Source organism: Crocodylus siamensis, chromosome 3 (assembly GCF_052110815.1).
Source record: "Crocodylus siamensis isolate JL-2025a chromosome 3, ASM5211081v1, whole genome shotgun sequence".
NCBI classification, from domain to species: domain Eukaryota; kingdom Metazoa; phylum Chordata; order Crocodylia; family Crocodylidae; genus Crocodylus; species Crocodylus siamensis.
Window position 1 is genome coordinate 24,148,994 of NC_143397.1, and position 144,179 is coordinate 24,293,172.

The 144,179-nt window shown below is 42.5% G+C and overlaps 1 protein-coding gene across 1 annotated transcript; it reads left to right on the plus strand.

Moving 5' to 3' along the window:
• Nucleotides 1–12,526: 12,526 nt before the first annotated feature.
• Nucleotides 12,527–118,677, plus strand: SLC1A3 (solute carrier family 1 member 3). The gene is made up of 10 exons (XM_090037946.1): nt 12,527–12,684; nt 14,223–14,503; nt 39,853–39,990; nt 87,866–88,070; nt 89,328–89,370; nt 106,443–106,738; nt 107,727–107,960; nt 113,039–113,233; nt 114,756–114,890; nt 116,161–118,677. Exons 2-10 carry the CDS (start codon nt 14,323–14,325, stop codon nt 116,363–116,365), a joined length of 1,632 nt encoding a protein of 543 aa, XP_089894072.1. The 5' UTR covers nt 12,527–12,684; nt 14,223–14,322; the 3' UTR covers nt 116,366–118,677.
• The last annotated feature ends 25,502 nt before the right edge of the window (nt 118,678–144,179 follow it).

Below are 144,179 nucleotides of genomic sequence, written 5' to 3' on the forward strand. Positions count from 1 at the left end.
CTGGGATCTGCTTGAGAAGCATCTATGGATGCACGCCAGCATTTTGCTCGCTTTGCTAGCTGCAGCATCACACTGAAGGCTCATGTTCATCTTGTGGTCAAGCATGACCCCCAAGTCCCTTTCATCTGTAGAGATAACCAGCGTAGCACTACTATATGCATGGTGCAGGTTTTTCCTCCCAAGGTAGAGAACCTTGCATTTTTCGGTGTTGAACACCATCAGGTTCTCATCCACCCATTTCATGAGTCTGTCCAGATCTGCCTGGATCACCCTTCTGTCCTCAGGTGTGGATGCTTTACCCCAGAGTTTGGTGTTGTCAGAGAACTTGGCCAGTCCACTTCTGACACCAATGTCCACATCGTGATGTAGATGTTAAACAGTATAGGCCCCTGGACAGAGCTTTGAGGGACCCCACTGGTCACAGTGCACCAAGACAATTGGCGCCTGTCAACCACCATCCTCTGGGTCCTACCGCAGAGCCAGTTCCCCAGCCAGTGGATCGTGGTGATGTCAAGGCCGTAATTAGCCAGTTTAACCAAGAGGTGATCGTGGGATACCAGATCGAAGGCTTTTTTAAAGTTGAGGTATATGACATCGATCTCTTCCCCTTTGTCTAGGTGATAAGTCACCTGGTCATAAACGGAAATGAGATTGGTCAAGCAAGACCTACCCACAACAAACCCATGCTGGGTATCCCTCAGGATATTGCCTTCAGCTAGTCTGTTAAGGATGGCCTCCTTGATAATCTTTTCCATGACTTTCCCCAGGATAGAAGTCAGGCTGAAGGGCCTGTAGTTTACCGGATCTACTTTCCTCCCTTTCTTGAAGATAGGCACCGCATTGGCCCTCTTCCAATCATCGGACACTTCACCAGAGTGCCAAGAGCTCTCAAAGATCCGTGCCAGGGGGTGAGCTATGATGCTCACCAGCTCCCTGAGTACCCTTCGGTGTAACCTGTCAGGACTTGACGGTATCCAGCCTGTTGAGGTGTTCCTTCACAAGGTCAGCTTTGATGGAGGGCAAGGAATCTCCCTCACCCAGGCCTCCCTGACCCATAGATGTGGTTTTCAGGAACTAATTGGGTCGTAAGTCCGAGGGCTGCCTGTATTGGCCTTTAAATGTTTCATTTTTCAAGGCATCTGGCTGTTCCCTCTAAGGTAATTTCAGTTTGGAAAGTTTATTAAAATGACTCCTTTGCATCCAGTTGGTAGGCTGAATGGGATGTCCCTGTCACTAGGGACAGACCTGATATCCTTGCTTCTTTAGTGTAAGTGGGACTTGGTTGTACGTTTAGTATATCCTGTTGGGTTGCCTCAGGGGATTCCCATCCAGTTCCACACTCTGTAATGTGCTCTCATATATGCTTGTCCATTGATCTGACAGTGGAAGGGGGGTCACATCTTTTGCTGGCCATAGCTAAGCAAAGCAAGCTGCAGTGGGAGAACAGTGGCAAGGGCTCAATGCCCACAGCTCAGCATGAACAAGACCTTCAACCTTATGTTCCAGCCATGTTGAAAGAGATTAAAAGAAAGGACAAAAGGAAACAGGGGAAGTTTGAAGAGGAGAGTGCAGAGGAATCCAGGAAAAGACAAGGGGAAAGGGGCAAAATAATGGAGAATGGAGGGAGAAGGGAAAAGATGAATGAACAAAGGGCAGGATGATAGAGGCAGAGTATAACAGCCAGAGTATAAAATCCAGCTGAAGAACCAAATGGGAGTCAGGTCTTTGGGGAACAGATTTAAAGTCTCAGATTTTCTCCCACAGAAGTCAGTGATTGATTTCAGTGAAAATAAGGTCTGTCCCTAAGTAAGATGGGACTAGAGAAATAATGGAGGACAGAGGGTGAACAAGGGCAGAGAGATCATTGGACTGGACTTGGGAAGCAGTTCTGCAACAGAAGGACAGTAGAGAGTGCAAGATATATAGGTGGGAGAAGGACAAGATAAATGAAAGAATCAGCACAAAGGAAGACCCAAAAGGGTGCAAGAGCAGATGAGACTGGGTGAATGACAGAATGGACAACAGTGGGAATGGGAGACTGAGTAAAATCCAGACCTGCGGGAGGAAGAAATAATGGGTGAGCAGACTTGTGAAGGTGAGACAGTCGCTATTTGGATACAGGAATCGGCAGGCAAACTGAGAAGCACTGCTCCTTCGGAAATCTGGTCACTTTATACAGATAGGGGAGAAGGCAGCATCCAGCACCTCAGGCTTCACCACATTTTCAGGGCATCAGACAGACCCCCCATCCCTCCAATTTGTACTGAGGACCTTTCTGAAGGTTATAAAAGTACTGCATGGCTTTATTTTTATTTTCAGCTTAGTGAAAGATCAGAGCAAGCAATGTTATTGACTTTTCAAACCACATGTGACTAACCAGTTACTTATGAAAACCGTTAGCCTTTGTTTTTGCCATACCTTAAAAGAAAAACATCCTTAATTTTCACCAAACATGACTATGCAAGTTTCTGATAGATTTAACTGGTAGCACAATTTAAGATGTGATGGGAACTGAGAACAGCAGATTAAGTCAACCTTCAGGCCTTAGTCCTTCAGGTGTGTGCTCTGTGCAATATTGTATACATCTTCAAAGGAAATACAATTATTGTTAAAGGTCATGGCAAGAGCATATAGGACCAATGTATGCATTCCACAGCAGAAATATCATTACCATTCTGCTGCCGTTATTTAAGCACCAATGGTAAAACAAAAGCAAATTCAATATTAAAACTAATATATTTGTGGGTGGGGCAAGATATAGTTAGGGTGTCAGGGTCCCTGGGACTCAAACCAGATCTTCTGAACTGAAGAGCAGAAGCCTGGGCTGCAGCACCCCCCACAGGTAACTGAACATTGAACCTTGTTCCTTGGGACTGTTCTGCCTTGGCTTCAACCTTTGACTCTTTCACCTGCTTCACCCCTGCCTTGGACCCCAGTACCTCACTCTTGCTTCCCTGTACTTTGGATCTTCAGTGCCCAGTCTTGCCTTTGTACCCATCTCAGTTCTTAGCATGATATCTCAAACTCGGACTGACACCTAGTACTATGGCTTTCAGCGTTGGCTTCTGGACTTCTTGTAACCTTGACCCTCAACTTCTGGCCCTCAGCTATTCAGGTCATACCTATCACGTAGGGGTTTTTTTGTAAGCAGAGAAGGGATTAGCCATGTTAGTCAGGAGTCAGGCAGAAGGTATTAGCACCTTTCACACTAACTGGTCAAGAGAGGTGTAAGCCTTTGCAGGCAGCAACCTACTTTGTCAGATGGTAGGAATGCACAATCTAAGTCTAATCCATTCTAGCATCTGATGAAGTAGGTCATTGACTTTGAAAGATCATGCCTCTCTAAACCAGTTAGTTTCTAAGATGTCATTCGGCCCTACTTTCTTCCTATTTTGGTAAAATTTCTTGGTATGCACCTGGCAACTGTTCTTATTTTTGCTTTCATGATTATAACATAAGTTTTGTAGTGAATAAATCTAAATAAATAATATATAGTATAGCTGTCACATTTGCTGATATGATTCAAAATAAAAAAGATGGAACTAAGCAAAAGTGAAATATATGAATCCAAAAACATGATCATTCTAAATACATTTTGCAAATCACCTCAGGCACGTTGATCTGCTGAATGAAAGAAGGAATGCTCTGACTCATACTTCTTGCAAGTGAAAGATCTGATCTTTGAGGGGGAGGAGGGAAACAAGCCCTTGTTCACTGGCCTAACTCCTTTATAGACCTAATTTTCATAGAGTCTAAAGAAAGTACCTTGACCATCCTTCAAAATGGAGAAAGTGTAATGGGTGTGAAGAGTCTCATCTAATACACTTTTAAAGAAATGAAAAGGCTCCTTATAACTTCTATGAGCATTGGATAAGGCCCCAGCAGAGCACAGCATCTCAAAATGCAAAGCAGAGAGGCAAAATGTCTGCCTACCAAACACCCTGTACATCTGGATGCCAGGGATACTGCAAGGCGGAGTGACATTTAGAGATTTTTCTTGCGTTATACAAAAGAGAAACCAATCAGCAAACCTTAATGATTTGAAATCATCTTGGCTGATATAGACTGATTATACACACAGACAGGCGCACAAAAGGCTTTTTGCCATTCAGTTTTCTAAACCTGAAGCTGCATTTTCTCATGCTAAAAATTTGCATGTTTTCTCAGAGCCTGCTTCTTTCTCACAATAAACAAAGCATAACCCTCCTGCCAAAAAAGTCCAAATGCTAAACAGTTACTATAACAGTCATTATTATAACAACTACTTTGAGGGCGTGCTTTTAAATTGTAATTATTTTTACAAAAGTTTTTTACATGTCTCAATTCCTGCAATTACAATTCTATAAGAGTAAACAAATATTTAAAAAGTCACATTACCATAGCGTTTCAAATAAATGAGTTTCTTTAATTAAGCTTTATTTAAATGGTTGAGTCTCTCTACATTTATGCTTTATTTGATATTGCAAAAAGTAACCAGAATTCATAACACTTTTAATTTATATATGGCCATTTCATTATAGGTACAAATATAGGCAAAAGCTGATTTATAGAGCAGTACTTCTGTGATTTAGGATCATAGGGAGATGGTACTCAAATGCATTTGAGAAATAAGTAGTACCACTTTTCATATTCTTCCCATCCATTGGAACTGTCTGTCCTGCTTTACTAGAGGATGCTGAGGCAACATTAGATGGACCAGGTCATACTCTGTGCTACCTCCACAGATTCATACCTCCTTAATCCATGGGGTGGAAGACTGAGCTGTGGGACTAGAAAACACACCTGTCCCCTTCCTCCCTGTCAGGCATTGGTTTTCAAACTGTGTTTGCAGAACCTTGGAGTTGCGTAATATGTCATCAGGGGTTTTGGAAAGACACTGGGGGCAACCGTGGAGCAAGCGGGGAAGCAGCATGCCACCATTTAAGTACAAGGTGGCACGAGGCAGGCAGCTGCTGTGGCTACAGCTTTGGCTCCAGTCCTGATCTGGGGTCAAGGTCAGATCCACAGCTGGTGTCTACCATCACACCACCTCTGCCACTCCCCTCCCTCTCATCTCCCACACACCCCCACCTACCCCACCTCTGCCCCCACCTACCCCTCCCCTGCCATTTACCCTCCAGTTCTGGCAGGCTCTGGCCCCTCTCCAGCCGTGGAGCATGTGTTGCTTTAGCCCCATCCCAGTAATTGCTGATGCGGCAGCAGTAGCTCCAGACAAGCCCCCAGACCTGGGCCAGAGCTGCTGACAGTGCCACTACTGCTACCAGGCCAGGCTAGACCCAAGAAAACATGTGCTGTATTCCCTAGGCTGGAGTGGGGCTGGAAAGTAAATGGTAGCAGGGGTCAGAGACTGCAGGGGGATTCAGTGAGGGGGGCAGGTGCTAGGAGGTACAGGCATGGGGGGGTGGGAAGGCATGTATCAGAGAAGACAGGGGAGTAGGACAGGTGCTGGGGGGAGAAAGGCATGGAGGCAGGCATCAAGGGGAAACAAGTAGGGGGGGAACAAGCAGGAGGAGTTAAGGTACAGGGGGTAGGGGTCAAGCTGCCTGTCCCTCAATGCCTGACAACCACCCTTTCCCCTACTGGCTGACCTCTACAACCCCCCCCCCCCCCCAATTTATAGAATCTAATTATTGGGGTGTCATCTTAAATTCAAATTTGCCTTGGATTGGGGTAAATATGGCAGTACAAACTACGAGACAAATCATGGTTTTCCCAAGCAAATGCTCAAGGATGACAGAAAGTGGATGATAAGCATATTCCTTCCTGTGCTGTAGGCACTGAGGCCTGCCATGATGTAACTGGGGAGCACGCGCACAAAATACAGCTAGCACCAACAACAGCATGTGTCCTCATGAAAGGGATAGCAGGGGAAATCCTGTAGCTCGCTCTCTTTACCATCTACACCAGGAGCGATCCTAAAATGTTCAAACTGCCATTGCAAGGTACATTCCCCAGCTAATACATTTCCTGAAGATTTGCAGCTATTACATTTCCTGGGGATTATAGATCAAGCTGAAAAAGAAGGATTCAAAAAGGGAGGGCAAAGCATAATCCAGCCCCAAGCCTGCACTGACTATTTCATGTGTTCCCTGTGTTGGTACCCACTTAAGAGCAGCAAGCTGTCAAAGATGCCTCAGTGAAGCCACACTACAATACAAGGCAACTTGGAACCAGAAACATCACTGAAGAAATCTCTAGTAGGACACTAATACTCACTTGTGGTCATGTTCTGGAGGCTCCTGCTTGTTGTATGGGGAGGATCTTGAAGTAATGCTCAGGAGAGAAAGCCACAGATCACATCCTGCCCCCAAATCCCAGGAGGGAAAGGATCTGGCTCCATATGCTTAGAGGAAAGAAGGTTGCTATTCAGCTGTAATCAGGCATTACAGTCTATGTTTGGGCCCAGCCATTCTATAACGTTGAACCGAGATAGCCAAGGTTAAGGTTTCTCCACTGGGAATTTTCATGGTGCAGGGAAGAATGTTTCATTTTGAATATGCAGCCTTCACATTAGTGCTTTTGGCAAAAAAACAAAATTTACATTCATGGCAAAAAACTTTTCAATATTGTTTAATTAAGAGTTAAAAGGTATTAGAGAACAGAAATAAAAAATATTAAGGGAATTTATCAGCTGGCTAGAGGCACCAGGAACAGCACAATACTGGTAAGAAGCACTGCAATCAGCCCCTAAATACAAATTTAGATACAAAGCACCAAAAATGAGTCCCACAGATCAGACTAGTAACTGTTTTACCTAAGGTTACGGTCCCAGAACACCACTGTGTTGGTGGATTGGTAGGATTGTATCACTGTCTCTTATCCCCCATCATCAACAGAATGGTCCCTTTGTATTCTCTTCCCAACTTCACTCACGTAGATCACATTGGTTTGTTGCCGATGAAAGCAGAAAGAGATGCTGAAGTCACAAAAAGGAAGTTTCATGCTGAAGATAGCTGCACCATGGAGATTTTTTGCCAAGCTGAGGCAAAAAAGAGGTTCTGTCTCCTCTTTTCCAGCACCTACATATTCTTAAATTGCAGAGTTATTCAGTGTAGTGACTGTTTAGGGTATGTGCAGACGTTACACTTAAAACGACCCAACTCAGGTTAGGTCCATCTATATTCTAATATGTTTGGGAAGGTTAGACTGGGGAAAAAATGGCCAGCCAAATTTAACTAACTTCACCTGAGGAGTTTCACCAAGTTAGATTGGGGATGCACTAGCCTGATCTACCAAATATCTATACATGTTCAGAGTGTAGCCCCAAGGCTGGGAAAGCTCAGCCACTCACCCCAGTGCCAAGGCTGTGCTTTTCCTACCACGTTACTCTCACCAGGCTGTTTTTAGCCCCCTGATCTCCCCCCCCTATGAACTCACAATCCCCCAGCAAACCCCCCCAGTCCTCCCCCATCCAGACAACCCCCTCTCTGTGGACCCACCAGCCCCCTGCTTCCCCCAATCCAGCCCACCCCCCCCCAACCTAAGTTACTTAGATCATGTTCCCAGTGCAGCTCCCAGCAATGGCAAATCTCTGGATAAGCAGGCCCCAATCTTTGATCATGCGGCTTAAAGCCAGATGACCATTGAATGGGTCCTGGGGATGTCTGCACGTACCCTTAATGCATGCTGCCTCCCCAACCCCATCCTTCTGCAGGGTTGATGCTAGAATCTTCCATTGGGAGAAAAATTTCCTATTGTTCTTGCCAAGAAAATTGTTCAGATTATAACTGAACTATATCCCCCTTGCCATGCTTTGCACTGACTCTCAGAACACATCAGAGCACCACAGAGAACATGCTGCACTATCCCAAAAGGTACTGCCACTCCAACTTCTCTGGCTGTAACTGCTGATTTGCGCTGGAGGGAAAATGGAGGCTTCCAACCAAACGCATACATTTTGTGAAAGGGAACCTTGTTTGCTAACACAGTTCTGCATTGATGTTTACAAACACCCATGAAAATATTACCTAAATAAGAGAATTTCAGTTATTCATAACTGTGTTGTAGAAAAGGATTTCAGATTAATATATATGGTTAAGTAATAAATAAAGGATTGGGCTTGAACCTCATCCTACATAGGACAGCAAGCACTCTTGTTTCTGGTATGGCAGATTGCATAGGAAAAATGTGTACCCAGTCCATACCGCAGAAAGAATGCAAGTCAGTGCAGGAACTTTAAAATAACATGACATATCATGGTCATCATAAAACAGTCACCATTAGCTGATTTTTCAGATGGCCCCTGCTATTTGAATAGAAGACATTGGGTATACCTGCAAGGTAAAAACTGGCAAGCATGAACTTTTAAAAAAAATGTGTCTGGTAAATTAAATTAAAGCAATCTTGAGGCAAAATCAAATAGGCAGTTGTCCATAACATAACTAACCATGGAATCAGGTATGTTCAATTATAAGATATTAGATAGTCTACATAAATTCAGTAGTTTTCAGGGTATGTAATTTTACTTTGTCAGGTGATGCCTTATGGTTTATAGGATCAAACAGTACCTCTTACCCATGAAGGAAATTCCAGAATACCCCTACAGAAAGCTTAGCTATTTGGGGCTCCTAGACATGTGCAAGGAGTTTGCTCCGATGCACTGGAAATCCAGCGCATCATAATCAAGTCTGCTGGAGCACGAAAATTAACAGACTCCAACAGATTCTAGCATCACATGTATCAGCATCCCCACACTGAAAAATGGCAGTGAAGTGCTCTTCGGATGAGCTTTAGTTCAAAGCGCCCACCGCCATTCTTCAGTGCAGGGACATTGATACATGTGACACTCAGGTGCTTTTAATTAGCGCGGCTCCCAGAGCACACATAAAAATGCCCTTTATTTTTGGTCTGAATTGAAATTTGATTCCCTCTTTCATACTTTCAACACTAGAGCATTTGTTTAAGTGGAAGAAAACCCCAAATATTAAAGTATTAGATGGGCTTTGTTAACATATTCTCCAATATTTATAGAGCACAAAAGGAAAGAGCCATATTTGGGTCCTGCTGGCTTCAGTATGAATTTTGACATTAACAATAACAAAATCTGGATTTGATAGTTAATCATTAGTACAACACAGTCTCCACATAAGTTCAGCCAAAATACAGGTATATTAAATTCACTATAATAAACAGAGGATGACTGAACAGCTTTCAGTAGAAAAACCCACAATATTTCATCTACCCACAAACTCTCCCATGTTAACATACCCAGACTGAGACATAAATCTTCCAAAACAATCTAAAACAGAATAAGCACCGTGGCTCTATGGATAAGGGGTTAGGCATAAGTTCAAGAGGTCTTACTGTGTGCCCTATCTTTGTCACTTTGTCATAATGGACTAGTCATAACATTTATGAATCTCAGCTTTCCCATCAGGACAGCAAGTTCATGTTACTTATCCATATGATTAAGGTGCTCTGAGGCCTCAGGATGATTAGTAAGAATATTATCTAATAGATCAGAAACCATATATAAGAACCAATTCTAATGCAATTTCTAGTCTGGTTTTTTTTTTTTGTTATAAGATAATTAGAGTAAAAACTTTTAAGATTCATTCCGCACGAGTGCCTAGTGTTAATCTGCTTAATGAGAAGAATGGGCTCATTTCAAATAGTTTAATGGTATATATCAACAGGAATCAACATACTCTTCTGTGTCACATTTTCTGTTGTTATTCAAGAAATGAAGCTGCTAATACTGAAGTTTGTTATTTGTTGCTCTCTTATGTTTTCTAGAGCTGATCTGAGTGGGTTGCTGTTTGATATGTCTCTTGAGAGATAACAACAATACTCTATGGTTAACATGGCACCTTTCAACCAAGGATCTACTTCAAATTGTTTTGCAAAAGCCCTCACATTCTTCGGTGATGGGCCCCAATGAGACCTGAGATGGTGCTTTTTAAAAAGCACTATCTCCATTCTGTGTGCCTCAATTTCCAAGGGAAACTGAGGCACACAGAAATTCATGTTATTTTGCTAGTGCCAAATAATGACTCAGTGGCATATATTACAACTTTCCTGATTCACATTCCCTTATTCTCACCACAAGACATACTGGCTCTTCTTTCTGTATTCCTTCTGTTGACTAACTTCAGTCAAACGTTGTCTTGTTTTAAGTAACTATTCCCAGAAACAAGGAAACCACTAGAATTACTGGAATTTATTGACCAAGGCACAACTGCTTAACAGATAAGATTTAAAAACTAATTCTAGTACCAGTTTTGTTGTATGTATAGTGAAAACTTAATGAGTACATTGAAGTGAGTATCACTTTGTGTGCTTCACTGTGGCTCACACAATATCCCCAGTTATTTAAAATAATTCACCCCCTTTTTCTTTATACTGTACTGTGTCATTTCACAGAGCGACAACAGATGTTATTTAAATTGGGGTGTCAGAGTAAAACGTAGTAGGAACATATATAGGCAGAAAGAGAAAATGAGAGAGAGTATTCAAGCACAGGATACTCAAAGATTACTCAGTGGTATGTTGCTGTAAGCAGACACAATAATGACGTATGTGTTTTACCAAGATAACACTCACCAAGAACTAAAAAAAAAAGATCATGGGCTGAATTTAAAATGCTAAACTGCGAGACCACCTTCAGTTCACTTTCTCATTAAGTCTCAATGGTCAATTAATTTTCTTTCACAGGAGAACGCTACACACTCCTAAAACTCAGTGGAAATGAAATGACAACATCCAAATCACCTACTTTGGCGCCTGATCTCGTCCCATTGAAATCAGTGGGAGCTTCAGAGCTTGTTTCAGTAAGTACAAGGTTCAAGTCCCTGTCTGGGAAGTTCCACAAATGGCTTGCCAGCCTCTGAAGGGAAACTCAAACAAAAGCAGATCACTAAGGCCAGGTCAGTTATAAGGTCAAATTCCTATTTCAGGCTGAATGATGAAAGCATTTAAAATGGCAGTATGAAAAACACCTTCAAGTTGATGGATGGGCTATACAGGAACTCTGATCAGGAGATAAAAAGCCCAACAAGTTGGGTCAAAGAAAAATCACTATGCAACATCACAAATTATCCACTCTCTCTTGCTCTTTTTATTAAAATGGATAATAAATAAGGTCATTTTAATTCACTAAACCTATATTTATAATGTACTTCGTTCTGTTTAAAATGAGTTCAGTTTTCATGTTGGTTTTCTTTACTCGCATGTTATCTGTGCCAGATTCTTTAGGCCATACTCAGAATTTGGACCTAAATTAATAAAAGCATTTTTGTTCTGGAAGAGTAAACAGTAATTTCCCATTTACTCATTTAAAGAGAGTCAAAGATAGAAATCTTTTGAGAAAGTCCTCAGTTCAGATCTATAATATAAGTTGAAATCAGGCACATTAACAAGGTGAACATAGAAATGCTCCCTACAGAAGAAAACAAAACCATTAGTGTGATTTGGGGGATGTAATTTTAATCCCACAAATTCCATTTTTTCTAACATTCTTTTATCTTTGCACTATGTCTAGTTTGTAAGAGGATTAGAACGTATTTTATAACTTTTTTAGAAAAAGCATATTAATCAATGTTCAATCCTTTGATATACTAGTAGAATTAATCACTGTGGCATGTAATATTGTTAGCACATATGCAACTGTTTTCATCCTGAGGTCTTAATACAAATACACAGCTCAGGAATCATCCAAAAGCTTCCAGTACATAGAAAACTTGGCGTGATCACACAGCATCTTGCAAAGACCAAACCAGCATGTCAAATAAAAATCTTCTCCTAAACAGTAGAATATTCATTTTTTTCTTCTTTTCTTATGAGATCAACCCCTCTCTCCCCCTCAAAGAAAATATCCTTCCAATTGTGAAAACTAGACAGGAAAAGAACAGAAAAGAACAAAACAGAAAAGAGCCAAAAGCCACAGGTTTCTTGGGGGAATCTGGGTATTTAGTATATTTCCTTTTATAATTCACACACTACGCTGAAAGTAATCTAAGCTAGATGGGACTTCCTCTGAACTACAAGCCTCATCTTGCAAATATCTACATGGAAATTACAAAGAATAATATCTGATCCTATTTTTCTGCCAGTTGCTCCTGAGAGATATAAGGGTAGTTCCCCACCCCACAAAAAAAGTCATTTCCTTGACTAACTATCATTAAGGATTAGAAAACACTTCGAAGCTCCAAACCACAATGTTTGTTTTTTTCTTTTCAGAGCAGAATAGCCTCATATTTCATCATTTTAAAAAGTCCTGGAATAATGTTATATAATTATGCTTAGGTTTTACAGACTCCATTTGAAATGTCTAATCAAGAAGGCTTCCAGCTTTCTGGGTTGTGTATGTGTGTGTCATTCTTCAATTCTTCCTGGGTCCTGATTTTGCATTTCTAATGAAACTGAACTGACAAAGCGTGAAAGTGGTCTAAAGGGAAAAACAAAGAAAACGACCCTGTTTTTACTGTGCCAAGACTAATCAATATTCCAGAAGCTCAGCTTTTTCCCCCTCTTCTGTTGGGTTTTCAATTTTTTTTCAGAGTTGGGCTAATAGTCCCCTCCCCTTTTCTTAAGTTACAGAAATAGTAAGTTGCTGTACTGAGAACACATGCATATCGTTAGCCTTCTCTGTCTCTTGCTCACTGAATTTTGTAACTCTACTTCGCCTTACTGGGAAATTTACTTTGCTGATTCTTGCATCCGAGGAGTCCTGCAGAATTTGAAAAGGTGAGTTTGGTGTTTGTTTTATTGTTTCAGTAGTTTTTGCTTTTCACCCTCGTCATCTGCAAAATACTTTTCTAGATCAGTTGCTCTGTAATGATTACTTGGCTATACTTAAGCCTTTTTCATGATCTTAATCTTAATTAGAAACACCACATTGGGATGAGGTTGCTTTAATGGTCTAGGAGAGAAAAAGGGGGACTGGGTAAATCTGTAAGCTTGCTATAAAATACTGCAAACTGATTGTTCTGAAGAAAAATCTCTCGGAGACACATACTTCAAAGCTTAGTAATGCTGTATGTAATAGCTGAAACCTTAAACTCAACCTAACTTCTTCTTTTTTTATTCTTTAACAAGTTATGTAAAGAACAAGTAAATATTATAAGCGCTTTCACTTTTAAAAGTATAGGTGTATGTATTTATGTATATATAAAAACTAAAGGGGTGTGGAAAGATAGAGAAGGGCAGTGGTAGATAGACATGTGAAAGCAACATGTGTAGATGTGAGCAACATTGTTAAGAAACAAATTACTATCTTCTAAAATTCCAAAAGAATAACACATGAACAAATGCACCCTAACTTCTCCAGGAATTCCAAAAGCAATTACATGATATCCCCTTAAAAACTCCTTTTGTAAAACTTGGACTTTCTAAATGCCTTCTGAAAAAGTAGTTAGGCAATAGACTTATGGAGGGCAAGATGTAAACTATATATCTAGAAATGGATTTCAGCTGTTACAGCTAGCTACATCCATTCATAAATTTGCATTCCAGCAATGAAACGTTGCAGTGCGCTGCTGGAATAGTTATGTTAATCATTGTACAGCATCACTATGCAAAACAAGTTTTTTTAATTCAGATTTTTGTTTACACAGCAAATTTATGTAAAGAAATCCAGATATTACTTTGCTTGATATCTTCTGGTGTTTTATTGATGTGATCAGAAATACAGTACACACTTCAAAGATGAATGATACTAGTATACAACTGTCAAATTAATAAGTAAAGGAATATATAATTCACTCCTACTGTTTTTTCACCCTATGACAGAAAGAAAATCAGTGTGGAGCAATTCATTAAATCATTCAGAAATATTTGAAATACAGAACAATTCAAATGGTCTGATTTAAACAAAAATAATTTATTAAAAGTATTATTTGAAATACTCCCTAAACTGTGCTTACTAACTCCATGAACTGGAATACTGGTTGAAAGCTATTCTACTCTGACTTAAACTAGCTTTACATTTTTGCAGCTCTCTTTACAGCACAGAAATCGCTTCTGATTTTCATCAGTGTAAATGACAAGTGAATTGAGCCCATTTATTACAGACACAGAAATGCAAATCTGAACAAATCTATAGAAACCTTCTTACAAATCAGTCTTCTTACAAATATACAGTTATTCACTATCTATTGTAATCAACTGATTACATATTCTAAATATCCTGAATCTGATTGATATGTAACAAGGATTTGTTTGGATGTATTGATATATTTGATTGTCCTCTGAAGTTTAATACTTTGGTATTTCTTGTTTTGCAGCTTGTTCCAGTACCACCCAAGCAAAAGGATCTGAGCCTTTCTGGGGACCTTTTAGCAAAAGTAATATAAAAGAAAAAAGAAATTACTTTTTGAGAGCTAGATGACTAAAAGTAACGGAGAAGATCCACGACCTGGAAGTAGGATGGAGCGTTTTCAGCAAGGAGTCCGGAAACGTACATTAATGGCAAAAAAGAAAGTGCAGAGCATAACAAAGGATGATGTTAAAAGCTACTTACTAAGGAATGCCTTTGTGCTCCTAACCATCATTGCTGTCATTGTTGGTGAGTAATTTGATCAATAGAGATATTCTGTTTCTCCATTGCATCTGACAGTGTCACTGGGCCTGGGTAATTAGCATTTTTAATGAGATTCCAAATTTTTCTCTCCTGATAAGAGTTTGCTGGCTTGGAGGGTTTGGAGCTATAAGTGATACAGGTTAAAGTTTGGAAAAAATAAGCATCATTCTGGTAAAGGAAATTGATTTAGCTATCTTATAGATTCCTCTACTGAAGAACCAACACAGCTATAACTGTATCAAAGGGTCTGAACAATTAAATCTAGTTCCTACATAAACCTGTTGCAATACAACTCTCACTTATCTAGCATGTTGAAATAATAGAAAGATGTCCTTAGGCTTAATTACAAAGTCATTTGCTTCTGAGATAAGCCAAATCAGCCTGAATCTTTTGCAGTGTTCATTGCTAAACACACCTTAATATAGTCATGCTTTCTCCAAAGTACTCCCTTTTCTACGTGCACTCTCAATGTGGGAGTCTAGGGGAGTTCTACCTGATGAAGGGCTGCAAGATATTGCCTTAGTACTGTTTGCAAAGCATGAGAAAGAAATCAGAACCTTAGACAGGAGGGGAGTGGAACTAGTTTATTGCTGGACTTAGAAAGATCCAAAATGTTCATTCAATATTAAAATTTGCATTGGACTGGTTTTAATTGGCCTATACGCAGCCAGATTTTAAGCCAAATTTTATAGTTATATATGAAAAGCCCATTCCTGCTCAGCTGAGTACTGCCATGACTGCCACACACAGAAGTGATGCCAACTTGTATATACTTAGGTGTTTTGCTTCCTAAGCCCTCCTTGGAACTGGATATTCTGTCTGTCATTTCTATAGCATTAGTTGTAAGAATGCCCATTTTAATGCAATAGGAGATATGTGATAATGTGCATACGGGTAACATATGTAATTGTCATGATAGATATATCACTTTTTGTATTTTATCAATGGAAATGGTATTTCTGATTCCTAACTGACCACTTGCTCAGGTTAACAAAATTAACATTAGGAATCTATATGGTTGCCATTAACAGGCAATGCAGGTTTTGAAGTTAAATATGTGAATAATTTCCAAAGCAATTCAGCTGGAATCTGTTTGCATCGTAGAATAGGATTGAGACATTAGCAATTTGTCCGCTGTTGGTCTGGCAATGTGGCAGGTCCATTGGGACTAACATTAACAATGGTAGGAATACAGAAGTAGACACAAGAGGTGTTTTTGCAGCTGAGTCATCTCTGCCATTCTGCACAGCTCTTATGATAGGAAACATCTGTCCTGATCTATACTAGTGCCTCCACCCCAGCTCATAATTGGGGGGCACCTGTAGTACTAAAACAAGTGTTGGAGAACTGCTGAAAATCCCCAGTATTGCAAAGGCCAGCACGCCAAATTCTGCCCATTTTACACAATAATATAGTTGGGGAAAATCCAGAAACTTCAAGAGTTATAGAATTTGCCCATGATCCATAAGCGTTGTGCAAGTTCATGGTATATGCCTGAGTAAAATTTGGATGTACATACAACTCCTGAGAAAAGAACGATTTCACTCTTTAACAGTTAAAAATGAGTACAGCTCTTTTACTGATTTGCTGTTGTAGAAATATTCATTAGTACAGAACCAGCTGGCTTAAGAGTTTGGAGTCCTCTAAGCTGTCAGACTAAGTTGGCAGTGACTAATCATCCCCGAGCTAGTGGTGGCGTATGGTGGGCTGGGCTTGGACAAAGTTGTCCACTTCATAAAACTAATAACCTTCATTAGCCAGTATCCCTGTTGGTTGTCTCAGCAGACAGACCAAGGTTTAAACAGACCTGGAAACTGAGTTGCTCTTTTACTCAAGATTATGGTGTCAAGGAAAAGGTTGCAGGGTGTATTTGAGGAACCTTGCATTGCTGCTGTCCTAGCTCTAACAAATAGCTGAACAGAAGAACTAGTTGCCAAGACCATTAGTCCAACAGTGTTCACAAAAGGACTAACTATGTGAAAGTTAAGAGAGATATTAAAAAAGATTAAGGATACCATTATACCACCTTTTCCTACGGGGCTTTTTTTTTTTTTTTAAGGGATCAGCTGGGAAAACCTGTTCTCACTTTGTTAAGCAGGGCTGATAGTGTTACAGGTTAAATGGGTAGAATCATAATAAATCTCAGGACTCCCATCTCAGGATCCAAGTTTTAAATTGGGGTCTGAATTCATCCAGTGATTTGTGTGTCAGCACAAATATGTATTTGCTCTTCATTTGTTCATATTGCAACAGGTAGATTTCATAGATTTCTGGGGCTGGAAGGGACCTATAGGATCACTGAGTATGACCCCCTGCTCTGGGCAGGACAGAGCATTGGGGTCAAGTAACCCCAGCCAGGTGTTTGTCTAATCTTCTTTTGAACACCTCCAAGGTAGGGGAAAGCATCACCTCTCTTGGAAGCCCATTCCATATTTTGGCAACCCGCATCATAAAAAATTTCTTCCTGATGTCCAATCTAAATCTACTCTCCTTCAGTTTATGGCTGTTGTTTCTAGTAACCCCAAGGGGCACCCTGGTAAACAGAGTATCCCCTACTCCCTGCTGACCCCCCCCAGTGAGTTTCTAGATAGCCACAAGATCACCTTGCAGCCTTGTCTTGTGGAGGCTGAAGAGAAAAACAACAGAACTGATGAAAAAGGGTGGATATATACATCTTAGAGCAAAAAAAAAAAAACCATGAGAAAGGGCAATGTGCAGTGCCAAGTAGCTTTGAAGAGATGACAGACACAATTGCTTTCCATGTAGATAAACGATTTTTAGTAATTAAAGTAAATACAATTTAATCATGAACATATCAGAAGTGTCTCAATAGCCAAAGCTGAAAAATATTTGTGTAATATATGTGATTTTGGCCTCCTTCCTAAGACCTCAAGGAAGGATTGTCCTTGCAGCTTCAACTACTGCACGTGTGCCCTGTCTTCTGTAGATCATTAGCATTATCATTTTCAAACACGCACACACACACACAAACACACACAATTAAATCTGGCCTGCTGCCACCTTTGAGAAATGCAATGTGGAAGAGAGTAAGTGATGCCAATGTTGAAAATTCCTCTAGTACTTATTTTTTATCTGCCAAATGAGTCATCTAGAAACTTTGCATGAGGGGTGTTTCTTTTAGTGGATCCTGGCAAGAGCTGGTGTACAGGTCCATTTTGGAAAGGCATATTTGGGAAGCTGTTCGCGGTGAGATGACAATGCCAAAATGACCAATAAGTCATTTAGGGTGGGCCAGAGGTCCCGATGGGTCTTGGAAAGTTTAGAGAAGGTCTTGCAAACCTGGGAACGTTCACCAAAGACTCTGGCAGGTTTTTGTCAAAGGAGCCTCAGTGGCTCCTTTACACTTCCAGACTGCCTAGCCTCACACCCTGTCCTAAAATGCCTTCTTTTGTCTCCTTCTGTAGTCTCTCCTAGTTCCCTTCTGCCCACTTCCCAGCTTCCATGGGAGTCCAGATTTTTTCCAGCAGAGTTCTTCAGCGGAGGTTGGCAGCCACACAGAGGAAAATATCAAGTCACACAGAGTTAATGAGCAGAGCTCTTGTGAAGCTGGTCACAGGGACAGGGAAGCACTATTAAAAATGAAGCTACCCAGTGGTGCTGAGGGATGCTGAGCAGCAGATAAAAGAAGCAGTAATTCCTACTCATTTTGGGCCATGATCATGTCCTTAATGAACTTGGGGGGAGGCATAAAATCCTCTTCACAGTGTCTAGCTTTACTAAGGAAAGGAACCAGTACTGCTTTGTCGCTATTAACTCAAATCTAGCAGCCAGAAGCAAAAGATGCACACAGAAACAGATTCCTTTGCCTCATCCCATGAAAGCCCCCGTACAAGTCCTGAGGAGTAGAATACATAGCTGGGGTGTGCCCCCGCTTGGTATCCCCTTGTGTACTGAAATAAACCTTCTAGATATAATCTGCCTCATGAGAGATGCCTATGACTCCATTCTATACTTTCTAAATAAGCATGGCCATCATGCCTAGACTAGGCTTCATAAAATCTACATGGACTAAGACAAAAAGGCATTATCATGGAGAAATTACACCTGAGTATGCTCTTGGATGAACAAGTACCAGCACATCACAGGGAAATACAGGGCCATCTGGGAACAAGCAAATGTTTCAGGGATGAAGGTGGTCTAAGGAGAACCAAATTCTACTCAGAGTTCAGAAGCTGTGTGGGAGCATCCACACCCACAGCTCGTAAGTCCTCATTGACTCCTCTCACTGTGTACTTCCAAACCTCCCACTAATACCTCCCAGGCAAAACCCTTACTTGGAAGTAAGACTGTAAATATATCACTGGGGGGGAAATGTAGAAGGACTTTGTAATGTCTTTAAACCAGAATAACGCCAGAAAATTCAAAGTTTGAAAAAGTAAAGTCACTCAAAGACTGTGGCATTGGGTGCCACATGTGGCATGCCAGCTGCCATGTATAGCAAACAGCAGATCAGGGAGGGACAGGTAGAATTAGGAACAAATCCTCTTCATCTTAGATTCACAATTATTGCATGGTCCCACCTTACTAAACCTGAACAGCACACCAAAATTCACATGGCTACTGGTTTCTTTTGTGTCATACCTAGTACAGAAACCTAACATGCTTCATCACTTGGTGTGTCAACACTGTACGTACTGGTAACAGTAGTTGTGCAGACATCTATTGTGGTGGAAGTAAATCATTACACTGCCAAGAGCTGCCCCCTATGCTCAAAACTCATCTAACAACAACCATCTTGTACAGAGTGGTGCTAAAATATCATATTTAGAATGAACCAGTAAACCAGTGCACATGTACTACAGCCTACAGGCAAACTGCCCAAACAAAATAATTTTTCCTAAGCAGACGATAACAATGGACTTCCAAAAATTCTTTGTAAGCTTGTTAAGTAATACCATTTCTTCCAAAGCAGATTTAAATGCTATGCTGTGTGGAATGTGAGAGGTTGGCAGCAGCATGGGGAGAGAGTTAAGGGTGTTTGTGTGATTGTAACTGTGATTTTTATAGAGAAACTCCATGTGAAAAGATGGCAGGATATGGCACGAGCTTTACGAATAAATATGTTACAGTGATGACTGTTTGGATGTGATTTTTTATTTGCATATTCCTTGGTTCCTCAAAGGGGATTAAATAGTGGGAGATGTCGCAACAACTATTGTTAAAATTCCTTAACTCTTTCTCTTCTGTTAGTTAGAACTGCAATTTCGTGAAGACCGTGGCTGTTCAACTAGTGGCTAAGGGGCTGCACGCATCCTGTGAGGGGTTAACTTGCAGCCCCAACCCAGACCCTCCCCCTTTATCTCTCTGGTTGCTGTTGCCGTTGGTGTCTCTAAACTTTCCTCCTGGATACCACGACCCCTACCCACCATCAACTTTTACTTCCTTCTCCTACCCAGAGGGAAGGAATGGGAATGGCACATCCCCTGGTACCACAGGATCCCACAGCATGGTGCAGCAGTATGTGGGGCGGGCACTGCCCACATGTGCGGCAACCTCCAATGCAGCCTATGGAGCCCCCCAGCACATGACTCTTATGTGCGTGTCCCCCAGCCACTTAGAAGTTGGATGGCCATGGTGCAGATCTACAACAGTGACTGTAGGAATAACATAACCTAAGATTCTGTGTTCAGTTTCTTTCAAATTTCCAAAATTTTCATTCATTCAGGTTGACATTTTCTGTATCATTTAGAATAATGCAGCATGTACAGATGACACTGACACTTAAACAGACATTCTAGAGAGATGAAGGCTGATTAAATAATGTCTTACAAGTAGCTATTAACAGATTAATCGGGAGGAATTTTCTTTTCAACAGTATAAAAAGGGTATGATGGATTTTAGTATGCCTCGTAAAAACAAGTACCTGAAAATCATCAGATTTCTGGAACTATTGGCCATATACTTGGCTTAATGAGCTAAGCTGAGTGAGAGCCAAGGACAGTTGATTATATTTAATTTATTATTCATTTGTTCATAAAAAGGAGGAAAACATATCCACCTGAGTTGGAAAGCCAGACTCCTGTTCAAGGGGTTTGCAGTTTAAAATGAATGGTTAAGCAGAAAAACAGCCAGTCAGGGTAGGAAAGACACTGGCGAGGAAAGCAAAGAGAAACAACTGAAAACAAGGGGAAAGGAAAAGCCTGTTCCAGGGAAAGTCTCCTCAGAAGGTGACTGGATCACTCTATTTGTTAAACAAACCCTGAGAACAGACATGAAGCAGTACCTTTTTCCACTTAGCACAGGTGAGAGTTTAGCAGGACAAGGATAACAAACAATCCAGCAAAGTTAGGTTTGAGGAAGGCTCTGGAAAGGAAGACACAATAGTTCCAAGCAAAATGTACATCAGAAAAGGGGAACGGGGTTATAAGGAGGAGGGGAGACAAACTGTGTTAAAATAGTTAATGCAGATTCTTATTTTTGACAGAAATAGGTGTTTTCTATGCATTTTCTTATTAGATCTGACAAATCTGGACACTTTATTAGCACAGGGTCAAAGTAATAAAAGGAAGTTAATTTGATATTTTTATTTTTATTCTTAGTAGATATCGGTTTGGTTTCAACAATTCTATACTAGTTTGCACAAACTGGTGTAAGAACTTTGTCATAGGGCTAGCGCTAGTGCGTTCTGAGATACCGTGTATATGGAAACATGGAAATGCTTACTTATACCTTAGACTAGCTTAAATACCTTAAATACCTTAGACCAGCTTAAAAACATTAAGAAGTGAATCAAAACTAACTGGGCATCAACCTATCAAGTCTCTGCATATCAAAGAGTTATTGAAAGTTCTGGCTAAAGGCAGGTAATAGGTGAGGCAATTTTTTGGTATGTCTTATCACTTAGCCTTGATCATCAATGTGGTCTTTAGGATTGCTGTACTTTCTGAAAAATATTTAAAGATGTCAGGAGAGACAGATATAGCCGTATATTATGAGAAGGTGTATTCATTAATCCGATATGCAATAGAGTTTTAGGATCATGGATCAATCACTCTTCTTAGGGGCCTGATTGCTAAAGAGAATAGTGGGACAATGCATATTAAAGACCTTTTTTCAAGTAATATAGATGAGACATTCTTTGGGGTTATAGGGTGAAAAAAGTAGTGATAATAAATCAGTAAGTTAAACACAAGACTGTAGTACTGGAGAGTACTTATCCAACAGTTATTAAGGTATTTAGGAATGAAGTGATTCGGATAAAAATATGCAAGGGCTTATTAAAATATCCTACACTATCTAAAGACTATAGGATTACAAATGTTGTACAAATACCTACTTGTCTTTTTAAAAAGGTGCTAGATGTGATCCTGTGAATTACAAGCTAGAAAGTCTGAGTTCATTACCAAAAGAATTGAGTAACACTTAAATGAACCTGATACGATAAGGACACATCAGCCTGCTTCTTTGAAGGGAAATCCTTGCTCTAATCTATTCAAATCGTCTGAATGCAGACAAAGGAGAACCAAGTGATCACATTTATTTAGACTTTCAAAAAGCATTTTGGCACAAATTCTTTCATTCACCATGACAGCCATCTCAGCTACATTGTTCAACTAACCAAGTAATAAATTGCCTAAATAGGTGATCCTTGCATGAAGCAAGAGTTATGATTGCTCTCTAGAGAAAAGAACATGGAATTTGGGGTTTAGAGAGAAAACTTTCTATGAATTATGGTGCATAGATAAAACAGAGATGTTTTGGCTAAAAATACTTGTTCCCATTATCTTGGAGGCAGCAGTTATTAACAGGGTGATTATATACTTAGATGAAACAAAATTATTTCTTTAAACACAAATAAGGAATAAGGAAAGTGTAGGATCTTACATTAAATTATCCTTCCTCGCTCTAGACAGCAACTGCTTCAGTTTGGACAGTACCTGGAACTATTAGATCACAAAATTGACTGTATTTCTCAGATGCTAGTGCAGTATAAAGAAAAGGTCCTGTGGGTGTGAATATCTTGAGACTAGTTTCTATAATTGGGAAAGAAACAGAAGTTGTAAAAAAAATATCAAATTCCAATCCAGGAAGAGCTAGACAAGAGAGAAATGTAAAATATTAAGAAACTTGTAAACTGACCAGTACTTCAGTCAACATTTCACTCTGCTTAAAATCTAATAACTTTATTATCTCTTGGGAACCATGTTTTATGGGGCAGAATATCAATCAAGCAGGTGGAGCTGGAGTGAATACCCAGACATAATAATAATAAACTGATCAGTTCATTATTTTCTATGGCTATAAGTGTTACATAATATAAATAACAATTATAACATACATGGTACATGTTATATAGTTATATATATTATATTATGCATGTCTATAATTAATATATATGATCACTTTAACTGTACCTAACTCTGTAAAGAATATATAAAATATGATCCATGAGACAGGTTATGATCTCTCTCGCACCAGTGGTAATTTGGGGAAATTTCTGTGAAGTTGATAGAATTGTTTGGGAATTTCACTAATAAAAATGGTATCAGAAACAGTCCCCCACGTCAAAAGCGTTACTGAAGTCTAGATATATAATGTTTTTTTCTGATGCGCAAAGCCTATTATCACGGCATAGAATGAAATTAGGTTGGCTTGACATGACTTATTCTTGACAAATCCATGCTGACTATTAGTTATCACTTGTTATCGTCTAGGTTCTTGCAGATAGATTATTTTCTTTAATATCCTTCTGGGAATTTAAGTTAAGCAGTTAACATTCCTTGGTCCCTTCCCTTCCCCCCCCCCTTTTTTTTTTTTTTTTTTACATATTGCCATTACATATACCCTCTTCTGAAACTTCATTCGTCCATGACAAGTTCTCAGATACAGTCACTAGAGGTTCTGCAATTGCTTTACCGTGTTCTTTCAGTTCTCTAAGCAAGAGATCTCAGAACATCTAACTTTTCTAAATAGGCTCTAATCTGCTTCTTCTCTAAACTACTCTGCATAGCCATGACTCTCAACATGGCTGAGACACACAACACATATGTGAATTGTTCCTGTTTTACAGATAGGAAGCTGAGGCACAAAATGTATATTTCTTCCACACTGTCTGTAGCAGTGTCCAAGTCTCCTGACTCTCAATCCTCTATTTTAGCTGCATGGCCAGGCCACACTGAATCAGTTCAGGTAAACGAAAAAAATCACCAGGAATCCAGGTTTTCCGTTTCCCATGGAAAAACAGAGTAAAACATGGATTTCCTCCGTTACTGGAGGAAAAGCATGGGCTGCTCATCTGGGGGGCAGGTTGGGGGGTCTGGCTCGCCCACACACACTCCCAGAGGGACAGGGGGGACCCATGGCCCCAGATCTGTGCATGGGGCAGGGGTGGATGCGTGCTGCATGCTGCAGGCTCAGGCTCCCACACTGCTGCCATCCCCCAGGGCCGCTGCAGCCCAGCAGGTGTGACCCAGTGCTGTAAGGCAGAGTGCAGCCACACAGGAAAGCTGCTTGCTGCTGTGAGCTCCACGCTGCCCTGATGATGCATCCCCTGCACGCGTGGCAGCAGCGGAGGCAGCAGCACAGGACTGTGTCCCTCACTGCCGCCTTGTGGACAGGAAGCACCTTATTAGAGCAGAGCGGAGCTCACAGCAACACACGGCTTTCCTGCATGGCCCCACTGTTCCCCACAGTGCTGGGTCACACCTGCTGGACTGCGGAGGACCTGGGGGAGGGCACCAAGGTGAGATCCCAAGCCCACAGCACACAGTGCACAGCCCACACTCCAGGCACAGATCTGGGGGCACTGGTCCTCCCTAACCCCCCAGGAGTGCACACCATGGCAGGGAAGCCACCCCTCCACCCACCCAAGCCCACAGTGGGCAGGCAGCAGGGGGGAGCCAGGCCCCATTCCACTGCAGCAACCTCCTCCTCTTCCCAGGGGCAGGAGGCTGCAGACCCAGGTCCCTGGCCCCATAGCACTGGCAGCTGGGGGCCGCCTCCAGCAAGACTGGAGAGGGCAGGGACTGTAAGTGGGGTGCAAGGTACACGAGCAGGGCTGGGGAGACAATGGGGGGGAGTGAGGGGCACAAGCAGGGCCAGGGAGACTTTTATTTTAATCATGGATTGGGGGAGCGTTAGCAGAGAATTTGCAATTCATCACAGAACTTGTGATTTTTTTTAATCAGGGAAAACCAGAATCCCTGAAAAAATCACTAATGACAAGGTAATGTAAGACAATGGAAGAAGGTTTTAACAAGAAATCTGAAAGTCAGCAGGGAAAACATTTGATGGCAAAAAGAAAGCGTCTCTTCCATGATCATAGAGCACCCTAAAAGTAATGGCAGAAAAAAGGAAAGAGAACTGGGTTGACAGCAAGAGATCAGAACAACTCCAAGAGCAAACCTCTAGAGATAAGGAACACCTGAAGTCATCAAAGAGCTGACTTCAGCAATTGCTTTTCAAACTTTTACACATCTAACAAGTGATCAGCCCTCTTATGTCACTCGCCATGTATCCAAAACACCTCTTACCATTGGTGGGTCTCAGATTTTAAAAATGGGTGGTGCAGACGTTTGATGCCTTAAAACACAACACACGTTCTTCTTCCATTAAAAATTAAATTAGGAGTTTTACTAATATACTAGGGGCTTAGAGCTTTATTATTCAGTTTAAGATCAAAGCAAAAAAAAGTATATCTTTACTAAATGTACATTCATTTGCTATATCATGTATAACAACACAACAAACTAGACAAAAATAATCAAAAGATATTGTTTCATTAGTCCTGCAGACATTAGACTTAAAAGTACATCTTTTTTTCAGATTAATAAAGCAAAATCTAGCCTTCTTTAGCACTTGACAATGCTTTAATGCTTCACTGAAAGTTATTTCCACATCTGAGTTAATGTGTTTAGAGTTAAAACCAGTCTGCAAGGATGTAAAATAGGAGCTACATTACCAAGAGTAACTAACAGCAGAATTGCAGAAGGATAGTTTGATTAGTGGAACATCGAGGCCATTAAAAAGGAGAGAGGGTCATTAACACCTGTGGAATGAAGAGTTTGGAAGGAATCAGATAGATGGTAAAGAACTATGAAGTCAACTAATTCCCTCACTGTTGCCTGACATACATGCTGCCACCACTGCCAGGGAGTTGGTTTTAAACTTTGTGTGGAACAGGAATCAAAGGGTGGGGAGGGAGAAGGTGCAACTACACCACTGCACTCCCTCCCCCATATGCTCCTATCTTTCATGCTAGTAACACCACTAAAATGCAAATTTATTGACATGGATGATGTAGGAGATATAACCTAGCCAAAGTGAAATGTGGAAACTATGACATGGTTGCCCCAGAAAATACAGGAGCAATGACATGCAGGAACTTTGGAGGATTTGCCTTGTGAAATTTTCCCTAGATCAGAGATATATACTGTCACCAACAGAACTTACCACACAGTAGCCCCCGACTTACTTTCTACATTCTCCTGAAAAGGGGATCACTGAAAAAGCTCATATATTAATTATTGCGTGCTAGTAAATATTGATGTTAGTAATAAAAATTACCACATTTGACATTAGGAAGCATTTCAAAGCTACGTGTATGCTATAAAGAAACACCCATGTGATCGTTGGAGAATTTGAGTTAAAAGAACAGGGAAGTTGCAGGAGGTTAATCGCTTCTGAAGGAAAGGATTCACTGTTGTGGGGGGAGAGGAAAGAAACTATGATCAGACATTAATGTGGACATTGGTGTCAGAAGCGGACTGGCCAAGTTCGCCTATGACACCAAACTCTGGGGTAAAGCAAACACACCTGATGACAGGAGGGTGATCCAGGCGGATCTGGACAGGCTCAGAAAATGGGCAGACGAGAACCCAATGGTGTTCAACACTGAAAAATGCAAGATTCTCCACCTTGGGAGGAAAAACCTGCACCATGCTTATAGGCTCGGTAGTGCTATGCTGGTTGTCTCTACAGATGAAAGGGACTTGGGGGTCATGGTTGACCACAAGATGAACATGAGCCTTCAGGGTGATGCTGCAGCTAGTAAAGCGAGCAAAATGCTGGCGTGCATCCATAGATGCTTCTCAAGCAGATCCCGGGACTTAATTCTCCCATTGTACTCGGCCTTGGTGAGGCCGCAGCTGGAATACTGCATCCTGTTTTGGGCTCCACAATTCAAAAAGGATGTGGAGAAGCTTGAGAGAGTCCAGAGAAGAGCCACGCATATGATCAGAGGTCAGGAAAACGGACCTTATGATGAGAGGCTGAGAGCCATGGAGCTATTCAGCCTGGCAAAGCTCAGGCTCAGGGGTGATCTGGTGGCCACCTATAAGCTTATCGGGGTGCTCGTCAGGATCTGGGGGAACAACTGTTCACCAGAGCTCCCCAAGGGATGACAAGATCGAACAGTCACAAATTCCACTGTCTGAGCCCCCAAGGTTTGGAATAGACTGCCTCCGGAGGCAGTTCAAGCACCCACTTTGAACGCTTTCAAAACACATTTGGATGCTTATCTTGCTGGGATCCTATGATCCCTGCTGACTTTCTGCCCCTGGGGCAGAGGGCTGGACTCAATGATCCTCCGGGGTCCCTTCCAGCCCAAATGTCTATGAAATCTATGAAATCAAATTAGGAAGCCAAGGTCATATCTATTAGATTCTGATGAACCTGAATCTCAAGGAATTTTCTAAGCCTCATCATGGAAAGAGGTTGATCTTAGAGGAGACATACCCACATACAGGAAAGGATAATGCTGTCAATGAGTGTCTCTGCTATGTCTCTAAAAAGCAATGCACCGAGCTCTTAGCCTAAAAGGAGAGGTATTAAAATGAGCCATCTTCATATCCTTCAAAATCTAAACGGTTCCAGGGCTGAGATAGTCCTCCAAGGAACTTAGACATGCCAAGGTTCCTGCCTTAGGGCACCTATATACATGACAGACCTCTGCTTCAACATATGCTAATTAGCACATGTTGGAGCAACTCGATTAATCAAGTCTGCTGCAAGTCTCCTGAAGCATGCTAATTAGTGTGCTCCAGCAGCCTCTGCGTCACATGTATTCAACATCCCCACATTTTAAAATGGTGGCAGGGGTGCTTTAACTAAAGTTCAATCAAGCAAGCTTTAGTTAAAGCGCCCCTGCTGCCATTTTGAAGCTCAAGACACTGAATATATATGACACTGCAGGCATTTTAACTAGAGTGGCTCTGAGAGCTGCTTTAATTAGAAGCGCCTGCCCCCCTCCCCCCGAGCACATGTATAGACGCCCTAAATGACTGCAGACTGTTCCTAGCTGTTCACAGGCAGCAGTGTCGCCCAGATTTACCATAGCACATCTGCTATAGACCAACCCCTGACAAGCCTACCTGGTCCTGGCCATACCTCATGTGTCCTCACACTCCAGAGCTATAGCTGCCCTTTTTGCCACGCCAAGGGAATTCTTCCCCAAATAAAACTGAGAGCCTCTTAAGACTGCTCCCTCCTTTTTATCTGACATTAAAGGGGCTAGAGAGAGGTCAAAATCCCACTCATTGGTAATAGTAATAATGAGTGACTTCATATCTGCATATATCACATATGCCACATGGGGACAAAATTCACAGATGTAGTTCCTTAACATTTTTAAATGACTGTATAATGGAACAATGAATTCTAGAGCACATAAGAGGAGAAACTACACTCTAATGATTTCTACATTAAATTTAAATTGACTCAAGAACTTAGCTGACTCACTAAGCTGTTGAATCTGAAGTTCCTCTTAACATCAGAATCTATGAAAAAGATCCTCAAGTCAAGAGCAAAGATAATAAAAGCCCTTAGAAGGAGCATGTAGGGTGGATACATAAACAAGCAAATTATGTGGTATTGCGGGATTTATATTGTTTGGGTTAACAATTACTTGCAAATAGCGGGGGTGGACTTGATGACCTAGGAAGCCCCGCCCAGTCCTGCTTCTAAACCAGCATGATTTTAATAACAGAAAATTGACAGCGATACTTTAAGCTACTTAATGGAGCAATGGAAATATGGAAAATAACATTTATAATTTACCAAAACTTTCAAAACAATTCAATAAAATTGCTCAAAGGATGTTATTAAGGAAAGTAGCACATTTTTTCAGGTGCAAACAGAACAGATTAGAAACTAGTTAAAACACCAAAGCTTGGTAGTCAGTTTTCAGTTGTGACACAGTAGCAGCCAAGAACCCAACATTTGGTAATTGTTCCATCTGGACAAGAAATAACATGTCAGATGGTAAAATATATCAGATATTTTGATATATTTCATCAGAAGAAGGTGGGGATTTCCAGAAGGCCAACCAATCTGGATGACAGGGCAGCACACTGTCTTATGAAATGTTACATTTGACAAACACAAGCTACATACTTTGAGAAGAATAATTTGAACTACTTGTTGCTTATTCTTCTATTGCCGTGTTTCAGTAACAGGAAACAGTAGAATATGCAAAAGGTCTACATGAATTATTTAGTGGCCTGAAGAGTTTCAAAAGATAAGAGTTCAGTTTAGTTTTAACAGAAAAGGAGTAAGAGAGGAAATAAATCATGAATAGCAGAGAAGGTAGGTGAATGCTTTGAAAAGAATCTGGAAAATAAAAGGACTTCTATTTGCCTTTATTACTTTTAGAACAAAGGAACAGCCAGCAAAAATAGAAACACATTTAAAAATGATTAATAGAAATGTGTTTTATAGAGTACCATAAAAGACATACAAAAAACTAGAACTCTTGGTTCCAAAATGATTTCTTTTATTAGACCAACTGGAAAATGGCAAGAAAATTGTCCTTTTCTTCAAGCTTTTGGGATCAAAGTCCCTTCGTCAGGCTCTGGGAAAAGTGTAAATGGTACAAGATGTAAAAAGTCCCCATAGGACTTAAATAAATAAATTTTGTTTTTGCACACAGGGGGCTGAAGATGGAAGGCTGTCCCTCTGGGTCCAAGAAAGTGTCTTTGTGAGCTGTGTTGAGTAGCTCTTTGATGTGTTGATCATGCAGAATTCCTTCCCTGGAGGTGTCAGATGGCAGCTAGGGAGGTACCATAAGGCATTATCGAGTCCAAGAGTTTAGTGGGTTCAAACAAGGATTACATATTGGTAACAATTATGGGAACATGCACAGTTAAGTAAAGGATGTAAGGCCTCATGCTTCAGGGTATAAGCTAACAGCTAGCTTTTTATATACATCTATTATGGTGACCTTGCATCCTCCTTAGAAGCAACTAAACAGAAAGATTATTGACTAGAGAGCACCTCCACCATGATAATTTTTAAAAACTATGAATTTGGTGATTTACAAAACACAATTTCTGTTACTCTTCAAATTTTAGATTATTTAAGGAAAAGATCTCTGTTCACAGATTCACAGATTGTAAGGCTGGAAGGGACCTCAGGAGATCATTGGGTCCAGCCCCCTGCACCAAGCAGGAAAGACAACTGGGGTCAAGTTACCCCAGCAAGGTAACCATCTAGTCTCCTCTTGAAGATTTCTAGGGTAGGTGATTGCACCGCCTCTGGAGGGAGCGTATTCCACAGCCTGGACACCCTGACTGTGAAGAAGTTTTTTCTAACGTTGAGTCTGAAACGGTCTTTCAGGAGTTCGTGGCCATTACTTCTGGTTTTCCCCAATGGTACCCTGGTGAACAGTTGTTCACCGAGGCCTTGATGTACTCCCCTAACGTAGCGGTAAGCTACTACCAAGTCCCCTCTCAGCCTTCTCTTTTTCAGGCTGAAGAGTCCCATATCCTTCAGCCTTTCCTCATATGGCTTGCCATGCAAGTCTCTGATCATATGGGTGGCTCTTCTTTGGACTCTCTCAAGCTTGTCCATGTCCTTGTTAAAGTGTGGTGCCCAGAACTGGACACAATATTCCAGCTGCAGTTTCACCAGTGCTGAGTAGAACAGAAGAATCACCTCCTTGGTTTTGCTGGAGAGGCATACACTGCTGCATGCCAGTGTATTATTTGCCCTGATGGCTACAGCATTGCACTGCTGCCTCATATTCCTACTGTGGTCTATTATAACTCCCAGGTCCCTTTGATTCATGGTGTTGGTCAGTTTGGCACCGCCAAGCCTGTAGGTGTGCATTTAACTTCATCTGGTTCCAATCTGCCCAACTTGCTAACCTGTATAGGTCCGCCTGTATCTCTAGCCTATCTTCAAGTGTGACCACGCTCCCCCATAACTTGGTGTCATCCGCGAACTTGACCATTGAGCTCTTCACCCCCACATCCAAATCATTGATAAAGATGTTGAAAAGTACTGGACCAAGCACTAACCCCTGTGGGACACCAATAGCCATTTCTCACCAGGACAACACAGATCCATTCATTAGGACTCTCTGGGTCCTATTCCATAGCCAGTTTCCCACCCACCTGACTGTCTCCAAGTCAAGCCCATAATCCTCCAATTTTCTCACAAGGATATCATGGGATACCAGATCAAAGGCTTTTTGAAAGTCAAGATATACAATGTCGACCTCCTCTCTCTTGTCCAAGTCAAGCCCATAATCCTCCAATTTTCTCACAAGGATATCATGGGATACCAGATCAAAGGCTTTTTGAAAGTCAAGATATACAATGTCGACCTCCTCTCTCTTGTCTCAAGTCACCTGGTCATAAAAGGAAGTGACGTTGGTAAGGCAAGACCTGCCCGCAACGAAGCTATGCTGGCTGTTATTCAGGATCCTACCATCTACAAGCTTATTGCAGATAGAACCCTTGATTAATTTTTCCAGGATTTTCCCTGAGATATAAGTGAGACTAACTGGCCTATAGTTACCCAGGTCCTCCTTCCTGCTCTTTTTGTGGATGGGCACAACATTGGCCCTCTTCCAGTCCTCAGGAACCTCTCCAGAGCACCACGAGTTTTGGAAGAGTTTTGCCAGGGGTTCCACAATGACTTTGATCAGCGCTCTTGGATGAAGTTCATCTGGGCCTGCTGACATATATATAATTTTTTTAATTGATCACACACCAATTCTACTGCAATAGTAGGACAGCAGTCATTCCTACCCCACTCATTCTGCACCCTACCTGGCATGATTTTCCCCTTTACCCAGTGAAATACCAAGGCAAAGTAGTCATTCAGGAGTTCAGTTTTCTCCTGCGTGGTGGTAACCAAATGTCCTGAAGTGTAGAGCAATGGCCCCACACTCCCATTTGTTTTCCTCCTGTTCCCTATGTACCTAAAGAAGGGCTTCTTGTTGTCCTTGATTCCCATTGCTAATTTGAGTTCACTTTAGCCTTTCTGATCTGTTCCCTACAAATGTGGGCCATTGTTGTATAGTCCTGCTTGGGGCCTGCCCCAAACTTCCATTGTTTATAAGCCTCTATTTTCTTTCTTAAGAGGACCGTTATTTCCCCACTTAGCCAAGAGGGCATCCAGCCCTTCTGTTTCCTTTTCTCCGCATGGGAATGGACTTCCTATGTGCTTCAAGGATCATGTCCTTAAGAAACGACCATTCTTCATGCACGCTTTTCGCCTTCTGTCCCTGGTCCCACAGCACTTCCTGTACTAGTGACCTGAGTTTGTTGAAATCACCATTTTTTGAAGTCCAAAACTTCAACCCTGCCATCAGATTTGTCTGCCATGCTACAGACAGTGAACATGATGCTATCGCCCAGACTGCTGAAGGTGTATGACAGTTATGGAAGGACTTATGGTGATGAGCTCAAAATAAGAAATAGGTAAAAGAAAGGAAAATAGACTTAAATTTCCTTAAAATTCAGAGCTGCTGAATTAAGGCCCATCTCTAACAGCCAGGCACCAATCTGTTTTTTACTAATGTGGAGAACTCTGTGTGCAACTGTGGTCTATCTATACAACACAGAGGAACTAGTACTGAAACAGTTCTCTAACAACTTCAAAACCATTTTGTAATACAGATAGGACCACAAGAACTTCTTTGCTTCTCTATGAAGGGATCTTTTGTTCTTCTTTAAAGGCATATTAAAAAATAAGGCAGAGTCTTTTGTCCACCAAAATAAGAATATGAAGTTTAAATTCCTTTAGTAGAAGACCATAAAGCTCCTTTTGCCATCACCTCATGTAAGGCAAAAAAATGTTTATACTGTTTTTCTCATATGGAAAAAACAGTAATAAAAATCTCCATGGTTTATTCTTAACAATTGTTAAAAATATGAATTTTGACCTGCCTGCTTTCAAAGTTACCTGTAGCGTACAGCTGCCATCTCGCTGTGGGGTTTATCGTTCAGATACTTCTCTACAGAATATCATCATATTTTCAAATAAGAGAAACAGGAATCATTTTTAAGCTATGGGGTAGAGGAACATAAGTATTCTATATTTGTCATTGTTTTTGGTACAGTGTTGCCTGGAACTGCAGAATCCAGAGCACAGCTTCATCAGAGTACTGTATCTCCCTGTGCCATGTATTAACAAACCCAAATTACATTTGCTTTTCTTTGATACCATATTGCAATGCAATCTCACATCTAATTTGCTGCTTGCTTTCAGCCCTTTTATCACTCTCTGTGTTACTGCTTTCTTCTTTTTTTAGCAAGTTGGGTTTTGGACACTTTCCTCCACTGTGTTTATCCAAACTTAATCTTAGCTTGAACATCTTCAGTGAAAAATGCAATAAAGTGTTCCCAGGCTTGAGTCTAGGATTTTGTTATCTTTACTTTCTTCCGGGGAACTTCCTAGCCTTCTTCCACTGCCACAGTTTTTATTCATTCTGTTCCCGTTCCTCAACTTTCTTTTCTTCAGCATGTTCCAGGAGAGAGTGTGGCAGGGCAGACAACTGCCTCCGCTCTGACCTTGTGGCACCTGGATGTTTTCTCACAGGTTGCCAGCAGAGAAGATACTGTTCTTTATGTTTTTAGCTCTGCCTGTTACTAGGCAGAGCACGTAAAGCGTCAAGCAATGTACAAAAGGCAGCAAAAGGCCCCACACCAGCGGGAATGTCTCACAATGAGGGAATCTCCCATAAATTAGTTTGGACCCTTAAAAAGGGCAAACCCTCTCTGAATAAATAATCCTAACATTAGTTCTTCTTGTTTATGAACATACAATTTCTTTGCAATATTACAGGTGTCTTAAAAAAAATACTACTCTGGCTTTAGTAAACACCATTGATTTTTGTCTTGAAGCAGACTTAGAAGATTCTGTTACCACAGTGCAGAAATGGTGCACTGCTTTACCATTTGAAATGCTGAGCCTCTGATATCATAGATTAATTGTTCTTTATTGGTACAAAAGGTAGAGGAAAAAACCTGTACCACAGGTTGTGCGAACACGTTTCACATGGGGCTTTATTTCATTCCAATTTTCAGAATTTAATCAGAAACCTGAAACTCTCATTGAGATAGGCAAGCTCTAGCATTCAGCCTCTTCAGTCCTGATCGTGCAGGGTAATAAGTGCCTCAGTCCCTTCAATACTCAGTGAACTCAGTGATTGTTGTCAGGCTGAGTACCTTGCTCAGCTTCTAACAGGATCAGGTCCCACTTCCTGATTTGCCTTTGATACCAGGCTTTATCTTCAAAGCATCACTGTACGGCCAATGCACTGCTTTGTCTCATCATTGAAGTCCTTTAGAAAATAGTGCGTCAGACAGAGTTCAAACAAATCAAAGAAAACTTGCCCTATCTTTTTCGGTTCAGTCTTGTTAACTACTTTTAAAAAAAAAATTGCCAAATGTCCAGTAGCTTGGATAGAAAGAGTGGTACTTGAATATTTAAACTCAGTATTAAAGGGAATATTTATTTTGCATATTGTAGATTTTAATATAAAAAGGAGTATTTCACTCATTGCGACCGGACCTCCTACCTACACAGCTCTGCTTCATGATTCCTATAGTGGAGTGAATTATTCTTTAAAGTTCTTTCTTGAATAGCTAATACTCTATGACAGGGCAACATATGGCCCATGGACCCACTGGATCTGCCCCACAGAGTTGAAGGGCTTTGCCTGTGCCTGTTGCAAGATTGAGCAGTGTGGAAATGCATCCATGCTGCCACTGCTTCTCCCTGCCTCCCCACCCTCTCCAAGGCTGCAACATGGGTGCAGCTTCCAGCAGGTGGAAAACTGTACCAGGGCTGGGCAGAGGGGGATGAGGGGAAGATGGGAAGGACAGGAAAAAATGGTAGCATGGGCACAGCTTCCAGCTGCCTGGCCCCAGTGCAGCTCCCCACCTGCTGGAAGCTACACGTGCACCCCAGCTCAAGAGCAGATGGAGCTAGGAGATGCAGCAGCGGTGTGGGCACACATCTCCATTGCCTCACCCTGGTGCAGGTATAGGAAAAGCACTCCTCCACACCTGATGCTGATGTGCCATGGAAGTCACCTGCACCATTTTAGACTGAAGCCAGGCTGTTCCGGTCTTCAGCTTGAAAAGGTTGCTAGCTGCTAATCTATAAGAATAGACCTGGAAAGCAAGTAAATCGTGATGCTGTATCTATTTAAAAATCGGAAACCGTGTCGGGGGAGGTTAAATGACTTGTCCGCAGCCATTCATCAAATCAACAGTGGTCTGGATTAGATCTCAGGTGTTGCTAGCTCCTGTCTCTCTGCTCAGCTAGACTGCTGACAGGGAATGCTACTAAAATGGACTGACAGGATGCATTTTTTCTTAATCTTATGAGTTTTGTTTGCTCTCTGTAATGCAGGACAACCATTGTATTTATGCAGACAGTGCACAACATTTCAGTCCAAGTCTCCAGGATTCTTTGATACTTCAAGTTTAAGGATGGAGCTGAAGGAACTTGTTCTCACTGTCAGATAATATTCATTTAAGGCAGGGGTGGGAAAAAATGGAGCCCACAGGCCGGATGCAGCCCTCCAGTCCATTCTATCCAGCCCATGGGGCCCCTAAAAAAATTTAGAAAATTAATATCTTTCTGCCCCTGTTGCCCATCATGCAGCCCTCAATGCCTTGCCAAAACTCAGTGAGCAGCCCTCTGCCCAAAATAATTGCCTGCCGCTGACTTAAGGAGACATGTACTTAGGCCTTGATTCTCTGCTGTGTCCAAGCTGCATATTGTAACTTTAGTAGACCTAATAATCAAGCCATTGTAATAACATAGGATAAGGACAAAATCTTGCAGCAATATCCCTGACCCCTATCAACTTCAGTGGCACTCTCTACAGGTATAGATACCAATGCATCTGAAGTTAATTGCAGGATTGGACCCAACTAAAATTGGTCTAGTTCTATTTGCTCATTATCCAGCTATTGGAGTGTACTGCTCATTAAGCACAGACGCAAAGCATCCACATGGATTCCTTTTGCAACTGAAATGTGTTTCCCAGACAGAAAAAGAAAGTGATTATAAGCCAACTGCAGTGCATTTAAAACATGGAAAAGAAAGAAACATCATAAGGCAAAGGTTTTTTTAATAATTAGAGAAAGATTTTCTGCCTTATTTTTAAATATTGTGGGTATGCCTACATGTAGCCCTACAGCGATGTGGCAACATGCTATGTCGACATACAGCACACTATGGCAACGTAGTGATCACGTGGGTCTACATGCGATTGGCTGCTATGTCGCCATAGTGGCACACTCCCCCATTGTAGCATGCCGCTACAGCAACATAGCAGTGCAATCTAACCATGCGCCACACAGCACAGTAGGGGAAGTTGCTGTGCCATGCTTTAGTATTTCCAAAACACTGTAGCAACGTTGCCATATGGGAATGTGTAAACACACCCTACGTATCATTTATTTTTATAACAAAATCATGTATACAGTATGCATAACCACTGTACATATGAACACAATATATGATGAATATATTACATACATCACAGGAACTAATTTCTCTTGGTTTTCTTCAGAACCACAAACTACACACTTTGATCCCTCCATGCTTCAGACGATGCTATCCTGAATCCTGGTGCCAGTTAGAGTGGTCTTTATGCTGCTCTAAATTAAACCTTGTTGTTCATGCCCTCAAGGAACATTTTAACAGCAGGGATTTAGCAGTTCAGGAGAGTCCCAACAAACTTCCCCCTCACCAGCAGCTAACAGTAGTCTAAATGATAACAGTGCTGTTATAGCAATGATGGTCCAGGAAATATACGAGGCAAAGGATTTTTTTATGATAAGTTTATTGGATTAGCTGCACAGTTGGGAGAGATGCTGGACCAGTTTTTAAACATACGGTGCCCTTCAGGTCTGGAAAATGGAGAGAAATGGAGCCAGCAATCATAAAAACAAGATCCCTCTTACAGTGTTTTCCAAATGTAGCCAGGCTTGGATGAAAGCAAATTCTAGGGGCAAGGACTTTCCACTGAGAATATTCTGCCTCCTGACACCCCAGTTTCAGGTGTTTGAGAGTTATTCCAAAATATGTTCCAGAAAAGCCCATGTTATGGGATATCATATAGAAGGAGCTATAGTTCCTGCAATGGAGAGTCCCAAACACAATGGGCGTCAAATGGTACCCAGTAGCTTATACTGCATTTACTAACTGACTGGTAACTAGCTCCAAATGCTGAGCAAAATGCAGTATGCCCCATGAAGCTGACAGAACTAGGCAATCATATTCCATGTTAATGGAAGAATCTATCCATGCCACTTGCCATAATTATTTGTATACCACACAACTTTCCCCCCACCCCCTTTCACCCCCCAAAATCAGCCCTCCAAAATTGGAGTACATGTCTTAAGCAGGGAAGCTGATTTTTCTTTGCGGCAACAGAGGCAGAGAAGAAGCTGCAGATGCTGTGCTAAAATGGCTGCCACTTCTTTATGAGGCAGCAGTGGCAGAGTCCAGTGTTAGTGTTCTCGTGCCGATGGCAGTGGATTTTCTCCGAAGAGCTGCTGAGCTGGCTAAGGGCGAGTGAACTGCTGCATGCAATCTGTAGTCTCTCAATGAGGTTTGTGGTGTGGAAGCAGCGCTTCATTATTTACAGCAGTGGGGGCCATCCTTATGGTAGATGTACCACAAATTAGTCTGGTCCCTCCCCCAGTGCTTCCACACACACCCCCTCCAGTCGGCTCCCCCAGCCTAATCACTGCTTTGCTTTCTGTTCCCTGCCCAGACCTCCTTGCCTGATCTACTGCTCTTCTTTCTCTTCTACCATCCTATCTGCCATTGTACTGCTTATTCCTTCCCAGATCTGCCAAGTGCTACACACACGCAGGCTGCCTGTGCCGTGTGTGGCATATGTGCCCCAGGCTGGCTACTCCTGATTTACAGGAACGTATATTAAGAACTATTTACAGTAAAAAAGTAACAGTCTTTCTATTGCCCTCACAAGGGTCTAGGGCCCTTGTTGCTGTCTTTCCATGCCAGGAAGTTTCTTCTGCCTCAGCCAGACTGTGTGTTTCCAGGAGAACTACACTCTGCTTTCCAAAAACAAGGCATGAGTTTTATCTGGGGACTTGTGGTATGTAGGAAAATATGGTATTTATAGTCTCCTTTGGACTGATTCTACAAACAGACTTATTGGTTAAGCATCTACCTCAGGCACCTAAATCCAGCTGAGATTCTCAAAACTCTTGGTTCAAGATGCTGTCTGACCCCATAGCTCACTAAAGTCCCTTAAATACTAAGTTCTTGATGCACAGAGTCACCTAAAATAGAAAGCATGAAGCAATCTTCAGAACATGGTAGGATTCTGAAATAAGGCATGTTTTTGGTTTTGTCTTGCAATAAAGAAGCTACCCTGAGAACATGGATCAGGCCCCACACAAAAGATAGTCGGGGATGAAACTTTCTGGAGCAAGCTGGCTGGTTCATGCATGCGAGTATAGCTAGGGATCTACCTAAATCATGGTTTTGCAAATTTTGCCAAACCTCAAAAAACACTGCTTTCTGAGATCACCAGGAAATCCAGCATTGACTGCAATTTCCCTGTGAAATAAACCCAAAAAAAGAAAGAAGCAAACAAAGAAAAAGCAGTAGTGATACAGATTGAGTGAAGGTGCCCTCCGCCAATCAGTGGCAAGGGGCAGGGCCGCCCCAGAACGCCCACAAAATTGGCTCTGTGTGTCATAAGCAAGCCGTGAAAAGCCCTCTGTCTCATCATGACTTAGACAAGTCCTTAAGTATAGCCAGTAATTAAGAGGTTAGGGCTCTAACCTAGCAGGTGAGAAACCTATTTCCTAATCTTTGCTCAGCCTGATTTCAAGCAGCGGCTTGAACCTACGTCTTCCATGTGCCAAGCAAGTGCCCTAAACATACTATGTGGCATTCAGTCTTTCCTGCAGAAGCTGTTCCACTTTATATAAATAAATATTAATTGGAGTGTGTACTTACAGCCTGACTCTCCCACCTCCCATGCAAGTGCCCTAGCTACTAGGCTGTTGGATATAGCAGGATGAAGAGTTATCCTGCTCTTTTGCATGAAGAAAGAGTCTCATCCAATAATGGTAATTGGGTATATAACTCTAGACTAGAGAGAGATGCCTATCTAAGTCACTCCAGGAGAATCTCCAGTAGAGATCTAGGGAGTCTAGAGTTATACACCCAATTACCATTATTGGATGGGACTCAGATGTTTGCTTTTGGCTGCCTCAGTCAGCTCCCCTTCAGGTTTCTAACTTCTGAGGATCCCATTCTTAGATACTTAATTCTCTCCATGGATTGGACAGGGACCTGGTACCTAATGCAACCCATGTGTTCCACTGGGCTATTGGGTGTCCAGAAATTGATGTTAAATTCAGGTTTAGCTTTGCAACCCTTTGTGATTCTGCATTGCATTAGTGGACTTAAGAAAGAAAAATGGAAATATATGTATAAAGAAAGCAAAGAGACAGCCAGCCTTCTGGACGAAAAAAAAGATATAAAACACATTTCTCGTCACTGCTGCTATGTGGAACTCACACAGGAGCAGCAGTACATCTAGTAAGGAAATAGGTTTTAACTTGTTCATTTCTAAATTAAATAATCACTTTTCCCTATACTTTTATAGTAAAAAAAACCTCCACTCCCTGCAACACATAGGACATGGTCTACTCCTCCTGTGGACATAGCTCACATCACTCCCCACAGGGCAAAGTTCTTGATTCCTAATGTGTTTTGTGACCTGACTATCTGAGAGAGACTTCCTTTCCCCAGACCACAGGACAAAAGATTCAATTTATGATTATTTTTAATTTGAAACTGTCCACTGAGGCAGACAAGGCCCGAGTGACCTCTTCTTGTATAAATCCAAACAAGCAAAATGAGGAATGCCTTACCCATGTTGAAAAGTAATACATTGTTTACCTTAATAGGCCTGTTCTTGGAGTAAGATGATTTCCTAGGTAGGAATCCTGGAGTCTGGTCAGTAATAAATACTTTATATTAGAAGCAAATTTTAAAACAGCAACTGCTACACAAACATTTATGTTTGTATGATGTTACGACTGCCAACGAGTGAGCCATATTTCTGTTTCCCTCAGGTATAATCCTTGGATTTTGCCTCCGACCATACAACATGAGTTACCGGGAAGTCAAATACTTTGCCTTTCCAGGAGAACTATTGATGAGAATGCTGCAAATGCTGGTCCTTCCCCTTATCGTATCCAGCTTAGTTACAGGTAAATCAACTTATTTTACTTCTCATCGTTTAAAACATAAATGCCAAGTCATACAATATCTATGCACTTTACAACGTAGAAAAACACGGCATTCTGAAACCACGCAACAAAACGGTACTAATCTTCAATGTGAACTTTGCTAATATTACAGTTTTACAAATAGTATTACAAAAACAATATAAACTGTTATAAAGTTGTGTTTGTACCCCACGTCTTTGCCTTTATGCCTCACACTGATACCATCTGCCACAATAGCAAAAGTTAGAAATCTCAATAGAATAGTTTACATTCATCCCTGTTCCAAGCCCCGCTGGAGAGAGAAGCTACTGAGCCTAGACAAAGACCTGTCACAGACCTCTCTGCTCTTGTCTTTTCAGTGGACAGTTGGAGGCCACACAGAAAGTGTGTATCACTTGGGCAAAAAGACTCCAGTCTCCATCCTATTACTTGTGGAGCCTTTTCTTCCCAGTTGGCAGCTCTGTTAAGTCTTAGGTATTTTTATTAACCTGTTCCTGGTATTAATCATGCTGGTTCTATCATTTCCCTTCTTTCCCTAGTAACTTTCTAGTAGGTTTTCAGATTTCTTGATAAAATTAAAGCCTTACAGCATATTGGTAGGGTAGGAAGATAGCACTCAGCCTATCTAAAATTTAATTTCCCTCAGTTACACCACGACTGCCTTGACTCAGACCTATGACCTAAACCATTGGTGCTCAATCATTTGGCCCAAACCAGATGGATGGCACAGGCCACATTGGATCCTGCACACCAGCATAAGGCCCATATGTCTGCATCAGGCTCTTCATGCCCTCAGTTGGCCACTGGGTGTCAGGATCACCACTGCCCAGCCCCACATCCTAGGATTTGAGACCTGTTTCATCTTTGCCTAGCTGCTCATGCTGGGACCAGGGTCCTGTACCACCTCTGCCTGGATCCACATGCTAGAATTGGGGCCTTGGGGCCCTGTACTGCTCCCCATTCAGCCCTGGGTGCCAGGATTAGGCCACATGCCACCCTTTGCATCCAATCTAGCCTGCAGGGCCACAGCCTGCAAGGCTCCCAATGGACCCATGAGGAGGCCAGTGAGTCAGATGCCAGGGTACCAGGAGCCAGATCTGGCCCACAGGTCAGGAGTTGAACACCCCAATGTATCTTTATTGCTACAAAAGCCAAAATATTCAGCTGCCCTCTTTCCCACTGTTTCTCCAATTTTCACTGTTTAGATTCACTTTTATCGCAGCAAAGCGGCACAGGTCCCCACCTTACTAGGTGTTAGAGACTACATCCTACAGACTGTATATTAGCAGTGAATGAAATACAAGATTCCAAAAGCATGGGCAGCTACAGTACTATTTCCTTTGACTTACTTCAGTGAGGTATATGAGTTTGTTTCTATGTGCATAGCTTAAGCAGATGTCAAGCTAGATCCAGACTGAAACTAGACACTGACCTATGAATCAGCAAGTGGGAATACTGCTCCAGGCTGTTCTTGCTTAGATACCTTTTTCCTGCTCCTCCACAAACTGTCCTCTGCTAGTGTGTTTCTCAACCTCTGAGCTCACATCTGATCCCTCCTTTTCTCTTTCCCTGCCCCAGAGGCTCCAAGCTGGCTGGGCACAGCTAGGGAAGGTATTTCTAAATGCAGAAAGTAAAAAGAGTTTCCTTGGCTTCAGCGCACAGCTGCCTGGAGGACTTGGATGAATCTCTGCAGGAGAAAATCCCTCTCAATCCTTATATTTCTACTAAGTGTATGAGGGGGAGAAGAAGAGAGAAGCTGGGGCTAGAACAGTAAAACAAGAAACTTGGAAGAAAATCCCAGACAGTGATATAAACTTCTTTGCATTCAACTGTATGAACAGAGAAGTAGGATAAGATATTCAGCACTCGCCACAGACCAAGACATGCTCCACAGCCTGAGCAGGAGTTTTTGTGGAAACAGAAATCATAACCGGATTCTCAGCTCTGAGCCTCCTTAAAGAACATCATTTCACCAACTAACTATTTTTGTTGACTTTTTACTTCCAAGCTCTGCTAGCCTCTATAATCCTGTTTAGTCCCCTGTTTTTCAGGAACAACATTAATACCACCATATTTGAAAGAGCTGGCTAAAAGGGAAATCTGTCTATCTAGTCCCTATTATCACAATGTCTGAATGTATCACAGACCTCAGTGTGAGGAAAGGCAAAACTTTCCATTTTTTCCTCTGAAGAAGTGTTTTTAAATACATAACAGTTACTGTGGGAATATAGACTTTGTATGTGGTATTGGTATGCATAGGAAATACTGCATCCAGAAGATTGTATTTAATGCAAAATTTTTATCTAAATCACAGTTTTGTAAATTGTTGGTGTAATTCTATAACACATAGATCTGTGGGGGCTTTAGGGGACAAAACTGTTATACCCAGGTAAGTAGTCTGTGTTTATAAATGACAGGCTATTCTTTTAGTTATAGTGCAGTGTAATTTTAAATTGAAGTCATTGATGTTTTTATTTGTTTTGCATGTTGCTGGCAACATATTGGTAAGAAGCTCAGTGTTTCTCAAAGCAGTCTTGGGAACATCATCTAAGCAAAGCTAGAGTCCATTCTATAGGCCAAAATCTATCCTCCATTTGCAGATGCAAACATAGAATAACTCCACTAAAGTCACAAGAGAGTAGCATTGGGTACCATGCTTCTTGTTTCCTGTATGTTGTTTGGCCACATTGCAGATATAAGATTTTATCCGGCGAGTCAAAACATAGCGATGCATTTCCTTGGTGGTGTTAATAATCTGATGTTAACCTGAATAAATTCCTTTGCTTTTTGTAGTCTTAGGAGATTGTCTCCAGAATGTAATGTTATACATGTGTGATCAAAATATTCACATGTCTACAGTCCCATGAAATGTGTGTGGTGACCTACTAGCCTAGAAACCACCAGAACAGATGGGAATTGTTTAAATATTGCTTCCTTCTTGAACTAATCTCTCTCTCAAACAGTCACAGCATAGAAAAATATATTAAAACAGAATGAAGCATACAACTTTGTGTTTTCATGACGTGAAAAAACACTGGACAAGGAGAAATCATGACAAATCAGGATATAAATATTTGGTTATTGTAACTTGATGGCAAGTTTACAACTGGTATTTTGGAAACTGTTGCTTTGACTGCCTCCAGGTCTTCCTACTTCTGTTATATATGCCAAAAATTATTGAAATGTCAGTGTCACAGGATGGGGCCCAGGAGTGGCCATGATCTCTCCTGCGCCCCTACCGTGCCAAGTTGCCCTTTCAGCACCTTCATCTTGCCTCCCACGTCTTTGCTGGGAATGTAATATTAATGGGAGACTGCCTTTCCTGGGCTTCTCGGACCTGGTGCTCCTGCCCTATATGGATCTCTCTTGGTGCACCCACCCTAGGGCATCACGTGGCTCCTTCCGTCCCCAATACCACGCCCAAGCCTCGCCGGTGTTCTGGACGTTCTCATGTCTCTGTGTACGCACCCTCTCCGGTATACGCACCCTCTCCGGGGCCTCTCTGATTTCTGATGTGCATGCCCTCTCCGGGCCTTTACCCACGTGCCCTGCCCTCTCCGGGCTCTTGCTCACATGCTCTGCCCTCTCCGGGCTCTTTAGACTTGCCCTCACCCCTTTCAGGGGCTTCCCCAATCGACTCGCCCTTGTCTGGGGCTTCTCCCGTATCCTCGTCCTCACCGGACGCTCTAATCTTATGCTTGCCCTCTCCGGGGCCTCTCTGATATGCGCCCCCTCTCCGGGGCCTCTCTGATATGCGCCCCCTCTCCGGGGCCTCTCTGATATATGTGCCCCCCCCCCGAGCTTCTAATCGCACGCCTGCCCTTCCCCGGGCTTCTAATCGCACGCCCGCCCTTCTGGGGCCTTTAAACTTAGTCTGCCCTACCTGGGCTCCCTATTCCCGTATTCACGGCCGCTCTATGGCCTACGCTCGCGCTTCTCGCGCTCCCCTGCCCTCACTGGGGCCTACGCTCACGCGCTTCCTGTACTTGGGGCTCAGGTGGCCAGTAGCTGTGCCTGGCCCTGCCCCCTGACCCTTCTTCTGGGTCATATACCCCACTGGGCTTTAGTCCCGATAGTCCCCCCACTGGGCTGGGGTTGGCACACCCCCTAATTCCTCCTGAGGTCACCCCACTGGGGCTGGGGTCAGGACACCCCAAAACGCCGTGCCTCATCCACAGTGCCAGCTCTGGCACCAATCGCTGTGCCATCCCTAGGCACACCCCGAAACACAGAGCCCTCTGCACCACCAGGAACCCCCCTGTTCTGCTGGGGTGCTCCCCTGAGGCTTCTTCCTTCCCCTACAGCCTCACCCAGTCCTCCAGTATTACACAATCACCATCAAAACCAAACTCAAAGCCATACCAACCAGCAGTAACCCAAAATCAGCCTACCAGCTATAACATTCTGTGCCACCCTGGCTCTCTGTCAAGCCTCCCTGTCAGAGGTCTCTCCATCTCATCTCATCTCATCTCATCTCAACACGCAGACGCTCAAGCACTTGGGCAACCCTGCCTGGCTCTGCTCTGTGGCAGAGCTCCTGCTTCTCAGCCTGTCCGAGGGGAACTGCCTTCTGGCCTCAGCCTATCTGGTTATAAAGGCCAGGCCCTGCCCCCTTTCAGTCAGCTGACCCAATCTGTTGCTTGAGCAACCTTCAGCTGTGCTGCCCTGCTGATTGGCAGCCAAGCCCTATTACCAATGCCAGTAGCAGGCACCCTAGTGCCCTGCTACAGTCAGGTTAGAAGAGATCTAAGGAGATGATCTACCTTATCTATCTCCTATGTACTGGGAGGATGCCTTTGCTATCAGGCTGTGCAGTAGAGGTGTAAGCACTTTCAATTCCTACTGTTGAAGCTGGACCACCAGGACACCCAGGAATATAAGAGTCATAGGGACATCAACAAAGAAAGCAATAAAGAGGCAATCTGCTTCTGTAGGTTATGGTACTGTCATGGGGGAGGGAAATTTGGGTTTAGGTCTCTATTCCTAGCACTGTTTGATGTGGAACAATTAAAAGGCACTGACTGGAAAACAAAAAATAACCCTGGCAGCCAGAACCAGAATCCAGGCCTCCTTATCCTCAGCAGATTGCCCCAACTACTGGCTACTAGGGGTGTGTGAAGCAGGCCGTATTCGATTCGGATTTGGCCTGAATCAGGGGCAGTGATTCGATTCATTGATTCGGATTACTGTCCCCGATTTGATTCGGCCGAATCTGAATCTGAAGATTCAATGCTGATTCAGAGAATCAGTGATTTGGACATAAACACAGCTTTAAAAGTTTTTTCTACATACCTTAAGGTAATAGGCACAGCTCGTGATTGCTGAAATGCTGGGGCACATGGACCGTCCCACAGGATTGGGTGGGTGGCCCTCCACGTGCTCAGTGGTGAACCTAGAAGTGAACCAGAAGTACTTCCAGTACACTTCTGGGTCTGCCAGGGAGCACGTTGGGGGGGGCCACCCATGCCTCCCCGGCTTGGTGTTCAGCCGCAGAGGGACCCCAGGTGCCCCCCAGACCCAGGAGGCACCAGTCATTGAGCCTGGGGGCAACAGGGGGGAGCCCTGCACACTCTCCGGTGGACCCAGAAGTGCTGTGTACACTGGGGTGCCCTCCGTGCTTCTGTGGAACACTCCATGCGTCCCACCATTGCAGCATTTATGAGCTCCTGCTACCTAGAAGTATGTAGAAAAAGCATTTAAAGCTGTGACTATGTCCGAATCTCCTAATCTTTTTGGAGGGTTCCGATTCAATTCGGAGAGATTAAAGGGTCCTCTGATTCGATTCAGATTTGGAGATTCGGCCACCAAATCAGGTCAAATCTCCACTGAATTGAATCAGGGGCCAAAGCTTCACACAGCCCTACTGGCTACAGAGGTAAGCTAGTCTTGCTTTTGCACTTTTGGCTATCCAGTGGTCTTGCTATCACCTACCCTATTCTATATCTCTAATGTTCTGGGTAAGTGCCCAAACCACTAGGATGTTGGGCAAAAGGTAGGTAACAACAACCAGTTTTCAGCATCCTGCTGAGTTATAGCTTTTATCCACCCTGAATTTTGGGACAATCTGAATCACAGTAGAGGTTAAGCAGGAATTAGCCACGATGATGCCCTTCGGCTCTCTACCTCAACTGCTTCTGCACGTGCACTGGGGCCCCAGCATAGACACATTTTGCAGTCCAAAATGAAGGCACCTAAAATGAGGCTGCTGGACAGGGGCTTTTTGAATTGTCCTTTGAAACTCAAGCATACTGCCCAACTTAAATGCAGGACAGTACCTCTAACTCCACTTTCACTGCACTTATTTATTTTACATATTATAATTGGATGAATAGACCCAATTAAAACCTGAACCCCACTATGTCACATAGGCAAAAACTAAAAGATAGTCTTGCCTGAGACAAGTGGGGAATGAAGGAAAAGTTACAGAGAGATTAAGTGAGTTTCTTATGGTTTCCTAGAAGGTCAGTGGCACAGCTGGGAAAACAATATGAATCTCCCGAGTCTCATTCCAGTGCTCTATCCACTAAATGATCATGTCTCTTCAAATTATTGCTATTATTAGCAACAAAGTTACTGAAATGAAAAGAAACATTAATTAAGAAATAGGCCCCTCAGCAGTGGTGGCAGTCCCTTGATACAAGAATGAGAGTCTCCTAGTAAATAGAGAAGTCACTGGTGAGTTCATAGATGACCAAGGAGGCCAGCCTGAGATCTGCATATTTGACTACACACATGGGAAATAGTTCCAGGAGGAAGGCACATATCCTGGTGATGTCTGTTCTCAGCTCTTTCCCTTGTCTCTCTTGTCTATCCACCTCCTTAGTAAGGCAAGTTTGCTCGAAATGATCAGTGCCTTGCGTTACATCACAGCACCATCAGGGATAATTCAGTGCTTGAGTCTCCCAGGTATTGATATTAAAATCACATTTCTTCAGACTAGCCTTCAAGATATCCTTGAATTTCTTTTTTTGGTCATCGCTGTAGAAGTGGGCATCAGTAAGTTGGGAGCATAGGACCTTTTTTGAGAGCTGGTTGTCAGGCATCCTTATGACATGTTCTGTCTAATGGTGCTGGTGTGGTATAAACATGGCTTCAATGCTGGTGGTGCTTGCTTGAGCCAGAACTGCTGTTTGTTCTTCTGTCCTTCCAACTGATATCGAGAATTTTCCAAAAATATTGCTGGTAGTAACCTTCCAAAGCCTTTGGGTGTTTCCAACATCTCGTCCAAGTTTCATACCTACTCAACAGAGTAGGGATGACAACAGATTGGGAAAAAGAAATTTGATTTGGGCCTTAATGTCATGATCATAGAAGACTCAAAATTTCAGAGGCATCCAAAGACAGCTTTAGCAGATTTTATCTGATGTTGACTATTGTCATCTACCTTTACTTTTTGGTAAAGTTGGCTAAGCAGGTGTGGAAAATGCTCAATGTTCTCCAAAGATTGCCCACTAATTGTAATATGTAGAGGAGCAGCTGGTGAGTTTGGGGTGGGTTGGTAAGATATTTTGATTTTATGAACCTGATAGTAGGTCCAACCATTTCATATGCTTCACAGAAACAATCAAAAATGACCAGGAGTTCTTCAATTGAGTGGTTAAACACAACACAATCATCAGCATGGTGATCAAATCAGTTAATCAATGGTGCTGAGGGAGTTGGTTGATGTGATTGCAGAGCTGCTAGCTATTATCTTTAAAAACCTGCAGTGATTGGAAGAGGTTCCAGATTATTTGAAAAGGGTCAATATAGCACCCATCTTCATGACAGGAAAGAAGGAGGATCCAGGAAACTAGATCAGTCAGCCTCATCTCAGGCCCTGGAAAAATCATGGAGCAGGTCAAGGACCATTTCTAAGCACTTGGAGGAGAAGAAAGTGATCAGGAACAGTCAGCATGGAATCACCAGGGTCAAGTCATTCCTGACCAACCCGATTGCCTTCTGTGATGACAGGACTGGCTCTGTGGATGCAGAGAAAGTAGTGGACATAATATACCTTGATTTTAGCAAGGTTTTTGATACAGCACAACATTCTCTCTCACCAGCAAGCCAAGGAAGTAAGGGTTGGATAAATGGACTGTAAGGTGGATGGAAAAGTGGCTGGATCATCAGGATCAAAGGGTACTAATAAATGGCTCAATGTCTAGCTGGTATCAAGTAGAGTGCCTCAGGGGTAAGTCCTGGGGCTGCTTTTTTTCAGTGTCTTCATCAGTGATCTGGAATATGGGATGGAGTGCAAGTTGCAGATTACTCAGCAAGTGCAAACTGGGTGGAGTAGTTACGCTGGAAGGTAGTGATAGGATTCAGAGAGACCTAGACAAATTGGAGGACTAGACCAAAATAAATCTAATGAGGCTCAATAAGGACAAGTGCAAAGTTCTGCACTTAGGAGAGAACAACCCCATACATTGTTAAAGGCTAGCGACTGACTGGCTAAACAGCAGCTCTACAGAAAAGGGACCTGGGTATTATAATGGGGAATAAGCTAGGTATGGGCCAACTGTGTGCCCTTGTTGTGAAGAAGGCTAACAGTGTATTGAGCTGCATTAGAAGAAGTACTGCCAGCAGATCAAGGGAAGTGATTATTCCCCTCTGTTTGGCCACCACCTCCAGGCTAGAACTTTCCTCCCCTCCTAGCTCTGAGCCCAGGCTTGCATCCCTAAACCATGCCTTCATTTGGCACCTGGCCATAGCCCCAAGGGAGAGGGAGCTGTCCAGGTGTTCCTACTTAGCTTAATGGACTGCCTGGCTTCTCCTGCTTTGCAGCCCTTCCCAGCTTCTTATCTGCTCCTGGCCTCCATTCTTGGGTCCCTTTTGAGCTTTCCACTGCATCCTCTTTCCTTGTGAGTCTCAAAAGTTCAGCTCCTGGAAGGAGTCTTCTCCCCTCTCCTTTTCCTCTGTTGCCTGGAGGTAAAAAGGTTTGGTGACAAAAAGAACACTTAAGCCTGTAAGAAAAGGACTACTGCATGTCCCCAGACAGAAGAGACAGTGTCAGAGATATTATTGGAGTAAAGGAAACCCAGTTGTCAGAAATCAACAGATAAGGGTATATATACATAGGTCATGCCAGATGTAAAGGTGAAAAAACCGTAAGCAAGTAATTATGGAAGGAATGAAAGGATTTGTAGTAAAAGATCAGCAAGAAGATAGATAGTGTGCAACACATTACTTGAAGGTCACCTACTGAGTGCTTGGAGCTAGTGATGACTCAAAAATCTATTGTAACATTAATATTCAGGCACAAAAATGGATGTGTCTTGTCTTTAGACAAATTAAATTAGTACATTATTCTAGAAAGAAGCCATCACCTGACAGTTTCATTTGTGATAATTTTAGTTTTGATACCTCAGGATTTGACACTGGGCAATGAATATGTCCATAATGTGTAGTTAGGTGAGAATCCAGCAAGTCCTATTGATCATGTGTCCTCTAATACATGGGTCACAATTTCATAAACATAATGTCCTCTTCTAGCCCATGTCATGACAACTGGCAGGCAGTCAAACCTAAGAGTTCAGATTTCCCCATCCTAATTTGTAATACCCATGAGAGCTAGAAGGGGCAGAAAATTCTATGATGTTCACTTTTTAGAATATTCCTAGAGTCAACTTGATGTTCAACTTCTAGAGCAGGGGTAGGCAATGCTTTTTGGCCAAGTGCCCAAAAAATCACAATGTCTACCTTGTAAGGTGCTGGAGTGCCAGCATGCCACAAAAACAAAAAACTGGGGTGGAGGGGGTATATGGCAGGATGCACTGCATATTTAATACAATTAATAATCATTAATGTTGCTTTTTGTTTTGTTGTTTTGGGGGGGGGGGGGGTTTACAGTAAATACCAGACTTTCTAAAAATTCAAAACATGATGACAATAAATAAAACTTCATGTACTGCCTTGTACTTGTGATTTTTTTTTGTTCTTGTTAAGCATGTTGTGATGAGGGAATGGGGCACAGTCAACCTGCCCACAACGGGATGCTGCAGGACCCTGGGCTCAGGGAGCTTCCTGCTTAATCTCTATGCCAGCCAGGTATATTGCAAGTGGGAGCTGCAGCCGCAGGCTGCTCCCCAGGCTCTGAGCTGGTGCTCAGGTCTGAGCCAGCCAGGGGCCTGCAGTGCAGCAGCTCTGTCCAGTGCCTGCCCCAGCCCTGGCCCCTTAAGGGGAGCTGTGGGTAGGCAAGGCTGGGGCCCGGACAGGCTGAGGCAGCTACAGTGGCTGTTCACCAGCTCCAGGGGGCTCCTGTGGCCAGGACCCTGCACCGGGGATGGCTCTGCCCTGCTTGTGCTGTGCCCAGCATACAGGGAGGCTGATCCCAGACAGGGAAGCCCCCCAAGCCCAGTGTCGGCCAGGCAGCATCCTCATGTGTGCAAGGTGGCTGTGGCCCATCCCTGCAGAGCTGCAAGGGTCGAGCCAGGCTGCACCACAGGTGCCCCTAGGCATCCCCGCCTGCCCACCCACCACAGCTCAAGTCCGCAGAGCTCCAGGACAGCCCCCACTTCCCACCCAGCCCCCACCTTTCTAAGGACCCAGCTGGGCTGGCTTGCCCACGGTGCCTCCCCGCAACACTGCCCAGACCCTGTCCTGACCGCCCAGCCCCAGTACTCAGCACCTCACTGCTGCCCCAGGTGGGACAGGGTGTCTGCCTGCCTGGGCAGCTCCCTTCAGGGGCCAGCCAGGCTGGAGGGTGCAGCCTGGGAGCACGGGGTGGGGGCAAGAGCAGACAGCATCCCTGCCTGCGTTCTTCTGGCTCCACCCCGGTGCTTGCCGTAGTGCTGGGACTTGTGGCTGCAAGGGAGAGCCCGGAGCAGCAACTTAAATAAAATAAAATAAACAATTTCTTTGTGTGCTTCCCAGCGTGTCAGGAAAAATGTCTCCATGTGCTACAAATGGCACATGTGCTGGGGGCTGCCAACCCCTGTTCCAGAGTATTCATAGAGTATTCTTGGTATTTCCTTAAGCAATAGAGGTGGCAAATCTCTTGCAGTAGTGTGTGTGGAGACAAGAGCCATCATGCATGAATTGCTAACTCTTTATGTAGCTCTGACAGTCTTCTATCTGGAAACATGTCTCTTGCAGAAGTCACTTCCCATTCTAGTGGAGAAAGGAGGTACACTGTAGTGAAGTCTATTCCACATGTGCTACTAGAGGAGACTAAGGTTTCTACATATTGTATGTGCAACAATTTATGTCCTGAGGGGAGAACTAGAAGCAAGGAAGCAGCACTCTCTCTTGACTTTTTATGTCTCAGGGTAAGTGGGGAGGGTATTCCTGCTCCAGCTTACACAGTGCAAATATGAAAACTAAGAAGCTTCAGAATAATATTTTGCTTGTACAATAGGACATGACACTGATTAAATCTGGTCTGCAGATTTCTCACCCATTTCTTTTTATGCCCTTTAAAAGTCTAATTTCAAGAATCTGTGTGTAGTCATCTGAGAAATAAAATAGTAAATGTGAAAGAAGTGAAAGCGTTTATCTGTCAGTTTTTACTTTGGCTACACTATGTGGAATATGTGCCAATTTTACTGAAAAAAGTAACTCTGAAATTACTATGGTTTTGTGATCTGTAAATACGGCCCATTCAGGGAGGACAAAAACAAAACTGCATAATTTCATGGATTCCAAAATTCATACTAGGTGGATCTACATGTGCAATTAATGCAGTGCGATAAACTCCAAAGCACTTTGAGCCACAGTGAACTGCTCCCAGATGCAGAATTTACACATGCACCTGGGACAGCAGCAATTTGAGCTGGGGCAGAGCAGGCCCCCATCTGGCTGAGCTGACTGGGTGCAATTTACCTGCATTTCAGCACTCCACAATAAGATAATACTGTCCCTAACAGTGCTATCCTACAGTGGAGTTAATTAGTTTACTGTGCCCTAATACCAGAGCACATGTAGATAATGCTGCTTTACTGCAGATCTAGTCAACTCCTCAGTAAAGTGCATGTGTAGATGCGCCCACTGGGTCAGATTCTGACTTGTCATAGTCTTTTTGTCCTATGCTGCTGAATAACCAGCCAGGTGAAAATTCCCAATACATCAAAACACCCGAAATGTAAAGTCTCCTGCAACATTTGCTCTGATCAATATCTGGTCAGAACATATTCTGGACACCTGAATCTTATATATGCACTAAGATTCATACCATTTAACTCATCAGGCAAAAATTAAATAACAAATGATAATCATATGATGAATATATAATAAATTTAATTTTTTTGCCTGCTGGGTTAGACAGGACAAACACCATTTTGTCTCCTGTCTAGTAACCCTTACTGAAGCTATTCTTCCAAAAAAATCTTGCCTTATTTTTCACATTGTCATCTTCTGTCTCTCTCTCTCATTTGGAAACCTTATTCTAATGTCATCCCTAGTGCCATTCTTCTCCTCTTTAATATATGCCCTTCCTCAAAGCCTATAAGTGTTAATGCTAAAACTCTTTCAGCAGAAAGTGAGAGCACAAAACTATTCTCCATGAGTCACATTCTGATTTCAAGTAACAGATCCATTCCATACTTAAAAGAATTATTCAGATCTTAAACAAAAAGCCCTGAAGACAGGGAGAGGCTTTACATTGATCTCAGTGGCCTTGGATGAGGTCCAAAGAGCACAATACAGATATGAGCATGAAAGACTCATCTTAAGAACATGCCCAGTTAGTATATTTTAAATTAATTATATGCAGCACTGTTACTTAAAAAGCTTTTTTAAAAAAAGAGAAACAAAGTGTTTTTAACATATTTTAATGTTTTTCACTGTATAGAATTGCAGTACCAGTGGGTTACAAGTACTTCCCTACTGGAACAACAAAGTTGTATGTTGACTTCCACTGCATGTGTTCACATATTATGCATGTTAGCTTGCATGCACAAACAGGTATTAGTCATGCAACTTGCTTAACTAGACCTAGTATGAATGCCCAAGTGTTTGTTTACACACACAAGAAAATGCCATTTGTATGAGCCAAAACCTGAATCCATCAGTACATTTAGCCATAGAAGTCATTTAATTTGTAAAGACCAATCTTCAGTTAAATAAGATATTTGTAGGAGTAAGGAATCATGCAAAGAAGGATTGCTAGGCTTGGGTCCATATTCAGTGAACTTTTCCTTATCCCCTTCCCCCCGCTCCCCCCAGAGTAGCACATGCATGAGGTTGGAGCTTATAATCAGTGCTAACATCTACAAAATAGTCATGTACACTGAGTTGCTAGGCTGACTGCCTGGAAATTTTTTTTTTTTTTTAAATCTCAATGGAAATAGTCAGAAGAAGGAATCTATGGGGGAGAAATTAGTGTAAGAATTTAGGATTTGTAATAGCTATTTAGACAGACAGTCCACCACAATCAGCCTCCTCCACTAATAATTCGGCAAAAACTGTAAACCCTAACATGCACCTCTCAATTTGTGCAATGCTACATATTGCGTGGGAGTACTCAGCACAACTGACTTGTGTTCTGTAAATTCCAAGATGGCCTTAGCTCATCACAACTAAAATATCTACTCAGGCTGTAGTTTGACAATGAGTGCAGAACAGCAAGACAAGAACTTCTGTGAATCCCAAAAATGCTCTAAGAAGCCTCAACAATTAAATATACTGGAGTTAACAAAGAAACTCAAGCCATTCCTCAAAACAAACTGACATGACATGAGCTTGTTCTTTCCAATACTTTGTATCATATTATTTAAAATAAAATAAAAACAAACACTAACCTAACCTAAAATACAGTGGGATAAGGGAGCTTTTGAGAAAGTACTAGCAACTGATTTGGTGATAAGCAGGCATTTGATTTTTTTTTTTTTAAATGAATTAAAGTAATCAAAGTAGAAATTGAGTACAACCCACTGGAAGCCAAGATACAGAAGTTATTGTGTAAAACACAAATGTAATTGTAACTGTAAGTGTACTAGATTTCAGAAAATAGCGCACTGCTAAGTCTGCTTTGACTTCAGCAGTGAAAAGAAAGGAGCTGCAGGAAGAGTGGTCTAATGTAAACATGATTTAAGTACTACCCATTTCCAAAATAAAATTCTTAAAAATCAGAATAAGAACTTGAAACAAAACAGCTTGAAAGAGTCATTCTAGATTTTATTTTCAGTGGCACCTGAAACAAGAACAAAGATGTAGATATTTCATGTGATGATATGTATAAAGACATTGTAATTATATCTTATAACAAGTACTCAGAACAACTGACCATGATTTACAGTGCCTAGCTAGGTATTAAGAAGCAAGAAAGTAAGGATTTTCTTGAATAAGAACCTGACTTCTTATTCTGCCCAAGCAAAAAATAATGAATAAATAAATAAATGTAGCCAAATAAGAAGTCTGCAATAAATATAAGCAAGATAATACAAAAGAACCACTGACCACTGACTGTCCACTTAATTTAACATGGATTCACATAAAAAGTTGCATTGGAAAGATGACTTACTAGTACAGCAGTGTGCAATATTTTAAAATTGAGCTGTTTCATGACATTTTGAGTACCAACTTATTACATATTCTAAATCATAGTTTGCTAACCCCACTGGATTCCAAATGCATTAATAAAGAATTCACAAGACCATTTTACCAATTTTATTTGCTACATGAGTTCAAGCAAACAGTATCAAGCCCTTGTCTATTTGTTCCACTTCTACTTACTCCTGTAAAACAAGAAGCTGGTTACAGTCAAATGAAGTGTTGATATACCAGTACTGAGCAATATCAGAACATGCCTCACAACATTACTGAAGTTACATATTCAGAATCTTTAAGGTAGAAGCATAAGAAAATCTTAGTGCCAAAATCCAACAAGATTTTTGAGTTAAAGACAATTAGCTATGAATTACACAAGAATCACATACTAAAAAGCTAGAACATACAAGTTTGACCATAAAGTTTACCCCATATTGTAAATAGAAAAAAAAATCTTTGGTTCTCAGTATGAAACCACCAGTTACCAGGAAACTGCAAATAGTATAAAATGGAAGAGAGCAAGCCTCAGCCAGGAGCAATGTTTGTTACCAACAGGATATCAAACCTATCTTACTTGTTAACAGCTTCTCCAAAGAATTTAATGTCAAATTCAAGATGCAGTACCCTGAACCTTCCAAAAAAAGAGACCCCATGAGACTTGAGATCAGGGTCCCTTTTCAGCAATTCCATCTCTCTAGCACTGTGGCAGGCAGGGTTTGCAAGACTGGCCACTACTATAGCCTGCTTGCCTGTCTGAGTAGTCTTCCTGCCTCTCTCTCATGCCATGCCTTTGATGGAATAAATATGTTCAGTTTAGATGAGAGGCTGCCCCTTTATGACTGCATTGTCTCTATCTTAAGTACCTGGCAGGTTCCTTGGTAGGTCCTACTGCACTGAGGAAGAAAGCAGACAGCATCAGTTCTCCAACTGTTTCCATTTACAGGAACTCACTCGCTCTCTGTAGAGGCTGCCAGGACTTCCCCTTAGTGACTCCCACCTGTAGCTTATCTAGACCAAAGCCCTGCCACCAGCTGGTCATGTGGCTCCTACAGGTGTTCCCTATTCCCTCCAACCCACAGCTGGAGAGCCCTGCAGACTAAGCAGCTTTGTCCTTAAAGTAGCAGGCACCCTTTAGTACTATAAGACCTTTAGTGCTATAAGCTAAAAGACCCTAACTCACTAGGTGGATCTTCATTCTCTTTTTTTTTCACCCCACTGGCTCTGGGTCCCTGGGCTTCTCTCAGCCTTCCTCCAACTCCAACATAACCCCACAATTTATGGTTTTTCAGGTACCTCCTGCTTGCCTTTTACCCAAAGGGACAAACACATAGGATTTGCTAGGATCTACCCCACCACAGGTATTCCCCTCACATTAGTCAGCTTCAGTAGAGTGTCTTCTTAAGCCCAGCCCAAGAGCTAAGTTCCATGTAAAGGAGTCTTTCTTACCCTTTCCATCCTTTTTTAGATCCTGCGTTTGACCATCTCCTACATCTGGCCTCCTACGCTCCCCCCTTCCTCTACTCTGGCTATGCCATAAGAGCAAGTACTCTATTTCTTTCCCTTCTCATGGGTCTTCTGATCTCCTCCACTTTCCTAGACCTCCCTTTGTGTCTAAGATTCTTCCCCCCAATTCCCATCTAGTTCTTAGGGTTTCTTAGGCATAATCTCAGTCTACAAACTTGATCTTTCCCTGGCCTCTCAGGCTGCCTTCTCTCCCCAGGAATATTTTTAGATAAGCCACTCCCCCAACTTTTTCTTCAAACAGTCTTCTAACTGTCCACCACTTGGTAGGACCTAGCAGGTTGCTTATGTGAATCCGAGGTCTCTTTTTCAGTTGCATCTTGGTAAGGCTGCTCTGGGATGCCCCCACCATTTCCTCACTCTCATTTCTCCTCACACACCTCCCAAGTCATCATCTTGCTTCTGTGGCTCTGTTTGTGATTGGGTCTTCTTTTCCTCCGAGTTAGTAGGTGGGTTTTTCTCAGGGCTCTCCTTCCACTGCCATTCCCCCTTCCTTTGCAATGGGTGACTCTTTCTCCTTGGACCCTGGTCCCATTCTCTCTTCTTCCTTGTCTCTGTTCTTCCTGGTTTCTTTCATAGTTCTGCTTCCCATTGCTGAACATGCTCGATTACTGCTGTCACTTCAGCTTCATATTGGTTGCTGATCTTTCCCAGCCTTTTTTTCAATCGTTCCATTTTTTTCTCATGCTTAATCACTTGCTCTTCCCAATTTTTCTTTATGTATTTCAAAATGATTGACAGAACTTCTTCCTCTAAGAACACCCAATCAGAGCAGCATGGCCCCTTTTCTTCCTGGTTTATGTCTTGCTGAAGGTCCCCCTTCACTTCTTAGGGTCTCTGGGCTCAGGTTTGCCAATTACTCTCCCTTCTCTTGCAATTCCTTCATTTCCCGTCTCACCACCCCTACTTGATTCTTGGCCTTGGTTACAGCTGTTTCTAAAACTTCTATCTTGTGATGATGTTTCTGCTGTTCAATTTTGGCCACTACCTGTTGTTCTGCTAGTTGGACTTCCAGCTGTGTCACCTTCCTTCTCTGAGCCTCTATTGCTTCTTCCAGAGACTGCACCCTGTTTCAGGCTCTCTGGAGTCTTTCTCCCATTTCAGCAAACTTAGTTGGATAAGATTTACTCTGGGTGCTGTTCTCTTCACCTCTGCTGATGTCCCTAGGTTCCATGGTGGCATGTTTTAACTTCTCTTCTACTAGTGCATTTTCTTTTTCCAGGCACCCATTTCATAGATTCATAGATGCTAGGGTTGGAAGGGACCTCAACAGATCATCCAGTCTGACCCCCTGCCTAGGCAGGAAAGAGTGTTGGGGTCAGATGACCTCGGCCAGATGCTTATCCAGCCTTTTCTTAAAGACCCCCAAGGTAGGGGAGAGCACCACTGCCCTTGGAAACCATTCCAAATTTTGGCCACCTTTACCGCGAAGAAGTTTTTCCTGATTTCTAGCCTAAATCTGCTCTCTGTCAGTTTGTGACCATTGTTCCTTGTTACTCCAAGAGGTGCCCCGGTGAACAGAGCATCTCCGATCCTTTGCTGCATTCCCCTAATGAATTTGTAGGCAGCCACAAGATCACTTCTCAGCCTTCTCTTATGGAGATTGAAGAGGTCCAGATCCCTCAGTCTCTCCTCACAGGGCTTGTCCTGTAAGCCCCTAACCATACGAGTGGCCCTCCTCGACCCTCTCAAGTCTATTGACATCCTTCTTGAAGTACGGCGCCTAAGTACAGGTAGGATTTGCAAGACCAGTTGCTACTGTGGCCTGCTTGCCTGTCTGGGCAGTCTTCCTGCCTATCTCTCATGCCATGCCTTTGATGGAATAAATATGTTCAGTTTAGGTGAGAGGCTGCCCCTTTATGACTGCATTGTCTCTATCTTAAGTACCTGGCAGGTTCCTTGGTAGGTCCTACTGTACTGGGGAAGAAAGCAGACAGCATCAGTTCTCCAACTGTTTCCACTTACAGGAGCTCGCTCTCGCTCGCTCGCTCTCTGGAGGCTACCAAGGCTTCCTCTTGGTGACTCCCACCCCTGTAGCTTATCTAGGCCAAAACCCTGCCACCAGCTGGTCATGTGGCTCCTACAGGGGTTCCCTATTCCTTCCTTAGGCTGTTACCCTGTCAACCTGCAGCTGGAGAGCCCTGCAGACTGGCCAGGCAGCCTCAGCCTTATAGTAGCAGGCACCCTTTAGTGCCCTGCTACAGGCACAACAAGGGTTTTTCAGAAGCCAAACAGAAGAGAAGAAATAAATGCTTGCAGGACCTGAGATTACCTCAGACCTTCCAAATTCCACTTGTGCTTCTTTAACATTTTATCTACTTTCTATTTAAAACAAAAGATAAATATGCACGTTCCAAATTAATGTGCAGTTTTTCACATGGGGAGAGGAAAAACGAGGAGAGAATACAATAGAGGGAAGAACCACATATGTTAACATTAGTTAGTGCTGGTTCTCTCAACAACATACTACAAAAAAGCTTTCAGCTACCTTGGTGAAAGATATGTAGTAAGTACCTGGTAGGACTTCAACACACATCAAAAAGACTGGCAACCTGTCAAGGTGACAAGCTCTCCTATCTACACAAAGGTCACATCTACTCATGAAGACTGTTCCTAAAGGAGAAACAGAAGGCACCTTTAAAAAAAACTATAAACTCTTTTCTTGAAGACATCCAGAATGCTCCTGACAGAAGTAATGTCTGCTGTCTAACTCAGTGATAATAAAAACCTGAAGGACTGGCAAACAGGTTCCAGATGGCTGAATCCCGACAGATTACTGCAGAAGGAATAGTTTGGAAATGAAGACATAGCTGTGTGAGCAGAAAGCCATCAGGACTCAGAAATAGCAGCTGACAAATGTTTGATAAGAAGTGGAGCAGCACTCTCTTTTGGGTTCTCCCTCCTGATATTTATCCCGGACATTTTTAATTTTGTGCTTTATTTAATTAGGAGTTGATGATTTGAACTACTTGTTTTATTTTCTTTTAGTTCTCAAAGGCTAGTGACAGAAGGTACATATAAACCAATTTAAGTGCTCGGAAACTGGTTTAAACTTGTAACAGAATACAAGTTCAGTGCACATAAAACAGTTTCAAAATGCCCAAAACCAGTTTGAGATAAACCTGGTTGAATGTAGCATCAGACTTAACTGATTCAGGTCAAACTGGTTTATGAAGCTTCTGTCCCAGACCCCTTCCTGGTTCAGAGTCCCCCAGCATCCCAGCATGGTTTTCAGCCCTAGACTGGGCTAGGCTGTTTTATCTGCTCCAGAGAGCAAGGCTGGCTCCATCCCTCTGTTCCCTAGCTGGGGCAGTGAGGGCTGGCTCACTAGCTGGCTCACTGCACCCTCCCCCCACAGGCAAACCCCAGCTGGGGTCTGGGGCCAGGGATGGGGGTTAAATTCACCTTCCCCCAAGTATGGAGCTGCCCTGCCCCACCAAAACTCAGTGCTGGCTGCAACTGTGGAGTACAAATCCCAGAGGCACCTGGAAGCAGGAAAAGGAAGTGACGAGCCACCCTGACACTCCTGCTGCTCTGATTGTGGACTGCAAATCCAAGAAACTTTGGGGGCAACAGGAAGAGTAAGCAAATACACAGCCCAGGCTGTATTTATAGCTCTTCAGTTTACAGTTTTCAGAGACAGAATTTGTAACCACCGGGCCTCAACCAGTTGCTCTCATGCCGCTCTTGCTCAGGTGATTGATGTTACTCACCTCATGGGCTCAAGCCTCTGTCTGAGCTGGTGACCTCCACCCAAATCCTTAGCCCCGTGCCCTCCTGCCATGACTTGTTGACCTCAGTGTCCGGGGCCGTTCATCAGGCGTGCTCGTAGACCTGAGATTCCTCCCAGCAGTTATTCATGGGGCTCTGCCACCCCTACACCCTGGCCTCATGCCTCCTGTGTAGCTATTTCAAGATGGTCGGCATCTCACTCCTGGGACCATTGACCAGACCCTACTCAAGCCCCCTCAGCATTACCTAGCCACTATGTGGGTTCATTGCCCTCAGATACCCCAGAGCTTGGGGAAGAACAAAAATCACAAGAAAAAAGAGAAAGAAGCTTCAACTCAAAACCAGACATACTGCCCCTTTAAATACCCCCCCCCCCACTCCCTTCCAGCACTTCAACAGAACCCTGGCTTCCACATCCCCTTAGGCACTCAGCTCTCTGACTGCTCTAAGGCACCTCCCGATCCACCGGTGATGCTCTCTCCCGCTGCAGCTCTTCCTGAGCTCCTCACAGTCTCTCTCTCCCGACACGGACTTCTTTGGATGTTCCTCCCGCCGATCTTGCAAGGCGATCCAGGTGTTCCTCCACCGCCTTTTCTACAGCATCGCCAGGATGCTCCTCTTCTCTCCGGCTCCTGTTCTGGCTGTTCCTGTTCTTCTGCTCACATGTCCCAGCTTGTCTTGGCTGCGGGGACCCTGGTGGCTGCGATCTCTCTTTCCCTGGCTGGCTCCACGGTGTGCACTGCCATTTTTATCCATGCCAGCCAGCGTTCAGCGATGACATCGCCAACCGGCCGCAGCTTGATAAACAGGCGGCTGACGAGCCGCACTGGTTCTGCCTTCTGCCCCTCACACACTGCCTCCTAAGTTGCTGGTAGGTCCTCTTTCATGTCTGGTGCCCCAGGACAGAATTAGTCTTGTTCAAGCTTTTATGAATTCAGTGCCACTATCTTCCTCTTCTGCAGAGTACAGGCTGGAGCCTGGCCACCCCCCTACACTCTAGTAGGGCTTTCTCTCTTCCCTCCCCTTTGGCAGTAGTTGGCAGGCATGATCTAGTGCCCCTGGCTTCTGGTTTGAGCCGCTGCCGGCATGCGGCTGCATTTCCTGAATCAATGTGAATGTGCGTTCATTTGCTTATCGGTTCAATCCCTGCACTTTAGACTAACCTGCAAAGACTGAATCAATTCAGCCTCAGGCTTTTTGACTGTCTGTACTTAGCCAAAAAGGAAAAATGCAGAGCTATAACAGTAGTTGCTGTATCCATGGGTACGGCCCCCGGCATATGACAGAATTGATTTTTTTTATAATCATTTGGCTTTCATATAAACTGCATTTATATGAAAGATAAAAAACTTCAATTTTGTCAAAATGCTTCAACTGACATGTTTTTTCCTCAGTCTACTTTGGGGAAAAAAGGATTCAAAATTACAGTATTTTCTTCAAAATGGAAAATCCAATTCCTGCCCAGCTTTACTGTTATGGCCTTTCTCTTTAAAAATATGCCATTGCTTCTAGTGTCTTTATTACTGCTCGCTGGTTACTTTTAATGAATCAAGTGGCTAAAAAATATATATAGTCTGGTCTTTTGTGTCTATATTGCAATATCTACCTGCTTCTTTGTTCTGTATTTTGTTTCAAGCTTGTATTTGATTCTTACATTTTGTAAGAAAAAAATAAGTTTCTAGACTTCAGGGTTGTGAAGTAAACTTGAAAATGTGACCATAATATATATAACTGGCTCAGAAATATCAGGAAACAAACAATGAGAACTTCATTTAAAAGAAAAAACCTTATGATTTTTAAGCTACTCCCTGTAGGTCAGGTCCACACCTTAGGAATTCCTGGATTTAGCAAAATCTTTAAATATTATCTTTAATGCATCTCTTTCTCCATCTCTACAAAGTTTTTGCCTTGGCTGTTCCTCAAACTGCTTCTCTGTGATAAATTTTACAAAGCTGGTACAGATAACCTTGCAAGTTTTTGGAAGGTGAAAGGATTTCCAGTCTTTTCCCTAACTTGGTTGTTGATGATTGTAAGATCATAGATACTACATCTGCTTAGATCTTTATGCCCTAATTCAGGGTGGCCAACCTAGGGTGCACGGGCAGTTCTGTCATGTGGTGTGCTGCAGATCAGGGAGGGGACAGCAGCAGATAGGGCAGGAAGCACAGGGCAAGAAGCAGAAAGAAGAGCAGCAGACTGAGCACAGGAAGGAGATGAGTGTAACTCAGGCAGGCTGCAGGGCAAATTTGTAGTACATCTGCCAAAAAAGTTGGCTCCCACTGTCCTAATTTATGCATGTCAGACACTGTGAAAAATTCCTGTGGGATGAACACAATTGTTTATGATTTCATTTATGCCAGCTTTGCATTACCCTAACTCCATTTACTTCAGTAGTCATTTTTCAGTTAAATAAGTTGGGTAAGAATAACTTCTGTTACTAGTATCAGGTCCCATATGTTACTCATTTTGCCTGAAACAGCACCCACGTAAGGCCTCTACAACTCCTGGGAAAAGTTCAGTGAAAGGAACGGCACACCAAATGCTAATGATGAGAAAAAGAATGTCCCATGATTTTGTACACTTGCATAATGCAAATAGCACTGAGTATTTCACAGCTCTGAAATAACAAACAGGAGATATTTATTGTATGCTATTTCAATTTGTGTTTTTATTTGATTTTAGGGTCTATCCCAGGCTACACTTCTGAAAGCATTTACACACATACTTAACTATAAACATGTGAGTAAATGTTGCAGTATAAGACCTTAGCTTGTAATACAAATAACTGGGGTTGCAGTTAATCAGTACAGATTTCTGCAGGGCAGCAGGTGGTAGTAAAAAAAATACAGGAGCACGCCTGCATTGGGCAGAAAGAACACATCAACTCTTATTTTCCCGCTGCTGAAGGAGCACAATTAATAAAGCAAAACTAAATAATTACATTATTATGGCCATTTCACCCACCCACTTCTTGCATACACTCAAATACTCTGATAGCATCAAGGATTCTCCAATGAAAAGAGTCCCTTTTCAGAGCCAGAGGAAAGTAGGTTTTGGTCAAAAGTTCACCTAATGAATGGCTTTCTTACTCCAGTAATCTACTTCATTTTATATTTACAACTGCAGGGTATTTTAACCCTTAAAACACTGAACAAATATGGCCACCATCTAGTCCTCTTGTGCCACTCAAGTGGTGCTAAAGGGACAGATGGGGTGGGGGGGAATCTGTCCCCACCCCCAAGTCAAGATCAGATGTTTAAATACTACTTTTAATGTGCAAGTGTTCCATATGTCAACATATGTGAAGCCTCTGCCTTTCTGTTACACATAACTTCAGAATCCAATAATAATATTATTCTAAAAGTACCCTCTCTTTTCTTTTCCTCAATAACCAACTTTTCTTGATCTCAGACCCTCCTAGAACTTGTGATCCTTAACCTGACCTGTAACAGGATGCTGCACACATGGCAACTGTGCTGCACATGAATTTTGCATGCTAAAACATATTTTTCAGCTCTATTAGAATCCAAAGTCCTGGAAACAAGCTAAATAGTGTGACTAGGCAGTGCTGAGAGCTACTCTCATGAATTTGGCAGGAAATAGCATCACTTTCTATTGCCTCCTAGAAGCATGTGAGGTGCCGATTAAAAGTCAAAGCAAAAATGCAGGTCTTTGATCTTGTAAGGCTTTAACTGCATTAGTGACCTTAAGTTCAAGGGTCACTAAAACACTGAACTGAAAAAAAATGAAAACAAAAGCCCATTCACAAGAAACCCAAACCCTACATGTTTGTAATGAGTTCTCTGAACAATATTACCATAGTTAATAAATTATGAAAAAATCTTCAAGTATAAGTGCAATTCAAAAAGTAATGAGCTAATTGCAACTAAAGTAATAAGGCTCTTCAGTATTCCTATGGCACATTCTTAGAAGATCCTAACACAAAATAAGAAACAGTTTTCATTTAAGCCTGTTTGATCATTATCCATTAAAAATATATGGGAAATGTGTTAGTAATTTAAGGGGGGAGAAGAGAGAAGGAAAGTTAATCAGGATGTTCTCTACCTGTCTAGATAAACAAAAATCAACCCAGTGATTGTTTGCTATCTGTCTGATACTGATGTTGAACTTTGCAAGTATACTTTTCTTCTCTATACTACATTTTTTTTCTTCAAGTTTCCCATCATGTCATTACAATTAGTACAGCTCAGCTAGGGGCAACAATGTTGGAAATGCTAATGCGAACAAGGCAGTGAGCCACTGTTGTTAGCTATATTGTGCCATGTGAAACTACTCTGACTTTATCATGCATTTCACTTTTTATTATAGATTTATTCCAAAGGTTGCAGCAATTCTTTCCTATATTTTATAGAGAATGTTTGATAGCCCAGTTCAAGTCATATTAAAAGTATTTATTAAAAGTCTTTATTAAAAGAGTCACTGATTTGTTCATGCCACTTGCTATATTTTGATAGTCTTCAAATATTTTTAGTTGTTTTAAATATAATTTTTGTCTTATAATTTATCTTACCAGATTTCTCAAGTATGAGATGGCCCTGATTATAAGATGCCCCCCATAATTAGATTCTACGTATGGAAAATGTATAAATTTGATGTAATTTTCCACGTACGGAATCTAGTTCTTAGAAGTTTGGGTTGAATTTGTCCCCCTCCCACTACTACAGCACGGAAAATAAATCTAGGGAAATCAGGCCCTTTTCCCTCTGCCCCCCAACTTCTTCCTTCTGCCGCCCATTCCCTCTCTCCTTACTGTCAGACTCTGCTCTCCCTGAGCACATGGAACTGAGGAGCAAATCTGAAAAAAACAGACCAAACACAAACAGAACAAACACACCAACCAGGATGTTGTCGAAATGGTGCGTTACGACCCTGAGTTGCAACACCTGGGCATGGGGTTATGTTGGTTTAAACACGAGTAGCTCTCAGTTCAGAACTTAAAGTGTCCTTTCAAAAGGAATATTAGAATGGACCTTGGTCCTGGGTCCTCATTCTGGATGGGCAAAGTCTGTCCCACTAATTTTGCAGTGACAGTGCCAATATCAAATCAAAGTCTGCTCTCAGCACAGGTTAATAGGAAAATGGAATGCAAAACTTAATTTGATCCTTTACCAGAGCTGTGCTAAAATAAATGCCTTTTTTACTAATCTCTGCCAAATGCAGGTATGGGTGATCCAGCTCCACAGGCTTTAAGAGGATTTAGCCTCTAGACAAGCCCAACAAAAATCAAAGGAAAACATTGCCCCTACAGCACCTTCCACCCAGAGCTGGCCAGGGTTTTTCACTTGCACATCCCCTACAATTGCTTTGCCCAGGCATAAAGTCCCACCGCTATCTCTGCCTTTTGTGGCCACCACCTTTGAAGGGAAGAACCACTCTGGGTTCTCTGTTCATGGGCTTCTGCATTGACTCCTATGGAGTCCCTCTGACTCTTATGGAGTCTGCTCTTGACTCACCAGGGACAAGAGATCTCTCTGTGCCATCTTTAGCTGGCTCAGCAGCCGAGTCCCCTGGTGTGCTGAAGTCGTGGAGCTCTCCTGGTTGCCCTTTCCAGCTCCACTGTCCAGGCCATCTGACTCTCTGGGCGTGACTTTAATACCTCACTCCCTGCACATCCTCCTATGCGGAGGGAGTGCATACTTTTAAAACAGTGTGTTTGTGCTACATTCTGCTCTGTTTCCCCAGCTCCAGCACCTGCAGGTAAGTTAAGCCCTTCACCAGCCCTTCCTGAACTGATGTCCCCTTTGGGCTGAGACCATTTGGGGTGGAATTCTCCCCCAACATGGAGTGCTTGGTCCCCTTGCCACATTGCACAGTGACAGTGAAAAGGAAGTTGAAATGTATTCAATGTAGTGGCTCACCATGACATGAAAAAGAGTTGGCATTGAGAGGGACTGCATTCAATGGGCAGTACCATAGATCTTATTCAGATGGGCTGTACTTACCTATCCATAAAAAAAAAAAAAAAAAAAGGTTTCCATCTCAGTCTTTTTGGTAAGGTCAAGCATCTCTAGCACCAAGGAGAGGGTGTCAGGGCTGGTTCTGGCAGTCTCAGTGCCAGCCTGGTATGGCAGTAAATCCAGGCCCAATTCCAGTTCTCTGTGGAGGCAACACCCATCTGTTTATTTTTCCAGGGGCCAAAAAAGAAAAGGTTCCCATCAACATGATTACCCAGTATGGGCCATGTATTTTATAGTCATGCTCAGTGTTGGATGCATTTAATCAACTTCATAGATGGTTTCCATTACTGAGCAAAGTCTACTTTAGCAGCTCTTCAAAGATAGGCTATGTATTTAGTGAGGTGTCCTTGTATGTAAATGTAAGAGGAGGGGCTTTTTTCCCCCATGCTGAACTTGGCGGAGTAAGGGGCCACATGGTCAACTTGTCCTGTATTTGAAAAAATACTCATTCGGCCCGATTCGACTGAATCTCCAAATCCGAAACGAATCAGGAGACCAATAAATGCTGTGGATGTGGATCTGTAAAAGATTAAAATATAATCTAACATTGCATTATTTTGTGAATCCTAATTCATCTTTTTGCAGTTTTGCGATTTTTAATGCAGATAATGACATACAGTCATAAAACAGGCATGAAGGTTCATTCTACAGAAATAAAACAATTAAAAGTGTTGCTACTGGTTTGGAAGGATAGAACATGAGTATTACTACTATTATTACTACAGTCCTATCCATCCATCTTCACCAGCATCTCACGCCGCTGCCTCCAAGGAGCAGGGCTGGGGGAGGGGGAGGAGGGGCCGTCAGTGCTGGTACCCTATATAGAGGGTACATCTATACTGCTGACTGCACTGCAATCAGAAGCAAAGTAAAGGTAGCACCTTAGAAACTAACTGATTCAGAAAGGCATAAGCTTTCATAAGCAACACCCTACTTTGTCAGATGTTCTGAAAGTGCACGAATACCAAGGAGGAGTCTAACCACTTAGTACACAGCTGAGTGGTGGCTAATTCCTCCTACCTCTCAACAGGTTAAACATCCAGTAGAAAGCTATGTGTAGCTATAGAAGAACTGATCTGGGTAGCTGAATAAATTCTTTTAGATTCTAACCCAAGTAGCTCTATGCTATACTACAGTCTGTGATAAAGAATTTCGGTGAAAGGCTGGAAAGCTCTTGTTATTGGAACTAGATAAAGAATGGAGCAAATCACTTGTAAATTCCTTAAAAGAAAATCTCTGAATATGGCATAGTATTGGCAATTAAAAAAAAACAAAACAAAACTGAGACCATCCCCTAAGTAAATGAATAATTTCATAGTTTCATAGCTTCTAGGGTTGGAAGGGACTGAGAAGATCATCGACCCCCTGCCTCAGTAGGAAAGAGTAGTGGGGTCAAACGACCCCAGCAAGGTGTACATCTAGCCTCCTCTTAAAGACCTCCAGGGTAGGAGCCAGCACCACTTCTCTTGAAAGTTGGTTCCAGATCCTAGCCGCCCTGACTGTGAAGTAGCGCTTCCTGATATCTAACCTAAATCTACCCTCTGCCAGCTTGTGACTGTTATTCCTGGTCACTCCTGGTAGTGCACGGGGGAACAGTGACTTCCCCAGTGCCTGCTTGTCCCCTCTGACTAGTTTGTAACAGGCCACTAGGTCCCCCCTCAGCCTTCTCTTGTGGAGGCTGAACAGGTTCAGGTCCCGTAGCCTCTCCTCATAGGGCCTGCCCTGCTGTCCCCGATCATGCGAGTGGCCTTCCTCTGGACCCTCTCCATGTTGTCCACATCCTTCTTGAAGTGCGGCGCCCAGAACTGGACGCAGTACTCCAGCTGCAGCCTGACCAGTGCTGCATAGAGGGGGAGGATCACCTCCTTGGACCTGCTTGAGATGCATCTGTGGATGCATGACAAGGTGCGGTTGGCCTTCCTGACTGCTTCCCCACTCTACCAGCCCTTGTTCATCTTGGCATCAGTAATGACTCTTAGATCCTTTTCTGCCTCTGCACTGATGAGAAGGGAGTTCCCCAGCCTGTAGGTATGGTGCTGATTGTTCCTCCCCAGGTGCAGCACCTTGCACTTGTTGGTGTTGAATCCCATCCTATTCTCATCTGCCCACCCCTGTAACCTGTCTAGGTCCGATTGCAGCCTATTCCTCCCTTCTAGTGTGCCCACATCCCCCCCACATCTTAAGGTCATCAGCATATTTGAAAAGGGTGCTATTTACCCCCTTGTTCAAGTCACTTAATTTTCTCAAAAAGCTTGCCCAGGATTGAGGTAAGACTAACTGGCCCATAGTTTCCCGGGTCCTCCTTCCTCCCCTTTTTGAAGATGGGAGCCACATTGGCCCTCTTCCAGTCCTCTGGCACCACACCAGAGCACCACGAGTGCTTGTAAAGCTGTGCCAGGGGTCCTACAATGACCTCAGCCAATTCCCTCAGTACTTTAGGGTGGAGATCATCCGGACCAGCTGATTTGAATACATCCAGTCCTTCCAGAAGTTTCCTAACTAGTTCCTCACTAACCCTTGGCTTAGATACGCCTCTCCTGGGATCTAAGGGGGGCCCAGAGTGGGGGTGACTGTTCCAGTCCCTGCTCAGGAAAATGGAGGGAAAGGAATCATTAAATATGTTGGCTTTGTCTTCTGGTGTGACGACCAAATTTCCTAGCGTGTCCTGCAGGGGCCCCATATTACCCAGAACCTTCTTTTTGCCCCCAATGTATTTAAAAAAGGACTTCTTGTTGTCCCTGATCTGGGAAGATAGTCCCAGTTCCATCTCCACGTTGGCCTTCCTGACTGCCCCTCTGCATCCACGAGCAACAGCAGTATTATCCTCCCTGGTGATGGCTCCTCCCTTCCATTGGGTGTGCACCTCCCTTCACAGTTAGAGTGGCCAAAATCTGGAATGGGCTCCCAAGGGAGCAATTTAAAGACCTACCAGTGTTGATGCCATCTGGAAAAGTGGAAAACAACTGTAAAAGGGTGAGCAGTGTTTCATTCTGCATGTGTAAACAGTAGGCACTAGAGCTGATTCAATTCAGAGGAGATTCGGCCCGATTCAGCCAAAACGAATCAGGAGACCAATAATAAGGTCCAAATCAACTTGGAAAATATTTGGAGAGCTTCAGAGATCCATAAATTCATAAATGTTAGGGTTAGAAGGGACCCCCTGCATAGGCAGGAAAGAGTGCTGGGTTCAGATGACCCCAGCCAGATGCCTATCTAACCTCCTCTTGAAGACCCCCAGGGTAGGGGAGAGCACCACTTCCCTTGGGAGCCCATTCCAGATTTTGGCCACTCGAACTGCGAAGAAGTTCTTCCTAATATCCAGTCTAAATCTACTCTTTGCTAGCTTAGGGTAGTCCCCACTGGCTGCCATAGGAAGCTAGACCTGGACTCCATGCTGGTAAGTAGGGGGCAGAAGGGGGGGCTGCAGGAGATGAGAGGGACTCCCCCAGCCCCCCCCGAATGCCCCCGACCCCCACCCGCTGTCCCAGCCCCCTGATGGCCACCCCGCCCCGCCTCAGCTCCAAGATCTTTAAAAAAAATCCCCCACTCACCAGCTGCTGTCAGGTGTGGGGGGCGATCCATTTGAATCACTGTCCCCCAAATAGGCTGAATCTGAATCTGAAGTAAATACTAGCTGCTTTGCACTGACAAAAAGAAGGACAGAAAAAATCCAGCTCTTTCTGAAAATAACTGGTTTGGAAGCCTACAGCATGTTTCATAGATTTCATAGACATTTGGGCTGGAAGGCACCCCAGAGGATCATCGAGTCCAGCCCCCCGCCCCAGGGGCAGGAAGTCAGCAGGGATCATAGGATCCCAGCAAGATAAGCATCCAAATGTGTCTTGAAGGCATTCAAAGTGGGTGCTTGAACCACCTCCGGCAGCAGTCTATTCCAAAACTTGGGGGCTTCGACAGTGAAGTTCTTTCTTATGTCCAGCCTGAATCGGTCGTGGCAGAGCTTGTGACCATTCAATCTTGTAATCCCTTGGAGCACTGTGGTGAACAGACATTCCCCCAGATCCTTATGAGCACCCCAATAAATTTATAGGTGGCCACCAGATCACCCCTGAGCCTGTGCTCTTCCAGACTAAAGAGCCCCATGGCTCTCAGCCTCTCATCATAAGGTCTGTTTTCCTGACCTCTGATCATTTGCGTGGCTCTCCTCTGCACCCTCTCAAGCTTCTCCACATCCTTTTTGAATTGCAGCTGACTATGAAAATTAAAGGCCCATAAGAGATTTGGTTTTAGATGGAGACTACAAATGGAAGGTGAAATCAGAGGAGATCTAAGCTCAAAGAGCCACTCCTCAAATTTTGGGAGTTAACAGAGTTCCTGATAAGACAGTAGGTTGTTATTGGAATCTGGAGCAAAAATCTCAGAGAAAGGCTACTGGAAGTCCCAGAATTAAACATTGACAAAGCAATTCATATTTGTCAAACACGGTTACCCATTCTGGAATGGAGATTGTGAAGGGATGGACAGTTCTGTGTCATGGTAGACATGAGAAAGAATCCAGAATGGCTCAAGATAAGGGTCTGCTTTCTGACCCTTATAATTCTTTGTGAAAGGATGCATTACATGGCAGAGAGGTCAAAGAATCAGCCACTGCTTTGTGGAAGAGACACTATGCATATTTACAATGGGAGACAATTGCTACAAACAGCAGTGTCCCAAAGACTGTCTGAAGTCTTAGAAGATTAGCACTGTAGAGGTGTACACACTATGGAGGAAGAAGAGATACTTTCTCCAAATGCCAGAATGAAAAAAGATAGGGAACACTGAGTCTGTAATTTTTCCCAAGAGGATCTCAGACAAGCAACAACCACAGCAGGTCAAGACAATGGAATCATAGAATCATAGAAAGTTAGGGTTGGAAGGGACCTCAGCAGGTCATCTAGCCCAGCCCCCTGCTCAAAGCAGGACCATCCCCAACTAGATCATCCCAGCCAAAGCTTTGTCCAGCCAGGTTTTGAAAACCCCCAAGGATGGAGCTTTTACCACCTCTCTGGGTAACCTATTCCAGTATTTTACTACCCTCCTAATGAGAAAATTCTTCTTAATAGCTAACCTAAACTTCCATTGCTGCAACGTGAGACTGTTGTTCGTTGTTCTGTTATCTGCCACCACTGAGAATAGCCTAACTTGACCCTCTTTCAAACCCCCCATCCTGTAGTTGAAGGCTGCTATTAAATCTCCTCTTATCTCTTCTTCTGTAGACTAAATAAACCTAGTTCCCCTGTTCTTTCCTCATAAGTCATGTCCCCCAACCCCCTTACCATTTTTGTCACCTTCTGCTGGACTCTGTCCAATTTGTCCACATCCCTTTTGTAGTGGCAGCCCCAAAACTGAACACAATACTCCAGATGTGGCCTCACCAGTGCTGAATAGAGTAGAATAATTACTTCCCTTGACCTACTGGTGACACACCTACCAATGCAGCCGTTAGCTTTCTTGGCAACTAGGGCAAACTGCTGGCTCATATTCAGCTTATTTTCTACTGTAACCCCTAGGTCCTTTTCTGCAGAGCTGCTGCCCAACCAGTCAGCCCCCACCTGTACTGGTACATGGGGTTGTTCCATCCTACATGTAAGACTTTGCATTTGTCCTTGTTGAACCTCATGAGACTCCCTTTGGTCCAATCATCCAATTTGTCTAGGTCACTCTGAATCCTAGCCCTATCCTCCAGTGTATCTACTACTCCCCCCAGCTTGGTGTCATCAGCAAACTTGCTGAGGGTGCACTCTATGCCATTTTCCAGGTCATTGGTGAGGACATTTAACAAAACTGGCAGCAGGACTGACTCCTGTGGCACTGCACTTGATACCAGTTGCCAATTAGACATTGAGGTTTGCCCAATGCTCCAGCCAGTTTTCTATCCACCTTATAGTCAATTCATCCAGCCCATACTTCCTTAGCTTGCCTGCAAGAATGCAGTGGGAGACTGTATCAAAAGTCTAACTAAAATCAAGTTACACCACATCCACCAGTTCCCCCACATCCACAGAGCCAGTCACCTGGTCATAGAAGGCAATCAGGTTGGTCAAGCATGACTTGCCCTTGGTGAAACCATGCTTACTGTATCTAATCACCCTTTTCTCCTCCAAGTGCTTATGAATGGATTCCTTGAGGATCTACTCCATGATTTTTCCAAAGACTCAGGTGAGGCCAACTGCTCTGTAATTTCCTGGATCCTCCTTTTTCCCTTTCTTAAATATGGGCACTATGTTTGCCCTTTTCCAATCATCTAGGACCTCTCCCAATTGCCGTGAGTTTTCAGAGATGATGGCCAATGGCTCTGCAATCACATCAGCCAACTGCCTTAGCACTCTTAGGTGCATCCCACCTGGCCCCATGGACTTGTAGACATCCAGCTTTTCTAAGTAGTCCCTAACCTGTTTCTTGACCACTGAGGGCTGCCCCCCTCCTCCCCAATTGTGCTGCCCAGTGCAGTAGTCTGTCTTCACAGACAAGGGCAGCTCCCAGAGGCAAAAAAGGCACTGAGCACTTCAGCCTTTTCGGCATCCTCTGTCACTAGGTTGCCTCCCATTAGGGACTCGCACTTTCCCTGATCCTCCTCTTACTATCGACATACTTGTAGAAACCCTTCTGGTTACCCTTCAAATCCCTTGCTAGCTGCAACTCCAATTGTGAGTTGGCCTTCCTAACTTCATTCCTGCATGCCCAAGCAATGCTCATATGGAGCATTGCTACCTTCTGAAAAAAGTAATGTTGATGTTCCATAGCAGCAGGTCACTTCAAACTCTAATAGAATATAGAGAAAAAGTTTAGTTGTTTGTAAGCAACTTGTACTTGTATGTGTGCTTTATTAATGCCAGTTTGACAAGTGTCATGCTTGGGTGTTTGGCTTGGAAAAGAAGATATGGTACTGGGAACCATGTCTATAGAACTAAGCTTCCCAGACATGGGGTGAAGGTAGAGAAGAGTGTTAAATACTTGTCAGCCAGCTGGACCTAAGTACAGGTTTCCCTCACTTTATGCGGGTTCTGTATGTGCAAATTCGCTCTTATGAGATGACCCTTTTAATACCAAAAATCGTTATATGCAAGGTAAATTCATTCTTATGTGGTCGGTGTGGTGGAAGCCTGCAGTCAGCTGCATTATGCAGTGCATTGTGGGAGTGATGCACACCAAAATATATTCTGTGTGGACCTGTGCTCCTCATTCGTGGTCTGCAACACGTTTCTGTAGTTGCCATCCCCATTATGGCATCCCCATCATGCTGTTGATGAGTACCAAAATTGTCTTGTAGAAGTGAAAGAAATGGGTCTGGGGATTAGTACAGTTGAGGTCTTACAATGTAACCAATAGGGTTACATTCCACAGTGGGTTCCCTTTATGCAAATTCAAGCTATGTGCTGCTTTCCAAGAATGCATGTATAGTATAAAGCAAGGGAAACCTGTACAGAATGATGAATATCTTCTGCAAACACCTAAGTACAGAGACCACAGTCCTTACCCCAAAGAGCTTGCAGCATAACTATGAACAATAGTCAAAGGGGAGAAGTAAAGTGGCAATAATATTTTCTAGGTAGTGAACTAAGGCACAGAGCACATATTAAACATGAATAGAAGGATATGGTGAGAAAGAAGAAACAAAGGAAACAAGGTATAAAGGACTAGGCAGACTACAGGAAGCAATATGGGGAGATGCAAGAGAGGAGAGATGAGATGTACTGTGGTGTTGAGCCATGCTGAAACGTAAAAATAGGAATTAGGATTTTTTACACAATCTGTGAAGAAACAGGAAGTCAAGACAAGCACTTGAGATCAGTTGGCAACTCAATGCAGCAAGAAGGGAATAGTATCATGGCTGCTGAATATCGTAGAAGTCAGAGAAGTTTACACAGAGAACCATGACGGGAACTTGGCATTTGGAAGTGGAGCTGGTGAGGAAGAGGTAAATTTTTACATAATAAGAGGAGGAAAAGCAATAGGATTTTGTGCAAGTCTGGGTCTGAGAGAAGACTAAAAAAAAGATGAAGATACCAAAGAAAAAGGATAATGTGTATTCCTTGATTACCAAATCTGGAATGAATAATATGCTAGAGTTACTAAAGGAAAAATCTTCGTCACATAATGGCTTTCTCACTGACTGGGAATTAGTAAAATCTTACATTCATAACTTTTTGATGCAGTATCATCATCACAGGAATACATAAATTAGGAAGTGCCATTGCTGTTCTCATGGGGTGTCACTGATGTATTGTTAGTGTTGAAGTCTTTGGAACTGTTATGAAGGTAAAAAGTCACAGCCAGGAAATCCCAACACCAATCTTGTCTTAAAAAACAATGATGGGCTCAGTTTGGTGGCAAAAGCCAGGTTTACTGTCTACAAGGCATCGCCCTAACATGCTTGTGATCTGACAGACAAGATGTTAATGCATATATGCCCATGACAAGGTATTGGCACAACACCACATAGGCTCCCTTAGGCCAATACAAAGTTGCCATCATTTCCAATTCTCCTTTTACACAGTGATCAAAAATTACATGTTGCATCCCACCTGTGTTTTGAATATTTTAAGCTATTTTATATTGTGGGCTTGTTCCACATCCTGATCTGGGTATTCCCATTCCAGTCTTATCATCCTGGCATTGGACTATGCTACACCTTGTACAGCCATCCCTTGGGGCACTCTGGTGAACAGACTTTCCCCCAGATCCTGATGAGCATCCCAATAAGCTTATAGATGACCACCAGATCACCCCTGAGCCTACACTTTTCCAGGCTGAATAGTCCCATGGCTCTCAACCTCTCATCATAAGGTCTGTTTTCCTGACCTCTGATCATGTGCGTGGCTCTTCTCTGGACTCTCTCAAGCTTCTCCACATCCTTTTTGAATTGCAGAGTCCAAAACTGGATGCAGTACTCCAGCTGAGTACAACAGGAGAATGACGTCCTGGGATTTCTTGAGAAGAATCTATGGATGCAAGCCAGTGTTTTTCTTGCTTTACTAGCTACAGCATTGCATTGAGGGCTCATGTTCATCTTGTGGTCAATCACGACCCCCAAGTCCTTTTCATCTGTAATGTTAGCCAGCGTAGCACTGCCAAGCCCATAAGCATGCTGCAGGTTTTTCTTCCCAAGGTGGAGAACCTTGCATTTTTCAGTATTAAACACCATTAGGTTCTCATATTCCCATTTCCTGAGCCTGTTAAGGTCAGCCTGGATCACCCTCCTATCCTCAGGTGTGGATGCTTTACCCTGGAGTTTGGTGTTGTCAGAGAACTTGGCCAGTCCGCTTCTGATACCAATGTCCACTTCATTAATGAAGATGTTGAATAGTATAGGCCCAAGGAAATTTGCCTGGAGGGACTCCACTGGTCACAGCGCACCACGATGATCAACTTTCATCAACCACCACCCTCTGGGTCTGACCACAGAGCCAATTCCCCAGCCAGTGGATTGTGGTGAGGCCAAGGCCACAGTTGGCCAGTTTTGCTAAGAGGTGATCATGAGATACCAGATCGAAGGCTTTTTTAAAGTCAAGATATATGACATCAATCTCTTCTCCCTTGTCCAGGTGATAGCTCACCTGGTCATAAAAGGAAATGAGATGGTCAAGCAAGACCTACCCACAACAAACCCATGCTGGCTATCCCTCAGGATGTTGCCATCGGCCAGTCTGTTAAGAATGGCCTCTTTGATAATCTTTTCTAAGACTAGATTCATTCCAAACCCATCTTGAAGTATGGGGTGCACAACTGGACACAGTACTCCAGGTGGGGCCTCACCAGTACTGGATAGAGGGAAAGAATCTATTCCCTGGATTTGTAAGTGGCACTTCTGTTAATACAACTCAGAATGCTGTTGGATTTTTTTTTCCAACAACAGCACACTGTTGGTTCATATTCCATTTATGCTCCACCATAACCCCCAGGTCCTTCTCTGCAGTACTGCAGCCTGTAACCTATCATTCCCTAGTCTGTATTTGTTCATGCAGTTATTCCATCCCAAGTGCAGGACTTTGCACTTGCCTTTCTTGAATGTCATCTCACTGATTGCAAACCATTTCTCCTACCCTCTGGAGCCTAGCCCAACCCTCCATAATGCCCACAATTCCACTTAACTTCATATCATCCACAGATTTACTAAATGTGCACTCAATCCCATCATCCAAATAATTAATGAAGATGTTGAACAATACCAGACCCAAGACAGACACCTGGGGGACCCTTCCTGATACCGCCTTTCAAGTAGACTTTTAGCTGTTGAGGACTACTCACTGAGAACTATGCTCTAACCAAAGATGTTTCCAAGCTATAGCATTTTGTCTAGTCTGTATTTCCTTAGTTTGTTAACGAGGATGTCATGGGAGAGTGTCAAAAGCCTTACTAAAGTCAAAGTATACCATATCCACTGCTCTGTAATTCCCTGGATCTTCCTTCTTCCTATTCTTAAAGATAGGCACTATATTTTCCCTTTTCCAGTCATCTAGGACCTCACCTGACCTCCGTGAGTTCTCCAAAAACATAGTCAATGGCTCTGAAATTAATCTCAGCCAATCCCTTCAGTAGGGCTGTGTGAAACAGCACCATTTCATTTCAACTTCCATTTCACCATTTTGAAGAGACAGTGCTTTGTTTCATCATTTCATTCATTTCAAGGCACTGTTCTGTTTCATTTAGTTGAAACTGTTTCGCTGTTTTGATGCGTTTCAACGTTTTGCCCATAGGCAATAATGGGGAATCATGAAAATGCCTAAAACTTGGTCATTTCTTGCCTGATTCAGATAAAAATTGCAGGAATGGCAGCCCTTTCTGAGGGCATGAAGAATGCCAAACTTCAAGGAGATCGGTGCAGAGATTTCTGGGAAACTGTACCTCGAACTGTTCAAAGCAAAACACATCATTCAGCGCACAGATCTGGGGGCCTGCACCCCCAGGACGGCTGTGGGGGTGTGCCAGACTCCTCCTGGGGCTATGGGTCCCTTGATCTGTGCACCAGATGACAGGAAGCTGCCACTGCTGCTTGGGGCCAGTGGCAGCAGCAATCTTCTCAGCGTTGGTTCTAGGCGGTGGCAGCAGCCTCGCCCTCCTCTCATTGAGCGCACAGATCCAGGGGCCCGCACCCTCAGGAGGAGTCTGGCACACCCCCACAGCCTTCCCATGGGTGCGGGCCCCTGGATCTGCATGCTGGATGACAGGAGGCTGCTGGCCCCAGGCAGCAGCAGCAGCCTCCTCTCATCCCACACACAGATCTGGGGGCCTGCACCTCCAGGAGGGCTGCAGGGCTGTACCAGACCCCTCCCAGGGGACATGGGCCCCCAGATCTGTGTGTGGGATGACAACAGGCTGCTGCTGCCACCTAGGACTGGTGCTGAAGCCAAGTAAGACTAGCTTCAAAAGTCAAAACATTTTGAAACATTTTGAGTGCTCTCATTTCATTTCAAAGCTGTTTTGAAGCTTTTTATTTCATTTTGATTATGCTGTTTTGAGTTCAAAACAAGTCAAAACAGCTTCAAAATGAAACACCCAGCAAAATTTTGCACAGGCCTATCCTTCACTACTCTCAGGTGCATCCCATCTGGCTCTATGATCTTAAAACATCTAGCTTCTCTAAGTAATTCCTAACTGTTCTGCCATTATTCTAGGTCAGGTGTTGTCAACCGGGGGTATGCATACCCCTGGGGGTATTTAAGAAGGCCCTAGGGGGTATGCACCAGAAGGTAGGGATGGAAAGCCGCCATGCACCATCCTACACAGGTGCCGCCTGCCCGGACATGAGGGAAGGTCACACGTGGCAGTTACTGCCACTCCGTGTTCAGCTACAAACCACCTCCCCATGCCCCACTTGGCATCCAGCCCCCAGCCCCCCCACTCTGCATCCAGCCACGAGGGGTACACTGCTCTGCATCCAGCCTCCAGGGGTACACTGACCCAAAAAGGTTGAAAACCCCTGTTCTAAGTTGCTTGTCTCCTTCCCTATCTCTCACGCAACTGCACTTGTCCTTTGGTAGCTACCCCTGCTTGTGAAAACTGAAGTTAAAAAAGCCATTAAATTCTTCAGTCTTCTGCTGTAGCTCACGGTGCTGCACTGTCTGTGACTAGACTGCCTCTGCATTCGGTAAGGGAAATATGGAATCTCTGGGGTTCTTCTTATTTTTGACATACCGATAGCATCCCATTTTATTACCTTTAACGTTCTTTGCCAGCTACAGCACAAATTCTGCTTTGACCTTTGAAATTTGCTCCCTGCATGCCTGCATGGGCACTAACAGATGTGCAGCACCATGAGTTACAGCAATTCCCCAGACCCACCTGGAGGGTGGGGCTCCAATCCACCCAGCCTACCAACCAGTACGGGCTACGCAACCTCCCACCCTCCCCCTTGTCCTCCCCCCTTTCCCTCCCATTCTGAAGACAATGATGGGAGCGGACAGTGCCAGGAGCAGACTGGCAAGTTAATGAAGGCGCTCTGCTTTGAAGCATCTTCATCTGCACCTTCATGTAATGTAGGTTCAGATCATCTCAGGATCAAGCCCTTTAAAAGTGCTCTGCAGTCTTGCTCTTCTGTAAAGGCACAGCTTCAGAGCACGTCACGGGACTGATCATGTGACAAAACGGCACTTGTGACAGCACCCAAAAAAGGCCTCCTTAAAGTAAAGCCAGCTTTCCTGGACTTCTTGTCCCCTCAAGACCTGATCCCAAAGGACTCTGCAACTCGGAACCAATTTCATAATGGACATTAATTAGTACAGTAAAACTAATAGGACAGAGCCTTTCCCTTCTCTATCTCTTGTTCAAAATCTGGTTATGTCTTTTGTGACTGAACAAACTTCTTTTGAAGTGATGGCTGCTACATTAACTACATAAAATGAATTTCAGTGGTATCAGGCCATGGTCATCCACACACACAAGTATAGATTGATTTCATTTCTTAAAGTAAGTTAATATAAAGGTATCAGAAGCCTATATAGTGTACAAAAAATATATACAAATCAAGATACTTTCTCCTTCAAAACCAGAAAGTAGACCCTATTCATTTAAGTTCTACCACAACACAGTTGACACCTGCTCTCACATTTTAAAAAATACTATTAAATTAGCTCAGGAATGACTTGGCACAGCATGACGTTACCTTATTATATGTGAGTTACTGAATCAGGTAACATAGACAGCTGTATTTGGGGAATGTTGCTATTCACATATACAAAATATACTTCAGATCATAAGCACTTCTGTTTCCTTACAAACCAAGTTTTTCTTCCCGCTTTCAGCTTCAAATGCTAAAACCAGAATGCAGCAGGACTGCCCACACATGTAAGGGATTAGGGTCTTAGTTTGCTTCGGTACAGACCAAAATCTTAGTAGATTAAATCCAGTATTTTGCTTTGCACTAGTAAAACAGTGAAGCCTACAGGTGCAGTATGTGCAGTATGGTTGGGACAGTAAAGTGCCTTCATCTTCCTGAACAGCAGTGTCTTGCCAAAATGCAAACATGTTTCATGCTAACTGGTTATTTTGGCGCTGACATAAAGAATAAATGGAAGGCAATATTTTCATGTGAGGAACAATTTAAAAGTTTGTCATATTGCCAGGATATTTGTTTTTCCCTTGTAACTATATATCCTGTGAGTCTCAAGCTATCTTAATATGCTTTGGCTTCCTAATTACTATGATGAACTTGTTTCTAATGAAACTGAAATAATTTACCAGATTACATCACGCTTATTTAACATGAGTACATCTGAGCAAATCATCAACTGGCAGTCCTTTTTCTCAAGCAAATGTTCCTGAGTTAATGTTTTTGCTACTGTTTTAGTAAAGGATAACTTTAAACCTAACAGAAAAATCACATTTAGAGGAAAGAATACTTACCTAAATGTCCTAAACATACAAGAGTGTCTTTCTGGATCTGCCCTAGGCAGGTAGTGACCTTGTTTTGTTACCAGAAAAAAAAAATGTCGAGCTGCTATTTTCTGTGTTCCTGGGTTTCAGATTCTTGGCATAGGGACAGTCGGTCCTTTGTACTCTGCTATTACAATGAGGTAACCAAAGAAAAAGAGTCTTGGTCTGAGACTGTCAGCTGTTACTAATCACTGCTCCATGGCTTGCTGTGAATCCCTGCTTGCCTCTCCCTCCTGCTCTGCTTAGCACACATAAAGAAGATAAATTACTCCCTAGTTTCCCTTCAAAAAGCATATTGTTTGGCACATTCCAATATTGTGAGCAAAAGATTGAATAAAGTGAAGAGTTAAATGGGAATCTAAACAGCACCACAGCAGGGTCCTGCTCTAGCAGATGTGAGTTACAGGAAATAAACTTCAGCACCGGTTATCCAAATGTTTCCTGTTACCTTGCAGCACTTCAGAGTAATGCAGTTAGGGTCTGCAGAACAGTTCAGCATATCCCTGCCCCAGCGGCACTGCAGTTTCCTGCAGTAAGAGAAATACCAGTGACATCCAATGAAGTGCCACATGTAAGTGCACAGTATTTACTGTCTATGTTTCATTCTTCTGTGAAGTACAAGACTCTAGCATCAGATAAATTACTCAGTGATACCAGTTGCACTCTGGAGAGGTTCATTTATCTCACCCCTGTCCTTGGTAACAAACTATACCATGATCAAATTACAGCAAAAACTTTTAAAAGATTAAATTGTTCCTTATCTCTTTTAACATAAAATAAGTACAGTATATATAGGGGAAAAGAGTTATTTTAATTACCAAGACTGAATAGTCAAACAAAAACCATTTTCAAGCAGTTAGGCAGTTAGAAGGTTTTTAGTATCAAATGAGTAAGGTCCTGAGACAGACTCCTAACAGGAGATGTGAAGGAAAAATAAATGTAAGAAGTTTTAAAACACAGTTTGATAAATTTGTGATCCAGATTATTGGTAGCCTTCAACAGCAAAAGATTAGCCCCAATTCAGTCTTTGCTTGGCAAAGCAGTTTATATTAGATATAATTCCTACTGTATTTTACTCTGTGTGTGTGTGTGTGTGTGTGTGTGTGTGTGTGTGTGTGTGTGTGTACACCTAGTACTTGCAAAACTACCTGACCTCTACTACAATCTGGTGCATTTCAAATTGCTTCTTGGCCCAATGGGCTGAGATGAAATATGAGCACCGAGGTTGGTGGTAATCATCTCTGGCAGACATAATTTAAAAGCCTCAATAGTAGAGGTGACTTTTTCATATAGACAGAAACATCCCAACTACACCTTCAGTTTGATGGTGGAGGCTAACTAAGGAGAGACGGTAGAGTCCATTACAGCACATTATTGCACTCAGTTGCTCTGCTGGACTTGCCCATGTCCTGTCAAGCACTAACATTTTCTTAGGATCTGTACTTTCTTTTGTTTGCTCATGAAATGGAACAGCACACAATTAATTTTGAATTAATCTGGGGGAAAAAACCTACTGAAATGTATAATCCAGCTATTAAAACTTGTAGCCAAGTAAAGAAGAGGGGAGACTCGAGATATTCTGGAGCAGCTTGCCTTGTGAACATACCTCTTCCAGAAGTGTCTCCACACAGCAAGACCCTGTGCAATGTCTTTTGTGTGAACGGAGTTTTCATCACCTGTATTAATTTTAGCAGTGTTGAATTAACATAATCCTGAAGCTTCACTTCTATGTACTTGAAGGCATTAACATTACTGTACTGCTTTGCTATTTTACTACCCACCTTTCTGTTGTTCAATTTGTGATTTAAACCTGGAATGTATTACTGCTCTTGTCTTTATTTGGGCTTTTTCCTGCAAGGTGCTCAGTACTTTTAATGCCTGTTGTCTTTAATTCTCCATCAGTTAGAGTTAATGCCCAGCACCTCCCAGGAGAACCTCCACACCCATCAGGATAAAGCTTCAGAGTGTAGTCATGATTACACTGAAACAAAAATCCACTGGCTTTATCTAGCTAATGGCTTTCTCTTAGATTTTTTCCTTTGACCTTGCATAGTATTATTCATTTCCAAATACCTTAATCATCACCCACAGACTAAATGGTTCTTATGGTCTGAAGCTGTGAGTGTACTCACCCCTGGCACTCAAGATATGAGGGGCTGGGAGTGGTCCTTAAAGACTACTTTATTAGGGGACTAGTGAAAGACAAACTAAAATAAAATTAGGGCAACACTCCTGAATCAACAGTTGGCAGTCCTGCTGTTCCACCACAGGGGAGCTGAAAAACCATTAGCACCAAAAAGACCCTCTGTTTTTGAACACTGTAGCTGAAACCCTAAGGGGAAATGTAGTCAAAATATGTATTGAAAAGTGTTCATTGCCAATTTTATCCTAAAACATGGGTCTAGTATCAAATTTAAACAGTCCCAGGAAGTCACTTTCTGGTCATCTGCATATTCAGTATTCATGAAGACCAGAAATCCTAGTTTGCTATCTAAACTAATATATAACCAGGGAGTGGTTATGGCTTTAAAACTTAAACATAGATGGTGTCTGGTGATTTATATATCAAAACAATGTTTACAGCAGCTTTACTTTTTTAAGAAGTAAAAAGGTAAAAATGTTTAAGGCAAAATCTTTGCTGTTTTGCATAAAATGTCATTTATTTTATTGTAAGAGAGGAAATAAACATCCTATTTTCTCGAACATGTTAATGGGAGGCAAAAATGATCTGAGAACTTGGACTTTGACACAATTATTCTGGTATAAAGTAAGGAGCAGACACACAACTTGGACCTACACCAGTGTACTTGAATCTAGTGTAGAATTCCTTGAGGAAGAATTCAGGGTAAAACTACCCCAATGTGTTACATGTGTAAATTACAGAGTAGGTGTCATGTGTCAATTTATGCTAAGGTAGTGTTTTGTTTAAAGCAAGCAGCCCATTACCTAATCTCCATCACCTCAAGGCAAGATGTGGCCAACTGCACAGTGAGATAGCTGCTTGTCTGTACACAGGCAGTCCTTGACTTAAGACATTTTGAGTTACACCAAACGGCACTTACAACATTTATAAATTGACACCATTTCAACTTTACAATGCTTGATCCGACACAATGCAATGCCGCGCCAGTAAACAAGTTCACTGTGTCACCCATCTCCCTAGAGAACATCTGCCCAAACTTCCTTGGACACTTCTTTTAAGAAAGCAAAAAGGCTTCAGAAAAACCTGCAGCCAAGTCTCCTGAAAAGAGTCCAGCCAAGAGCCCTTCAAAAAGTCCAGCAAAGTCACTTCAAATAAGTCCTTACAAATCAATCTGATTGCTATTTACAATATAAATACATTAATGTAGCTGTATTACTCAACTATAATTGATTGAATACAAAATTCTGGGTTATTTTTGGTGAAAATAGAGTATTGGGCCTTGGTTCAGGAACGAATCCCCCATTTATAATATTGTCCCTATGGGAAAATCGGTTCGGAGTTACGATGTTTTGACTTAAAACACGGTTTTCAGGAGCCAATTTTGTCATAAGTCCAAGGACTGCCTGTACTCCTGATCCCAGTGTAGTTTACAACAGAATATAAAGCTGATATAAATCACACCAAGGCAAGCGTGTAATGGTTCTGGGGCCTGAAACTGAGATTTCCCACATGAAAGCATCAGCTGGGGACTTATCCCAAATTAATTTTTAAAATTAAATCAATGAGTCAAATCTGCTTCTACTGGCATCATGCTGATAAAGCTCCTCAGCAGAAACAAAATCTATCCCAAGGAAGGCAGCTACCTGTCTGATAATAGGAAACACTTTTTTTTACTCCCTAACAGAAGAAAAAAATGAAATCCAAATACCTAACTCAACTTCTAAGCATCATTCCAGATTTGCAAACTGTGGTTTGTTTAAGGGTAATAGGTGCAAAAAAAATCTATCATTTTAAAAGTTGGTTACTAAGGACACATAAGCAGTGATCAACTTTACATACATTGAAGTCTGAATCAAGGTATTCACAGCTGAATCAAGGTACGCCTTAAGTGGTTTAAGGAACTGGGGTCTAAAGTGTACCAGCTGCTAACCAGGAGTGAGTCATTCTTATTGCAAATTTTCTGTTAAGTTTTTCAAATAGCCTTTTGAGAGGTGAGCATAAATGTAACAGGTCAAAGGCAGAAAGGTGTCCTTGATGGGCTCTGGTGTACTGCCACATTGAAGCTAGGTAGACTGAAACCTCAGATTTTTAATGGCTTATTACCTTCAACAGTGCAGGGTTTGCCAATCCATTGACTGATTCAGATTCACATTTTAGCTCAACACTAGTTGAGGGAAAAGGGAAACAGCATTCCAAAATTACATTTGCTGCATTAATTCTTGCAATATCGAAGAGCAGTCTACAGCTCCAAAGTCACTAACCATAAGAGCCGTAAGGATCTATATATGTATGTGGTGTTACTGAGGAGAACAAAAATGATCTCATATTTAATCATGTCTTTTTTGGTTCTTTACCTTATCCCATTACAATACTACATATTAATTTATTCACATCATAGATTAAGTTAATGACCCCTTCTTGCCGTTATTAAGAAATATCAAATAATAGTAATGCAACAGCACTCAAGCAAATTACAGTGCAATTGGCCTGCGCTCATTTATTATGATCAGATTGGGTAAGGAATAAAATAATGGTTGCATAGCAATCATTTCTGTAATAGATGTAGTCTATATGCAGTATAGGCCACAATTAATTACAGCCCTTTTGTTTCTCTTTCCATCTTCTCTTTCTCACTCTCTTAATAACTGTACTTCTTGCTACCTTTCCTAGTTCCCAAAACACTTTGTTCAACTTCCTCTGTAGCATCCTTGTCAGAGACTGATGCAGCACCTTGCCTTGTGTCCCAAGAACTCTGAAAAATGGTTTGTTACGGCTTTATTTAGGCCATGGTGTGATTCACACTCATTTCTGAAAAGAACAGGGAGAAAGTAGGTGACGGGAAGGGGAGTGCAGGTTTGTTTTTGATCGTACGGGCTTCTTTTCCCCTGGCGCACCATTCCCCGTCCGCTGTGCATTTGAGTGTATGTCTACCATCCCTATTCAGCAGTGTGTGCAATTGTGTGGGTCTGTACTGTTCCCATTCAGCTGTGTGTGCACGTGTGTGTAGATTACAGGCACTCTGCTCATGGTTGCCTTGGCAACCGCAGGGCATCATTGTCTGTGGTGGCACTGAGAGTTTCCCAGGCCCACTGAGGACAGAAGAGGGGGGAGAATGGAGAAAGAGGAAGACAGAGCAGAGATGAGATGGCAGAGATGTTGAAAGCCAGCAGCCATGTGGGAGAGAGAGCTACACGCTGTATTAAAGGGGCACATACATCGCCACAGAACAATGGGAGCTTTTGCTGGCTTTCTGTGAACAGAAAGAATATGTACACAATGGCCTGTGACACGTGAAAGCCTCAGAGCTAACTTTATTGCTTCACCATTATGGACCCTGCCAGAGACCTATTCAGCCTGAAGAACTCTCTTCAACCCTTAAGCCCCAAGGAAAATAGAAGCTTTCATTCTCTCTTGTTTTAAAAACAGATCTAAATTTTTTTAAGATAATTTTTGCTGTCAGCATGTGGAAAGCTCTTGAAGACTCAATTCTGCAAGGTGCTGACTGCCTGTTGTGAAGCGTTGAGTGTCCATAGCCCCTGTTGACTCTTGTGGGAGCTCATAATGCTCAGCATCTCCTAGGATTGGCCTCATCTCCACACCACATAGCAAAACACAAGCCGTTGTTAATATTTATGTATCTGACCCTGTCCTGAACACTTGCTGTTAGCACTCCCCACAAGCAGCTAAAGGACAGAAGGAGGGACGAAGCAGTCACCCATCCTTACTTCAAGCTAGAATATCATTTGCATGAAAAAGAAGAGCAGGAATGAAACTGGAACAACTCAGATAAGAAATAAAGGCACGAGCCCAGAATCAGAGATCAGGAGGGAAAAGAGCAGGTGTCCCGTTTACCCTACCCAGGTTACACTACTGTCATAGGGGCTGATCTGGTAAAGTGCTGAGCAAAGCGAGCATCACCTGGAAGAAGTTCACTGCCCCTTCACTGCCCTTTATTGTCATTGACTCTGGAAGGTGACAGCACCCAAACTTTAGGTCACTGGTTCAAAGAGGGTATATCACTTATCACAACATCGAAGTCTGGAGCAAAAGTCCAAAGGTTCAGGGGTGCTCACCATCAAGGCACCAGAAACAGCAGGATATCTGCTGACAGAGGGCACAACAGAGTCTATAACAATTCTTAGTTAAATTGCAGAGGAAATAAAGAAATACAGGGCACATTGCTTCTAGTTCACAGACGTGGAAGCATGTTTTTCTTTTACAAAATATATATATAAGCCACATTTTGAAACATTTGACTTGAGTAATGAATGTAAACTCATACTTCATCTTGTTAATTACAGTTACAGTACTTGCTGAGGAGTTAAAATAATCACAGCTGGTATAAAACTTACAGGTATTCATTTGGACTGAAAAGTGCCAATTTCTGAGCTTATGTTTACATTAAACTAGGATGAACATTTGCATTATTTTATGAAATCTTAATATAGTAAAAAAACCCATATTCTTAGACAAAAGGGTTTTCACAATCTATTTTCTGTCTATAACAATAATACTTTATACTTAATAGTACACAATGCCATCTTCCCAGGACCTAAAATCATACAAACATTAGTGACTTAAGCTTTATAATATTCATGTAACCTATCAGAGGTTTACAGATGAAGGATATAAAGCTTAAGAGTTAGAGGTCAAATATTCCAAAGCATGGATTTCCACTTAATGGCTCAATTTTTGCCTATATAATGCTGCCCTTGCATTACAAATAAGAACCTAGACAATGTAGTTAAAGCCTAGTGAATTCCCTTTACAGTTAAGTTGTGGTACAGATCTTACAGGCACAAATGCCTTCCCACAAAAATGGGAGGCACACCTCAGTTGAGATGAACATTCAGACAAAAGTGGCTTGACCAAATTCACTACAGAAGTATCTGGCTGAGCCAGGAGTAGGACCCTGGTTTATTTCTGATCTCAGTTACATCAATGCATATTTAGAGCCATTTCCCCTGTAACTCCATATTACACATTTTTCTACAGTAATTCCAATAACTAATTATAATATAGATTGTTATAACAATGAGACATGATATACATTTTAAGAAAGCGTTTGGTTTAACATTTGGATTATGGTTCAAGTTTTACTTTGACATATTATTTGTGTTCATTTATCTCACATTCATAGGCAGTCCCATGGCTATAAGAGGCAGCATTACTCCTGTTTTGAGATAACTGGGCTCACCTTTCAAATGCAGGCTGTGAGGTCACTTGCCCCTTTAAATGGTGAGGAAAGAACCACGCATTTCAAGAGCTATGGAGTATCCCCACATGTGCCATTTCTGTGGTCCTCAAGAGGCATTCTTACTCTGAGCCAGAGTTCCTCCTGAGCCTCCTGTGGCTGAACAGCTCCTTCACTTAAAAACCACAGTGCAGCCCTGTTTGTGCAACTTGGTCAGCAAATGATTAAGTAGATGCCACACTGAGCACCCTGGTATCCACATTAAATCAGATTGCTCTAAGATCAGCCAAGAATCAGGATTAATGTCTCAACTTTTGGGAAGCTTGCAAAAGACTCCAAATGTTTATTCATACAACAGCAGGGATTTTCTGAATTGAATGAATGGCACGATAATCTATTTGAAACTCCCATGGCTTGGGCCAGAGGTAAATCCAGGTCATTGAATGAAGACCTTAAAAAACTACTCACCATATGCACAAAACTCTCATAAACATACCAGTTTTAAACAGTGAAAATAATTTATTCAGATGGTTAATCAGAGTGCACTCTGTGATGGCTTCCCTGCTATTACAGATAAAGTACAGCAGATTTCTATGGAGCATTTTTGGATTATGTTATATCTTTTCTCTAAAACGAAATATGAAATATAGGCACTGCCATAGGATCAGGCCAATGGTCTCTCTAGTTTAGCATCCTATCTCCAACAGTTGTTAATAGGCAATAATTCATAGGAAAATATAAGCTTACTAGTCAAATCTGTAAGAACAAGCAAATTATGGGAGGGAATACAAAGGCAAAGAACAACAGAGTGGTTTTACTGGGCCCATGCACTGAGTAGCTTTGAATATGTTGGCCATCCAAACTTCCCACAAAGCCATATTCAGGATACTGAGTTTACAATCTTTTCTCACACTTGTATGAGGTGAATGTCCTTGTGCTTAAATTTATTAGGAATTGCTGCCCTGGATAGTAAAGCATCAGGGAAGATGGGAATCCGAGCTGTAGTCTACTACATGAGTACAACGATTATTGCTGTACTGATTGGTATTATCATTGTGGTCATCGTCCACCCTGGGAAAGGTACAAAGGAAAATATGCACAGAGAAGGCAAAATTATGCATGTGACAGCAGCAGATGCCTTTCTTGATTTAATCAGGTGGGTATGGATATAATATTGCACATTTTCTGTAACAACAGCAACAACAGTAATATTTAGAGGTGCTCTACCAAGAAAAGCCTTAGAGGGTGACTAGATAAACTAGCAACACTTCTTTTGGAGCAGGTGATGCCAACATTGACATACAATACAGAGGATCACATATTTACTTTCCAACAAGGCAGCAGCTGAACAAAGCAGCCAAGAAAGAAATTATTTTTAGTCTTCAAAGCAGTATTGTATCTACAGATTCATGCTCTAACCACCCACACAGGTTTCTTCTTTCCTTCTGCAGTATAGCTCTGTCCTACCACCAAGATCTTTTCCTCTACTCTACAACAAAATCCCATAGATTTCTTACTCCACATGAGACCATAATTTATCTATTCATCCTAATTTTATGTCGTAGCCCCTAAACTGGGGCTAAATGCTCTGTTCTGCTCAGATTGCATGGAGAGGAGAAAATTCCAAGAGAAAGTGAATAAAATGCATGCAAGGGGGAAGCCAAGACTTAATAACCTGCTTCCTTCTATCCCAAAGCAGCTTGACAGTCGTATGTTCCACAAGGGTAAGACGAAGCAGGGAAGGAAGTATCTATCTGAGCCCGGTGGCTTTTCCACAGAGAAATCCACTGGAAGCTTATGCTTTGTTTAGCCCACTGGAAGGATCATAGAGGACAGACGTGGAGGGAGGCCTCCAAGAGACGTGCTGCCAGGAAGGGGGACTCCAGAAAGGAGCACGAAGAGATTTTCACCCATACGCAGACTCCTCCAAAGGTGCCAGATGCTTCTGTGAAATCAAAGATTCAAACCTTAGGGATACATATTGATTATTGCCCTTTAGCAAGCTCCGTTAGGCTCACTAGATTGGGTGACTGTCAAAATCTTTCATTTGAAAACTCAAAGTTAATTAAATACTTAGCAAACTTTATCCATCCCAAGAGCATATTAATAAATACAAAATTTGAGCCAGTAAGCATTGTTCATTTGGAAGTGGCTCCCCCTCCCCACATTCTGTTTCATAACTGGCTGTTATATATCCCTAGCCCCACAGATCTTGCCTGGCTGATCCAAACCACCCCTCACATTTTATGCAAAAAGGCTAATGATGCTAATACTACCTGTGAGGTTTTAAGTCACTATAACATTTGCACCTTTTTCTTCTTACCAATCCTCCAAAAATTGGTTTATTCCTCTTCGGCTATGCTACTTTAAAGTGATTTAATATTTCTCATGTTATTTTCTTTCCCTTTCACAGAAACATGTTCCCTCCAAACTTGGTAGAAGCCTGCTTCAAACAGGTAAAAATGTGTTGTTATATGCAACTGAAATTCTACTATGGCAGTTTTAATGTCGTAAGCTAGGACATTGTTCTGGTTATTATTATATTATAAATAAAATTATGATACATGTCATGCAACAAATTAGACGCTGAAATATTGTTAATTTTTTTTTTAGTAACAACCAATGATTTTGCTAGTCTTTACAGCAGCAATGAATCTTATACCTAATTTCAATGGTTAGCCAAAGAAAACCACTAAAACATGGGTTTTGTTTTCATTTATTTGTACTGGGATACTTACCTAAGCCAGAAAACTAAAAAATTAGAATTGTTCCATGTTTGTCAAATTCACAAGCCTAAAACAAACACAGGTAAAATCACTAACTCTGTGGCAGGAACACCAGAAATATTACTTCTTCAATATTCAGTACCTCTACCTATAAACTGCCTCTCATCAACATTGCTGTTAAAAAAGTAGCCAATTAAATTGCCCTTAAAATGGGGAAAGACAGTAATATTGTAAGCCTCTAAACATATGCATGTCATCCTCGTATCAAGGGGCTGCTGGCACTAACAAGACATATCTATGTTGCCAGTGATTGGATAGCTTCTTTTAGATACTGATCTTCACCTTGAACTGGGGATGGGCAAAATATGGCCTGTGGGCTGGATCCAGCCTACCAAGCCATTCTATCCAGCCCACAGGGCCCCTAAAATATTTAGAAAACTGTTAACTAAGTGTGGCTGCCTGTCTAAGGCTCCAGCAATGGCAGGACCCAGGAGGAGCCAGCAGGAAGACCCAGTAGCAGGACCCAGGGGTGGCAGGACCCAGCAGCTGCAGCACCAAAGCCCGCCCAGCCCTGTCCCACCCCCAGCACACAACTGGAAGCTTCTGCCTAGGAGAGGCTTCTGACCTGGGGCTGTTCTTCCACCCTCCCTCTGTCTGGGAGTGAAAACTCAGCTAGGAAGGAGGGAGAGGGAAGGGTTGCAAGCAACCGCCCCAGTCCCCAGAGCCGGGCCAGGACAGGCTGGCTCCTAGTCCATCCTGAGGTCCTGGCTATGCAGCCAAGAACCACATGGTGAGTGGGCAGGTGTGAGGGGAGAAGCAGCAGTGGGAGGTGGGAAGGTGGGGAAATGACAGTGGCAGTGGTGGCAGGTAGGATGGGAAGTGGAAGTGAGTAGGCAGGCAGAAGCACAGTGACAGCTGGGCAGGAGTATGGGGCCCGTACCAGTGCCAAGTCCAGAGCTGGTGGGGGCCCAGAGCAGGACAGCAAGAGCACGGAGCCTGGGCTGGCAGGGGCTCTGCCTGCCACCGGCCATGAATGCCCCAAGGCCTCACCACCTGCTGCTGTTGCTGCTGGCAGAGACTCTGGGCAATGGGGGGCATGTTTTTAATAATAGTAATAATAGTAATAGAAGTAGGGTCAGAAGGGACCTTATAGATCTTCAAGTCCGACCCCCTGCCAGGGCAGGAGAAAAAACTGGGCTCAAATGATCCCAGCTAGGTAGGCATCAAGCCTCCTCTTAAACACCCCCGGGGTAGGAGCCAGCACCACTTCCCTTGGAAGTTGGTTCCAGATCCTAGCCGCCCTGACTGTGAAGTAGTTCTTATGGATGTCTACTCTAAACCTCCTCTCCAACAACTTGTGGCCGTTGTTCCTTGTTATGCCAGGGGTGCTAGGGGAAACAAGTCTCTCCCAAACCCTTCTGGTCCTCCTTTGTGAGTTTATAGACTGTCACCAGGTCCCCCCTCAGCCTTCTCTTGTGAAGACTGCACAGGTTCAGGTCCCACAGTTTCTCATTGTAGAGTCTGCCCTGTAGTCCCCAGCTCATGTGGGTGGCCCTCCTCTGGACCCTCTCAATGTTGTCCACATCCCTCCTGAAATGGGGCGCACAGAACTGGACACAGTACTCCAGCTGTGACCTGATCAGTGTTGCATAGAGGGGGAGGATCACCTCCTTGTCCCTGCTAGAGATGCACCTGTGGATGCACGACAGGATGCTGTTAGCCCTGCCAACCGTGACCTCGCATTGTCGGCCCATGTTCATCTTGGAGTCAATAATGACTCCAAGATCCCTTTCTGCCTCCGTGCTCTCAAGAAGGGAGTTTCCCATCTTATAAGTGTGCTGCTGGTTACTACTGCCCAGGTGCAGCATCCTGCACTTGTCAGTGTTGAAGTGCATCCTGTTTTTGCTAGCCCACCCCTGTATCCTATCCAAGTTTTGCTGCAGTCTTTCCCTCCCTACTAGCGTGCTCACCTCACCCCAAATTTTGGTATCATCAGCAAATTTAAACAGGGTGCTTTTCACCCTGTCGTCCAAATCACTGATAAAGAGATTAAACAGCACAGGCCCAAGGACCAAGCCCTGGGGGACTCCGCTGCCCACTTCTCCCCAAGTCAAATATAACCCATCCACCACCACCCTCTGAGTGCAACCCTTCAGCCAATTCACAATCCATCTGACTGTGTAGGCATCAATGCCACAGTAGCCCAATTTTTTAATGAGGATGGGGTGGGACATGGTGTCAAAGGCCTTGCTGAAGTCCAGAAAGACTACATCTACAGTAACACCTGCATCTAAGGCTTTTGTGACCTGATCATAAAAGGCAATCAGGTTGGTCTGACATGCCCTGCCCCTAATGAAAACGTGCTGGTTGCCCTTGAAACCGTGCTGGCCATCATCTCTGAGGCCGGCCCATCACAGATGTGCTCCATGATGATCTTCTCAAAGAGTTTCCCTAGGATTGAGGTAAGACTGATGGGCCTATAGTTGCCCGGGTCCTCTCTAGTCTCTTTTTTAAAGATGGGGACCACATTGGCTACCTTCCAATCATCTGGCACCAGGCTCAAGCACCATGAGTGCTCGTAAAGCCATGCTAAGGGCCCTGCAATAACCCCTGCTAGCTCCCTCAACACCCGGGGGTGGAGAGCATCTGGACCCACTGATTTGAACACGTCCAGCCCCTCCAGAAGCTCTCTAACCCAATCCTCCCCAACCTGAGGCCTGGAGCCTCTCCCCTCGAGTCCGTCTTGCATCATGGTGGGGAAGTCCCAGTCCCTGCCCAAGAAAACAGAGGTGAAGAATTGGTTAAAGAGGTCTGCTTTCTTCTCTGGCACAACCACCAGATTGTCCAGAGGATCTTGCAGGGGCCCCACATTTCCCAGTGCTTTCTTCATGCTCCCTATATATTTGAAAAAGGACTTTCTGTTATCTTGGATTTTGGACGCTAGTCCTAGCTCTACGTCTGCCTTAGCTTTCCTGACAGCCCCCCTAGGAGGTATACTCCTCTTTGGAGATAGCACCCCCCTTCCACCGGGTGTACGCCGCCTTTTTGGCAATCAGGCATTCCCAGATGCCCTTGGTGAGCCAGGGGGGCTTTCGGGCATTCCTGCCCCCCTTGCTTTTTGTTGGGATGGTCACCCCTTGGGCCCTGAGTATCATCTCCTTAAGGAACGACGACTCATCTTGGGCACTGAGTTCCCCTGCCCTTGAGCATCCCAGTGCCTCTCCCACTAATCTCCTCAACTCCTTGAAGTAGGCCTTCTTGAAGTCTAGGGCTACTGCCTTGCTCCTGGCCCTTGACACCCTGTGCTGGATGGTAAATTCCAGCAAGCAATGATTGCTATCACCCAGGTGGTCAAAGACCTGGAGGCCCCTTACCAGGTCATCGCCTGTGGCCAGGACCAGGTCCAACAGGGCATTTCCTCTGGTGGGACTGTGCATCTCCTGAATTATGTAGAGGTCCTGTATCTCAGCCAGGAACCTCCCAGAACAGTCGACCTGGCTGACTGTTCCTCCCAGCAGGTGTCCGGCTAATTGAAGTCACCCATGACAACTACATCCCTTGCTTTAAGTGCCTCTGCAAGCTGGCCAGAAAATTCCCAGTCCAGCCCCTCCCCTTGTTTGGGGGGTCTGTAGTAGACCCCCACCGTTAAATCCCTCTCCCCATGGCCCCCTTGTATCTTGACCCAGAGCACTTCAGCTTGTCCCCCCTCCTTTTGCTGGCAGAGGATATGTATTGCTTCTTGACATAGAGCACCGCACCCCCGCCTTTCCTTCCTTCTCTATCCCACCTGTAAATGCTATAGCCCCTAATGCTAACTATCCAGTCATGGGACGAATCCCACCACGTTTCTGTAAGCCCTATTATGTCTGGGTCTGAACTGGCTATTCTGAGGGAAAGTTCCTCCTGCTTATTCCCCATACTACGAGCATTTATATAGGCATTTAAGGCCCTGCTTTGCTGCATGTGCCACCCCCTGATTTGGGAGACTGTTTGGACCCCTGTTTCTTACCTGGGCACTCCTAGCATTTGTTACCTGTCTTGCTCGGGTGGTGTCTCCTCGTCTTCCTGCAGCCCCTCCCCCAGCAATGTTAGTTTAAAGCTCACTGTACGAGATCAGCCAACCAGAAGAAGAGAGGAGAATACCACCTGCACCCCCGTCTCCTTAAGCTTGTCCCCCAGAGCCTTGAAATCCTTCATGATGCGGTCAGGGTTGCCCCTGGCCACATCATTCATCCCCACATGGATGACAACCATGGGGTACTGGTCTGCAGGTCAGTTCCCACATAAGGGGAATTCCCACATGCATACCCCACCATACACAGGTATCCACCTGCCCCCTCACACCACCATACACACTGCTTATGCACACCCCACACCCACACATCCTCACACACCCCAGCCACCCTCCCTCTCGTCCTGGCATGGGGTCCCCAGGGATGGCCAAGATGGCTCTAGTGCTCTGTGACCATGCCTGCTCTGCCCTGTGGGCACCTTCTAATCTCAAGTGCCACATCTTGTTGGTAAAAATAGTAAGTCGGGAGGCTGCCCACGAGTTTGTGTGGTAACAGTCCTGCTGAACCCTACTAAATCCTGCTGATGTTGGATCCCTTACTGTATCTCACCCAAAGTCAGTGCCTCTCGAGACACCCTAAGACTTATGGGATAGATATGTGGCTCCAAAACCTCCCCTTTACCATGCCCCATGCCTCGCAGATTGTATTTAAACGTGATCTCTTTTGATGAGGCTGCAGTCTGACTCAGCCTCCTGTCATTACTAGGCCCTTAACCCCAAGTAGCGGTGCCCTCTGGCACTTGGGTCCCTCCACCCGCTGTGGCAGTGCCATCACAGATGCAGGGCTCCCTGCATCCTCACTGGCACTGGGCCCACTTCAACCCTAATGATGCCTCCTTCTCAAATAGCCTCATCCCAGTCCACCAGATTCAAATAACATAAATACAAGATCCTGAGCTATAACATAACAGCAACAGTAACTTTGGAGGTCACACTCTACCCCTTTAAAGAGGCAAGCTTCTCCCTCAACAATGTGCATCTCCTAGCCCCAGATACTTTAGGAGCTCCTACAGCCCATTAGTCTTACCAGCAGCAGAATAGGCAACCAAGCATCTCTGCATAGCATTTCTGCAAGAGCTCCTTCCCCCGGGGCTGCTGACAGAGAACTAACCTCCTGCCAGCCCCAGCCTTGGAGCTTATATGTGCCCAGGGCCCTGCTTCCTTCCCTTCAGCTAACTGGGTGCAGATGCCAGCTAATACCCTGATTATCCTGCTGCCAAAGTAACCTGCAGCTGTGGAGCCCTGCCTAGCTCTCAGGGCTCCCTAGCTAAGTTGCCACTGCTCTTAGTGCCCTACAACACCTCTCCACACATACCACAACCCCCCCGGCCACCCTTCCCCACACACTCACAGCCCTCCACAAACTCCATACCCACCCACACCCCACATATCCACACACACCCCACATATCCACACACACCCCACATACACACACCCTCAACCCCATACCTACCCACACCCTCCACGCACACAGCCACACACTCTGTAAACCCCACATACACACACACCCACAGCCTCCTGCCCGTGCCCCCACACTCCTTCACACCCCTCCACAATATACAAGAGTAAGACTTCATTTTAAGCAATTATGCAATCACCTTTATGTACACTATGCAAACACATGTAAATAAGGACAAGAATATTTTTTAAATCAAATTAATGAATGTTGTAGTACACATTTGATTTTTAGAATATTGTTTGTTTTTTTCTGGTTCCAAGATGGTAAACCCCCTTGCTGAAAGAAGGACTTCTGGGGGCAAGGGGAGGGACTGCTGGATGCAAAGGTCAGGGGTTAGAGGGCAGATCTTCTGGTCCCAAGATGGTGACCAGGGGATGGGGCACCTGTCAAGGGGTGGGGCTACCCGTGTGGCCATCACCAACTTGCCAAAACTTGTCAAGTGGCCCTCCAGCCGAAATAATTGCCCGCCCCTGCTATACACCATTTATTGCTGTATCATAAATAATGCCTGCAGCAGTAGCTGTACCTTCTGAGTGAAAATTATCTGTGTATGACAGTACCTTTAAAAAGCTATGCCTCCATATTCAGAATATTCATATTGTCAGTAAAACAATTTAGCTAATAGCAAAAGGGAAAAAGACAGCAGGTTGTGCTGAAAAGGGACCATCAGACAATAGGTTAGATATTAGTGGAACTGCTGAAAAACTGTTTTAGGACTGGACTTCTTTTACATTTTCATCAATGACCTGGCACAGAAAGTATGTACAAAAGAAAATTTGCTGGCAAAAGAAAATTGGAGGATATTAACTTCACTCAGTTCTTACTGAAATATCATCTCTCAAAATTTCTGGTGCTATTAATGCCTGAATCTTATCATTGAATATTGAATCAAGTAACGTAGGTAAAAAATAAATAATATTTTAGAGTGTATAAACTGTTTTGTAATTATAACTTTACATATAAACTATCAACTTCTTTCACAGTTAAAGTAAATGTGGGCAAGATTTACAAATAAATTTATGCAAACTTATAATCTTATTTTCAAAAGTATGTTAAGATTTTCAGTGGGATTCTCAGAATATTTCTGAAAGAGGATTATTTGACTGACATTAGTCAGGCTCACTAACATTGCATTTGCTGGCCTAAAAGCTGGAAATTCACAATTTCACCCCCAAAAGATTTACAGCATTTTTTCACTGCAGACATATGAAAACCAAAAGTGCCATAAACTCCATATATGAATTGCCATCAAAGGTGCATCAGAATCAAGCATTTATGGTTATTTAGTGACAAACTAAATTTTGTGGTGAATTTTATGATGACAAGTTGCCTTCTGCTCTACTATCTCCTACAAAAGCAAGTCCATTTCCCTGACAAAGATTTGAAGCATATGAGAAAGCAGTTTCTTTCTTGGTCTTGCTACTGTGCACCTGTCAGTGAAAAACATAAGCTCTTTTCTCTTCCTGTTACATAATGACTGTTTCTGGGTCAAGGGCAGATCTTGAACTTGTGACCTTCAGCAATAAAAACCATAAGATTTTATCTCTTGAACTGTAAGTAACTCCATTAACTGGCATCTATAGCAGACCAGTGTTTTTCAAAAGTTATACCCCATTCTCCCAAGTGACACATTGACCATTAATAAAGTGCAGTAATACTAAGGCATATTAACCTATATTGACTTTACCATGGTATCCTCGGTTCCTGTATGATCCATTGCAGAAAGCAAGGTGAGGGATAGGGGTGTGCAAAATGGGCCATATACAATTCAGATTTGGCCCAAATCGGGGACAGTGATTCGATTCATTGATTCAGATCACTGTCCCCGATTCAATTTGGCCAAATCCAAAGCTGAAGATTAGATGCCTATTTGGAAAATCAGCAATTCAGCCACAGACACAGCTTAAATATTTTTTCTTCATACCTTGAGGTACCAGGCGTAGCTAATAAACGCTGCAATACTGGGGTGGATGGAGCATCCCACAGGAGCGCGAGAGACCCCCGGGATGCTCGGCAGCGATCCCAGAAGTGGACCAGACATACTTCTGGTCCACTTCTGGGCCAATGCTGAGCATGCTGGGTCTCCCTCCTGTGTCCCCTCAGCTTGGCAATTGGCCAAGGGGGGACCCCGGGTGCCACCCCCACCCAGGAGGCACCAGTTGCAGAGAAGAGCGGGGGAGGGGGGGGCAGCACACTCCCTGGTGGACCCAGAAGTGGACTGGAAGCTTCTGGTCCACTTCTGGGTATGCTGCCAACCATGCTGGGGAGCCCCTGCACTCCTGTGGCACCTCCATCTGCCCCACCATTGCAGCATTCATGAGCCATCTGGTACCTTGAGGTATGTAGAAAAAAACATTTAAAGCTGTGTCTATATCTGAATCACCGAATCTTTCCAAATTGAGATTAAAGGGTCTCCTGATTCAATTCAGATTTGGAGATTTGACCACCAAATTGGGCGGAATCACCACTGAATCAGATCAGGGACCAAAGCTGTGCACAGCCCTAGTGAGGGAGCATTGCATGAGAGAGGACAGTCAGTGCAGCTAGGGTGCTACAGGCAGCAGAGAACATAGATTTCATAGATTTTTAGGGTCGGAAGGGACCTCAGTACATCATTGAGTCTGACTCCCTGCCCTGGACAGAAAAGGGTGCTGCGGTCAGATGACTCCAGCCAGATGTTTGTCAAGTCTCCTTTTAAAGACCCACAAGGTAGGGGAGAGCACCACCTCCCTTGGAAGCCCATTCCAGACTCTGGTAAGCCTTACCGTAAAGAAGTTCTTCCTAATGACTAATTTAAACCTGCTCTTTGTCAGTTTGTGACTGTTGTTCCCAGTTACTCTAAGGGGCACCTTGGTAAACAGAGTATTTCCTACACCTTGCTTCCCCCCGCCCCTCCAAATGAATTTGTAGATGGCCACCAGATCCCCTCTCAAACTTCTCTTACAGAGGCCGAAGAGATCCAGGTCCTCATAGGATCTTTCCTGCAGACCCCTAACTATACGAGTGGTCCTCTTCTGGACCCTCTCAAGGTTCTCTTGAAGTGTGGCACCCAAAACTGGATGTAGTACTCCAGCTGCGGCCTTACCAGTGCCCACATCCTTCCAGGTCAAGACCAACCTGTCTACCACCACTCTCTGGGTGCATCCCATTAGCCAGTTCACCACCCACCTGACCATGTAATCATCAAAGTCATAGCTGCTTAGTTTTTTTTTTAATGAGAATGGGATGTGACACTGTGTCAAAGGTTTTTTTAAAATCCAAGTATATGACATCCACCTCAACTCCTGTGTCTAAGCCATTTGTGACCTGGTTGTAAAAAGAAACAAGGTGTGTCAGGCAGGATCTTCCTGCTATGAATCCTTGCTGGTTGCCCTTCAGCATTATTTTTCCTGCTGGACTCCCACTCCTCCCAGTCTAGTGATGGTCCTCAAGAATGACTATACAATAGTGGCCAGCACTTGTAGGAAAATGATCAGGAAAGCCAAGGTTAAGTTAGCTACAGGAGTCAAGGACAATAGGAAGTCATTCTTTAGGTATGTAGGCAGTAGAAGTAAAACACATGGAAGCATGGGACCCCTGATTAACACTTCAGGACAGCTGGTAACTGATATTCAGGAAAAAACTGAACTCCTGAATGCCCACTTTGCTTTGGTATTTCACTGGACCAAGGGGAAAGACAAGCAAGATAAGGCTCATAGGGGGCATGCCAGGAATGACAGCCTCCCCACTGTGGATGCTGAGCGGGTGCAATACCAACTAGAAAAGCTAGACATTTATAAGTCAGTGGGACTGAATGGACTTCATCCAAGAGTGCTGAAGGAGCTGGCTGAGGTCATCGCAGAACCCCTGGCAAAACTCTTTCAAAAGTCATGGTGCGCAGAGGAAATCCCTGAGGATTCGAAGAGGGCCAATATTGTGCCCATCTTCAAGAAGGGGAAGAGGGAGGACCCGGGCAACTATAAGCCAATCAGCCTAACCTCTATCCCAGGGAAAATCCTGGACAAGCTCATTAAAGAATTGATATGCTCGTTGAGGGTAAAATTCTGAATGACAGCCAGCATGACTTTGTCATGGGTAGGTCTTATCTTACCAATCTGATCTCCTTCTACAACCAGGTCTCTCACCACCTGGACATGGGAGATGAGGTAAACATTATATACCTAGACTTCCAAAAGGCTTTTGATCCGGTATCCCATAATATCCTTGTGGGAAAACTGGAAAGCTGTGGGCTCAGCTGCTCAATGGTTCAGTGGGTGGGAAACTGGCTACAGGGTAGGACCCAGAGAGTTCTCATGAACAGATCTGTGTTGTCCTGGTGCAAAGTAGTCAGTGGTGTCCCTCAGGGGTCCATGCTTGGACCAGTGCTTTTCAACAGCTTTATCAATGATTTAGACGGGGGAAATCCAAAAAAGCTCGCTGATCAAGTTTGCAGACGACACCAAGTTATGGGGCAGTATGGTCACGTCAGATGATAGGCTGCAGACACAGGCAGACCTGGACAGGCTTGAGAGTTGGGCAGACCAGAACCAAATGAAGTTTAACACTTCCAAGTATAAGGTGCTCCATCTGAGGTCAAACAAACCTCAATATACATACAGGTTCGGTGGTGACAGCTTGATCTGCACCACAGCCGAAAGGGACCTAAGGGTAATGATTGACCATTACATGAATATGAGCCATCAGTGCAATGCGGTGGCCAGCAAGGCAAATAACACACTAGCATGCATCAATCAATACATCTCATGTAAAACTAAGGAAGTGATACTCCCTTTGTACTTAGCACTGGAGAGACCGCATTGGAGTACCGTGTCCCATTTTGGGCACCGCACTTCAATAAGGATGTGGAAAAACTTGACAAGCCATACGAGGAAAGGCTGCCTCTTTAGCCTAAAAAAGAGAAGGTTGAGAGAGGACTTGATAGCAGCTTACCACTATATCAGAGGAGTGCATCAGGAGCTCGGTTTCGCTAGGGCACTCCCGGTGAAGACCAGGACCAATGGATACAAATTCCTGGAAGGCCGCTTCAGGCTTAATACCAGGAAAAATTACTTCACAGTCAGGGTGTCCAGGCTCTGGAATAAACTCCCTCCAGAGGTGGTGTAGTCACCTACCCTGGAGGGTTTCAAGAGGAAACTGGACAGTCACCTTGCTGGGGTCACTTAACCCCAGTTGTCTAGAGCCTATAGGGGCGGGGCTAGATCCGATGAACTGCAAGGTCCCTTCCAGCTCCTAACAAACTATGAATGTATGAATCTATGAAATGTAGTCCTTAATAATTTTTTCAAAGGTTTTCCCAAGGATAGAGGTGAGACTTACTGGTCTATAGTTATCCGGATCCTCCTTCCTCCCCTTTCTGAAAATAGGGACCACATTGTACCTTTTCCAGTTCTCTGGGACCTGTGCCAAGTGCTATGAGTGCTCAAACAGTCTTGTCAGTGGTCCTGCTATGGCACTAGCTAATTCTCTCAGCACCCCTGGGATGAAGATCATTGGGCCTGTTGACTTGAACACATCAAGTCCCTCCAAGTACCCCTTCACTAGGTCAGTGCTAATCATTGCTGGGCCTTTCTATAGTCCCTCTTGTGCCTTTCTGTAGTTCAGTTTGGAGATATGTCTTTGCCCGTGTTCAGGAATACTGATGCAAAAAACTCATGGAAGAGTTCAGCTTTGTCCCTCCTATCTGTCACTAATTTCCCTAGCCTGTCCTGTAGGTGTCCGATGTTACCATCCACCTTCTTTTTGCTCCCTACGTACCTGAAAAAGGACTTTTTGTTGTCCTTAATTCTTGTTGCCAGCCTGAGTTCCATTGCTGCCTTGGCCTTTCTAACTGACCCCCTGCAAGTGCAAGCCAAGGAGGTATAATCCTCCTTGGTGGCTACAGGTGCCTGACATCAGTGCCAGCACCACAGCAGTCCCCAGTGGCAGAAGACAACACTGGAGGTGAAAAACTGCTGTTCAACTCTGCTGGTAAGATTAGTCAGAGATGGGAAAACTTGATCAGAAAAGCACCACAAAATTTCAGATCCCACTAGTCCAGCCTGGTCCCGCACTCAAGATGGACTAGTAATGGACTATGATAGACTAGTGATAGTCCATGATGGACTCGTATGTTGACCAGGCAGGAGGTAGTGTCAAAGACCTAAACTTGCCAAGCATGTCCAGTTAAAAAGAGGGTGCTGTAAAGTGATGCGTTTTGGCAAAGTGCAAGTATTTTCTCCTCAGCCTCACCTCCTTCCTAGCCCTGCCTAGGCTCATATAGTTCTCTCTCACTACCAACATCCTGTTCTGATCTAGGTGGAACATTTCTCCAAATGTTTAGTGACTAGCCTAGTCACTGATATTTGTTTTACTTTCTTCTTCTGCCCTGCCCCCTGCCCAACCCAAGAGATCTATCATACTGCAACCACCTGCCCCTATCAGTATCTCTTTGTCCACGATTGCCATATTTTCTCTAACTCCTCAAAATACTTTAATATACCCCTAGCCTTAACCTTCTGTCTTTGATCCCTACCACTTCATTTCTCTTCCTCTCCCAAATTTGAAGTTCCTATCATGGAACCCAGAAATACTACCAAATTGCTTTGAAAGCTGCAACTCCTATTTAATCTGATTCTTTCTGTTCTGAGCTGTCTCACAAGGTAAAAGAGACAAAGATAACCTGAACAGTCATCGGGAAGGACAACGTCCTAGAGCTTATGGGCGGGTCAACATGCTGAAAATAAGGGGAACTTGGGTGCCTGCTGAAGTATTGCATGAAGAAATGTGTAGCATCCAGTGTTGGAAATCAAGAATGTGCAACTGGCAAGGTGTAGCCACCTCCCTGTATTTCTTCTCAACCTGCTCATTCATTCCCCCTATTTGTTATTATTTCTTCCTGTACTAAGCTCTGCAGAATGGAATGGCAGCATTAAATGTACAATAAGGTTCACATACATAACAAGTGATGCAATGCTAGTTATTGCTTGTAATTATAATTATCTGAAGCATGCTACAGCATCACTTATGATAACTGTTTCATTAATTTTCCTATAAGTAGTTTGGAATTGTTGAAGTAAGCTTCACAGGGGCTTTCATAAAAATGAGAGAAATGCTGAATTAAGAATCAGAGGAACCACTTTTCCTATATTACTTTTTTCCATTGCTGTATTTCACATACAGTGTATTCTGTTTTAGCCTTGTGACCAAAGAAAGCTGTGCTTTTATCAAAAGTACACACTCACCTGAACATAATGTAAAAACAATGCTCATTAAGCACAGAGAGCTTATGGTATTAGTAATCCCAAAATTGGCTAACTTCTGTCATTTTCAAGGTTTCTAATAGTCAGCTCCAACTGAAATTAAATTACTTTAGATGATATGGATCGCTGACTAATGCATAGGAATGACAGAAGCTTAAATAAGTAATTCAGGAGAAGCAATATGCTTGTTTTCATGCTGAGATATTTTAGCTAGAAATCATCTTAAAATATATTCTTCACTAGTGAAATGATATCACAGTTAGCAATAAAGTTCAATTTTCCCATTAATTTAATCCCTGTAAGTGCTGTTGATATTTATTTCTATATTAATCCATCTATAGATGTTTATATATTTACCACATATCTCATGTTCTTGCTCTTGAATTGCTTTACTGAATAGCTTGTAGAGAGGATTTTTTAAAAATATTATGCAATTAAAATATAAAATACTGCCAGAAGTTATCAACCTAGTTTTTGTGAGACTACCCTGTTCCAACTCTGAAGTGCCTCTCTCACATACCAGTCTTTATTTAGTCAAGCAGACCCATTGAAAAATTAACTAAAAAAAACTAAAGACCTGCAGAATCAGACAGTGTGATGTCTGATGCAATACATCTGTTTCGCATTGACTGAAATCTGGGTTAGGTTTAACACTGGCAGTTGTAGAATCATCTTTACTCACATTAGAAGAGATTGCTCCTACCTTTCATTTCAGATAAAGGGCCCACAAAGATAAACTAGGCAGAAGGCAGGGCATGGTTCCACCTTATAGATTAACTGAGAGGTATGAGCTTTTGTAGACTACAGATGCGTAGCCTTGGATGAAGTAGGCTGTAGTCTATGAAAGCTTATGCCTCTCTGAATGAATGAGTCTATAAGGTGCCATCCTACTTTTAACCCTTAATTCGGACTAATCCACCTAACTACCTCTCTCAACTCAAAGATAACAGAGGACTTCTCTCACTGATATATAACAACTGCCTTACTAGAAAAGATTAACCTATGATTCCCAAGTTAGGCCAGGAAGGGCTGGGATTTATTGGCAGCCTGGGTCTTACATCTAAATTAAGGAAACCTTGGAGTAGTTCCTTACAAAGCTATTGCTGCTGCTACAACTCCCAGGTAAATGGCACCAACATTCATTATTTCTTTTCAAGGTACCTGTTCCATCCTGCCACTAACTCTAAATAGGCGGCATTCCCTTCCCATTCTTCACCCAAGAACTCATTGACTAGAGAATAAATATTCCGCATCAACTGAGGCCCGCAGTGGACATGACACTTAAAATGCAATTAACTTGTTAATTGCACCATAAATAGTAACCCAGCCACATGTTCAAGCAATTAATAGCTTGAAAAAATGGGAAATGAGCCACAAATATATTCCACAAAATGTGTGTAATGTTTTCGTTGCTGGTTTAAATGAGCCCGAAGCAAGAAAGCCACACCATTCAGCCTGCTGCTGGCGGGGCTTGGCTGACAGCTCCCTCTGTGTTGGGAGGCTGACAGCTGTGGAGTGCAGTCCTGCATAGCTGTGCCCCATGGTTTTCAGGGTGTTGAGTGAAGGAGAGTTCATCAGCTGGTCCAGCATGTCAGGGCACAGGGAGCTGCAGGGTTCCCCCTTACCCAACATGCGGTTTGCCTTGCCACACTGCCAAGTAATAATGGTCTAATAGAGATTTGATCTCTGATCCCAAAATCATTCATCCTGCCATGCCCATGTGGTTTAGCAGGAAGCACAACTGTCACATTATTGAATGATCTTGTGCCAGTACCCAAAACAACAACAAAGTATAAGTCTTAGCTTGCACTCTCTCTTTTTCCTTCATTTCCATTATCTAAGAAATCCCCTTCATATCCACTCAAACACTTTCACAGTTTGCTTTGAAGCTAAATGAACATATGTTTCATCCAACAAGGTGACTCAGCAGAAAAACTTCATAACACTGTGCCAGCTCCTAATACCTGACATAAGGTTGGAACAACAAAAGGGCATCTGTATTGTAGGTCCTAGAACTCTTCCATATTACATACTTTGAAAAAACACTACTAAGTGATACAGAATCAAATATTTCCCACTGTTATAATAGAATTTGAGAAATACTAGAAATTAAGAAAAAATTTAGTCCAGTATAGTGGGCTAAAAAAATTTTAGTCCAGAAGTGGGCCTCTTCAATTTGGATTCGGCCCGAATCAGGGACAGTGATTCGAATAGTTGATTCAGATCACTGTCCCCGATTTGATTTGGCCAAATCCAAATCTAAAGATTTAATGCTGATTCAGAGAATCAGCGATTCGGACATCGACACAGCTTTAAATGTTTTTTCTACACACCTCGAGGTACCAGTGCGGCTTGTGAATGCTGCAATGCTGAGGCAGATGGAGGCATCCCGCAGGAGTGGGGGGGGGGGGGCGGGGTTGCGCACATGCTTGGCAGCAAATCAGGAAGTGGACCCAAAGTACTTCCGGTCCACTTCCAGGTCTGCCAGGGAGTGTCCTGGGGACCCCCCATGCTCCTGTGGGACACTCCGTGAGCCCTACCATCATAGCATTCATTAGCCTCCTGCTACCTAGAAGTATGTAGAAAAAACATTTAAAGCTGCGTCTATGTCCGAATCTTTCCGAATCGATTCAGATGGTTCCGACTCAGAACAGGGAAATTAAACGGTCCTCTGATTCGATTCGGATTCAGAGATTTGGCCACTGAATCAGGCCAAATCGCCACTAAATCGAATCAGGGACCGAAGCTTTGCACTAATGATTATCATGAAGTCCTGAATTCCTCCAAGCCTACAATTAGCTGTAGGCACACAAACTTGTTGTAGCTGTGGTAAAACCTTATTCCCAGTGAATTAAGTAAATGCACAGATTCTGTGCCCTTAACAAGAGGCAGGAACTTGCCGTACATCAGCTGCTACATCATAACTGCCCCTATGTTCCTCTGTTACCTGCTTTGAAAGCTAAATCAAGGAAGCTTCCCTCCAAGTGAAACAGGCCTAAGCTTCTCCCATTTAGCTTTCACTTATGGTAGGGAAAGTGCAGTCATAGGGACAGTTCATTTTGCAAAAATTAACAGGGAACAGGGATTTACCCCATCTCCCCAGCTCTGCAGTAACAGTCCCGACATCTGCCATCACTTCACTGTAAGTGATAGCCCAACCAAAGCAACTTATTTAAAAACTAGGCTGCCGCAGGTTAGCTCCCTCCAGGAAGTGCTTGGGAGCACAGGGACAGTTCTCAAGTTCCATGCTGCTAACTGTACGGACATGCCTAACAGTAATTGTGTGGGGTCATGCAAAATGAGCTCTGACTGTAGATGGGAATGCAGCTGGATAAGGTTTGGGAACCACTGCCTAACACTGTCTGGCACGCTTGATGATTCAAATACCTCCTTGTCCACAAAACTATTAATACATTTTTAATACAACTTCTACTGGCAGATCAGAACCCACCTAAAGCCTGAAATAGTTGCAGAAAATACTCTTTTACAGTACATCAAAAGTATGGTCTAATGTATGGCATCTAAGAGGAACTCAGACCAGCTGGAGTCTTGTCTGCATGTTAGCTTTCTAGCACTCAGGCCACCCCCCATCCCACCATAAGTATGCTGGCTTTGCATTCGGTTAACTTAAATACTTCCAGAGTTTTGCAGTAGTTGGGACTATTACTGATCATACTGAACTCCTTGGGCCTGATAGCCATTTTCAGCACGTAGGCACAAAAGTGTAAAATTATACATTTTTTACTGCAGGGTAAACTACAAGTTAGCTGTTAATGTAGACTATGTTTGTACACGCAGGCAGTTACTGCAAAGCAGCTGGCACACTTCCAGAGTAACCTGAGTTTGTGCTGATGATGTCAGAGTTTATCTTCTTACTACATATTTTATGAACACATGACCACAAATATGAGCATCAGAAACATAATAATGAGAATAGGATTACAGAAGACTTAATACATAAATATCTTTACCATTGTTTGCCACAATTTACTGTTTCCCATCTTTCCTTTCTTTTCTTTTCTTTTTTTTTTAGTTCAAAACAAACTATGGTAAGAGAGAATTTAAAGTAGCAATTCCACCCAATGAAACCTCCACTATGGCTTCTGTAATCAGCAACGTCTCAGAGGCAATGGAAACCCTAACTCGAATAAAGGACGAGATTATCCCTGTTCCAGGATCTGTAAATGGAGTGAATGCACTGGGACTGGTGGTTTTTTCAATAAGCTTTGGATTGGTGATTGGGAGCATGAAGGAGCAAGGGCAGCCATTAAAGGACTTCTTTGATAGCCTTAATGAAGCTATCATGAGATTAGTAGCTCTAATCATGTGGTAAGTGTTTTATGTCTGCCAAATGCTCTATTATTATGCTAAGTGTTGCTGTTTTGTTGACAGTATATGCTAGATATCAAGGGTCTGTGTTGGGCAATAGGTCAGACTGGAAGATCTTTCTAGCTTTAAAATCTATACCTCTAAAGATCATAGTTCTCTACACTGTTAGTTTACGCTAAGAATCTAAATATTTTAGTATTTTCTAATTCTTGCTGCAGATAAATATTTTCCATTGCCACCATTACTAATAGATAAATGTAGTCTTTACTGTCCACTGGCATTGTTTTCATAATGTTAGGACATACATATTAGGAGATGTACTTTAGCAATACAGCTTTCCACAAAAGTTCCCCACACCAGATTCTAATACAACAGAAAAAAGTCCAGCTGCAACAGCAGTCATCCTTCTGTAGATCTTAGATTCATATGTTCAAAGCTAAACTCTCAAGTGTAGCTGAATTGTGTCTGGCACAACTAAGAAAAAGTAGTTTAAGTATCTTTGAAACACTGCACTCAGTCCTCAACAAAAAATAGCCTTCAAAATACTCTCTCTACCCTTTGTCTAACTACTTATTACTTGAAGCTGCCTGTGACTAGCCAAACCTAAAGACTCCATTGCTATGCCCCCTTTTCTCAGCCATCTACCTAATATTTAGAGGCAGGTGGCAAAGGAGTACATGTAAAAAATGACTAAAGAATTGGCTAAACTAGGTTTTAAATAGGAACCAGGGCTCCATCAGGCATTCATCAACTTGGAGAGTTACCAGCATTCCTCTTGACTTTCCCTTAGCTGACCCCAAACCCAGCAGAGCTGAGTAAATATGGCGGCAACCAAGTTGACTTGCCACAGGCCAGAATCTTGAACTGAGGCCAATCTAGGATGGTTATGGTTGCTAATATGTATAAAGCTTTGTATAAAAAAAAGGGGGGGATTGAAGTTGGATTTCTATTTGTTCAGCACAATGTTTATTTGCTTACTTGTTTATAGGTATGCTCCGCTTGGGATCCTCTTCTTGATTGCTGGAAAAATTGTTGAGATGGAAGACATGGGTGTAATTGGTGGACAACTTGCCATGTACACTGTAACAGTTATCATTGGTTTGCTCATTCATGCAATTATTGTTTTACCACTTCTCTACTTCCTGATCACCCGTAAAAACCCTTGGGTATTTATTGGAGGATTGCTTCAGGCACTGATTACAGCTTTGGGAACATCTTCAAGGTACAATAAGAAGATACTTTTAAGACTCAATAATAATAAAATCTGACATTTTCCAATCTTGTAGTCACACTTCAGGTGAAAAACTCCCATTGATATAACTGACAGGGCCCTTAGCTTATGCAAATGAGAAAAGACACTTTAAAAAGTGGGGGTTGTCTCAAAGAATATACAGGTGTCATTGGAAGCATTTACTTTTATACTTACCATGATCATAAATTTAAAAATAGTACCTAATTAAAATAAAGTACATTAACAATAAAATATACTATTGTCATGATGAAAAATATATGCTGGCATAACTGAATTAATTCATTGTCACAAGCATTTGGACACATCTTATTCAGGTCTATGCTTTCTAGTAAGCATAGTGAGGCCGCAGCTGGAGTACTGCATCCAGTTTTGGGCTCCACAATTCAAAAAGGATGTGGAGAAGCTTGAGAGAGTCCAGAGGAGAGCCACGCGCATGATCAGAGGTCAGGAAAACAGATCTTACGATGACAGGCTGAGAGCCATGGGACTCTTTAGCCTGCAAAAGCGCAGGCTCAGGGGTGATCTGATGGCCACCTACAAGTTTATCAGGGGTGACCACCAGGATCTGGGGGAACATCTGTTCACCAGAGCGCCCCATGGGATGACGAGGTCGAACGGTCACAAACTCCTGCAAGACCGTTTCAGGCTGGACATAAGGAAGAATTTCTTTACTGTCCGAGCCCCCAAGGTCTGGAACAGTCTGCCAGCGGAGGTGGTTCAAGCGCCTACATTGAACACCTTCAAGAGTAAATTGGATGCTTATCTTGCTGGGATCCTATGACCCCAGCTGACTTCCTGCCCTTTGGGCAGGAGGCTGGACTCGATGATCTCCCGAGGTCCCTTCCAGCCCTAATGTCTATGAAATCTATGAAATCTATGAATACAATTTTTACTAAATATGTTTGATTGATCTATTATTTGTTTGCTTACTTTCCGCACTGATTGTTTTCTGTGAAGAGCTCAGAAATGATCCATGAGCCCCTGAATAGCCCTGCTGGCACAGGTCTATGGGCATGAACCTAGTTAATACCACTAGGATTTCATTAGTATCAGTCTTTGAAGTCACTGAGCAGTAAGGAGGTGGAGTTGAGCATCAAGACTTACTCTGCTGACAGATGAACTACCAAGTATTCAAACAAGAGAGAGAAATAAGTAATCAGAGAGGATTGGAAAGAAATTTAGAAAGGGAGTTTGAAAGGCTTTATTTGTAAGTGAAGTGCAATGATCAATATGGAGACCAGCAGTGGACCCGAGCTGTAACCTGAAATAAATGTGTCATGATTTTATTCCAGCATGGAGTGAGAAGGGACTTTGTACGTAGGAACTGAAGGTTAGTGGGTAAGTTGAAAAAAAAAGATTTTGCATTGGAACAACAAATACAGAGACTAGGGAGCATCAGGGAGACCAAGTAGTTCTTGGGCAACCAAGAAGAGTCAGTGAGAAGGCTTGGTACTTCTTCCTCACAGAGGCAAAACAACAGGGTTTGACAATATGCAAGACTGGACCAGTTGTGACTACCAGGGAGCAGAGGACCAGAAGAAATTCCACACAGCTAAATGTTTATAATCATGCCCATTTCTTCAGTGAAGAAACAGGGAAAGACCTCTGACAATCCGGGTGGCTGAGTGGAATAGAGAGACATACAGGAGACACTTGTGCCTGGCTGCTCAACCTATAAGAAAAATACAAAGTAATTCCAACCATTCATGGAAGCCAGACAATCCTTCTTCAGTGGGACCATATACGAAACAATGGAAATAATTTTGTTCAAGGGACTGGAAGACAACAAGATAGTGCACTTTATTTTGGGAACCCAGAAACAACACAACTCTAAAAGAGTACAGGTTTTTCAAGTCAGCAAGCAAGTATCCAACGGTAATCGTGCATATTGGCACTAGTACCACACAATGGGTGCCGTTACTGGTTTGAATTTAAAGACAGCTCAAGATGACTTGGAAGGATGTTGAATAGAAAGAATCTCCCAGTGGCTTTCTTAGAGATCCTTTCTGGGGAGCAGAATATTCTGAAAGTGAATCACTGGCTAGAAGTATAAAATAGGTCTTCATTTTGTGGAACATTGATGCACTTTCCTAGGAGAAGGGGGAGTTATACAATTTGGATGGCTTCAGAAGAAGAGTTCGTCATCATTATAGGTTTAGATTTAAAGATAATTTTATAGTTTAGTGAAAAAGTGAAATGAAGGTGAAAAGTGAGAAAACACAGTAGAAAAATCAAGAAGTTGAGAACAAAAGTAATCAAGATACAAAGGACACAAAGATAAAAAAAATCTTTAATTACAGTATATCAATACTAGGGGCTGGGTTAATAAACAAGAAGAATGTAAATTGTCAATTTATGAGTATGAATCCATTTAGTTGGTTTTACTGAAACTTGAAGGAAAGATTTATGCTACTGGAATGTTAAAAAAGTCAACAGTTTTAACCGATTCAGGAAAGATTGAATAGGTGAAGGTTACAAAAATTGTGGCACTCTGTCAAAATTGGCATTACCTGCTTCTAAATTATTGACAGTCGTAGTGCTTGTGGACCTATGTTCTGACAGCTACAGAAGATAGGTTACTTTTGGCTGTCAGCAACAAACTGCCAAATCACACTAGAACACAAAAAGGCTCTCAGAGAAAATTATTCTATATTTTGGGGGGAAAAGAAAGTTGTTATCCTAGCAAATGCCAGTCTGAGTGACACACTCAAAAGAAATCATATTGCCAGTACTAAAATGTTCATCAATAATTTTTTTTAGTAATTACAAGAGCATTTTCTGATTCAAAGTGTAACATGCAGTGTGGGTGATTTCTGTGCTACAGCATCTTGACAAATCACAGAAGCAGCAGTTTAGATGCCAGTGATTGTGACTTGATTATGTTTAATTCTGCAAACAGAATAAAATATAAATACTTGCATTTTTAAAAAGCCAATTTCACAAAGCTGAATACAATTAGAAGGCCAAATTTGTTGGGAGAAATATGCATAATAATTGATAACTGTTGAAGACCATTTTATTAAATGTCTAAAAAACCTACAGTCCCACAGCTTAGAGAAAAGACTGCACTAATCGAAAAATAATCATGTCTAGAGAGGATGTGAAGGCAGCTATAAAAAATACAATATTATTTATTCCATAAATCATGGAATTTTTCTGAATTATTCCATTATGGTAGAAAGAAGCAGCAGATGGCAGGAAGTAAAAAACTCAGAATGTAGAAACTGTAGAAAATTAGAATTGGGAAGCAAAAGGACATAAGGAACAATCTATAGCCAGCAGAATTTAGGAGAGTCAGAAGCACTCTTCAAGCATATCAAGAAGAATAGAATATAATAGTATTGACATGACCAGAAGAAAATTATCCACTTAATAATAGTGCAGAAAGACATTCAATACATATATCTATTACCTATTTGAGTAAAAGACCTCTGATGATGATGATGAAATGCTCCTAAATCTGGATAGTTTTAAATCATCAGGTTCAGATAACTCTGATCTAAAAAATTTTAAAACATGGGATGAGGAGCTTTCTGGATCATTAATACTGACTTTTGGAATAAATACTGGAACAGTAGGGAAGTTCTAGAAGAAAGTTTTTTTAAAAGAAAGCTAATATGCCAATATTTTAAAAAGGTAAACAGCATAACCCTGCTAATTAAAGGCATGTTAGCCTAAAATCAGTGCCAAGCAAAATAACGGAACTACTGACACTGGACTTATTTAATAAAGAATTAAAGGAGAATAAGAGACGTAATACAAATCAATCTAGTTAAATGGTAAATGCTTTTTGGCAATGTTTCTTGGTGTGTTTTTCTGATGAAATTAATGTTTGATGAAAACATCAGTGTAAAAATATTAGAATCTGTGATGCATTCAACTAAGTATTGCATGACATTATATTTATTGAAGGAGAATGACAAAATAAACGGCAGACATAACATGGTTTAAAACTGGCTAGCTGACAGATCTCAAAATGTAACTGTAAATCAGTAGCCTTCAAAAAAAAGGTTAATATCTATTGAGGTATCACGGGGATTTGTTCTCAGCCTTACACATGTTAACATTTTTATCAATGATCTGAAAGAAAAAAAGGTGTTGCTTTGTGGATGCTACAGACATTTTGGGAGTAGCTGATAATGGAGAGGACAAGTCACTGATAGAGCAATCCAAATTGGTTGGTAAGCTATATGCAAGCAAATATATGCCTTTCCATATGGTCATATGTATATTCAGATACCTAACAAAAAAAGAACTTGGACCATATGTACAGAAAGGGGACCTTATTATGGGAAACAGAGATTCTGAAAAAGGGCAAAATAATGGAACATGGTCATGGTAAATAACAACCTCAATAGGAGCTCCCACTACGATGCTGTGGCCAAAAGGGCTAATGCAAACCTTGGATGCACAAGCAGAGAAACACGATGTTAAAAGTGGTTTATAATATGACCTCTATTCTTGGGACTGATACAATCAGTACTGGGATACCATGTTCAGTTTTGGGCTTCACGATTCAAAAAAGAGGTTGATAGACTGAAGAAGTTTTAAGAAAGAGCCACAAGCATGATACAAGGATTTAAAAAAATGCCTCTTATTGAAAACATGCCTCCATCCTTGGTAAGTTTAGTTTAACAAAGATAAGCTTAAGGAATATTTGATCCACAAGTGCCTATACAGAGAACAGTAATTTGACTACAGAACACTCCATCTAGTGGACAAAGTTATAGAAAGATCCAATGGCTAGAAGTTGAAGTTAGAAAAATTCAAATTGAGAAAGGATTGCAAATGTTTAACAATGAAGAAATTTGAACTTTGTTACTACTTGCCAAGTGGCTGTGACAGATTCACCATGATTAGAAATTTTAAAATTAAGACGACTGGTTAGGCTTCTAAAAAGATACTGCTCTAGCTGACATGGAAATTAATTCAGGGAAATCTATGTCCTTTGTTATACAAGAGATCAGACTGCATTGCTGTGGTTCCCTCTGCCTGTGTATAGATGCACATGCAGCCTTCTAGATATATATGTCTTTTCCTTGTTTTAGTTCTGCCACCCTACCTGTTACATTTAAATGCCTAGAAGAAAATAATGGAGTGGATAAGCGTGTTACAAGATTTGTACTCCCAGTGGGTGCTACAATCAACATGGATGGCACAGCTTTGTACGAGGCTTTGGCTGCAATTTTCATCGCACAAGTTAACAACTTTGATCTGAACTTCGGGCAGATTATCACAATCAGGTACAGAAGCCATTTGTGAACGCTTTGATTAAAAGTGCCTTTATGTTGATCACCCTCTTAGCTTACCCACTACAAATTGAAGAATGACTTCCACGACTGCTAAGTATGAGCCTGAGCTACATCTTAGTAGCTAACCAATTATTACACGATTTGTATTCTCAGTGTATTAACATGCAAGAGGGCCTGCAAAGCATGCAAGTGGGTTAGCCTTTAAAATTGTAATATGAAAACATAATCATTGAGTTTGAGGGTCATCAATAGCATGTGAGAGTAGTAAATTTATGTTCTGCTCAATGTAGTTGATTTTGTGTGGTGAATTATCATCTATTTCATCTGTGATTTGTTGTCTTATTCAATATACAAACTGCACAGCACAGCAGCCTGCTTCTATGCTCATTATTAGGGGAGAAAACATTCACTGAAAAAAATCTCACAGGGGTGTAGGTTATAGCCATGTTGGTCTAAGAACATCAGCAGACAATATATCAGATTTACCCAAAGAACCTTTTATTAGACCAACTCAGATAGTTGGAAAAATTCTACTTAGCAAGCTTTCAGGTTTAAATACCCTTTGTCAAGCTGAGGAAGCATCTTCAGTTGGTGTGCGCTCTTCCTGGATGGAATGAATGGTAAAGAAGCCAGAGGCTGCCTTTCTTGCATGCAGACCAGACTTTGTTACCATAAAGTGGACATGATCCTTTAGTGAGAACCATTTCTGGCTTTGAAAATGGTCATACTAATTCAATATCCAACACAGCAGGCAAAATTCTGCTTTCAGATTCTTGTGGCATATCATGGCTCTAATTATCTGCTCTCCCTCCTTAAATGAAACTTGCCATGATTAATGCAGATATGGTAAACTGCCTTTATATTGAATACCATAGGACAGGGGTGGGTAAAATGCGGACTGCAGGCCAGATGCAGCCTGCCAGGCCATTCTATCTGGCCCACAGAGCCCCTAAAAATTTAGAAAATTAATATTTATCTGCCCCAGCTGCCTGTCACGCGGCCCTCAATGGCTTGCCAAAACTCACTAAGTAGCCCTACACCCAAAATAATAGCCCACTCCTGCCCTGGGATCTAGTAGGAATGACAAATGCTGTACAATTATTACATGTCTGCTTTAAAAGTTTGATATTTCCAGAGAAGCAAAAGATTATTTATGAAACAAAAGGGAAATGGGACTAAACTAGTAAATTCAAAGCCAGGTCCAAATTTAGATCCATGGTTTGGCCTATTATTAACATGTGGACTAGGTATTAAGATTGGATCCAGATCCCAACTTTAACAAAGCTTGGGCTGGGAAGGGAGTTCAGACCTATCTACAAAATTAGAGACACTCCCAGTCTTTTATGATGTGTCCTGCTCCAATACATGAAGCTAAAAATCTGAAACATCAATATCTGGTCCTCATCTAGCATTTGTATTTGCTTAAGAGTTACGCATTAAATGCTTACTACTAGGTAGCAAGATTTTTTGGGAAGCTAACTTTTTTCCTTTGCTTTCTTTCATTTTGGCACAGCATCACAGCTACAGCTGCCAGTATTGGGGCTGCAGGAATTCCTCAGGCCGGACTGGTCACCATGGTCATTGTGTTGACATCTGTAGGTTTGCCTACGGATGATATCACTCTCATCATTGCAGTGGACTGGTTCTTGTGAGTATTTCACATTGAAGAGATAGACCATATTTCAATGGAAAATTCTAATTATTACTGAGCCTGCACATCATTTAATCAGTTGGCTCACTCTTTATGTGTGAAACTGTTCATAAATTTAGAGGTGGTTGGGTCTGTGTTTATTTTGTTTTTTTAAATACAATATTTTGTCATCACTGTAACCCTAAAGGAAATGAGGGGCATATTAGGGATCATACACAAAACAAATACAAATGTCAAAGCATCCCTCTCAACCAAAGAAACTATTCTGAAAGCTTTCAAACAGCCTGAATCTGACATCAATAAATAAGAATCATAACACTCCAGTATATGATGCTGTTGTTTGCATGTTGTTAATGAGCATCCTACAGTGAAAAAGGCATGAAAGTTTCCACTGTTCAGTTCAGAACTGCTTTATCCCAAACTTCCTGACTTTCCAAGTCAGTGAGGGTTTCTGTGCCTTCCCAAGAGATGAGAAAATAAAATACATACAGTGAATAATATCCATTAGCCCTATCCAACCACTGAATATGAACTGAGATTTGGTTGATTATAGGTGAATGACAGTGCAATTTAATTTCCCCATTCCTGTACATGTTAGAAAAGAAAATTAAGCAGTATTCCTAAGGACTGGGGAATTCCTTCAGGTCCAGCCAAGGTAGATGTGCTGGAATATCATTGCCACCACCAGAATCCAGGGACCTTTCCCATACTTGCAGAGCTGCTAAGCTAACTCACCAGCCAAGGAAGGAACATGCCAGACCAGAACCTGTTTTAGGATCTTTGCCTCAAGGGACATTGCATTGGTTAAATCAAACCTTAAGCAAAAAAATGGTAAAATAAGCTATTTTATCAGCTATCTAGACCCTATTTTACCTTAACTTCCTTCCCACAACCCATAAGTCTCCAGCTCAGTTGAAGGCTTTCTAAACTTTATAAGCACCAAGTGATCTTCAGGGTACCATTTGACTAATAGCATTACCTCACTGCTTCAGCTGAAAGGAGGTCCACTGTGCCATGGATGAATCTCACCCTGAATTATTTACAGAATATTAACAAGGATCATGTTGTTGCATTAGAATAAGAATTTTGATACAATTTTGGTTCATATAGAGAAGGATTCATGCCTGTGACATTTCTGATACATGAATATGCATAAAAGCATTGAACAATCCAGCAGTAGTTTTCAAAGACTATTTTACCATAGTAAATCTGCCCATGTCACTTGAAAAAGCCAGAAAAAATAGACTAATTCAACTATTTTTCATAGGGACCGTCTTCGTACCACTACCAATGTCTTGGGAGACTCCATTGGTGCAGGAATTGTTGAACATTTGTCACGGCATGAACTAAAGAACAGAGATGCTGAGATGGGTAATTCTGTGATAGAAGAGAATGAAATGAAGAAACCATATCAACTCATCTCACAGGAAAATGAGAGTGAAAAACCATTAGACAGTGAAACCAAGATGTAGGATAAAACAGGCATGTATCCAACACTAGAATTGTGGGAAACATACTTCTCCAACCATTTATACCTTGTTTTCACCAAGCCCATTTAGTCCATGTTTCTCCCCTTTATGATAGCACTGAATAAGAATTAATCACAAACATTCCAAATTAGCAGCGACCAAGGTGTATGTTGGCATTCTACTTTAAAAAATTAACAGGCTTCACACTGGTCCTGCAAGAAATGTGTTAACTGATGAAAAATACAAAAAAAGTGTGTATTAAAATCCTAAAAGTCCCCATGTATATGTTACTGAGCTCCGGAAATGTGACTTCTTTTTTTTTTTAATAAGTTGGAAAGACAAATTAGATAACAGAACCTGAAAAACCATTTTTATTTTTTTAAATACCTATTGCCATTTCCTAACACCAATAAGCATGCAGTCAACGATTCCTAACTTGATAACTGAACCAAGATGTATGAACTAACAGGATTGTGGTCTTTCATCTGCTGTCACTTTTCACCTATGTTATTTCCTTATTCTATACTAGAAGCAGAATAAAGAGAGTTACATTAAATGAAAGAAAAATAAGGAAGAGATGTTCACATAAAACACTCATGAGTAGAGCTTTTACCAGATTGAGCTGAAATATCATTTTTCAGTTGATTTCTTCTAAATAAGACACTTAAGCACTAGCAAGGGCTGATCTTGACAAGCGCTTATGTTTACTGCTCCCTTTGACCTGTGAAATAAATATTTGCAGGATCTAAGCCCTAGATTGGCTGGTCTTTGATGCAAGAAGTGCATCTTCATCTGTGTTTGGAAAACACTTAATGCACAGTGGGCATGCTCATAGTCTAAATAGTCTGCAATAGTAAAACAAGCAGAGAGCATCAGCACTTTGTAGGAAGCATTACAGGCCTGGGAGACGTTGATCGGAAACTAAGGAGATGGAGTTCTGGGTCAGACTCTGTGTTGCAGAAACTACATTGCTGGAAGTCATGACAGAAGGGGCATTTAAGTGGAAGTCTGCTAATGGCTCGGTCATTCAGTTGAGAAGTAGTGAGTCTAATAGCCAAATACACCTTCTTCTACTTGCGAGACAGAACTTACTGTCTCATTATGAGGTTCCCAAATTTTTGTGGGTTTACCAGCAACATCTCTATTAAAACATAAAGAATACTATTTTAGAAAATTAAACTAATGGGTGCTTTATTACTCCTTACTAGAAAAAATATAAATTGCAGAATAGTAAATACATTTATTAAAATGTTGAAAGTATAATAAAAAGAATCTTAAGAGCAATACTGTAGGTCTCCTTCAGGGAATACAGGAAGAAGGAATAAAAAAGGGAGCTAGTAGTAATCTTGTAGCTTTTTTGTCCACTTCATGATTATTCCCTGATGAAGCCCTTTTATGAAAAATATTAATTTTATTATTTTCCTTTGTTCTCCTTGTGTCATTGTAGGAGTCAAAGAGTAAAGTTTATAATGCAGTTAGAGATGGGGGACTGAAGGAGCATGAATAAAAAAAGCACAGCACTTACTGAATGGCCTTTTCTGCACAGAAAACTTTGGTTTAGTTCCAGGTTTTGGTTGGTTTCTTTGTTTTTAAGACAGAACAGAGACATGTCCTTGCTGCAACCACTACTCACCAAACTTCCATGATTAACACATGTAACTTTTGTCTCTGAAAGAACATAACAACTATAAAGTGAAAACGTCAGTGTGCTAGTTGAAGGCAGGTCTTTTCCCATGTTTGGAGCCACATGATAGGCTGTTTTTTCGAGGAGTGACAAGTCCTTGTTCATGTGAGTAGCTTAAGTGGGAATACTTTTACAAGAGTGGTGAGCAGGATTTAACTCAGAGTCCTTAGCAGTAAGAATGCTTTAAACCTGCAACGTTCTTTAAAATTCTCTAACTGAAAAGTGAAAAAGTGTGATTTTTTTTGCTAACAGAATACAACCCTAGCTTGCAGACACACACATCTTCTGTTTTGTAATTAGAGTTATTTTTATATAGATACTGTATTCAGTATGTGTGTATAAAAGTTAACTTTAGAATGGAGTAACAATTTAATTGTTAAAACTCTATTGGGAAATACATTGCAAAGACTTAATATAAATGGCTGTCTTTCTATGACATCAGTTGAGAAAAGTGAATTGTGTCACAAAGTATGTGATCTTTTTTACACTAACTTTGTTTCTTATGGAAATCAGGTATTATAGAGAGATCCCTTTTCCGAGCTCTCATTGGCTCTGCATTTAGAGGCACCCGGTGGGGACTGAAAAACATTACTTTGTAGATGTATTTTCAATAAAAAATAGTTTTACATTATTTGGCTGTTGTGCCATCTTATTCAAATTGTATGTAATGGGGGACTCTTCATGCACATTCAAAACATATAAGGAGACTTAAGGGTTCCATTGACTTGAGCACTTTTTACCCTGCAGGGTCTTACTGATGCATGAGTATTTCTCCTAGATTCAAATATCCATTTCCTAAACTTTTTCAAGAACAAGTGTCCAGTCTTCATGGACAAAACAAATGAAAAAGAACATTAAAGGAAGAAATAAGAAGGGAATATAAGAGAAAAAAAGTGAAAAATCCAAGTCTGAAGACAATGTTATAAAGAACTGGGAAATGATTTATCAACTTTGGTACTAATACTGATGACAGCACTGATTTAATGTTTATTATCACAAATGAACAAAGAAAAATAAAGTGTGAAAGAAGGTGTGTGATTTGATGGATTAGAACTCAAAATGAGAGAGTGGGTTAATTACATTTTCACTGCTGGATATTTTAGCTAATAATTGCAGCAACTGTCGATGAAGTTCAGTTCTCTTGAAAATGTAAGTACAAAAATATTTAAAAGCATAGGGTTGGAAGAGATTTCAGGGGTCACATAATTCAACCCCCTGCACAAATTCAGAATGCACCATTCTTATACCAGACAAATATCTATCTAGCCTGTTTTTGAAAACCCTAATGAAAGGTATTCTACAAATTCCCCAAGTATCTGGTTCTACTGTCCTACTGTTCTGACAATCAAGCTTTTTCTGAGATTGAATCTAAATCTATTGTGCTAATTTAAACCAACTGCTTCATGTCCTGACCACTTTGGCAAAGGAAAAGTACTTCTCCATCTTCTTTATGTCAGTCTTTCAACTATTTGAAAACTGTTATCATGTTCCCCTTTAATCTCGTTTTTGTCACACCAAGCCTATCTGGTTCTCTCAAAGTTTTCTTACACAGCTTGCATTCCAACCCTTTACCACCTTTGCTGTTCACATCTGGACCCTTTCCATTTTCCACACGTTGTTCTTAAACTGTAGAAGCCAGAACTGCACACAATACTCGGAAGCAATGGCTTCAGCCTGTGGTCTGTGGACCCCTGGGGGTCTGCAGACTATGTCTAAGGGGTCTGCAAAAGATGACTATGATCAGTCAAAAGTATGCGACTATAAGACCTAATCAGCATGGAGTAGACAGATGGTATCCCCTCCTGTGTCTGACATGTTATACAGTATAAAATTACATTTGGGGGGTTTTTGGCAATTGTATCTCATTGCTGACTCATGGCGAGTCTGATCTAACATACCCCCCAGGAACGGTAAAGTCTGTGATCCAGCAAAATACTTCTCAGCAGTGCTGCTGCCTTTCCAGTCTTCTGCCATCCTGTATTAGTGCAGGGCAGAGCATCTTACCCTTGTCCTAGATCAAGAGCACTGTTCTCCTGCTGCCACATTTCCAAACCCATGGGGCGCCTCAGGCTCTGCACCAGGATTAGATGCCCACTCCCAGGAAGCAGGGCTAGCCAGGGGCAGCACTGGGCCCCAGGGCCCAATCCTGCTGTTGGAAGCTGGGAGGGGGTGGTGCCAGGCCCCCAGGGCCCAATCCCAGCATACTGGAAGGGGCACAGCCAGGCCCACAGGGCCCAATCCTGGCAGGAAGGAGTGGAACTGGGCCCCAGGGCTTGATCCTGGCATGCAGGGCTCAATATGTTCCCACAATATTCATCTAGCCCACAGGGCTAAAAGACTGAGCACCCAGGTACATTATTTTATTCTTCAATCCATCAAGATCCTTTTGAATTCTAATCCAACCCTCCAAAGCCCTCCCCATTTTGTGTCATCTTCAAGATTGATTAGGATGGTCTGTATTTGTGTGTTCAAATTATTAATAAAACTGTTACACAGCACCAGACCTAAACAGACCCCTGTGGGACCTTCCTATCCTGATACTGATCAATTTGTAGTTATTCTCTGTCCGCACTTATTCAGTCCATTATGTATCCACCCAACAATAATGGTATTTTGCTCCATTTCTCTGGTTTACTTTTGAAAATGTCACATGGGACTATATCAAAACCGTTACTAAATACTACGTCCAAACAACTGCATTATCCCCGTCTGCCAAACCAGCTGTCTTATCAAAGAAATCAAGTTGTTTTTTTTCTTAAGGAGTCAAAAAAGATAGTTTACTTGAAAGCTGTGCCATGGTTCAACTACTGAACCATAACTAGAATCGTGTACAAGTATTTTGCCAAGTCTATTACTTCAAGTTTGCAGCTATCAAAGACATTTTCCTTATAGGCACATGTATCCGCAGCCAAGGAGCCACCATCATTCACTTAACATATAACCGAGCAAGGATGAATGGAAACTTCCACATCTCTCACACATATTGATTCAAACATGGGCTGAACAAACTTAGGTTATTTCTTTACAGAACCACCCAGTAAAAACAGATTTACAGGAATATTTTACAACCACACACACACATTTGTATACGCTAAGCAAAATCACAACAAGCTATAACACAAGATAAAGGACTGTAGGAAGAAGTCTATGTTGCACCTGGGGCTTGATTGTATAGTCACTGAAATCGATAGCAAAGCTGCCATTAAGTACCATTAATGGCACTTAGACATGCTGCTGTCCTCCCAGATTTCCCTAGGGCCACACACTAGTGATGCTCAGGGTGTGAATTCAGCTTACTTCTATTCCTCTTTTACAATGTCACATCTCCTTCTCCATCTGACTTGTCTCATCCACACCCTGCCTCCCTCTCCCCTCCCACACGCACCATTGGCAAAACAGCACTCAACCAAAGCCTTTCTGTCCAGAGTATTTGAATTTCTGGACAGCCTTGCATTTGCCTGTGTTTTGAACAGGAACAGGTACTTAATTGTCACAATTATGTTACATGGAAAACTAAGGTTAAACCTATGTGTTTCTTCAATATTTAAACATTACTTATAACAAAGGACTTAATAAACTGTCTGTAAAACACTAAGTGCAAAACATTTCGTATGGAATTCTGGCAAGAGTTACAGTGATATAAATGGCACCAGTGACATACTTTCTAATATAATAAATCACTATATTCGTTTTTGTAGCCTTATTAAATGCCTTGTTACTTCTAGTCTTGCTATCATTATTGGCAGAGTCAAAGAAAGGGTTGCTTTTATTACTTGGAGATCTTGCTTAGGCAGTGGCTGAACCTGTTAAATACTGCCCCCTTTACTGAACTGAGGGTCCTAGCATTCTACAGTTTTTTCAATAGAGCTTTTATTTTGGAGTTGGGGTACATAATGACCACCCCATTCAGAAATGAGAGTTTGTGTCTGTGTAACAGCATGTAAATTGTATAAAGTGAAGCAATTATTCATGTGGAAAACCAATTATGGGCTCAGCAAAGTGCTTCTGTCTCCCTGTCTGAAGTACTGTACATCCACAAATTTCACAGTGAAGTTTGTGGAGGAGTGGTGTTTGGTTCAACTACTGCTAGACCACTTCTTTGATACAACAGCAAGTACAATGTGCCCAGTGCCAGCCAACTGTAGAGGACATTTTACTTCCAAGTGTGAAATTTTACTGTTTCCCAGAACAGACGATATCGTGCAAGTTGGGTGTCTGTACCTCTTTCAGGTCTTAGCAGTGTTATGCTATTCAGAAGTCAGCATCAAGTGCAACTATGAAGTAACAAATGGAGAGAAGAAAAAAGCATATGGAGCACTACGCAAAATAAAAAACACAGAGGCTTACAACAACAACATCAACATGACAAAGGCAACAACCTAGTACAAATAATGGCCCCAAAACACAGTTTGGTGGTTTGAGCTCTTAAGAGACCCTCAAATGAATCTATCAGATATAGGTATATAAATTTCACAATTTTTACAGCAGGAACATTTGCTTCCGAAACTAGAGGTTTCTGTCATTAGACAGCTAGGATTGTGTAAAAAAAAACCCATTTCTCAGTTCAGTAATTATATTCAAGAACAGGGGAATAAAATATTACTGTGGGTCAACCTGCAACTAAAGACTTCTGGTTCTTCTCACTGAAACAACAACAAAAATGTTTCAGGCCAAAAAAAGCAATCTTTTCTACCTGAGATCAACTGTTTTCCTTCATTTTGGTTTTTTTCTAAACTCTTTTACAAGTTACATTTTGAAACAAAATATTTTAAAATAAATATGGTAACATTTTGTTTTGAAAGTGTAAAAATAAAACGTTTCTTTTTTTTTAATATTTCCCATGTTTTTGCCTAAATTGATATACTAAATATGACCAAAACATATACAAAGTTAAACTTAACTTCTCAGCAAAGAAACTATTTGTCTAAACAAATGCTTGTTCTGCTCCTTATACAATCTCTTTACTGCACAGATATTATATCCCTAATTTTCCCCATTGCTTCACTCACTGTTTCAATTTTGCTATTGGGTATTCCCAATCCTTAAGAGACAGTAATAGGCAACATTCCAGTTCCCTAATATTTTAGTATTTCCCCATATATTGTTGTAACATGAAGAATGGCACTCAGTGCCCAAAAACTTATCTAACATCTTTCCCAATTATATGGTTGGTTCAATAAAAGATATCACCAAAATAACCTTGCTTCTTTTATTATTTCCTGGACTGTTACAGTACCATCTCCAACCCTCCCCTGTTTTGCCACTATTTTATTACAATTGCTGCAAAGGCTTTTTATCCACTTCCTCCGCCATTTTCCTTCTCCTTAATCCCTTCTCCATCTTCCATTAGATGGAAGAAAGTGGAAGGGAGATGCAAATTTTTCCTAACAACATTCATTTTCTCTATAGCAAATCTTGCTCACGTATGAAAATTTACTTTTATTTCTTGTGCGTAAAATCCAAGACAACAGCATGAGTTAGGATGTTTCAGTGAAATGTAAGTTATTGTAATAAATATTTTGGGTTAAGAAGCCAAAGACTGAACTGAGAATGGAGGCAGAATGATCTGCAGGTTAGAGTGCTAGAGTGGAAATCTTCACAGACTCAAATTCAATTCCTTTTTCTACCGCAGACTTCCTGTAATAAACATGGGCAAGTCTCTTAGCCTCCTGTTTCTCAGCTTCGTATCTGTAAAATGGGAACAACAACTAAGACAATGGCTTCAGTACAGCACCTTTTAGAATTTTTAGTTAATTTTATGGCAGAGATAAGGGTGGGAGATGCATCCATGGGGGGTTTACCAAGCATGCTTGCTGACCGCAGCTATAGATTAATGCTACTAAGTGTACTTCCCCAACAGGAAAGCACTCACCCATAGAAGCTGCATTGTGGGGGCTAATGCTGTATGAGAGCAAGTACCAATCCAAGCCTCTCCAGACTACTGAGCCAAACCACTTTCCTCTTGACCTGCTGTTCCCCAGCTATTCTAATCCTATTCCTCTCCTGAGCATAGACTTTTGTGTGATGGTTTTGTGATGTGTTTTGAGATGGGGACTCAAAGGAGACCACCCAACTTGCTGTCATTTATATGAGCTGAGCCAGGATGTAAGTCCAGGTCTCCAGAAGAAAAAGACTATGGTACTAACCCACTGTGCCACTTAGCCTCTACAGTGTGTAAAAGTTATTCAGCTGCTGCCAGTGCTCCATTTTTGGATGTCCTGTGGCTCTGTAACAATCGACTTGCTAAAAATGGTAAATGTTTCCCAAAGACAGCCAAACTTTGTCCCATTTCCCATTCCACTAGATTCTGCTGCCATCATGTGGCAAAGATTTTTTTACAAGGAAATAATGCATTCCTTCCGATTTGGAAAACTAAGTTAAACAGCACAAAGATAATGAATAGGATGATAACGTGCTATAAGTGAACAAAAATCTAGGGCAAGGAGCACTTTTAACGTAATTATTATTTACCCCACTAACCTCTGGCTTCTCAGGAGGAACACAATCACTGTGCAAATCTAACAAACACCAAAGCATCAGTGAGTTTAGCATGTTGTCACTTTTCTCAGTGTTGTAAGATGCTCATTGATGCCACAAAGACCCATGGCCTTATAACAAAGCCAATTTCCAGTTGCTGTAGCTGTAGTAATACCTGCATCATGAAATCCCAGAGCATCAAAATATTTGGTATAATAATTAAAACTTTTCATGCCCAGTGTTTCTTCAAGGCCTGCCAAAACAGCCACATTTATCATTCTCTTCTTGAATTTTCAGTGGAACGTTCTCATCAACTAGAAAAGAAAAATCTACAATAATGTATTTTAATAATCACTATATCTAGCTTTCTAGTGTATATTTCATGACCAATAACTAAAAAACATAACAATATTTTACATTGTTATGCTCTAAAATAATTATTAACAATAATATATTAATTTATTTAATGATAGTAATCAAAGGCCCCAATCAGGGTGCCTTGTGCTAAGTCCTGTACATTCAAGTGCACATACATACTGGTTCTGTTGAGTCTTAAGTAAAAGTAGTTTATTTGCATGCAGTCTTTTTAACTTGTTGTATCCGAGTCTCTCTCAGATAAGACCTGTCTCCATCTCAGAGATATTTGATCAGTTATTATAGAGAACAGCAATATGTGAGATTCTGCTATACTACACAGCACTGGAAGTTGCATCTATTTGGGAAGATGCATTACAGCAATAAAAATCTTGAGCAGTAAAACTCTGGATGCTTCAAGTATCACATGCATAGTCCCATTCTAATAAGACAGTGACACACAGGCATGCCAGTCTGAGCCACAGAGTTGTCATCTAGACCTGGTTATGATGTGTGTATGCCAGGGTTACAACTAGTTAATATACCTCAGTCAGATGGCATAAGTCAGTATATAAATGCCTCCAGTGGCTACTATGCTATCCATAAGCATTCACCTGGCTGGCAGCACAGTATGTTTCTGTAAGGCCAGTACACAGTTGTGTCTCAGGTCAGGTAAATAATGGATTCAGCATCTTTCTCACAACACCTGGGGTAAGTTACTCTCTTGATGGGTGGAGGATTTACGCAAAGAATCTCCTTTTGCATTTGAGTTTCTAGATATAAATCTTTCAGACATCAAGGAAATAGACACATTGCTCCGTTCAGAGAATTCCTAGAATAAATTAAATCAAGACCATAGCATTTCCCATTCCACATCAAACTACTTCTGAACTGACATTGCAAACTTTTGTTACCTTTGTCACCTCTGGAACAATACAAATCAAGAAATCATTAATCACCTAATTCTCTGTGACCACAAGCTAAATTTTGCTCCCCGATGAAGATACACATTACATCTGCAGGCCACATCCTTGTCTTTGAACCAAGTCTGAGTACAGAGTAGTGGTGCAGGCAGTTCCATGGTGGACAGGAAAATGAATTCTTCCCCTAAGGTGCTATTCTACAGCCTCTGAGCTCAAGACCCTCAGACAGATTGCAACTTAATGGATGAATTGCTTTAGAAATAAATGTATCAGATCCCCTTCATCACCACACCTGCCTGCCTCATCTTACCCACGAATGCTCTTCAGCAACATGGATAGATCTGTAAAGTGGCACTTTAACATACACAGCTATTTTGGGCCTGCTGTAAGAACTTCACTTACCAACTTGTTGCCTCTACAGAACGGCTCTGCAGCACCTGGAGGATGTGTCTACACATGCATTTAAGTGCGCCTAAATTTAATGTGCATGTGTAGGCATGTACCCTTAATGCTCATTAACTTAGGCTAATGCACATTAAAGCATCATGTGTAGATGCACCCAAAGGGACAGAAAGAAATGAGGTTGAGGAAAGTATGGAACCTTTCCAAATGTACCCAGCCAATGCTATACATTGAGTGAAGGTGGGGGAGACCTTCTGGGCTCCTACTTCAGTCAACTTCTATGACCAGTTTATACCCTGCAGCATGAGATTTTTATTATCGTTGTTTAGCCTCATTGCACTGATGCATTTCTAAATGCTCTTGAAGTGTTTATATCAACCATAATTGTGAAAATTATTGTTTCTGCAACAATGTGAGCAGTGCTCCAAGAATGGTCTTTATGAGCCACATAAACCATGTTACAGCTGAAATCAAGAAATGGTAAATTCCTAAATTCTCAGGGATTATGCCTTTATGATGTTCATTGCTGATATTTTCACATACTCATTTTCATTGTTTTCAACTTTTGTGATGTCTCCCAAGTCTTAAGGTATCTGGTGTTTTTCCCATTGCACCTCCCAAAACCATGAGACTATTTGAGAACATCAAATTTCATTTACAAATAAAAATAGACAGTCCTCCTGCTATAGAAAAAAGCTTGGAAATGGAACCTGAATTGATCCCAAAGGCTCTGAAACCAGACAGGAAGAAAATCCCTCCTATGGGTGTGGGTTTGGAGTTTGTCTAGCAATTTTAAACTAATCTCATGATTTTGGGAATTTTACTCATGATTTATAAATGCTTGGACTTGGCAACACTGGATTTTGCTACAGCCACACCTATTGTAGTATTGGATTAGAAAGTCTCACTACAAATATTTTTGTTATAGCTCAGTACAACACCCAACACCATTACACCATAATAATAAAACAGAGCTCCATGCAGAGAAGCAAGGAAACACTGTTTTCCTTAGAAAACCAGCCCAAATAGGCACCATTTAAAATCTCCCATCTTCATGCTTGTTTGGGTTCTAGGCCCTGAACAGACCTGAATTTCACCCCAAACCATGAAGTCTTAATACTTTGTTTACACTGACATCTAGTGGTCCTAGATAGAAAACTATTTTAACTAAACTAGTAAATGCACAGGTTTCCAGGAAATTTAGTTTGTTTGTTTGTCTACAGCTTTCATTAAATAGTAGCTATCAAAGAAAGACTGATAAAGTATGGATGTTAAATGAACAGACATAGATCTATGCAAAATATTCACAGTCACACCAGACAGGTGACATTAGCTTGGGGGTGAGTTTCATATGAACCTAGGCTGACTTATAGAAACCTGTTAGTTTCCTGTACTTTTGTTACAAACCAGGATTTGGGGCCAAATTTCACTTAAAATTCAAATGAAACCAAAAATTTTGACAAATTCAGCAAATACAAAATTACAAAGAGCAGAAACACAAGAACTTTAACACTGGCACAAACAGGAGAGCCTAAACCAAAGTTATTTATTTTGGATGCATGCAAAAATAACTGATACCTATACCATATGCTATCCATATTTAAAAATGATCAGGATATAGATTTTCTTGCAAAGCCATTGTGTCTTAATACATATGAGGTGATGCGGTCTTAAAAGCCAGTGAGTCTAGGATTAAGTGCCTCACTACAGACTCTTTCTTTCTGAATGAAAGTGTACTGTACTCTTAAGAAAAGGACCTGAGAAATGAGAATCATAAGAATGGCTCAGTGAACAGCTCCTGAATGCCCCAGTTGAATGTACAGGTGCAATTAAGAAAGTAAACTATGAGAATAAATGGATAACAACAGAAAACAGTAAAATGCCATGTATAGTCCCCATCACCTGATCACTACATTTAAAAAAGCACCAGGCTTTTTGATAATCCAGATATAAAGGATATAGCAGAAACAGGGGCATTCAAAAAGAAGCAACAAAGGTACAGGCTATTTGTCATATGTCAGCCTACTTCTGCCAATGCCATGAATAAATTTGTAGAAAGAAACACTTTTATATACAAGTGAAAGGGCAGATCAGGAGACACTGTTAAGACAGGTAATAAATAGGTTTGATTAGACCGACTGAGATGAACCAGGCAGCTAACGCCTGGAGGGACCTTGCAGTTAACAGCTAGTCTAAGTAATAGTAGAATTCATAATCCCTGTTGAGTTCACAGTTAATATCCAGTCTGTAGATGATCTATTGTTCTGCAATTTCATGTTAAAGCTGTTTTTAATATTTTTTGTTTGTTTCAGGACAGATACTCTGATGTCAGTGACAGACTGTCCAGAAAGATTAAAACGTTCTGTCACGGGCCTTTGTGCATTTCTCAGATTCATGTCCATTCATTCTACCTGATCAATGCAAATAGCAGAGGAGAACTATAAGCAGGTGATGGCATACATGACTTACGTGGAGAAGCAGGTGAATGAACCTTGTATGTTCTAGCTCATATTGATGATGTAGTCTATGTCAATAAGAGGCCACAACTAGCATCTGGATCTGTAGCAAGGCCTGGTCAGAATTGAGTTAGGTTGTCTCCTGCTGCAGAGACATAATTTGACATTTGGGGCTGCCTGTAAGCCAAGACAGCCCCAAGGATGACTTGTGACAGCTATTTTCCAGGACTGGTTAGAAATCATTAATACTGTACGATTGAAATGCCTATTTAATCTGTTCATAAAAATCTCTAGTAATGGAAACTCCATAACATTCTGAGTAGCTTGTGTCAGTGTCTCACTACTCTAAAAGAACATTTCCCCTAATATCCAAACTAAAACTTGGATAACAATTGATCATCTTCCTTTGCATAACAATCTTTTGCTTGTTGGAAGATTGTTATCAAGTCTTTCCTCAGTCTTCTTATTTCTAGACTAAACAAGGACTTTTCTACAGCCTTTCACAATAGGTCATATTTTCTAAACCTCTTACTATTCTTGTCATTCTCCAATTTTTCTATATTTTTCTTACAGTATAGTTTCCAAAAGGGGACACAGTACTCCATCTGAGGCTTCACCAGCAACAAGTAGAGCAGAATAATTACCTCTTGTGTCTTACATATGACACTTCTGTTAATACCTTCCAGAATAACATTAGCCTTTTTTTTCTTCTTTTTCTTTTTTTTGCAGTAGCATCACACTGCTGACTCATTTAGTTTGTGCTCCCCTAGAACATCTACTTCCTCTTCTGCTTTACTGGTGCCAGTTCATTCCTATTTTACTTTAATGAATTTGATTGTTCCTTTGGAAGTGTAGGACTTCATACTTATCTTTTATTGAATTCCATCTTGTCAATTTTGCACCATATTTCCAATTTGTCCAGTTTGTTTCAAATTCTGATCCTGTCCTCAACACTGCTCGCAACACTTCCCAGTTTGATATCTGCCAAGTTTAAAAGTATATTCTCTATGCCATTATGCAAGTCACTGTTATTGAATACAACCAGGCCCAGGATAGAACACTGAAGAACCCCACTAAAATGCCTTCCCACTTTAAATAGCAAGCCACTGAAAACTGTACTTTCATGTCAAATCACATTGTGTGACCAAATATCAAGTTGCACTTTGATGCTTAAGCTTGTTTGTAATTTAACATATTCATTATTATTTACAGTATTATTTTTGTTTATACTAGGCCTCCATGAAGTGGCTAGTATTTGCTTCAGATTCAGCTTTGGCCGATTCGGGGGACAGTGATTCAATTCAGTGATTCGAATCACTGTCCCAATTCAATTCAGCCAAATCTGATTCGCGATTCGGCTGCTGCCAAATCTCCGAATCAGCCAGGCCAGGCCCATCCCCTGCCCATCTTCCAGCCCAGCAATGGCTGCCCCACCCGCCCGATCCCTGCTGCCCCCAGTACCCCACGCTACATGGGGGGCTTTTCACAAGACCCCTAACTCTCCTCCTCACTCCGCCAGCCCCCCCACAGAGGCCCCACCTGGGCCAGCACCGGCCCTTTAAGGGGGGGGGGAATTAAAATGGAAAAAACCCGGGACTCACTGCTCCTACCCCTGGGGGCGATCCCTGCTGCCCCCCACCGCTCTGCACCACATAGGGGGCTCTGTACAACCCCCCGAAGCTGCTGCAGGAGCAGCAAGTCCCAGGGCTTTTCTCAGCTTTCCCCCTCGGCTTTGATGATTCAGACAGGGGACTGTCCAAATCAAAGCTTTCAATCTTTTCTGAAGATTTGAAGAGCTTTGAATCAATTCAGACCTTTAAACTTGTCCCCTGATTCAATTTGGATTCGGAGATTCGACCACAAACTAGGCTGAATCTCCTCCAAATCGAATCACCAACCGAAGCTTTGCACAGTCCTAGTTTATAATACATTTAAGTATTATTGCTTATTCTTTTTTTGACAATCCTATTAGTCCAGTTCCAAGCATGAATAAGCCATGGTAACTAGTGTAGCCATTTTTTCCCATTTGTAACATGCACACAGTATTCTAGATATTAAGGTGTTATATTAATTTTAAAAATCTAAAACCCAGATTCCTCAGTCTTACACATGTGAATTACTTCACTCCCATGAGTGGTCTAATTGAATTCATTGAGATCAGTCCCAAGGAATAATTATGTCTGAAAAGTACCCTGCATAACCAAATTTCAAGTGAAAAAAGGAAAAGGTGACCTAGCCAAAAAACTGATTAAATATATTCAGCATTTTATCCTGCTCAGCATTTGCCAATGAACAGGTTAATTTTTTTTACCAACCTAATTTACTATTCAGAATTGTTCAGTTAATAGCCAATAGACTGCTTTACTACTCATTGCAAGTTTTTGTATATTCAGAATCTATCAGGAATTGATCCAGTTCTGTATTTTCTTTCTCTTAGGATGACCTAACCTCCACAAGCTGATGCTGTCCAAGCTACTTTTGTCACAGAATGAATTTTATTTGCCAGCTAACTGACTCTTGTACAATGGAAGGAGGTGGAAATGTTGCACTATTTTTACCCAGTAGCTTGGTGGGTAGAGCAATCATCTTAGATGCGCAGTCTTCCACCTGAGGGGGACCCACACCACTTAGGAGTGCCCAAAACACCAACCTATTCTAGGGCAAATCCCTCTCACCATTTTCTGTTGAAGTTGTGCCATTTCATACAATTGCATGTTGATCAAGTCACACAGAGGAAAACAATGTAGGAAATTACTCTAGAGCCTGGTGCTTATGGCCCTCGCATGAAAAACTTGAATTCAAGTCCTAGAAGAAGTGAATATTTAAGTGTTAATTAAAACAGCTTCAACAAAGAGACTGAACAAGCCCTGCTTCAAAATATATGGTAACCGCGTACTTACAGCATCTGTGTATTCAGGTCCCCTCAAGGCAAGGACAAGATATAACCCTGGGTAACCAACAGCTTCCATGAGATCTCCAACCAGTAGGCATTTGGATACTTGAGAAACAGCATACTCAGAGTGTTTGCTAGCACCAGAAATTAAGATGCCTTGAGAATTGTTTTTGAGCCCCCTAATCCCTACCATGAATCCAGCCTGGAGCTGCAACATACAACAGAGACAATGCAAACAGTAAGGGACAAATGATGCTGTTTATTAACAGCTAAGGTAACCGCCTGCATTTAAAAAAAGTATAGCACAACAGCACAAAAAACTTAAAAGTAAAAGCCAGCTGTAGACATCTTGATCCTTTAATGACCTATCAGTGGTTCTCAACAAGGTACCCCCAAAGTGCCAGCTCTTAGCTTTCCCTCATTTCCTTACTACAAAAATAATAGAGCAATTCTTCTGTTGCAAAGAACTCAGAAAGACCACAATAGGTCAAAATGTTTTTAATGCTATGGATTTCTATTGAAATCTCTAGGTTTATCTTGTGAATCACATATAGATGTTAGCAAGCAAAAGTCCTGTGGCTGTCATCTTTGGCAGTCCCTCGATACAAGGATGGAACTCTTCCAGTAAATAGGGAACTGCTATGAACTGCTGAGTTCATAGATGACGGAGGAGGCCAATCTGAGATCCACATATTTGACTGCAGTTGTGCCAAACAGTTCCAAGAGGAAGGAAGAAGTAGATCCTGTTGATATCAGGCCACGCTCTTTCCCTGTGTCTCCACAGAGAGCTGAGTTTGCTCAAAATGATCGATGCCTTGATGTATATCACAGCACCATTGGGGATTCTTCAGTACATGAGTCTCCCAGGTATTCATGTTAAGATTCGCCTTCAAAGTGTCCATAAATTTCTTCTCTTGCCCACCCCTAGAGAGATGACCATCAGTGAGTATTAGAGCATAAAACCCATTTTGGGTGCTAGTTGTAAGAGTGGCTTTTATACCACAATCCCATTCAGCATACTGCCAAAGGACAATAAGGAGACACACCAAGATCATGCTTCAAACAGACATAATTTCACCTAGACCTTTGTCCATACCCAAGATAACTCTACCCCATGCTGTGTTGCTCCATTCTGAAAAGTGGTCTCCATCTATTTTTCAACATTTCTCCATTTCTCCCTCTGGGGGACACACCCAGGATCTCCAGGGCATTCTTGGTAAACAGGGAAAGCCAGGCAAGCACTTCCATGGTTTGAGGTGCCTGACACTATACAAGAATTCTTAAAAAGTGTGCAGAACCAGGCCCCCAAGCCATAAAAGACCTTGTTCTCCACAACATCAACAGGTAAGACAGCGGGTGACATGCATTTCACCCAACAAAGTGAACCTCCTTTGCATGGCTATGCTCTTCATTTGGCAACATCTATTTCTAGCATCCTAACCACAAGGCTATAGACTTCCCCGAATACAAGCTGGAGAGAGGGAGTGGTCACTTTCTCTTGTTAAAACTGTGCCACCTTGTAAGAAAGAACTAAAAATTCAAAGGGCCAAAGACAGAAAGAAAAAAAAGCGAACAGGAGCGTGTGCTGGACTGTATAATCTTATGCTGAGGACACTCCTGTGGGACAAAGATGACCTGGGTTCTGGTCCCTGCTCAAAGGACTATTCATGTATGTTACGGAAACAACCATTAGATAAAAATACAGTACCGGTCCCAAACCTTACCACTCATATGAATGAGCAATCATGCTGTAGAAGCCTGTTCATGAACTTAAACTGCATGTTAAAAGGTTTGTCTGCCACCACAGCTCTTAATTCATCAATCAAATGGAATTCTGTATGAATGGAAACAGTCAGATGTAGAAATATATGTGCATATGTTTGTACGTGCAGACCTAAGAGAACTCATGCTGGGAATGTGTGTCCTAGCCTATTCCAGTCTCCCTTGTTATATCACTGAAGACTCCCATTCCCAGAAAAAAGCTTTAACAATGAGGCATGCTTCCTAGATGTTATTTTACTAGTTTTAAAGATCAATATATCATTTTGACAGCAGTCATCACTTTATCACAAGTTTTTTCTCTATTCTTAGATGATTTCATTCAGGAGAGGTGCTGTTTCGTATTTTATATCAAAGCTTAATGGAGACTTTGTTTATGAATTTTCTTCTGCCACTGAGGTAACCAACTCCCCTGCCGTAACTCCATAAGAGCAGTTGCATCAGTTCACAAGCTCACATTCATTCCAGCCTTATTGTCAGAACAACATGATGAAAGAGCCTGTGTGTCTGATGCAAGAGCTCAGTCCCCTAGTGGCTGATCAAGCTGATTCGCCTCGTCTTACTGCACATCCATCTATTTGACTGAAGAACAGCTCACAGCAGCCCTCTCTGGGCACACAATCTTAAATTTGGCACTAACACTTTCAGTGACCTGCTGCAATCTCACTTTTTACAGCAGTGTAACAAGCAAGAAGAGCTCCTGTATTACAGCCACAGGGTCTGTGTCCAGCAATGGTCACAGGTTATAGAGTGCTATGTTCAGATCTTACACAGGTTTCTGGCTCACTGATGCTATACGTTACTCTGCTAGAAGACATCCTGAGGAGATGGGGCTATGGGAGCCAGGAGGTGTGATATTTCCTTCTGAAGATCAGCACATGGCTTGAGACTGGTTTTAGTCATTTATGATTTTACTGAATGTAATCAATGCTTGCAAGCATATGTGGTTAATGTCATGAAGGATTGACTTCAGCCCCTGTTACACCTGTCCAGCTCCAGGGACTCTAATAAGTGTAATCAGGGCTGAGACTAGACTTTAATCAGGGTTTAGTTTCCAAGCAAGCTTCTCTTTTGTAGACAGACAGATTCTATGGTGAAGGAACTACACAGACAGAAAAAAGTGGTCAGATGTTTAAAACCCCTTCTGAGCCTCAATGGGCAGGCTATGCCATTCATTCTCTGATCTACAGTCCCAGGATGCATGGGATTGTCAACTAGCTTCCTCTTGGAGCCTAGGGCTGGGATGGAGTTCCCCAGTTACCTCCTCTAAGGCAAGGTTATGTAAATCCCTCTTCCCTTTCACAGATGAACTTGTGTTGGGCCCATCCCCAGCAGGCCCCAGGTAAGTAACATCACATTTGTAACGATAAACTCAAGTTTTTAAACAAGTTTCAAACATGGATGGTGGTACCTAAATAGAGAAGTTTTAAGGTAACTATTCAACACCAGCTTCCTAGTAGCCACCTCCTTTATGATTCACCTAAATGCCTAAGTCTGTTTTTTTGCTACGGGGAAGCAAACAGTTAAAATTCAATTTGAAATAGCAGTTCCCAGAAGTTTCATTTACCTCCAGTAATTACTGCTCAGGGAAAAAAAAAAGCAACCCCCAGAATCCTCAGTTTGCCTGGTAGTTCCTCTTTGTAGCTGACATCATATTTACAGATATATTTTAAGCCAAGCGTGAAAAATTAGTCAAATACCAATAACTTTGTTATCCAGAGCGCTGACAAAGGAAATAATGGAGCAATTAAACACCACATTGGAACGGGCTCATTAAACAAATATAGCCACCATTCTACTGGCAGCAGCACCTTCATTAAAGCTGGGTTCAGTAAAAAGCAGAGAAGGAGAGAGAGAGGAAAAAGGAGGGGGTTGGGCAGAGAAGCGGATGCAGACATGTTTTCCAAGACTGCTTGCAGCTTGGGAAAAAGCATTGAAATGTTTTTAATTTAGACTTTTTACTGTAAAGTCAACTTTAAAAACATGGACTAGGCTAAATTCCCCTCACATGATCAAAACTAGAGGATATTCTAAGGGAAACCAAATTACTCCTTCAATAAGCCGGCCCCCTTCTGCCTGGAGCAGTGTCCTTATCTCCTGCCCTACCTTCTGCCTTACCTCCTTATGGCATTCACTGGAGCTGGAGGCACAGCCCTGTAAATCCCCAGTGGTCAGTAGAATGATATACTTGCTTAAGATACAGCATGTGCATAAGACCTCTCTGCTGGAGTGTAAGCATCTACAATTGGTCACGTTCACAACATTTGTGCTGAACATGAGAAATGCTCATCTCTAATCATTTCAGTGCTATACACAGATTGACTTCCTTGTGGAATTTCTTGGGATCTTCTCTGAGATATTTGTTGGATGTCCCAGCAATAAGTAACTACCTGTTTGAATAGGTTGTTTGCTCATTTCACAGGGCTTCCCTTCTTCCCCTTGAAATTTATTACAGGTATAGATGCAATTCTTGGCCCTAAAAATATCTTCCATCTGAACCCACAAGCAGGTGTCTTGAAGTGACAGGATTCTCCTGGGTAATCTGTTTCTGCAGGTGACAAAAAAAGCTCTCTCAACCTGAGTCAAAACTCGGGTAAATAGCTCCATGGCTTTGGGGGAAGTTGTGCCTGAGGAAGACCCTCCAGAGCAAGCTCCCTCTGTGGATGGTTTCAGACCAGCTGCTTCCATTGCCTGCCTTGCAGATCTTGCCTAGAATCCAGCTCCTGGAACCAAGAAGCTGTCACACGATGTAGGAATCGCATGACAGAGTAACCCCTTTCCACCCTCCCTTCCCTGCATGCACAACATATGATCCTAATTTAAAACAAGCAAGCTCTGCTGCACAGTTTGGCACAACATTTAGTTTCAAAGCACTGGGAAAATTATTCAGCCAGCATAAAAATGCTGGAGTTGGATATAAAAAGTAATGGTTCAGTGAGCCATCCCAGTGGCACAGCCACAGCAGTGCTGTGCAATGCCACTCAGGACAGCCAGGCTCTGGGAAGGGACTGAAGATTGCTCCTCTCCAAACAGGTGGGTGTTGAATACCTGGGGATTGGGGTGGGTGAAGCTTCATACTTCTAAGAGTGACAGTACAGATTTGCATCTCACAAATGTCATACAAGCATTGATTAATTAAAGTCCTTCTGCTGGAAGATGCATAGTGGAGCAAATATATCAACCTGGGCAGGAAAGCTCCAAGCACAGGAAGAGAGAGTTGAAACAATGCAACCTACTTCTCCAGCAGAAGTTCCTCAGGTGTTACCATGGCATGGCGAGTATTACCTGAGAGCAAGAGGTGGCCTTCAAAAAGAAAGAACATCTGTGTTCCTTAGCATGCATCCCTGGCATCCAGGGGACAGTAACATTCCTAGCAGAATTAGTTCCCAGACCACAGGGACATGAAGCCAGTTATTTGCTAGAAAACTGAATGTTAATAAACTGTAAATGAGCACGTCCCAGTGAAACTGCTCTGCTCATTCAGTTGTCCTGCATCCATCAGCTCCCCATCTGTGGGACTCCTGATCCACCAGTCTAAATCCTTAACTCTTAAATATACATGGAGCCCAATTCATCCCTAGTACAACTCCATTAGCTCTCATACCATGCACCCACGTACACAGCATACCAACATTTCTTTTATGACAGGTCAGCACAATGTACACAAGCAGATTTCTTGCCACATAGTGCTCAGGCTTTGAAAAGCTGCTGCCTTGTTGCTAGTTTTGTGATGCCGTTCTCTTTTTCTGAGGATGAATCAAAAACTCAGGAGAGTTTGTTTTCTGTCTTGATTTCTTTACTCGCACTCATTTCTCGGGACAGTGATTGGTGTTTCTGGCTGAGAATGGATTCCCACCCCCACACCCCCATGCTGCTTAGCGATGTCTGTTCAAGGGTGACAAAAAGAAAGGAGGCAAAGGTGACTCAAATGGGAGGCCTGTGGGGATGTTAATGACAAAGTGTGAGGAGCAGAGAAAACTTGGGAGTAAAAATAAAGAGTTCATATTCATAGTCATGTGAATTCAAAGCAGAGGAGGAATGGGGGGGAGGGGGGGCTGAGATATGAAAATGGCAGAAGGAAGGTATATCAACAGTTGACTCTCTGATTTGCAAGCTATTAGTGTGAAGACAGGAGGAGAAGCCACGGCAGCAGATGAGATCAGTGAAGGATGAAATAGTGAAGTCCAAAATTCAAGTGTCCTGTTAATTAAAGTGTAGAATATTGCCAACACCAAGAGCACTAAATTAATTTGCAAGCTATAATGCATCAAATTAGCATTTATAGCCATTTCTAACTTGATACATTCTTCCTGCTGAGGCATTTAAGCAACTCTCTTGTTTAAAGTGTTGAATTAAAAATCGTGGTTCGTTTCTCTGCCCCCGGGCACAATCATTAGGGCTTTTATCCCCTCTCTCCTGACCACGTGTGCAGAAGGAGGAATTTTTACAACTCATTTCCGGTTCATACAAACATATATGGTGCATTCGGGAAACCCCAAGCCTGGAAAAAAAGCCGATTATACCCTGGGCTATTAGGATAATAAAGCCGTTCTAATCTTGTAAGGTTCATCCACCTTACTTTTAAAGTCCATATGCAACGGCTGTGTCCCAACCTTTTTCCTGTACCATTATTACTGATGCAATACTCTCCTAACGCCACTTGGGAAAGTTCCCAACTGTGGTTCTCATCCCATTTTTGACTAGTACTTTTAACATCTGCCTTACTACTTACTAGCCATTTCGGGGCCAAAGGAAAAAGCCCCTCCAAGGCCACTGGCCTCTGGCCTCCCGAAGCCCCCCACAGGCCCAGCAGTTGGTAAGATTAAAAGTACCTGCAATTCTTCCCATCATATCAACATACAAATTTGTCCCTGGGGGAGCAATTTGGGAAAGCGAGGGTGTGAGCCAGCGGTTAAAGCTGCTCAATTCTGCTTCTTTCATTATGCAGATAACAACAAGGCACATTAAGATTCCCACCATATTTTCCCTTTTACTTTCTTGTCTAATTTTCTGAGCTTTGATTAAGCCATCTCAGGCGCAGTTGGAGATCACCAGTAGGTTCACAGCTCCACTTGCTGGCTTCTTGTTCCGAAGACGACTCAGCTTCCGGAGTGAGTTCGTCTTGGGAGATGTTGTCCTCTGACGCTTGTGGATGTCGTTTCACACGGGTATGGTGTATCCAACGATCATGGCCAGTTCAGCAAGACACTGCAAGGCAATATGAAGTTCAGACAATACACTTCCACTATTAGTGTTGTCCTTGATCCGACTCGATGGACAACACAAAAGGTATATATTTGCAAATAGGGTCAGAGAGAGAGACAAAAGATCAATCACTCTGCCCCCGGGCACAATCATTAGCAGGCTTTTATCCCCTCTCTCCTGACCACGTGTGCAGAAGGAGGAATTTTTACAACTCATTTCCGGTATAATTAACTACTTAAGTATGCGGGGCGGGTAGGCTTAATATGCATTAGGTTATCACGCGTGCGTAGATGGGACCCAAGGTTACTCAAGGTTCAACCTGAAGGCAAAAATGGCATTTGCTCTTATCTTAGCCTAGGAATATGGGGGTCATGAAAGAAAGTGTGATTTAGTGTAACAAAGAGATAGTAAATTTGCAGGACAGAGAGGGAGTGATACCTTAGTACAAAGGGCCTTTGGTGGTTTTTCCCTTCAATTTCCAACCCCCCCCTTCCCTCTCCCATTAAGGAGACAAGGAGGGGTAGCAGCTGTGTTTTTTTTTTTTTCTAAATCTGCTATTGATAATGCATTTTTAATAATATTTCTAACAAAAGGATGAGAGAAACAACCTGCTATACCCTGCAGCCACTGGACAGACCCAGCATGTAGAGGAGTTTGCATTCTGCTCCAGAATAAGTAAATGGCCTATGTAGGCCACATCTAACCTCCAACTAGGGCTTGGCTTTACTGATAGTTCAGCTGTAAAACCAAAATGTAAGCCTCCCACCATGCATAGCAGTAATTGCTCTACATCTTCACGCCTCTGTCCAGGTAGCTAACCTGGCATCCTAGAAATGCCCTGCTACAGAACTCCTCTCTTGGGTTTCTGCAGGCAAAGGCAGACAGGAGCTCACTCTACCGCAGGCCTGTCCAACATGCGGCCCGCAGGCATTTCCTGAAGCCCGCGGTGCTGCGACGGGAAACGAAAGTAAACGTTTACTTTCGTTCCCACCCCTTGTCGCTCGCCCAGCCCCTCAGCAGCTTCCTACCGGCTGCTGAAGGGCCAGGGCTGCCGACGCGGTGGCGTGGGAAGAGCGGTAGCCTGTGCCGCTCGGGCCGGGCCGGGCCGGCCGGAGCGGCAGGGGCTCAGCTGCGCTCCCCCTACCTGCGCCTGTCAGTCCCGGGCGACACACGGCTCCGCCGCCGCTTCTGCCGGCGGGTGCCGACCCGGGCGGGGCTGTCCCATCCGGAGCAGCATGCAGCTGAAGCCGGCTCCCCCCGCGCCGCTGGGGCGGGAGGAGGCCGCCGGGTCGGCGCCGGCCAGGAGAGGCGGCGGCGGAGCCGCGCGCTGCTCGGGACGGGACGGGCTCAGCTGCACCTTCCCCCTGCCCGCGCCGGTCAGTCCCGGGCGGCACACGGCTCCGCCGCCGCTTCTGCCGGCGGGTGCCGACCCAGCGGCCTCCTCCCGTCCCCAGCGGCGCGGGGGGAGCCGGCTTCAGCTGCATGCTGCTCTTCCTGGCCGGTGCCGACCCGGCTGGGCGAGGCAGCATGCGGCTGAAGCCGGCTCCCCAAGTACCGCTGGGGACGCCCGGCTGGTCGGCACTGGCCGGCAGAAGCGGCGGAGCCTCCTGCCCGTTGGGACCAGCCGGCACGGGCAGGGGAAGTGCAGCGGCACGCCCCGCTGGCCTGCGGACGGGATGGGGTGGCACGGGGGGTGGGGGAGCTGTGGCTGAGCCCTCTGCCGCTGGGCTTTATGCTCCTTTAAGACTGAACGATATGCTCAAGAATAAAGCATGAGTGATCTGGGCTCCAAAATAAAGTGGAGCAGGTAAAAATCTTTGTAAAAATACTGTCCAGTGTTTTGATTTTGTTTGCATCTGTTTCTCTTTGTGCAGGATTAGGGGTTCAACTTGTTACTACTTGTTAAAGATGCATTACTAGCAAGTTATTAATTCAATAAAAGTAAATCTTCTTTAAGATTATTCTCAAAAATGCCCATATTTTGTTGCTTTGATTAGTTTCTGCTCTGGCTGATACCTTTTCCACATTTGATCTGTCGACTTGCATTATGCTCCTTTCATTCATTGCAAAGTGAGTAGAAGCAAAAGTGTTTATTTTAATCAAGTGTTTGGTATTATCTCATTCTTGCTTTTATATTGTTTTTATTTTGGATTTTAAACCACATTTCCAGACCCATTTCATTGTCACTTCCTGCAACTTCACTGATGTCAAAGGTCATGTGACATCACTTCCTGATGTGATACTATTTCCCATGAGGTCTTTGAATATGGCTCTCTGGTCCACTGGGTGATAAGAAGTTCATGATCTGGCCCCACATTCAAAAAGGTTGGACACCGCTGTTGTACTGTGTCTAAATTGTTATTGAAATAAAATAGCATGAATCTTAGGTGCAACAAAGCTCAAGTGCATGTGGAAAGAAAGGTTTCAAGGTTTACAAACTACTTCGTGGCAGTAAGCTCAGTAGGATAGGTCAGAAATATAATAAGCACTTTTGCATCTGGGGCAGCAGCAGACAGGCTAACAATCTTACACCCCCATCTAAGCCAGAACAATGCTCTGCCCACCTCCCCTAGTTACACTGCTGCGATGGATAAACTCTTGACACGCTAAAGAATCTCCAGTTCAGACCCAAAAGGGGTTTTAAAGTCTCCATTAATCTCTCTCTAATGCATAGCAATGGCATCTACCAGAAGGTGCAGCTTTCTAAAGTACTAATTAAACATGAGAGGAGGAAAGCTGCCTGGCAGGAACAGGAGTGACAATGCTAGGGTTGCTCTTTCACAAACAGACAAACCCCAGATATGGTCCTTACTGCATGTTGCTAACTGCAAAAATTAAGCATTTTTAAGAGAACTAAAAATTTTACTCTTGGGCCAGGTACAGACATTTTTACTGGTATAAGTGATCAGAAACCAGTCTACAGCTTTAACAGAAGTTCTGCACACAGAATGGTTTAAAGATGACAAAACCTAGTCTAAGATTTGCCACCTCCACCAAAGGGCGAATGAATGTGAATTCTGTTTGCTACCAGTCTAAGCTACGCTGCTTGCAGAAAACCACGCAACTTAGATCTATCCTGCCTCCGGCTTTTTGAATGTCTGTACTTAGTATTGTTCTCACAGTAGGAAATTACTTGGAAAACATTTGTTCACTTAAAATAGGTGTACACAGAAACATCAAAACAGTATGCAATAGTTGTAACTGCTCACTTGGGGGTATATCTGTTCTCTTTTGTCCTGCTTTTTTACCCCCCAGAAAAATATGCTACAGACATGAGGAAATTTCAATATGAGAAAGCAGAAAACACACTGAGCAAAAGGGATAGTAAGCTCTTGGGAATGACTTTTATTCTCTCTTTGTACAGTACCAAGTACAAAGGGCTCCATAGGACTTAGCATAGGAAAAAAATCATAACTAGTAGCAGCAATGCAACATACACAGAGGTGCTGTGAAACCATCTTTAAATCAAAGGCAACAGGAGGTACGCACAGGCACTGTGTTCAATGGCACCAGCTATGCAAAAAGATGCTGAATGATGGAACAGAGGTGCACCTCACTGGAGAGACTTTTGCCTCATATAATTAAGTCTAACCCTCTAGTTGCAGAACTTCTCCCCCAAAATAAATTCAGCTTAGGCCAAAATCTGTTCTGATTACACCTGTAATGGGTCCATTGAATTTCTTTTCCCTTCCTCAAGTTCCAGAATCCATAAGGTAATTTCACACCAGCTATTAAGTGAAACCAGCAAGAAAGACCCAACCCTCCAGCTTTTTGTCATCTTGTTAATGAATGCCCTCTCAAAGTAAAAACAGGAGGCCTGCAATCTCCCATGGCTGCTGCCCTAGTATCAGTCTTCAAAGTCCAGGATTGTGCCCATCAGTTTTATAGTTCCAGATAGAAGGAAAAGGATTTGCAAGATGGAAACAATTACAAGAAATGGATATGTAACTTCCCCCACAAATGCAAGGCAAGTGTGTTTTGGCTATTATTGTCTATTTGTAGTTACAACATGCAATGAGGATGCTGGAAATACTTAGTGGTATATGCTGGCCCCTGTTCCAGCTTTGCCATGCTAGAAAGCCATTAAATCCAGCCCCTTGAAGACTTTCCATAGGAAAAAGGGAAGTCTAGGTAAAATAGAGCCTTCTGTCAGCTCCTGCATTCACCCCCAGCTTCTTGCACACAATGAAAGATCAGGAGCAAGCCAGCATGACCAGGGCATTGCTAAAAGCCTTGCCCATTGCAACAAGGGAAGCCCTCAGGACCTACTGGCAGCCACCACAATGTAGAGCAACTGAAAGGCTACTACAAGTAACTGGACCAATAGCCAAATAACCTAGGTCTGGGCTAAGGGACATAAAAGTGGTCCATGGTCTGGAGCTGTAATGAGCTGTGCTTAGATGCAGGCTATGAACTAGACCTCATCCTCCTTACTTGAAGCGCAAACACTTTTATAAATACAAACATAGAAGGAGAAATCACTAAAAGAGAATTGCTTACAAATCACCAAATCAAGGAATGTTTTGTGGTATCAAAACAGTTTATCACTTCTAAGAGAAATGTCAATTAGACTCTTTCACCGGCTGTGATGCTTGCCAGATGACAGACAACATCCTTTTTAAAAGGAAAACAATTAACTGAGTTTTGAAATCCATGCAAACCACTGTTACAACTGTTTGATCAGATCCAAATCAGCTCTGTACAGTTGCTTTGATGGTTTCACTTTCACTCCCAACTGGTTTGGGATGTTTTTCTCCTTGTTGTTTCTTTTTTAAAATTTGGGGTTATTTTTTTAAAAAGTTCCACAATCAGGGCTATTTCAATGATACCATCTATGGCTCATCTTGACAAAAAAAAAAAAAAAAGAAACCATAACTAATAGCTATAATCTCAGCTAATAAATTGTTTAAGTATTGTCATAGGGTTCCGGTTTCATAAAGAATGGTAACTACTGGAAGAGAGTTTAAAATATTCAGATACTTATAATATTTGGGTTAAAGTTTCACATCATTAGCAGGGGAAGAACAAAGATGGCTGCCTACCACTTACATTCTTCGGCTAAGCACAGACAGTCAAAAACCCTGAGGCTGAATCAATTCAGTCTTTGCAGGTTAGTCTACACTGCAGAAATTAAACTGAGAAGCAATGAGACACACATTCACTCCCTATTCAGGAAACACAGCCACCTGCCTGCAATGGCTCAGGCCAGAAGCTGGGGGGCTAGAGGACAGCACAGCAGTAGTACTCTGTAAAGTTGCTTATCACTTCCTCTTCCTGCTTCCAGGTGCCTCTGTAATTTGTAGTCCACAGTCACAGCCAGCAGTAAGTTTTTAGCAGGTTAGGGCAGCCCAAGCCTGCAAAGCATGCTGGGAGGACTGCTTTAAGTCGAACCAGGAAGGGGTCTGGAACAGAAGTTTCATAAACCAGTTTGACCCAAATCAGTTAAGTCTGATACTACAGTTAACCAAATTTATCTTAAACCACTTTCAGCCGTTTTGAAACTGGTTTATGTGCACTAAGCTTCTGCTGTTACAGGTTTAAACCAGTTTTTCATCACATAAACCAGTTTATGTGCAACTTCTGTCCCTAGCCTTGGTGATTCCAGGGCTTGCAGGAGATCAGTTTAGACCTAGGCCCAACTTAG

Bases quoted from the DNA above. Each gene is read 5' to 3' on its own strand.
- SLC1A3 (XM_090037946.1), top strand. From the start codon at position 14,323: ATGACTAAAAGTAACGGAGAAGATCCACGACCTGGAAGTAGGATGGAG. The intron at 89,371-106,442 runs GTAAAAATGTGT...TTTTTTTTTTAG, and splicing joins TAGAAGCCTGCTTCAAACAG to TTCAAAACAAACTATGGTAA. The intron at 113,234-114,755 runs GTACAGAAGCCA...ATTTTGGCACAG, and splicing joins GGGCAGATTATCACAATCAG to CATCACAGCTACAGCTGCCA.